This window comes from Anser cygnoides, chromosome 1 (genome assembly GCF_040182565.1).
Source record: "Anser cygnoides isolate HZ-2024a breed goose chromosome 1, Taihu_goose_T2T_genome, whole genome shotgun sequence".
Classification (NCBI taxonomy): domain Eukaryota; kingdom Metazoa; phylum Chordata; class Aves; order Anseriformes; family Anatidae; genus Anser; species Anser cygnoides.
Genome location: NC_089873.1, coordinates 209,732,321 through 209,875,595, shown reverse-complemented (window position 1 = coordinate 209,875,595; position 143,275 = coordinate 209,732,321). Strand labels below are relative to the sequence as shown.

The window sequence follows — 143,275 nt, the reverse complement described above, 5'->3', positions numbered from 1 at the left end:
TCTGTTCAAATTTCATGGAGCCTTTTGTGCAAACTAGCTGGCAGTGTGTGAATGGGATAGCTTGAGAGAGCCGGAGTCATCAAATATTTGGGCTGAGGGGTGTTTGATGGTCTGCGGTGCTCCTTGCAAACTAATCTGAGGGATGCCTTAGATCTTCAGACTATCCAGTGCGGGGAAAGCCGTGACCCACTGCCGCTTTCATTTCTGTCCTAATGCACTTTGCATATTTGTCTTTGTCTCACTTGGGTGTGATCCAGGCACACATCCTTCAAACGAAACAAACCCACTCTGTCTGAAGGTCCCTTCTCTCTTGGATGGGAGCTGGAAGCCCACTCTGCTCAGTGTGTCCTTCCAGAAAGAGCGCCCAAAGATTTTTAACTTCTTTACAGCTCAAAGCGGGTATTAAAAAGGAGGCTGGAGCGAGTGGAATCCGTTTGAAGGAGATGCCAGCGTTGTCCCCCTCGGCAAACAGGCTGCCCACGAAGACAGCCCATCCTACAGCTCCCGCTGAGCGGGGTGGGCCAGGCTCCGTCTGTGTGCTCAAGGGGATCTTTCATACAGGCTCTGGGAGAAAAGCAAAGTGTCACCTCCTCTGCGGGGAATTAGTATTCAAATTATACAGGGCTCCTTGCAGCAAAGGGGCTGCAACGCCGGCTGGCAGCCGTTCCTCCCTCCGTGGTGACCTCTCTGCTGCAAGTATGTGCCCGCCGTGCCAAGTGTTGTCACTTGTGGCTTCCCACTGCTGGAGTCATTCAGACTCCAGGCATCCATCCCTGTTGCACAAACACTGCAGCTGGCATGAGTGCTAATACATACATTCAGATATAACTGGTCATAGGTGCAGAGCACCCATCCTCAGCCCCTGGGTGGCTTGAGCAGGACTCCTTCTCATTTTTTGCTGTTTGTGCACAACAAAATCTCTCTTCTCTCCCTGCTGTCAACACACCTCAGTTCAGGTCCCATCCCTTCTGAATGCACATGGCAAAGCTTGACATTTTGTCTTCCTACTGCAACATCTAAGTATTTTCTGAGATTTCTTCCAGCAGAAGGCAACAAAAGCCCCTGCAAAGGAGCTAAACTCTTCTTTGTAGCTTGGACCTGCCAGCATCCCTGCCTGTCCTCCAGAGGTGGCTCTCAGGAGCTGGCAGCAGCTCTTCCACCTTAACCAGACCTGTGCCAATAGAACATGGGAAGCCCCAAATCCCCGAGTGGCTGGTGGTGTCAGGCAGCTGCGGGTCCCTGTGGTGCCAGCCCTGCTCCAGCAGGGCCACCCCGAGCAGGGGGCCCAGCCCCACGTCCAGGCGGCTGCTGGAGATCCCCAAGGAGGAGCCCCCAGCCCCTCTCTAGGCAGCTTGTTCCAGTGCAAGGACCCTTTTCACATCCTCATTAAATCCATAGTGATTACACTGCACATAGGGTGTTCCTCTGACCCCCTTCCCACTACTCTTTCTTTTTGGGACAGGTACAGGGGAGCAGGGGGTGAAGAGGAGTTTCTGTCTGGATGAGTAGATAGCCAAACAGAGTCCCCAAGGACTGATTTTCTTGGACCATGGACCACAGACGCAGCTTTTGGGCACATCTGGCGGAATATCCCGAAACGTTTTCTGCTAAAAAAAGGCATATATCTGCTGCTCTGAGGCCATGCTTTGTGCTGCTGGAGGAGCCTGCTGACTGCAGAGGGAGCTTGAGGAGACGACGTTAGGTCTTTGCATGCTGGATGAGACCACAGTGTGTCTTTGAAAGATGGATGCTGAGGGAGCTGTTTACAGTAGCCAAAATGGGCTAGTTCCCTCTCCTTTTTTCTCCCTCTTCTCCTCGGGGTTTTGATTAGGCAATTACCCACGAAGCCTGGAGGAGGCATTTCTCAGCCTTCCTGGCGAAAGCTGAGTTGCAAACAGTGGGGGAGAAGCAGAACAGAGTAACGCCTTCTTCAAAAAAGAAAAAAAAAAATAAATTAAAAAGGAAACCAAGCCAACACCACCCGTTACCCGAGGTGATCAAGAGAAATTGCGGACTAACTGCTTACCCTTGTATATTGCTGGTTTCTCCATCAGATCACAACACGGAGGGGAAGGCAGCAGGAGGGGAGAGAGATTACTCGTCTCGGCTTCTCTGGCAGCCACCGGCTGCCGTTTACGAAGCCCTGGAAATGTACAACGATCTTTACAAGGCACACATGCTGAAGGCTCTGGGTTTGGGGGGGTCTATAGATGTGGATCCTACCGCTCTTACACCGCTTTATCTGCGGGACACCTGGAAATAGGTCCCACTAGCTGCAGAGCGTGCGGGCTGCGGATCACAGACCCATCCCTGCAGCAGAGAGGGAAAGAGTAAAAATGTCAGGAGCTCATTAAAAATATAGAAGCCGAGGGAGTGTGAATGCAAAGAGCCTGTAGGAAGCACTTCAGTTCGAGTTACTGAATCCAAGAGCTGCTCTGTAAGCAAACAACTGCTTCATAACCCACGTTTCAGTGGAGAGAGGTGGAAACCTTCACATCGTCAGCTCTGAGACCTTGTATGAGGATGGACTGCTGACCCAGACTGAACATTTGAAGCAGGAGCAAGCTTGTAGGAGAAGGTTAAGCACCAAAAGCTCAGGCAAGTTCATAAGCAGGCTGATTTTCACCTTCAGCCTTCTGGCTGCAGGAAGCCTACAGGGTGTATGCAGCAACCCAGCTAGGACAAAACCTGGAGAGACACCAAGGCCACAAAAAACAAATATTCCCAGAGAAAACATTCCCAATCCCATTCTCATTCTTCCCAGAGAGGGGCTGGGGGGCTCCTCCTTGGGGATCTCCAGCAGCCGCCTGAACGTGGGGCTGGGCCCCCTGCTCGGGGTGGCTGGCACCAAGGGACCCGCAGCTGCTTTCTAATCTGAACCATCCTTCGATTCTGAGTATGCCTCAGGGCCAAGCATAAGACTCAAATCCTTCTTTTTTGAGGCCACTTGGGCGTGAAGCTTCCATTCAGGACCCTCGTCTCAGGGTAGGATTTGTCCTTTCCGCCCTCTGCAGAAAACATTTTGGGTTGTGGCTGGCACCGCATCAAACGTTTCCAGCACCTGATCTGAAGTAAAACATTAAGAATCGGATACAACCAGACTTGAAACAACACCAGCATTATTACAGGGAAAAAAAAAAATCTCACTGGTGGCATTAATGAGTTCTTTGAAGGGGGCTACCAGCAAGATAATCCCTCCGCGCCTTGCAGACGGCGAGCCGGCCGGAGAGGGAAGATGCAAAACGCTGCAGTTTCTCCAAAACTTGCAGCAATTTTCTGCTGAAGAAATGTGACCACAGGCAAGGATGGGGGCTGAACCCACCGCCGCATTTTCCACCCGTCCCTCCTCGTGTGATAATTCACATTTCCTCAGGCGACGATTTCGACACAGCACATTTTTGTTGTCGCTGGCGTTCAAGGGCCTCCAGAAGAGGGGATTACAGGATGGGATAAGGCCTGCCTGCCCGTCTGATAAAGCCTAGCTGGAGATAAGGGCTCCTTACAGGTCTAATTTTAAAACTGGCCCCAATGCCCTTTGCTTCTCTTAATTCAGAGCCGATCGGTGCAGCCTGCAAAAAAGCAAAGAAATGGGTGAAGGGGCTGGGGAAGGCTGGGAGTCTGCATCCTCCTGTCCTCTCCCTTCCACCCCAGGCACAAAATGAGTCCCTGTGGCTTGAAGCATTTGGGATGCCATCCTCTTCCACTGGAAGAACCACACGAGTCAAAAAACTCTCCTCCTAACACAATGCCCACCCACAGAACCAGTTTCTGGCAAGCTGAAGGAGCTGTGGACGCACACACAAAGCACGTGGATGGATGGAGCCAGATTCACCTCCTCTCCTGCCCCAGCATCAGGCTACCAATCCTCCAGGCTTCCCCGTGACTTAATTTAGCTCGTGGTGGAGCTCCAGGCTCTGCACTCCTATGCTAGCACAAGCAAGCGGTGCTTGGCCGTGACCTGGGGTGGGCTGGGGCTGCCTCCACCCAAGCTTCTTTGTGCAGGCCTCTAGGTTTGCCATTTATTTATCCACTCCTCCTTTTAAGTGTCCTTAACAGAGGGCCGGTTTTTCATCCTCAGGCAAAGACACGTCCCTAGTGACCAGCTTCAGAGCCAGAAAGGTTCATCCCACTGTCTCTATCCTCACATTTGCAATACTCAGATGCATTGCATCACTCCTGAGAGTTACTGCACTGAAACGAGAGAGATCGTCACCTGGTGCAAGCCCCACTGATGGCAATGAAGTCCTGATTTACCCACAGGTGACAAGAGTCATCTGCTTTAAGGCACATTTTTGAGAACAACCCATTGCCTGCTCCGTGGTTCTCTTTTTCTTTGCATTTTTGTGAAGGAAGGGAGGGGAAGGGGAAGGGAAGGGAAGGGGGAAGGGAAGGGAAGGGAAGGGAAGGGAAGGGGGAAGGGAAGGGAAGGGAAGGGAAGGGAAGGGAAGGGAAGGGAAGGGAAGGGAAGGGAAGGGAAGGGAAGGGGGAAGGGAAGGGAAGGGAAGGGAAGGGAAGGGAAGGGAAGGGAAGGGAAGGGAAGGGAAGGGAAGGGAAGGGAAGGGAAGGGAAGGGAAGGGAAGGGAAGGGAAGGGAAGGGAAGGGAAGGGAGAACAAAAAAGAACAAAAAAGGAAGAAAAAAAAGAAAAAGAAAATTAAAAAGAAAAGTATGTGCAAGCTTAGTTGAGGCATAATAAAGCCTGGAGTGTGTATATGGTACAGTCTGGAGAACCCAGCAATGAACCCACTGTATATAAATCCCAGCGTGCCTGGCTCCTTGTGCTTTGATCATTGAATAAGATTGCTAAAACATGCAAGCCTCAAACGCTGACCCCCGGCTATTTCACACCCCACATTAAAACTGTGTCCTGAAACCGAGTTAATCTCTTGATTGAAAACAAAGGGAACTGAGGAAACCATTTACCTCCAGAACGTGCCAGGGCTGCCCCAGGGACACGTCATGGGCTCTCCTGGGTCGTGATGCCTCCTTGGGCTCACGAAGATCGGTGATTGATCTGGAGAGGAGATGGAGCATGGCGGGGATCAGGGCAATGGAGAGGAGCTGAGCTGGAGACCATGAAGGGGCATGGGATAAATCCCATTTCCAAAATTTTGCACAAATCAGGAGCAGGGCAGGAGATTTAACAGGCTGCTGTGCCGTTATAATCACACGCAGCCTTTGTGCCCAGCGGTGGGACACCGAGCCCGCACCCAACAGCCTGCCACACATGCACTCGATCACCAGCACAGCCACTTGCTCTTCCTGCCAGGAGGACTTTTATACCAAGATATTCTGGCCCCAAAAAGATCTTTTCAGTCATATTCACACAATTTCAGCACAAACTGGTTCCACAGAAACATAGAAAAGCAGTATATATCCACATTAGCAGAGGACACGCAAAGTAATGTATTCACATCAGCAGCAGAAACTCATTGATCTGAAATTATGCCTTCCACTATAACTTTCCCATGCAAGCTTTTGAAAGGCAGCTGGGCTGCAGAGAACCATAACAAACTTTTCAAGAGCTGACAAGTATCCAAAAATGTGTCTGCCTCTCCAAATGATTCAACCAACTTGGTTTGGAACAAAAAAAAAAAAAAGGGGGGTATTTCAGCAACAGTTGTGCCACAATTTCCCATCTTTGTGCACAAATGCAAGATTTACCCTTCAACAGTTTCAGATCCTTCTCTTGTTCCGTTTGAAAAGCAGCCCCAAAAAACACTGTCATCTCACGTGGCCCTTTAGAAAGTCGGTCTCAGACTTGTCCTTCAGACCATTTCCAGAGGGAACAGAGTTTTGCCTCCTCCGGTTCCTGCTGTCAAGTTTTCTTTGTTTCATATTTCAATCAGCCCTCCAGATTCGCTGCGCGGCATTCAACGGGGTCAATAGAAAGTTGCCTTTGACTGGTGAACAAAGTGGCGTTTGTGCACGAGAAAGAAACTCTGTGGGTTGCCGCAGGGTCAAGGAGATTAGAGGAGGCCAAAATTAATAATCAATTAATATGATGGAGCCAAGCCCAGGGTCCTTCCATATCCCTCTGGTTTTCCCCTGGCATACCTTTAGGATGGCCATTTTGTTCTCCATCATACTTTTGCTTGCAGAACCTCCTAAGACAACTTCATTTGGCTTTCTTTTTTGGTTGGCCTCCCCACACCTCTTCTGCCCCAGTGCTCTTTCTATCAATGTGCACCACCACAAATTCCCCCTCCTCTGCCTGAATAAGAGCTGGATCCAATTGTCTGGGGGCTAACAGCACTAACAGCAAGGAGTGAGGGCTGAAACCCCCATAACCTCAAAGCAAACAGAGCTTGGCACAGCTTTTTATGAGAATGCCATAGATCTCGGATTTTTCTACGGAGAAAGAAGGCTTCTTTCCCCAAGCAAAGGCTTTTCATGGTCACCACTGTATCCAGGGTTAGCAGTGGTGGGTGGAACCATATTGATGGGCACATTTGTCTTGTTAACGCTAAAAAACAATAAAGCCTGTCTTTGCTTCAGCAGCCTTGACCCTGGGGCATTCAACACCAAGCCATAACAGAAGGAAACAGGCAGGGGACCTGGGACAGCTGGACCATGCCCAAAAAGCTAGGGAAAATCACCCGTTTCAAACCCAGGAGTGGGCAGAGAATGGAATTTTCCCAACACCTATCCTAACCTACCCAAAAGAAGCAGGCTTGGTATTTCAGATGGGGCATCCGACTTTGTGTTTCTTTCCACACCTAAGGAGCTCGATTGGTTTCCCAGCCATTGACACTGCCTGTGTTCGCCTGTTTCAAAAGCCATGCATGACAAGGTAAGCTGAAAAGAATTCCCTCAAAAGCACCTCGGGGAACGTCCCTTTGTTTTTAAAAGAAGTCATGGCAGAGGAAGAGAAAATATACCGTAAGGAGCAATCCTGCCTCTGCAAGATAAATGAAACAAAATTCTCATAAGTTCTTTTCAGCTCTCACTGCGGAGAAACTCGAGCCTAGACCCCAGATGCTTTATAGCTCTCGATGTATTCCATGCCATGGAGACACATAGGTCTATTCTGGTTGAAGATTTTGAGCCTCATGTTGGAGCCAGAGAGGAGCAAGTGCAGCTCCTTGCAGACGGCTGATTGCGTTTATTTACACAGAGCCTGGGGTGAGCTCATTGATCCTGAGTTTCACTGTTGTGAGCCAGGAGGAGGGGAGTGACTATCACAGGAGATACAGAGCCAAACGCCAGCAAAACTGTACCTTGACCCTTATGGGTCATGTCCTGCGTGATTTCCACTGCTCTTGTCTCCAATTCAAGGAACATGTTAAGGATTTTAAAGATATAAGGAAGAAATTCTGTACTATGAGGGTGGTGAGGCACTAGAATAGGTTGCACAGGGAAGCTGTGGATGCCCCTCCTCTGGAAGTGTTCAAGGCCAGGTTGGATGGGGATTTGAGCAACCTGACTTCGTGGGGGATTTGGAATTAGGTGATCTTTAAGGTGCCTTCCAACCCAAACCGTCCTGTGATTCTGTGATTTTGATGCAAACACGGAACTTCAGACTTGTGTCTCCCTTCATCTGGTTGCCTTCTGTACCAATGTGAGGCTGTGAGGCTGAACCAATCCTGATGTGCCCCACCAGAGGGAAGATTTGCTTCAGGCCCATTGAGTTTCTGTGTCCCTTTCTAAAGCAACTCACAACTCGCTTGTGTCATGGGTTTGTCTTTGGGATGGTGAGCTCCATCTCCACCTGACATTTACTGTCCTCAGTAAAATCTTTCTGAGTCTCATTTCCTTCCTGCAATGTGTTGATTATGCATATACCAGCCCCACCACACTGGAAGGAGGAAGGATACTGCACCTTGTGCAGTCACCTGCAGTGGGGATTTCATTGGCAATCTCCAAAGTTGAAGAGATGGGCAAGCTAAATGTGAAAAGCAATGAGTAAGCAGCAGTCATGACACCTTGGCCATCCCATAATCTGTGATTTGATTTGTGAAAATTTATTGCATAAATGTGGGCTACAACCCTCCTTTTTATGAGGAAATGGAACAAAGTAGAGTTTTTGAGATCCTCGCCAACCACAAAAGGTGCATGTGGTACAGGTACTATGCAACCAATTGTGGTGCATGTGATCCTTGCTCTTCCTACCTTTGTTCTTGATTCTTTCTGGAGCCAGACATTGCCCCCCTAAGCATTTTGCCAGTCCTGTGAGTGTGAGCCTATCTTCTCTAGGATGAGGTATGCCCTGCCATCCCATCCCATCCCATCCCATCCCAACCCATCCCATCCCATCCCATCCCATCCCATCCCATCCCATCCCATCCCATCCCATCCCATCCCATCCCATCCCATCCCATCCCATCCCATCATTCACCCCATGGGCAAACCCTAAATGTCACCTCCAAATGCAGTCATTGAAGCAAGACTCAAGACGTGCTTCAAGACAGTGATAATGATGAAGGAGGTTCTCAAGCTTGCCAAACCAGATGTATTCCAGAGGTGCATCCTCAGACAAGGTGCTCCAGCTGGCCTCCTTTAGAGCCTTAACTCTCAAATACCTTTCTTCACTCATGTCTTTGCTCAGATTCCCCCTGATTTCTGTCTCAGCAGGGCTCATTAGCTCTTCACCTTTCTTGGATATTTCAAAGGAGACAAGTCTTGCTTTATATGGGGTTGCTGAGGGACACAGAGATGAAGGTTATTACCAGGATCTTCTGAGACACCACCCAAGCTTGAGAACCTAAATCAATCAAACACAGGGCTTGTACCAAAGAGGGCGCTTGGTCTGATTCAAATAGCACAGAGCTATCCTGAATGCAGCCAAAGGAGGAAGGGCTCGTGTGCTTACACTTTTATTTGAGATACCACAATGCAGTCTGAGGCCCCATCTCAAGGAGCTCTGTGACCTGTCCTTACCCATGCCAGATTGAGCAGTCATTTCTTATCAAGGTCCTCAAATCCGAAGTCTTCTCTGGGTCACCAGGTCAAACTGCGTATTTCATTATCAGTGAGCACAGGGACGCTAAAAGTTACAGGTGTTCAACTGTAGGACCCTAATTAATACCCCACATCTCAACGTGGTGGACACATTGCCTTGTACATATGGCCTCAAACCTTGGCCTACATTCATCTCTCCATACCAAGGCTGTATTCAACCTCTCACAGCTGCTATTTACCAATTATCTTTCTTTGTGGTCTGAGGAGCAGGAGCTTGCTTTTATGTCCAGTCCAGGGACACAAAGAGCTCCGTGGATATGTTTCAGTAAGGCTCCGTCTGCATGCAAACACAGGAATGAGCTGCAGCCCACAGCTAAGCTCCAACCAGCACTCAAACGATAGGAAACAAATCACTCATATGTGTGGGACATGCTATTTCCTCACAGAGAAATTAGCGTTGACCTTCTGCAAAACTGTCAGAGGGTCTTTTGTTTAGCTTTCTCCAGATGAAGAGCATTAAGTAAGGGGCATAGGCAGCGGATATTTTTCTCAGAAGAATTTCAAGGTGGGTGTCTCAAGCTCATCCTCTGCAGTGAGCTCTCAGGGTGTCCAGTCCACTTCTTTTTCCAACTTAACTTTGCGATTGCACATGTGTTTCTGCTCTGGAGAACCAACAGGATGGAAGAGGATGGTGCTGAAAGATGTGGCAGGTAAAAGAAATAGCCCATGAACCTGGGTGTTAGAAATGTTGAATTCCTTTCTGGCAACTGTTTATAAATGATCGCCTCGAGGTTCTGCTCTGTAGACTTGAGAGCATGCAGATGGGATAAGGTGGTGCCCAGTCCAGCCACTGGGACCAGCCAGGTGGTCTGGCACGAAGCAAATGGGGACAAGACCTCGCAATCCACCCACAAGCTCTGTGGACTGAGCATAGCCAGAGCTCTCCCTCACATTTCTACCCACCTCAGCCTAGCAGGACCCTGTTTTGGCCTCCTCTCCGTGCCGTGCAAAGTCTGTTTAAGCAGCGGGGGCTGCCAGCTTGGACCAGACCCCTGAGCAATCCCGTGTCCTGTCTCAGACTCTGGCAAGGAATAAATGTGTCAGAAGAACTGCAAGAAAAATCCAGAATAAGCAAACGTGGATCAATAGCAGGAATCTCTTTCTAACTTCCAGCAAATATTGATTTAAACCCCCAGAGCAGACATGGACAAATATTGTCTCATCAAACCTTTTCGGGAGATTAAAAGTGTCTTTTCAATGGGAAAAGAAAATCTGCACTGTTTTTGTTTGGTTTTATTTGAATGTTCTCCTTTTTTTATTTTTTTCTTCTGAAAAGAAAGCTCAAGTATTTTAATTTTTTGGACTCTGTGTTCAGAAATACTCCCACCATTCTCTAAGAAAAAACACCCTGAAACATTAAAAGGAAATCAACATTCCCTGCAGAAAGAAATTGGAGAATTACATCAGAGTTGTACTGGCGAAAGAAGATTTACCTCCCTTAAGAAATTCTAATTTTATTTGTAACACAAAAACTTATTATTTTATTTATTGATGCTTTAGCCACTATCATGGGAAGAATGTGCCAGAGTCATGGACATTATTACAGTGTTTTTAATTTCTTCCCGAGGCTGATAATCTCCCAAATAGCCAGTCTTGACATTTAAGCAGGGAGTTATTCGTGGCAAGAAACTGAAACACATCCAACACCAAAGCTAGCTGAATAAACAGAGCAAAGCAAAAACTTCTTTAAGTGCAACAAGGAAAAGGCTGAAACAGAGAGAGGGGCTGGGACGAGGTTTCAACCGATAACTTTTACATCTGTGACAACTACCTGTAACACCAGATTGTCCAACTGCAAAAGTGCTATAACAATGCAAAGCTGAGGCTGGCAAAGCCATCATCTCACGGCTATTCAGTTCTCCTATCCCTGGGCTACTGCTAGGAAATGAGTATAGCCTGATCTTTAACTTGCCTGCATCTATTGTGGGTATGCTCAGCTCCACGTGGGTATGCCGTTTTCTTCCCCATTCCCTGCTCCATAATGTGCCTTCTCTCTCCTTTAAGCAAATTTCCCTCTGCAGGATGTTGTGATGTGAGCGTTAGTCTGGTGGCATAAACTGAAGATTACTGACCTGCGTATGTCTTGTTGAATTTGATAGCCAAACTCTTGAAGACTTCCATGAGAGAAGTCAGGCCCTGTATGCAGGAATGCAAGTGCATATGTGTTTGTAGAACCATAGGATCATTCAGGTTGTAAAAGGCCTCTAAGATCATCTAGTCCAACCCTTAACTCCCTTCCCCTGCAGCGAGTCCCTGCAGCTCCATCAGGCAGGAGGTCTCTGGGTCACAGGGTAGATGAAGTTAATGGCTTACTGGGTTCTGCTGGTCCTGGGTGGAGAAAAGCTCCAGGGCTACTGGAGGGAACTGGTACTATGGTTGTCTGTCTCCACCCCTACCTTTTTACAGAGCAGCAGGGACAGATCCCAGATAATCCCTGTGGAAAAGCAGCTCCTGAACCCAGACTCTATGGAGTTCACTTTCTCCTATTAAATAGCCACTGCTCACAACTAACAACATGGCCCTGGGGTTTCTCAGGTGCCTCCCTGTCAGGACTTGGGACCATTTAACTGATTTGCACTTTGTGAAACCCCACCATGTCAGCCTGTTCCAGTTCAGAACATCTACTCCTTCTCCTTTCCTACTCTCCTCTTTCCAATCCTCCTCAAACCCTTTCTCATGCTCTGCTGCCTCATTCCCTTCTTCACTAGCACAGGCCACTTCTGTGGGACCCTCTTCCCAATCCTCTAAACACTAAAAGCCTCAAGAGGATTTAACCTATGGAATCGAACTTCAGTCACAATATCCTAAATAATCCAAGTAAGAATCTAATCGACAAGTAGCCACAGAGACGTGTCTCTGAGCACCAGCCTGGGGGAAGGAATTTCCACAGATATTTCAAACATTTAAATTCCGCCTCTTTTTTTCCCTTCCCCTCTAATTCCAAGATCTCAGCAAAGTTCAGAGGTGAGTGGTTGCCTCCTCAAAGAGGTCATCAAGGTTTTGAAACAGATAGAGCTCTTCATGCCTGGGAGCTACAAACCATCTCAGACTTGCTGGGTCTTCATGGAGTGGGTGAGTCCCATAGCTGTAGGGTTTTTTACATGTTCCTTGGGATTATTCAGTGGTGACCACTGTCAAAGACAATATGTTGAGTGTGGGTCAGCGTAGCACAGCAATGTCTCCAGTCCTAGATAAGTTTGGCACTGGTTTTGGTCATCTTTTCTAGATCCTCACCTTCTCAAAGATGTAAGTTTTCCTCTCCACTCTGTGAAGATCAAAGATCCCAGTCCCAGAAAAGCCCAGTTCAAGATCTTTTTGGATGATATCACCCATGCCTCAACTCCCTTCATGTAACAGACCCCATACAGGTTAGCTGCCAGTTCCCAAATAAATCCTGCTTCCAAATGTGCTCATGGGCTACTGGATTGCACCTGCAGAGCTGGCGGGGTGACAGGACAGACAGGGTGACGTGCCAGAGACCGCAAGTGTGACACCCACACATGGGCAGTCATACAACCCTGCAGATGACATTTTTGTACAAAGATATCATCTTTATAGATCTTTATAGATATTTTTATACACATAGATATTTATACATATATATAGATATATAGAGAGAGATATAGATAAATAGATATATAGATATCTATTTATACATATAGATATTTTTATACATATAAAGAGGTCATCTTTATACATATTTTATACATATAAATATGTCATCTTTATACATATTTTTATACATATTTTGTATGCTTTTTTGTACATATACATATTTTTTATACATATTTTGTACAGAGTACAAAGCAGGATAAAAGCCTTCACACCCAGCTTTGCTGTAAGGTTGTCTCCTGCTGGAGGGGCTGAGGTTTGCTCTAGGGAGCTTATCTGCTATCACACCAATCTGGTACTCTTTAGTAGACAAGGTTTCCATCACACCAGGCCTTCTGCAGGTCTGAAATAGGAGCAACAAAATGAAGTGGTGGTTACACTCTGCTAGCAAGTGTTTGGTGTTGAATTAGGTGTGTTGATAATCCAAAAGGGTGGGGGAGGTGGGGAGGGAGTGTTAGCTGTTTAGTAGGGAAAGGAAGTAAGATGTTCAAAGATGAGCAACAAAGCTGGTGAAAGCTCTAGAGAGCAAGTCTTGAGAGGAGCAACTGAGGAAGGAGGTTGTAGTGAGGTGGGGATTGGGCTCTTCTCCCAAGCACCAAGTGATGAGACAAAGGGAAGTGGCCTCAAGTTGCACCAGGGGAGGTTTAGGTTGGGTTTTAGGAGAAATTTCTTTACTGAAAGGGTTGTGTGGCATTGGAATGGGCTGCCCAGGGAAGTGGTTGAGTCACTATCTCTGGAGGTCTTCAAGAAATGTGTAGATGTAGAACTTAGTGACATGGTTTAGTGGTGGACTTTAGGACTAGATAAAGGTTGGACCAGATGATCTTAGAGGTCTTTTCCAACCTGAACCTCCCATCCAATCTCAGACTGGTGCACAACAGAACAGCAGCCAAAACACAGGAACTTGAATGCATTTTATTTGGGTTTTAAATTAACTTTAGGCATTGCTATCTCAATTGTGTGCTTTCTGATACTCTCCCAGCTAGTTTCTCTATTAAAATTAACATAGTCAGAAGGGATTTCTTTTAACAGCATTTGAAGGACTTATCACATGAATCCCAGGTAGCTGCCAAAGGTCTGGGAGAGAAATACCATCCACCTGCTGCTTCCCCACACCACTCCATCTTTATTTATGGTAAACTTCCAGGAGCTGGGCTGAAACTGAGCACCGGGCAGATACCTGACACCAGGACTGAGACAGACTGTGGCCTGATTTACGTGGGGGAACAAGGCCAAAGTGAAATACAACTGCACGAAGGGAAGGAGTTGGCACTGCAGAGTATGGATGTGTGCGCTCAGCCAACACGCGAGGTAGGCCATTTCAGAGCAATAATTTTGCTCCTCCTGTACTTTTTTTTTCCTTATTTTCACATAAAAACCTCCAATGGCCACACTTAGCTGTTACTTCACATTTCTTAAGGTCATTTACACCCAAAATGTGAAAGATTAGATCACTGCCTCCAGGCTTGGATCTTGGTTATGCAACCGTAGACCTCGAGCCACGCCAGCCATCTCTGCGGGGTAGTCCCCACAGCAGACTGGTCCATGAAGGCATTAAATAGGCCTGTGTGTGGCCAAACGGTGTAGAGCCCAAATATGTGTAATAGTTTTCAGATTTCATCACATTCCCACGGAACTCTGTGCCCTGTATCTGTGCCATTAACCTCTGAACTCTCCATGAACGTAACACCCACGGTTGGTACAAATATAGCCACGGCCAACGTGGACACCTTGGCATCACCACCACAGTACTGAGGTCTAGGAAAATCTTAAACTATGATTTAAATGGCATAAACTATGATTTAAATGGCATTATTTGTATAGTTAGCTGCCCGATATTTGGCTTTCACAATAGCTGTAGGCTGTGAAAGGTTTTGACTTTTGCATATGGGGAAGTGTTTAAAAAGCTTGCAGCTCCCATCACTGCTTTTAAAGGATGATAACACAGCTCTTTATAGTTCTGAGAGGTATTTTAATACTTTTTTTTTTTTTTATCAGGAACTTCCATTGTTTTTCATTGCTGGTCGTTGGAGGTGGGAGGTTGGTTGAGGGGAGCTGACACTGCTGGCACAGAAGGCTGCAGCTGTTTGGTCTGGGATTGGAAAGGCTGAATCACTCTTTGGGGTGAAGTCCAAAACTTCCCACAAATTGGTCCCACCCCAGCAGGGGACGGAGCTTCATGTATGAAAAATCCAAAAGATGAGCGGGAGGAGAAACAAATTTGGTTTATTGAAGCTTTTTTCCTTCCACAAACTGGGGGCTAAGAAGAAATAATAAGACAGTGATTATTATGGTCACCAGATGGGTCAGCCACATCGGTTCAGCCACTCCTCGGAGGGACCAAGCAAAAAGAAAGGAAGGATTTGATCTGTTGGTATTAACCTGAGGTAACACGGATGCACAGTGGGAATGGGAAATACCTTCCACAATACAGGGACAGGCTGCTGGATGCTCTGCCCAAGCTGCAGGTAAGGCCAACCAGGCAGCAGCAGATTGGCAGGAAATGCAGATCTCAGCTATGAAGATATTTTGGGGTTCCTTGGAGCCATGTCAGTCATGACAGACTTCACCACCGTCTATTTTATCTACGTTGCATTAAATGGATTGCATTAAATGTCAGATTGCATTGGACATGCTCATCAATTGGGAAATCAGTGTGGCTCTGTGCTTTGCTTGTGGTGTTCTACTTCTAAAATACTCCTCCCATGACCTAGTGTTTTATATGAAGAAGTCACTTGAGGTATCAAACCACTGCACTTGTGAAGCACAAACACTTACTGGAAAGCCTGAAATGATGCAGGGAGCTAAAGCATCATGCAGTTTATTCTGGCAAGTTAATGTTCAGATGGCCAGAGCATGATACCGCAGCACTGTCAGGATGGCAAGGTGTATTGATTGGATCTCCAGATTAATTAATGTGCTGTGAAATGCATGGTGGCAATGCTGTACACTGACCCTCAGCAGACACAACATCATATTCAGTTGGTGAAACCACTCTAATTTCAGCCTGGCTGAGATGTACGGTCCCTAGTGTCTGCTTCATAGACTAAAAGCAAATAGCCATGGGAAAAGACAAAAAAAAAAAAAAAAAGGAAGAAAAAATCATCAGACCGCTTGCCCACCACTCCTGCAGCCCACCCCACAATCATCTTTGCTATCTCCAAGGGTGACTTTCAAATTCTGCTGAACCTCTTCCTTTTGTTTTAAAAATTATTAATCTCTATTCTTTCCCAACAAAAGGACCTACAGCCAGCCTCACATTCAGCAAGGAGAACCAAGGAAAAGAGTGAGCAACCTTTCATTTTAGACACCATCAGTCATGGGCTACTGGGTTTCGGTAGAGGAGCTGACAGGCAATTGTGCCAGGCTCAGAAGGGAGCTAGATGTAGGCACAGCTTGTTAGAAATGACCCGGGAGCTGTGAAAACTTGCCTCCTTTGAAACACGCCACGGGTACGAAACAGTTTGATTTTGTGCTCCATTTAATGCGGGCTCAGCATGAGCTGGAGATGGGTGCCAAAGCGAAGCCAAGCAAAAATCACTCAGCCGAGCCTTCCCAATGCCTTTGCTGCCTGCCAGGGCATTTGGTTACAGAAGCGTGAGTTTCTCGTGCTCGTGCCAAATATATTGCTACTGGATGAGTAATTTTACCTTTATAAATTGAGCCGTCACTGGGGGCAGACAGATGGTAACGCAGAACTGAGCACACTTCTCACAGTCCTTCCCACCCCGGTATCTCTGGAGCGATCTGAGCTTAGTAGTATTGCTCCAAGCGCTTTCATTTTAAAGATGGATCTGGATTCAACAATAGTCCCTAAATTGTGTTTTTCAAGAGTTGGAAATTATTTTGTTTTTCAGCCCAGCTCTTTGCTCTGAGGTGGAGAAATGTGATTTTATGGATTCCAAAATTGGTACTTGACAAAGTCAATTGAGTTGCTCAAGTTTCCCACGGAGATGAATTGGTTGAATAATGGCACTTATGGTTAACTTTTTCTATTAACATTTTAGAACGTGAAAAATGAGTATAAAAAGTGGGAGTCTTTTTTTTTTTTTTTCATAGCGTTAAAGATGTTTGCAAAGTAACCAGCATGACTGAGGATTGGTTCCAAAAGCATTTCTATTGTATCGTATCAGATCTTTTTTACATCTACTTTGTCAGTTCCATCTTTCATCAGATCTGAGGCAGAAGAAAACAGACAGCTCCTAATTTCTGCTCTGTTCTGCTTAAAACTCAAGTTAGGCGTTTATTACAACTCAGTAATACGCCTCGATTTTCTTAATGGGAAAACCTAAATCTCTCCCTGCTTGCAGTTCTAAAAACAGTGCAAAATCACTGAGAAAAATAAATTTTCCTGAGCAAAATCAATTCAGGCATACACAGCTGGGATGGAGACGATCTTATATTTTCCTCTTAATCTTAAATGGTAAAAGAAATATTAATATGTTAAATGGTTTAAGTGATTAAAGCAGGAAGAAAAGGAGAACGACCACTGAAGATTTGGGTCATAACTTCAGGGGAATATCAACTGCTGATCTTTCTCTATGCTGGGATTTTAGTTGGATTATTATCTGTAACTGGACTTTTTCCCCCATCTGCCATTATGCTGTTATGATTATCATTTCAGAGGCCAACAATATTTTAGCAAACATCAGTTTGGCAGTGGGGAGAGTATAAAGACTAGCTGTTGTCTTTTTAATGAAGAGTGAATTCATATGCAATAGGATGCCAAGACTTAGTAATGGAAGGGACCATCCTTTTACTGCACTTCATGTAAGTGCGATACACAATTTCTTCCTCAGAAATGTATTCAGACAAAGCAGTTGAACTCTTCCATGAAAAAATGTGCCTTTTTCATTGCTAATACTAGATATGTAAGAAGGATGACTGTGTGCCGTTGGGAGGGAAAACCTTTGAGGCTCAGATGGCTCTTCAGGCTGTTCCTGAAGACAAACTGTGCCTCACACAGCTAATGTTCCCACTGAAATCCAATAAGATGAGTAAAATGGGATTCAAAAATCCACAGCTTGAATAATACTCCCCTCCTATCAAGCTCTCTGTTTTTACAGCGCTGTTACTGTTATATTTGGACGCAGCAACCCACATTTCCTGCTAAAACTCATTGCCATGATAATTTATAGCCCTGTTTCTACAATGGGTTGAAGGTTCCTTGGACTGCAATAGCAAAAATGCTTATCTTGCTGGTGGAGGTCCAGTGGTCACCTGCCTGAGGTGCAGGAGGCTCATCTATCGGGGAGAGCGCGTTGTTCAGCAGAGAAACTGCGATGCTCTTTGCTGATGAATGACTATTTTCATGCAGGAGGCATCCCAGCCTTCGCCCCTCTGGAGGCTGCTCCACAACGAGTCAAGGAAGAGGTGCTAAAAGCAGCTTTCACGGGGATGAGCTGGGAGATGTCTGCAGTCTTCGCGTGCCCTGTTCTGTCTGTTACAAGGTTTGATTTATTTTCTAGCCCAGACCTGTGAAAACTCCAGGAAACAACTGAGTTAGTTATGAGGCTGACTATGATACACGTTTGAACTTGCATGGAAAAGTCTAAACTGTAATTTGATTTATGCCTGTAACAACACTCGTGTTTATAGTAATAAAGGGAAAACATATATGATAACTGCCCATAAAGAGCAGTTATCTGGCTCTGCTCTGAAAATGGACCAGAGAACCCCAGATAAGACCACGTTCAAAGTGACAGCACCATCTCCCCTTATTTGTCTGTGTCTAAAACACTAACAAATGTGTCCAAGGAATGGAAAATGGACCTCTCATAGAAGTCCTTTCAGAGTGCCTTGGATAGAGCAACAAATGGAGTTCAGGGCTGGGATCCCCTTCCAATGAACCCAGAGATCTGCATGTGCACCAGTGCTCACACATCTCAGCTACCTTGGATTAACAAAACTCCTGTCTTACTCTTATAACAAATGTGCTATGGTTATGTTTTGTTTTCTGTGCAATTTATCTTATTAGCCCCAAAAGTAATCTTCTATTAACGTAATCTTGTTAACAGATGAAAAATAGACATGAACACCAACAGAACCCACCTCTAATCAGAGTGCCCTGTCCCCAGTGCTGGTCTCACTGGTGCTCCAGCACCTCCAGGACACTGGGACTGGGGCAAACCTGGGTGGAAGTGGGCTGCAGGAAAGTATATGGAAGCAAAGAGCAGCTCCAGAAATTGAGATCTATTCTGTTGGTCCCTCTTCCATTTTATCGACGGCTCACAGCTGCAGGCAGGAAACTTTTTTCCATTCCCAAGTCTATCAAAAGCTCCCAGTACAGCTGTGAGCAAACCTCTGTGACCAGCAATGCCTGGCCATTAGGTGTCTACTGGGCTGGACACGGGTCTGGATGCTGCATGAATGACCTGGTTCTTCTAGGCAGAGTCTGCAAATACTTTTTTATTTCAATGTGGCTCATATTTTGCAAAACGTTTTGGCACATCGAGCCCACAGGATGGGTTTACCATGTTATGCAGGTTCCTCAAAGCGCAGAGAGGCCTCGCAGGATTTTCAGAAGTGTCTAGGCTTTGGATTAACAGGTTGAAACCTTCTCTGGGAGCTTTAGAAAATCCCAGCAGCATCACTCTGAATCTTTCAGCTTGCTTTACTTTCTCCAGGACAAAGCCTGGTTTCTGCTACAATTTCTGATGGCTAAAACCTATTTGTCATTACCAGAAGGTTACCCTGGTAGTTAGAATTTCTTTTTCTAGGCTACGGAGGAGGTTGCTTTACATGATGCCTTTCATCTTTCCTAATATGCTCCATACTATCCCCTTGATTTCTTCCATCTGGGCAAATCTTTTGTTGACCTCACCTGAAATCTAAAACCTTTCAAAATAAGCCCTTGCACTTCTCTCCTCTGATCCAGTAATGGTGGATGTGACTGGGAGGTCAGGAGGCTGAGATTAGTCGTGACCTCACTCTTGGGCTCCGCACTGGCAGCAGGTTAGAGGCTTTGAACTTGGCATCCTGACAAATTGTTATTACTCCATAGCAAAAATCAGCTATCCCTCATGCCTGTGGGAGGGTGGGGGGTGAGAAGACAAGGAGATGGATTCCTTCAGAGAGCAAAGCTATTCCACCCAGCATGACACCGAGACAGGAAGGTTTAACCCAAGAACCCCAAGGTAAAATCTTGACAGACACTAACTCCTAAAATACAGCCTAGAAATGCTCTTAATTGAATCCTAACCAGTTCAGATGATGTGGGCAGTGAACACGTCTTGAGCTTTTATTTTTAGAAGGTGAGCTGCCAATCCCTCATGAAAACTGAGCAGGGACCAGATTTCTGCACTGAATGACTCTCACATTTTAGAAATCCAAGAATAAATAGAGTCAGACTGACACGAATATTTAGTCTGTAACTCCGAAAGACATGACAAGATCTTTGGAGCCATCTAACTCAATGCCCCACTATCAGAGGCTTTGACTAAGGATGTTATTCAGCATATCCACCTCCATCTTAAGAAATACATTTTCATTTCATTTAATGCTAACCTTTACTATCCTCTATTTTTAGCCTGAAGAAAACGAAGCTATTGCAATGTCCTCTCCGTCAGAATGTGGGTGTGGTGTGCTCATCTGTCCATTCCCTCCACTGGAGCATCTGACTGCGTTGGCCAAACTCAACCACGCTTGTTGGAAAGTAGAGGCCGAAGAGACTTTGCTTGGCATCCCCATGAGAGCAAGACTTCCTAGCCAGTCAAGAAAAGAGAGGCAGACCCATAACCACACCAAAGCCAGACAAATTCGGCTTGGAAATAAAGTCTGTGTTTTTAACAGCACGCCTGTTAAATGAGAAAAACTTCCATCATATTTCATGTCTTCTTAGGCAGCAAAGTCAGTTAGCCTCAAGACACAAATCCAGAGGAAACCTGGCTCCTTTCGATCCAGAACTACCTGTTACATAGATTTTAAAGTCACAGTGGGCCATAAGATCATCTATTCTGAGCTCCATATAATATGGACCATAAAATTGCATACTCCAATCAGGAACCCAATAACTTGTGCTTGGCTAAAACCTCTGTTCCAGCAGGCATCTGCTCACAATTTGAAAATATCTGAAGAGGAAGAATCTACTACTTTCATTGGTATTTTGTCTCAACACTTAATCATTCCCACTGTTAAAGCACTGGGCCTCATTTTGAAATGAAATATGTCTGCTTTTAGGTTCCAGCCTTGGACCTCTGGTAGACTACAAGGCTCTGTTGCCTCTGGATGTTTTCTCCTGAGAAAGAACTTCTGACCCTCTTGAGCTTTCTTTTGACCTTCTCCTGGTAAAGGAAGCAGGTGGAGATCTATCATGAGCCATGTTTTTCCTTGACTTTTGAACTTTTTTAACTTTTCACATTTCTTGGGGGGAGCTTTTCAAAATATGATGACATAACAATAGTTTGGACAACACACAAACCATTTTTTTATTGGTACGGTCAATGCACATGAGGGGACCTAAGCAGGGAGAAGGGTGAAGAGGCAAGAATTCAAACAACCCAAGAGTCTTGTTTCTGAGTCTGATGTGGGCCCTTGACAGTGTTAAAATGTTCGTGATTTTTGATAACATCATCTCATCTCCTAAAACTGTTAAGGTAGAAACTAGCTTTCCAGAGGAAGTCAGAGGAATAAGCAGGGACACATTCAGGACTCATAAGAGGCTTCCACTGAGGATGGGGAAGTGCTGGTGAAGACACAGAACTGAGAATGTGATATCCTCATGGCTTGCTGCACGTGTCTCAGAGACACCTCATGGGTGATGCCACACAGACCAAGCAGGCAACAAGACTTCAGGGCAAGGCATGATCAGGCATGAACCTGCTTTGAAGTTTCAGGTGATTGTTTGGGGAGTGTGAACGTTTCTCTTACAAGGTCCCAGATGGAGTCAGGTAGAGGGGGATCAGCATGAGGAGCAAGAGAGCATATCTGTTTCCCTTTTCTTCAGGTGGGCAAGAGCACACAATTCTTCACTCTTCTCCAAGCTGCAGGAGCAACTTGTCCATCGCCATTGCTGCATTATCCAATACCTAGAAGGAAAGGATGTGTGGATGTGTGTTTCCACATGTGCACGGACACCCATGTAAATGGTGGCTCATGCAGTTTCCCTTCTGGGGTTCTTCCAGAACAGCCTGGCCAGGTCTCATCTCTTGTTCTAGAGAATGTCCAAATATAACTGCAGTAGACAGGTGAGTATGGATGATGTTCAGTCAACCTGTGAGTTCACAAAGGGTGAAAAGCAGAACTTGCATATCTGTGCAGACTTATTTCAGCTCTGAAGGCTCTCAGTGCTGAGCTCAATGGTAACTCAGCCCATAAATCTCTGCTTGCATAGTTTTCATTCTTAAGTTTTCCTTTAAAACAGAAAACTTGCATCTGGTGGAAGAATAAGCCAAGTACAACAATGGCTCTTGGGGCGTGGTGGTAAAGCAAAGTGTCTCACTGTGGATGAAGAACCGCACCTTCCTCTGGGTTCAGGACATTGACCACCCGCAGCTGCCTCCTCGTCATGGGCCATCAGTGGATGGGTCCTGGACTGCACAAGCCAGTACTGGTGCCTTCAGCTCAGGACCAGCATGTGATATCCGGCGATCTTCAGCTCAGCCCTGTGGGAATGCAGCAGCTAATGCGCATGTAGTTATCCATTGCAGTCATCAACAGAAAGCAAGCTGAACCTTAAAATGGAAAAATGTGAGTCAGAAAAGGGAAATTAGCTAAAATTACTTTTAGTTGCAATCTACAAGTATGTAGAATGCCCTTCACTTAACACAATGGTTTTATTTCCCTGTTTTGATTTTTTTATTTTCCAGGAGAGTTGAAGGGAGGCAAACAATGTTGCTGACCTGCCAAGTGCATGTCTATCTTCACGAGCATGTTGTTGAGTGGGCAACGTACCTTTTCATGTGCAGAGAAAAGAGGGATCTGGCCAGCACTTTGTGGCAGCCAGATATTATTGCCTCACTAGCATATGCCAGAGGAGGTAGGAGTACTTGTGCTGTAGACATTTTTTTTTTTTGGATCCTTCTCCACTTCATCGAACCAGAGATTTTGTGGTCATGGGTCTGCTGAGATGAGATACCCACACATCTCCCAGACTTAAAGCATGGGAGATCCAAAACGAAGAGAAAATTGGATTTTATGGGACTTTGGCCAAGGAACACTTCTGTGTGCAATGGCCCTGAGCTGTGTGAAGTGTGTGAAACAGCACTAACAAGGAGAGGAAGAGGGTTTAACCTTTGTTCCAGAAGCCATAAATCACCATCCAGAGGGTGAAAAATGAGTAGCAACTCTATGGCCGTAAAATCCACGTGCTATGCTAGGCTGAGGAAATAGCAACATTGGAAGTAGCAAATTTCCAGAGCCCGAAAGGAGCTCAACTGCTTTCCAAAGGCATTAAAGTGTCCCCAAAGCCTCTTTGGCAACTTTGGTGAGCTGCCTGAATTTTGTCCCATAGGTTTTCCCCATCGTGTCCCTATTGCTGCGAGCACAGGGGAAGGCGGAGGCTTTAGCCCAGATCCTCTCCATGTAGACAAACTGAGGGGCCACGAGGGTCGTGTATTTACACCCACCCTGAAGACATCCAGCCCACTGTGACCGGCACAATGGCCCCTTATTCAGAGCTCAGCTAGAGGTTTCTCTCTTGATCCTTAGTTGCAAGACCATGCTGTCATCTTGGGTGTCTCTAGCTCTGCTACCTTTATCAAAGAATCACAGAATGGTTTGGGTTGGAAGGGACCTCAAAAGTCATCTCACTCTAACCCCTGCCATGATCAGGGACATGTCCTCCCGTGCAGGCTGCCCCCAGCCCCACCCAGCCTGGCCTTGGGCACTGCCAGGGCTGGGGCACCCCCAGCTCCTCTGGGCAGCCTGGGCCAGGGCCTCAGCGCCCTCAGAGGGAAGAATTTCTTCCCAACGCCTCCCCTGAGCCTCCCCCCTGCCAGGCTCCAGCCGGTGCCCCTCGTCCTGTCCCCCCAGCCCTGACAAAGAGTCCCTCCCCAGCTTCCCTGCCCCCCCTGCAGGCCCTGGCAGGCCGCTGGCAGCTCTCCCCGGGGCCTTCTCTTCCCCAGGCCCAGCACCCCCAGCTCTCTCAGCCTGGCCCCACAGCAGAGCTGCTCCAGCCCCTGAGCATCCTCGCGGCCTCCTCCGGGCCCGCTCCAGCAGCTCCGTGTCCTTGTGCTGGGCCCAGAGCTGAACGCGGCGCTGCAGGGGGGGCCTCCCGAGAGCGGGGCCCAGGGGGACAATCCCCTCCCTCGCCCTGCTGCCACGCTGCTGCTGCTGCAGCCCAGGGCACGCTTGGCTTGGCGGTCATCCAGCCAATTCTTTACACACTGAGTGAGTGATCCATCTGTCAAATCCACGTCTCTCCAATTTAGAGACAAGGATATCATGCAGGACAGTGTCAAATGCTTTGCACAAGTCCAGGTAGATGACATCAGTTGCTCTTCCTCTATCCACCAGTACTGTAACCCCACTGTAGAATTTGTCCCCATCGAATTTGTCAGGCATTATCTGCCCTCAGTGAAGCCATGCTGGCTGTCACCAATCACATCCTTAATTTAATAAGGGTCCATGTTTTAATACCATCAGTAGAAACCACAATACTTTACCAACCTTGATTCAGTTTTTTAACAAGGGACAACGTGGTTCACATTGCAATTCCCTGTCTGTTGCATGAAGCTTGTGGGAGAACAGAAGACCAGCCTCTCTAATAGAGGACCAGCAGCAGAGTGCTCTGATAGATCCCCAGATTTTGCTTTACTAGGATGCTCTTGCTAGAGCTGCACTTTCCTGGGGCTGGAGCTCAAGAGAGAATAGACAAGAAAGGTTAGAACGTGCCTAAACACTTCAGGAGTGGTTTCACTGGAGTGACAAGAACTTCTTCACTTTGTGAACACTTGGATGCTGGCCAGAGGTATGAAGGAGAGGAAGAAACCCTGCTTTACTGGGGTTGATCCCTGAGATATGGATGAGATATTGCAAAGGTTTGTAAATTGTTCACTTCTGGGTCATCCTAGATGGAGTTCACTAAAGAAACGAAGGCCTTAAACTATTCTCGAAGAATGTGCTGTAGAGACATCCAAACTGGGTACAAAGGGAGCAGACATTTCTTCAGCAACTTTTTCATACGCTACTGTGACACAAAGGCATTTAACCTCTTCAGGCTTCTGCCAAAAGTCCCTGAGACCATCCCATACAGTGTCCCTGGGACCATCCCAGTTTAACCATTTGCAGTTAGCAAGTCAGTTCCCTGACAGTGGGACACAGATCCCTCCCATGCCAGCTGTTTAGTGAGCCTCACTGCTGTGAAATGGAAGTTTTATCCATTCCAAGCGCTGCCACAGCCATCTCACCAAACAACCACCACCCAACCCAGCTTTCCCTCCACTAGTGGAGGCTAAAAGTGCCCACCCCTGAAAGCAGGAGCATCTCAGCACACCCCTTCCTACTGCACCGCCTGGGGACAGCATTTTCTCCAGTCCTGGAGACTTTCCTAGGATAAGGAAAGACTCCAGGATGTGATAGCACGAGAACGAAGATCTCCAGCAGCTGCCTGGACATGGGGCTGGGCCCTCTGCTTGGGGTGGCCCTGCTGGGGCAGGGCTGACACCACAGGGACCTTCAGCTGCCCACCACCACCAGCCACTCCGTGACCCTGGGATCCTGTGAACCAGTCCCCAGGTGCATGTCGAGGACTCAGGAAAAGGATCTCAGCATAACCCAGGCTCCTCATCTCTCATCTGCACCGATTTAATGATGATTTTGTTCTCCTAGGAAGACACTTGTGCCAGCACCTCCCCGCACATTTCATGGTATGTTTTTATTAGTCCAGGCACGTGCATACATTCTTCTTTTTTTTTAAAAAAAAAAAAAAAAAAAGATCCCTGTCCTACATGTTTTTGAACCTGAAAGGGAAAGACTTCTTGGATTTACAGGTTTGGATTTGTTCCTCTGGATTTAGGACCGTATCTCGTAACAAAAACAAAATGCTGGAGTCCAATCTGTCAAATTAAAGCAAAGATTTACCAAAGGAAAATATGCTTACAAAGTAAATATAAATTAATTTAATTGGTTCCTATTATCACTTCTATTGGAGCCTGCAAGTATAATCTGGTGCTGAAGTAATTAATTGGGTGTGAAGTAGCTACTGTGCCAAAACTCACTTGTAGGGAATGAAACTCACAGACTTCTTGGCCTGGCTGTTACCTGCAGCGTCTTGGCTTTGTTATTTTGCAGAGCGGAGCAAATTGCAGTGCAGAGCTTTGCAATCAAACACTCAGATAAATGCCTGTCTTTGTGTTTTCGGAGGGGGATGGTCACGACCACAGGCGTTTTCCCACCTGGGTCAGGTTGAGATCGGTTTCGGGGAGGAAGTCAGCGGACAGGTTGAGCGCGGCTGGGATTGCAGGCACTTATTTTTGTGGTTTTCCATGGCTTAATATAGTCTCGTCTTTAATGGTCCTGTGTTTCCCCTCCCTGCTCTGGCCTTGCAATAAAGGAGCTTTGTCTGATGCCTTGCGGAGGGGCTGGGACAAGGCTGCGATGGCACAAACCTGCTCCCAGCAGCAGCAGCAGCGATCAGTCACTGCCCCGGGCCTTTCATCCTCCCCTCTCCATTTTCCCAGAACAGTTGCTTGTGAAACCTAGGGATTAGCTCAGACAGCCCAACTGGATCAAAAATAACCCAGGCTCGGGTAACACAGAGATTTCAAGATCCCGAGATGCCCTGAGATGATGCTCTGCTTCCCGCACACTTACATTTCAACAGGAGTTTGTCTGATGGGAGCAAGCAGGAGAGATGCTTCATCCCACCTCCTGCTTTTCTTTCCTGCCCTTGCTTCTCTGCAGCATCTTGTGGCATTTTCTGGCCCCTGCTGCTTTGGGGCAGTCCCTTTTCCTCGTGGCAGCATCAGCATGTAGGGCTGGGCACCGCTCTCCCCTTTATCACTCACCCCAGCTTGCAGCATCTCTAAGCAAGAGGAGGAAGCCGCATTGCACAATTATTCTTCATTCCCAAAGCCAGCTCCTCCCTGCACTGGGGGCTGCTTGCACACACACAAAGGCTTCAGAGGGATGAGACCAAAACACCAAAATTACAAGAACTTTGGGGTCCTCCGTGGGACTGGAAATTGGCTTTGGTGAGCACAAGCCTTTCCATGCTGGGACACCAGTTCTGCTTCCCAGAGTCTGCAGTGAAAACAGCCAAGACAAAAGAAGTGCTGCTATTATTAGGGTGAATAAAAATGCTGATAAAATGCTTCAGACACACATACACACACACAAAAAAGGGCTTTCTGAGCAAGAGCCCAACCTTAGTAGGAACAGCCTGATCACTATTTTCCAACCTTTCCCCTCCCGGAAAAGCACAGAGCAGCCCTTATCTTATGTCTTTTTAAAGTAGCATCAGTGTTCTGGTTTTTATTAAAAGATTTGATTTGTTTAAAATTGTGCAGTTTTTGCTTTGTGAAGCTTCTTGCTTTCCACCTCTTTCGCTCTCTCTCGCTGTATAAATATTTATATGTGCATTTAACCAAAAACTTATTCTCAAATACGGATTTCAAAAAGAGCCAACATTTTCTTAAGGTGTCTGAAGATTTTTGCTCAAATTCCCAGCCCTGCCAAGTCCTCATTTGTGCATCCTTGCATTTCTCATTCTCAGTTTTACAGATTTGGCTGTCGCAACCCCGCTCCGTTGGCAGGACAGAGTTGCAGCAATTGCTGCCCACCAGCCACGGCGACTCTATGGATGTCGGCGGCTCAGGACGAGACAGTTCTGTAGGAACCATGATCCTGGTCCCGTCTTATTTTGGGGAAATCCCTTGGGCACGGAGGAGGAACCAAGCCCACCCAGGATGGAGCAGATGGAGGTCGTTTGGCTCTGCACGGTGAGGGTTGCATTAATACTTTTGCAGACTCCATCCCGTGTCTCCCCACAGGTTTGGGGTGCAGCCCGGGTGGCAGAAGGACATCACAGTGATGGGGTGGGGGGCACTAAGCTGCCCTGGAGAAATGGTTCTGGCCCTGCTAAGCCCTGATGGACCATGGGGTTGGAAAACCCTGGGCAGCCTCACCGTGAACCGCCAGGGCTAGGAACGATCACAGCCCGGGAACCTAATAAATCATGTGGAAATGAGGAGTAAGGAGTTTCCTGGGACAAACAGGGCTAATTGCAGAGCTCTGATTGCTGCTGAGAGGCCACGTAACGTGTTTAGATGCTGTCAAGCCCAGAGCATGGCGAGGGGACACTGTTCATGGGGGCAGACAGACTAACCTCCGGCCAGGAGCTGGACAGCTCGGATGAACCTAACTCCCTACCAGCTCTGCCCCGGGCTCCTACCTTGTTGTGCAAACCCAGAGCCCTGCAAATTGTCTGGATGTGCCCGGTTTTGCTCCTTTCCACGTCAGGATTTAGAGAAAAGCAGCTCAAAGTGGGAGGGAAGGTGGGCTCGGGGCAGGCATCAGCGGGAGCTCGGTGCTGCGAATGCTCCGGGCTTTGTGGTAGAGCAATCCTTGGGATCACTCCCCACCCAAGCCGAGTGACTCAGAGTAAAAATAATTAAATATGTTAATAATTATCAGGGGCCCCTTTGATTAAAACAAATAAAGCTTGTGGTGTGTAAGCAAGGAGGAATGTGGAGGTTTGCAGGGCTCGGCTCGCAACCAGGAGTCGGCAGCAGGCGTGGCTGCGTCGCCTCCATCGGGCAACGGGGAATGAGCATGGGGAGAACTCAAGAGCAACCCAATTGGAGATCCCAAAGGTGCCCAGGGCCCTGCTGTAGCACTTGGCCCACCCTTGATCCCAATGGGCAATCCCATTGTGTCTCCAGGTCTCAGCACAGAGCAGGTTCAGGGGAGCTGGTCCAGGAATCAGCATCACACAAACCGCTGGGGGAAGCTGGCAGGCAACACTGGGAGGCAAAGGTATTAAATATTGTTAATTGCAATCTGAAGGGTGTTCAGGCAGGAGTCCTGGGCACCCAGAGGATGGGGAAGGGCACCCCTGAAGGGAGATTTGGGTCTCATGGAGCTTTAGGTAGGTTCCTATTTAGCACAGCACTTGTAGGGTGAAGCTATGCTGCTGAAGGGCTTTTCTGTGCTTTCCCTTGCCCAAACGCTGGTCCTGCTTGAGGTGGGATGTGGTAGGAGCTGTGCTGAGCTTGGAAAGCGATTGCAAAAGCAGTTTGGAAGAGGTAGGCATGCTGTATATAGGGTATTTGTCCCTTCTCTCCAAAGGCAGTGTCTGCACCCGCTGGGCTTTCGGGGCAGTGGTGGTCTGCACTTCTTGCCAAGGGAGTAGTGGGTGCCAGCACGGAGCAGCACGGGGCACCTCTCCTGCACTGGAAGAAACCTTTCCCATGGCTCTTTTGATCCCTCAAGCTTACAGGTGATAAGAATCAGGGCCTGACCCATGGGGAGGGCATTTACAGACAGAGCGAAACACCCCTGTGAAGCAGGAGGGTGAGTTCGCACCGTATCGCGCCGGGGATCGGCGATGCTCTAGGGAACGAATACCAAAAACCTCCTGGCGGGGAGTGTGCCCACAGGGGTGCTTACACACCATGGCCGTGCTCCCCAGCGAGCTGCTGGCCAGCAGGACCTACCTGCCTTAGCTTCACCAGAGCATCGAAGGCAAGCTCCAGGCTGGGTGAAGCTGCTGCAGCCATTGCACGAGCAAAAAGTCTCCAGGGGATGAAATGCTTTTCGTATTCCAAAGCTTTATCCTCAGGATGGAGCCCGTGTGAAGCTCAGGACTCCAGCTGGCCTCTCTGCACAGGGATAAGTGTCTCAGTTCAGGAGCAGATGCAGTTTCTGCCCCAAGTTTTTTTTTTTTGGGGGGGGGGGGGCAGTCTGTGAGCACACAGCTAGATGACCCAGCTGCTCGGCAGGGGAAGCAGGAAAAAATCCGGGATCCTGTGCAAACCGAGGGAGAACCTGAGGGAGGTTCAACACAATCCCTCTGCCTCAAAAACAGCCATGAAACTGGCGCTGGCACCCCTTCACATGCCCCCAAAGGACCCTAAAACAGCTGGCACTGAGCACTGTCTGCAAACAGGGCACAGCTCTCAGACCTTTTTTTCCCTCTCCTGGGGATGGGGAACGTGATGCTACCACCACCACCCTCTGCCATGCGGTCTGGGTCTGGTATTTTGGATCCTGCCACCCCTCCAGTAAAACAACTGATGTCCTTGTAGTGCTTTCCAGGGGGAAACAGAAAATGCATTTGATGTGGGTTTATTTTTTTTTTTAAGCCCTGTACGAAAAAAAAGGAGAGGAAAGGGATGTCTGCAAGCAACACACTTGGTGATAGCAGAGCACACTGTGCTTGATTGCTCATTTTCGTCCCGCAGAACCTCAGTTATTCCCTGGGAAGGGGAAAAAGAAGGGGGTTAGGTGATGCAGCTACAGCGTATAAAGCAACAGCTCCTTAACACACGGTAGTAGGCATGCAGCTGGGGAGAGGACATGTATTTGGGGAGGATACCTGGCCGGGGTACAGCCAGCTGTGGGCTGATATTCGGGGTAACTGCGCCACCTCATGGTCCCCAGAGCCAAACAGTGCAGAAATGGGACTGGGACTTGCAGAAGTGGTGTGGGCTTCACCAGAAAGCATCCTTCAAGAGCTGCAGCACCTTTATTCACCTCCTTTAGTAAAGCCAGGTGGGGATTTGCTCTTTGGATTACTGCCTTATTTTGACAGTAGCCCCTGTAGTCTCCAAATTAACCACTGTTCCTTCTAAAACGATGACAAAAAATAAGAGCTAGGGATGTCTTTCGATACAAACGCTGGGATTGTTCCCTGGAGGGTACGCACTGCTTCTTCCTCTGGTCCTGCTTTCAGAGTCCTGCTCCCTGGGATTCCTGCTGCTCCCCCGCAGACGTGAGCTTACATCCCATTACATCCCATCCTGGAGAAGGGCTGTCCCACGTTATCACGTCCTGCTTCCCTTCCCTTTGATCCACTCCACGTAATCTCTCTCTCGCTTGGCACCCCAGGCAGCCCTTCTTTCAGCCTCCTGTTCTCGCCCTGCTCACACTCGCAGCTGATTGTGTCCCTTATGAGCTGTCACTCGGGCAGTCACGCCTGGATTTTCCTCTGTTTTTTCCTCCATTGGAGGGTTGGGTGGGTTTTTTTTGTTTTTTTTTTCACTGACTTGAGACAAGCACAAGATAGTCACCTACTGCTCTCCCACAGCGAAAAGGGAGAGAGGGGCATCACAGGGGCTAAGCAAGCCCCTGGATGGATAACTGCCCTCTGGAAATACCTTGCTTGCCATTTAGGACAGAGAGGGGCCTGTCCCTATGCCTATTTGAAGCCCTTAGATAGCTAAAGCAGACCTGAATCCCAGATTAAATGCATCCTATCTGCCTCCTGGTATCCTCAGTAATGAGCACCTGCACCTTTTCCACTCGTCTGCATCTTTCTGGTGCTTTATTCATGCTGCGGAGACAGTTTCCACTTGCCAAGCTGATGCAGGAGCAGTCCTTGTCTGCAGGGAGATAACCATAAAGGTCACTGGTTATTTATGACAAAGTTACACACGCTGTGTGCCCATGGCTGGCTCTTGCTGGCATGGGTAGAGCCTGGCACTGTAAAACCCATTTAATTTAAAGTGCAGGCAGAATAACAAACGTTTTGGAGATTTACTGCGTCCTAAATCTAGATACGGCTATTATTTTTTTTAAACCTTCCCCTCCAGCCTCTGTTCTTAAAAGAAGGGCTTTGGGGAGAAGCTGGGATTTGCACCAGAAGCAATTTTGCAATGGACTCGGAGCCCTTTATTATCTTTCTGCCTCGTTTTCCCCATCCCCTTTCCCCATCTCCCCTTTTTCTGCTGGTGCCTGCCTGCTTTCAGGGAGCACCGTGGCTCCGTGGGAGCTGGATGCTGGGCTCAGATGTGATGCTGCAGCTGCCCAGGGGTGGAGGCAGCTCTTCCACACAGGGGATTCGGCTCAGGGAAAGGGATTTTTTCCTGTTTTGTCTGGAAATGCTGTCCCAGTAATCAGCAGGTAAGAAGCTCTTCCTAACAGGGCAAAATATTAAAAGATGTGATTTATTTGTGGTCCGGAAATTTGATCTCTGGCTTGCCCCAGAATGTGGTACAGAACCAGGACAAAATCCTAGCTAACAAAGTAGCTTTCCTTCTGTACAAACGGTGTACAAGGAAATGGATGGATGAGTCGGGGAAACAACTGCAATGCAGCCAAGGGAACTTATTTCGTGCCATTTAGGAAAAATCTCTTTTGCATCCTCGCCTTCAGCATGCACCCTGGGTAGGATCTTCTGCTTTGAGTTCAGTGGATCTGCCCGGAACAAAGAATTTGGGAAAAATTGGAGGCAGACAGGAGTGGCTGATTGCTTGGCTGCTGCCAAGCTGCTTGACTTCATGCTTCGGCGAAGCCATGAGATGCAGAGCGTCCTTGGAAAGCTGCAGACATCCGCCTGGGTGAAAGTGATCCAGCAAAAGCTGCTCCGCACCCTCCCCATCTCTCCCCCTGCCAGCCTGAGGATCAAGCTCCCGAATGCGCTTCATAAGTGACGAGGGACAGAGCTGAACGAACCCATAGAAAGCTGAAATGTTGTGATCTGTGTGGCTCATTGTACCAGAACACCTAGAGCAGACACTGAAGTATCTCAGTTGTTCCTGTGCCAGCAGAATGAGCACCACCAATGCCTCTTCCCTGGCGCCATGGCCAGGTGAGAAGGAAGGGTCTGTGCCAAACAACAACAGCACACAAAACAAGCAAACAAAAAACAACCAAACCCACAAAACCAGCTTGGTCGCTCCCCTTTTTCCCTTTACACTATTATTATTGGCCTTTTTTTGAGCAACTACTGCTGTCAATAACCAGGCATCAGACCATCCTGCACGGAGTCTGCTGTCGGTGGGAGAGGTGGCAGCTGCTGGGTGGATGACCAACAGGGGCAAGTAAAAGGCTGTGACACATCCCCATTTGGGTCCCAGCGTTCCCCCCTGCCTTAATTTAATGAAGTAATGAGCTAATTTGGCTTCTTCATACCTGTGGCTTTAACACCCTGGCTCCATCCGTGATCCAAGTGGTCCAGGCACTGCGGGATTTGGAGCGTGTTGTAAGAACCACGGAATGAAAGCCAGCGATCTGCATGATGAATTAATCAGGCTACCTAATGAAGCCAGACACATCTAGCCTTCAAAAGGAAAAAGTCCCTACATAACACCTTTTAAATTCTAGGGTAATTATCAGCTCACTATGGCAAATCCCAGATAATGCCACTAATGCTAGTAGTTACAAACACAAGTTGTCTTTTTTCTTTTTTCTTTTTTTCTTTTTTTTCTCTTTTTTCTTGTTTGTTTCTTTTTTCTTTTTTTCTCTTTTTTCTTGTTTCTTTTTTCTTTTTTCTTTTTTCTTTTTTTCTTTTTTCCCTTTCTTCTTTTTTTTCTTTTTCCTTTTTCTTTTTTCTTTTTTCTTTCTTTTTTCTTTTTTTCTTTTCTTTTTTCTTTTTTCCTTTTTTCTTTTTTCTTTCTCTTCTTTTTTTTATTTTTTCTTTTTTTTCTTTTCTTCTTTTTCCTTTTTTCTTTTTTTCATTTTTCTTTTTTCTTTTTCTTTTTTCCTTTTTTCTTTCTTCTTTCTTCTTTCTTCTTTCTTCTTTCTTCTTTCTTCTTTCTTCTTTCTTCTTTCTTCTTTCTTCTTTTTTTTTTTTCTTTTTTTTTCCATTTTTTCTTTCATTTTTATTTTTTTCTTTTTTCTTTTTTCCTTTTTTCCTTTTTCTTTTCTTTTTTCTTTTTTCTTTTTTCTTTTTTTCTTTTTTCTTTTTTTTCTTTTTTCTTTTTTCTTTTTTCTTTTTTCTTTTTTCTTTTTTCTTTTTTCTTTTTTCTTTTTTCTTTTTTCTTCTTTCTTTTTCCTTTTTTCTTTTTTCCTTTTCTTCTTTGTTTCCTTTTTTCTTTTTTTTTTCCTTTTTCCTTTTTTCTTTTTTTTCCTTTTTCCTTTTTTCTTTTTTTTTTCTTTTTCCTTTTTTCTTTTTTTTTTCCTTTTTTCTTTGTTATGAGATTGATTATGTAATTCCTGGAAATAGTCTCCTTGCTGGAGCATGATCTGCACCCATAACCTTACTAATTTTCTTCTTCAGTGTGCCACGGGAGCTCATGCAGCTCAGCATCCCGTCCCCCAGGACTTACCACATGTTTAAATATCCCAATCCCTTTCAGTCAATATTGCTCCTCTCTGTTTTAAGATGGACAAATGGAGGAACAGGGATGCTAAGTGGGTTCCCTGCATCACACAGCAGCTTGACGGCAGAGCAGGAGTGAACCCTTTTGCAAGCCAGAACTGCACTCAGTATTATACCAATTTTTTTGCTGACCCTAATCATAAATGGCGAAAGGAGAAAGGGAACTTGGTCTCAAAACCACACCAGTTTTAGGTGCAGCTTGTCTGTTAGTGGGAGTAGATGAAGAGAAGGAAGAGGCGCGCTGGCTCCCTTTCTCAGGTCTGTTATTCGGAGCTGCGATATCAGACTCGGGGACCAGCCCAAGCTCTGGATCCCACCTTCTCTTCCTGCAGTCACGGGTTTTAAACTCAGATTGAATGTGTTGTGTGAGCTCAGGAGATACACCGACCACATCTGCCAGCCCCAGAGCTGATATCCCACAGTTGTTTGGCAAAGCCCCACCTATCCCGTGCTGCACTTCCCTTCTGATAACAGCTGCAGATACACGGAGCGAAATAATGGAAAGGGGGCAAAGCTCCCTAATTCTCACCGTTATCTCGAGGGCAGCCTGTCAAAACAGGAGCTCGCTGATATTTTCTTCCAAGCTCCTCCCCTGAGATACGCCTCGGAGCATCCTTGGAATTTCCCTGCACTTGGCCACTGCCCTGAGCTGTCGTGGGAACAGGGTGAAATTGGGAAGGTGTCGTTTGGGTGGAAAGCTTCCCAGCTTGGTCGGGAAGGAATGGAAATGCAGAGCAGTGAGCTGAAAAAAAAGGAAAAGTGGTGAGGATTTGTTGAAGCCCTTTGCTGAGCTTATTGTAATGGTGAAGAGATTGTAACCCTGAGAATTCAAGTTCCCCCACAAAGCCTATGTGGGGCATGCTCCTGCCTGTCCTAGAGGGGAGAAGGACTCTTAGGGTAGGGACTAGTCCCTACAGTGATATCAATGGGGGGAAAAAAAAGCCATTTTGGACCAGGTTTCAAATCCTGAGTACGGGAGCTTTGAGCCAACACCTTCCTCAATCATACGAGCTGTTTCTACGATATTCCTCATTCCCAAGTCTGTTAGCACCTATCAAAACGGTGCCTTGCTCGGACACCCTGAGCTCTATACGACATCCCACAGCCCTTTGTGCTGGCCGCAAGGTGCTTTGAAAGAATTGCTGCTCTTAATCCGCAGCACACGTTGAGTGTGCATGAGATCCGAGGAGAACAACCCCCTGGAAAAAAAAAAAAACAAGAGACCATCAGGGAGATGGGAAGGGGATGAGAGTCAAAACATCAGAATAGTCAACTAATGCTCCAAAACTGGAGCAAGGTTGGGTGACAGCAAGCATTTTATTCCCACTCAGCTGAAAAAAAGGGAGATAGCTGAGAAAGTTCACCTGGACTTACAAGGCAAGGGCTATCTCTGTCTTCAACAGGAGATATTATTAATGAGAACCAAAACCCTACAAACTGTAGTGACAAGCAGGTTTGGTCACGGCTTGATTTCCACCTTGGTCTCTCTCTGACTCATGCAGTGCACTGTGAAGCCAGCAGGGACATCTAGTGGCAAAAATAACATGAAGATGTGCAGGGGAAAATACGGGAGTGCTTGCTTCATCTCACCGACAGCTCGATTATCACCAGCTTCCCAGGACACATAAAAAAGACCGGCTGAGGGCTCGAGGCTGTATTTTTAACTGATCTGTTGAAAAATGTATTGGAACGATGCTTTCCTAATTCTCCCAAACCCCAACTTTATGGAGATAAAACACCTCTACAACTACTGTGCTTCCTGTCTATCCTCAGTCTCCCAGAACGTTGCTCGCCCCAATCCTCTCTTGCTTTTGGAGGAGCTTGGAGCTATTGTGTCTGGTTCTGGTTATGTTCTTTGCTCATGTGTGAAGGTTTCTGTATGCCATTGCTGCTGGGCTGATTGATGTGATCTTGTTATCCCTCGCAGAACAATTTTTTTTCCATCTGTTCTTCACAAATATGTTTTTTGTTAAGAGCTTTTCAGATTTTGGCTTTGATGGCACTGGGTTTTGTTTAAAGACTCACATTACCTATTATGTTGAACATCTTTGTGCAGCTGTTCCATTTAGTCCCAGTCTGTTCTGCACTGGACACAAACCAGCCACTATTCAGCTATGGCAACTTTTTTTTTTTTTTTTTTTAAAAAAAAGGAAAAAAAAGAACAAAAAGGAACATTATGAGTGTAATAAGCAATGGCAAAATTCAGCTTCTTAGTGGAACAGGTATTACAGCCAATTTACCTGCACTGAAAATGTGGCCAATCTTCATTAAAGCCTGTGATCCTTAGTCTAAATTTATTTTACAGTCACAGAAAACGGATTAAAACATAAGGCTGCAAACGATGAAACACGTGAACGTAACCTGCCAGTCTAGGTATAAATTTTATGATGAATTTGCATATTTCAGGTACAGCTCATGAAAGACATTTGGCCAATGATGGGAGATCATTGCTGTGACAGTAAGACAAGGCAAGAGAAAATCAAGACCCTGTTGTTTATGGATACGTAGCCACATTTCTGCAGTGCCTGGAGGATTTGGGAACATCAGGGAGTGAAGATATGATCGTAAGCAACCACGAGCTAAAGGAATTGACCGAGCAGCCTGCTTAGCAAACCTCTGTTCATCACCTGGGCTCCAGCACCCAACTGCGCGTGTGGTCCTTCCCCAACCCACGTACAGAGTTTCAGGTCTTAGCTCATCGAATGCCAATCACCTGCAGGCTCTCCCATGAGTAAATCAGTTTTGAAAACCAAATTCAGGCTCTGAAGTCAATTAGGCATTGTGAAGTCAGACTTTGTAACACCTAATCTCCTGCTGGTTGGGCCAAAGAGAGAGTTAGGGATCTCCAAAGCAGTTGAGACCAGATATTTGATTTGATTCCATACCAGCTGTGAAACATTAAAAGGTTTGGAGGATTCAGTGGAAAATGAAGGCAAAATGCGATTTTTTTTTTTTTTTTGAGTTACCCCTTCAACTTTGGTAGCAATTTCTTTGGAGGCTCGGTGGGTATATTTGGTAGTGATTGCTGACATGTTAATTTTCAAAGAAAAGCATCACTTTTATGAGTAGGATCCACATCAAATCCACTAAGCAAATGATGAAGACCATTTTAAAATCACTTGAAAGCTTTCAGCCATGCTCACAGGTATTCTATCGAATATTCTGATCTAGTAAACCACTGCATGGACGCTGCTGCCTTCCCCACCGAGTCCTTGTCCCCAAGCCTGCTAATTCCAGCAGGATTTCTCTGTAGGTAGTAATCCAAGAATAGGGTCTCTGAAGCTCAGAGCCACATACTATTGGTGCCTACACCTCTTCTAGTAGCTGAGATGGTTCAGCAACTGTTTTCTGGCTTGGAAGAGCATTTGCACAGCACAGCCCACATCCAAGCACCCGAATACTCACCAAAACACGGTGGTTTCAACCACGCCAGCCTGGAAAGTGTCAGAAAGCAAGGACAAAACCATGCTGCCCTCCATCCCAGGAGCAGGGACCCTGCTTGTACAAGTTTTTTCCCATTCTGAGACTGCTTGCATCTCGCTATGCCAGCCTGTCTCCAGCTGCTTGCTGTATTACTTTACGTTTAGAGACTGTTTGCACAGCACAGCCAAGGGTTGGTTTGTTATTGTGGGTCTTTTGTTTGTTTGGTTTGGTTTGTTAAGCTACCTTTCATTTAGGCACGTGCCAAAAATATAAACAAAAAAACAGTGTCACAACATTTCCTAATGCTAAGCTGTAAAATTGCCATTCAGAGACAAATTTAGAGAAATTTGATGTTATTTCTAATGCATTAATCTCGAACCAGTTTTGGCAATCAGTCCCTAAAGACAGGCAAAGAGAGAGCTGGCAGACAATCTCTGAACCCTCAAAATCAGGCCATTTCTCTAAGGATTTAGATTTGGGTACCAAAGCATACAATCACCCATTGAACAGTGAGTAAGCAAGAATTTTATTCTCATTTCTGAGCCAGTAAACCCCACTACTACTATCTGTAAGTCCCTTTGGTGGTGTCCCAGTGCTGTGACTTCTCAGAATGGCTGGAATCCTCAGAAATCTGAAAACACATGAAAAAAAAAAACGTATTTTGATGGCACCCAATGTCAAAGGCAGTAGCCACGAACATACAGAGAGAAAACCTTTCAGCAAGGGCTGCAAAACAAGCAGCTTAAATCCGAGGTATCCACGGTCACCAGTCTCATTAGGAAGTCTGGATGCGTTTGCCCGTGGCAGATGCTATTCTTCCTGGCTTGCCTAGAGCATCCCCGCTGCTGTTGAGCACATTTCGATTAATGCAAAGAAGGTGAATGTGTTTAACTGCAGGTGGCTCTCTGTGGTAGGCAGACAGCTCCGTGGAGCCACGCTGAAGGCTGCCAAGGAGGAATTCGGAGTTGTCTCTGTTTGCACAGAAGGCCCTCAGTGACTTGGAAAGCGTAGCAGAAGGAAATGTTTTCCCCGTGACATACTAGGGGGCTGCCTACGATCAGCATCCTTCCAGCAGCTGGGCTTGATACACGTTGTCAGCAGCCTGGGAGTCCTGTTGGGCTCCCAACATCGAGAATGAATTTGGAACAAGCAGGCAGGGACAAAGAGCCCTGTACCTCTGGTCATGCTACAGCGAGTCCTCGTGTAACTGGGTTGGAAGACTGAGTATGTTAGAATATATTTAACTTGAGCTGCTTGTTCCAAATAATGGCTACTTTCAGACAAAAATAGTGAGAGAAGACAGGTCCTGCAGAGCCACAAGGGAGAGCACAGGGATCCTAAATTTCCCTTCACTATAGGAAACAGCTGGATGTGGGCTCACCCTTTATAAGACAGCAGAGAATCCACAAAGCCATGCTCCACTCAGAAACACAAGTCAAGGCGAAATGAGGCTGCTTTGGCTCTGCTAATCCCAGAACTTCAGTTCTTTTCTGCAGAGTGAGGTGATGCCGTGGCTTGTGCTTGCGTTTCTCTGAGAGACAGAAAAAAACTCCCATCACGCATTTTCTCTTCACTCTCTCCCCTGGTAAATGACATTTTTTTAATCTCTACTTCACCGCTGGATTTCCAGGTCGACGTTTCCACCGTGTTGGCACACTGGGAATGAATTTGCCTTTCAATATTGCTGCATTCAGGCAACATGAAGGGGTGGCTTGGAGGTGCCACAGGACACATGAGGCTCTTTCCGGTGTTCCCATCGTTCACAAAACCCACCTAAGGGGGGACCTGAGCCTCCCTTTTGAACCAAAGCTTTAAAAGCAGTTTGTTTTGGCCTCCTCAAGAGCCGCAGGCCAAGCGAGCTACAGGCGTTTGTTCTGAATCCATAAATCTAACAAGCCATAAAGTGGTTTCCTAATCCTTTTATTTTACAGGGCACACATTTTCCCCGCGAGCTGTGCCCCTTCTTAGCTGCGATTTGGGGGAAATCTGCAGAAGGAAACCGTTCCAGCTGTTGGAGCTGGCTGTCTCCAGCTGCTGCATTTTCCTCGTTTTCTGGGCAGCCTGCTTGCACAAATGAGGTGCTCCAACCTGTCACAACTACCCTGCAGGAGGAAAAAAATAGCATCGGCAGCACCACAATTGAGTCAATATTGGAGCCAAATAAAACCCGCTGTGGAAATTCATTTGACGAATCTTTCTCCTTAAGAAGAAGTCTGAGAAAAGAAGCGTTTTGTGGAAAAAATAAAAGGGGACACACCTGAGCAAACAGCTTTTAAGATCCGTGGGTCATCTTCCCAGTAGGCAGGATCAAAGTGACTCTGTTGGAGTGCCTGATGGAAAAGCCACACATAAAATGGGATCCTGGAGGTTTAGGAGACAAAAAAAAAAAAAAAAAAAAGGGCAGGGAAAACAGGGAAGGGCTCTGCTCAAGTTCCCTGTGACCATCACTACTACAGCAAAATCTTGCTCTTACCCAACTAACTAAGGCCCTATCTCCCTTCCCGTTTCTTCCCCCGGCCCCTTGTGATGACACTTTGCAAAGAACAAAGGGACTCGCCAGTAATTCTTATCCACAGGGGGATACGGGCACACTTACTCCATGAAGTAAAAGCAAACAGATCCAAGAAAGAGCTGGAAAGGATCCTGTTGAACACAGCGCTGCTTGCTTTGCCTTCGATTGCCACAGTTGTGTAGTGCCTGGGGTACTTTAAAGCACTGCAAAACTTTAAAAGTTGCTGCAAAATACATGTCCTTTTGAAACGTTTGTAGAAGCAACTGGTCTTGATCACTAAAATGTCTTTTGTAACGCAGCGAGGGCTTTATTTTAATAATTCCCTACACTGCAATGTGAGTTTGCACGTTCAGGAACAGCCAAATCTTTGAGCTGAATCGTGTATTAGGAAGTGGCAATGAAATAACGCCACACAGTGAAGATACGCACATCGTTTTTATGCAGTAGACACGAGCGTAGCAAAGTGCTGAGAGCACAGGAAAAAGCTGCCGTTTCCCACTCGGTTCTGCTGATTTGCACCCCCTTGTACAGAACCAGAAACGTGGTATAACTTTACAGAACGACTTTCAGGATTTAATTGCAGCTGGAAAGTCTGCGCTGAAACGCGCTCGTTTCAAGGACTCCAGGAAATCTGCACACACAACCACTTCGTATTTACCTTGGATCTCACCTGCGTGGGAAGCAAAGCTAATTTGCCCATTGCATTCCTACTGAGAAATTGTTGTTGCCGTCTTTTTTCCTAATATACAATTTTCCTTCTTTGCTTTTTTAATATAGGAATGAAGCATAAGAATGTCAGGTCTAAGGTGGCTGTTCTGTAATAAAACACGTGTTTTCATTCCACGTGGAAAAGGAAGGCCAAGCTGTACAAATACCAACAAATGGTCTTTCCCCCCACCCTGATGCAGTAACACTCAGAATCGTAGTATCACAAAAAGGTTTGGGTTAGAAGGGACCTTAAAGAAGGGATCTTCAACCTGATTCTAACCCCCTGCCATGGGCAGGGCCCCCTGCCCCCAGCCCCGGCTGCCCCCAGCCCCATCCTGCCTGGCCCTGGGCACTGCCAGGGCTGGGGCACCCCCAGCTCCTCTGGGCAGCCTGGGCCAGGGCCTCAGCGCCCTCAGAGGGAAGAATTTCTTCCCAACGCCTCCCCTGAGCCTCCCCCCTGCCAGGCTCCAGCCAGTGCCCCTCGTCCTGCCCCCCCCAGCCCTGACAGAGTCCCTCAATCCCACCGCCCATCTCTCTGACAAAGATATTTAACAGCACCAGTCCCAACACCAACCCCTGAGGATCAGCACTTGTCAATGGTCTCCACCTCGACATCAAGCCATTGACTCTTTGAGTGCACCCATCCAGCCAATCCCTTATCCAACGAGTGCCCCATCCATCACTTGTAACATATTTATGAATAAACTATGTCAAAAGAAAAGAAAAACCCAACCTCAGACAAAAGATTTGCTCACTGCTCTGCCATGCGCTCCCTCTAACGAGATGAGCAGTCTAATAAATTGAAACGAAAAACAACACAAAAGGAAGATTACATTTGTCTTTACAAATATCTTTAATCTTTTTTGGGCCCCTCACTACCAGAAGGACATCGAGGCCCTGGAGCGTGTCCAGAGAAGGGCTCCGAAGCTGGGGAAGGGCCTGGGACACAAGTCCTGTGAGGAGCGGCTGAGGGACCTGGGGGGGTTTGGGCTGGAGAAGAGGAGGCTCAGGGCAGGCCTTATTGCTCTCTGCAACTGCCTGAAAGGAAGGGGTGGGGAGCTGGGGGTCGGCCTCTGCTCACAGGTAACCAGTGATAGGACCAGAGGGAACGGCCTCAAGTTGTGCCAGGGGAGGGTCAGGTTGGAAATGAGGAGACATTTCTTCTCAGCAAGAGCGGTCAGGTGTTGGGACGGGTTGCCCAGGGAGGTGGTGGAGTCCCCGTCCCTGGGGGTGTTCAAGGAGAGGTTGGACGTGGTGCTTGGGGACATGGTTTGGTGGGTGACAGTGGTGGTAGGGGGACGGTTAGATCAGATGGTCATAGAGGTCTTTTCCAACCTGAATGATTCTGTGATTCTTCACTCATTATGAAAATGAGGTGGATTTGGGCAGCACAGACGTGATTTTACACAGCAATTATCCAAGGTTTTCAGCTGAAACTTTCAGTGAACTTGGAAAATGATCCGTGAATTGCTCTGTTTTCCTGAACAGTTCACGTATAAATGAAACTCAATGCTTTTGAGCTGAATTATTTTATTTTGATTATATCCAACCACACAAGTTTGTTCTAATATGCCTTCAATTTAATCTTGATAGAACTAAAAATTATAAAATGATGTTTCACACCAGATTATGACTGTTTATTTAAAAGACACCATTTTTAATTATTCATGGTTATTGTTGAATCAAAAATATGGACTATTTTATAACTCGGTTCCTAAACTTTCTCCCAGGCCAAAAGTCATCACTCTGTGATGGCTATGATAAAGTCAGATACCCCTAAATAAAAAAAGAAAGAGAGAAAAACTTCAGACTTGTAACTCTTTGTGTCTTTAGCACATTCAAACATTGACCATGCAGCAGCTCTGGGACAAGCAAGGAATGCAAGACACATTTTTATCTGACCTAGCACAACTCTTACATGTAATAAGATATTACCAGCATGTCTGTAAATGAAAATCCCAGCGGAGTTACGCTGAGCTCAGGGAAAGTATCACAATACTTCAGGAAATGCTGATTTGCTGAAAATGAAGAAATGACCATATTAATTTTTTTGTAATTAGATAAACACAGGAGGTAGGTTTCCGAAGCAGCTGTGGGTATTTAATGTTTTGAATGGATGTTACCAACCCGTGCTCCTTTCCTACACTCACGTTCCTGTCGCTAACCTGTTCCCACCTTCACTTTGGCAGAGATGCTCAGTCTTAGGACGAGAGCGTCAGTGCAGTGAGGAAGATGTGAAGTGGAACCATTCATAAACCGCTGTCACTGTAAGAGGAGACGGTGCTGCCATGGGAGGCAAAGATGCCTACATAACCAAAACCACATGGAGAAAGATTCAAATATTCACCCTCTGCTGGTGATCCTTCCTTGTCCAGCACTGAGCTTGAATCCAAAATGATACCAGTGTTAGGAGGGATTGTCATCTCCTATGAATAACATGGATTGTACGTTCATTTACCCCAAACTAATTTCCCTGCTGCGCCTTCTGCTTTATACTTCGTCTTGTTTTCACTGTCTCTCATCGTGTCATATCTGTAAGCCTCCTGGACTAGAGACATTGTATTATAGCACTAGTCAAGATTTAGGGAAACCTTAATTTAGTGTCCTGATTCACTGACATTTTTTCATGTGACAACGATGTAGACAATAATAACTTCAGATATCTGATAACTGGGCCTTATATCCCAGGAATTTTATGCAAATAAATAGTTCAATGACATGGAAAACATCCCAGGAATGGAAGTCGTATGAATGTCCATGATTATATATGGTATATGGTATGTATATGGTTTTTTGTATACGAAAGAAAATGAGTTCAACTGTGTCTCCAGCCAACCAGCAGTCCTGGAGCTTCCTGATTTCTAGTTTGCTTGGAGCATGGGCAGAGCACGGGGTGAATGAAACCTGCCCACAAAGACCAGAGACCTGCACAAGAGTGCAGGCCAAGCACAGCGAGATTCACGATTTATGCAGAGGAGTAGGATGTGGAACATGATGACACAAATCAACATTTTAGAAGTTGAGAGTCAGCATGGAGATGATAAAGCGCAAACAGCAAAGTGTATGGATCCATAGGATGTGATATCTAACCCCAAACCTCATTGCTATAATACCTTCCCCTCCGCATGTTGACTGTGTGACCAGAGTGGTCAATACTCTGCAACACCTCATAACATTCTTGATCTTTGAGCAAAGAAGCAGAGAAATGGAGCAACTAAAAAGTTGCTAAATTGCTAAAAGGCCATTTGTGAGGGCTTGCTATGTCTTTAATTTAAACAACAGGTAATTACAAACAACATGGTGGTAAACCCAAGAAGACGCAAACAAAATAACTAAGTGCTCCAAGTAAATCCAGGCTGAACAGGTTGCCACAGTCAGTGGGCAAAGCATCCCTTGGGGTTTATGCTATTTAGGATTGTAGTTTACTGATTAATATATAATACTTTGCTGTACTCACAGTGGAGGATTCACATAGGAGACATTCCAGTGTAAAGCCTAGAAGCTTTATTCACCAGTCCTAGTTGTCTGAAGGGCACCTTTTCCCAGAGAAGTGTAAGAGTCAGTCTCTTGGCTGGCCTCGCTACACAGCCAAGGTACAGAAGGAAAGCACAAATCTTTATGGCTGGTACTGGAAGAAAAATGAAGGGGAACTTGCTGCTTTTCTAAAAGTGTGATCTGTAAAAGCAGTGGTTTAGGATGTGGGAAAAACAGGAGGCTAGGTGAGAAAATGGGTGATTTTGTTTGTTTAAAAGGTGACTCTAACCAGAATTTTCAGAGCTGGGAAGAAATGAGAGCACATTCAAGTGCTAAAGATGAGGAGTACTTAATGTCTGCCTCTTCTGGGAAGTCTATAACATCTCATAAAACCAAGCTGAAAGGAGTGAATAGGACTTAGTAAAAGCCAGCACTAGAAATATGTAGTGTTTTCAACAGGCAGTGCAAATTCCCAGCTACACAACTTAAGAGTTGAGCACAAGACTTGCTCTGACAGGGCTGAACGTGGTTGCTGTGGAGAGAGACACAACAGGACCTGGAGCAAGGGAGTTTTCTTGTAGATTTTGGTCATATCACTTCCTCTTGAAGTTGCATATACATTTTTAAGGATACAATTTGTTGGAGATTCAGCTACTTTTTCATCTCCCTTCCTAGTTACTAGCCATATCCAAGAGATCCAAGAAATGTGTTTATATCTCTTTAGTTGTTAGCAGCTCATCTAGCAACCATAATAAAGTAAATACACCCTCTAAAAGGAAATTACCTTTGTACAAAAAACTTATGTATTGCTCATCAACTCGCAATTTTATCATGGTTAGAATAAAAGGTTCAGTAAAGATCAGAAGCAACAACTAACTTGAATTAGAACTGAGAAGAGAATGCAACTTCGTGAACAAAAAGCGTGAAGGAAAGGAGAAAATTTGGGAAGGAGAAAGTAAATGAAGTAAGAATAAAAGGAGTAAGTGAAGAAAAGTAAAGTAAAATGTAGTAAATGAAGCAAAGAATAGCACATGCAATATTTAACAGCAAAAATGGAATTCAGTGAAGTTCTTCTATTCTCCAAACCATAATTAAAATGAGAAGATGTATTAAAAAAATGCAAATTTTGAATTTTGGGGGAAAGATTTTGTTGTCACAGCATCTACTGAAAACCACCTGGGGAATGCAACATAATACCAAGGTAGCAAAACAAATACAGACCCAGCGCTCCACTCAGATGCTGAATTTTCTTCCTATACCAAGATTCTCAAAATCTGTGCATTTCAGTGCCGTGAACTGTGTGTGGCCAGCCTGACACTGTTTTAAAGCTTCTTTCCGCAGAGCAGAGTAATGCTAACCACTTTCTAAAAATCACAGCCTCCAGTTGAGAAATCTAAAGTTCAGGCATGCGGGAACACACTTTTGAAAAGCATGACTTTAAAGGATAGCAGTTTAGGCCTAAAACCACAGGCCACATGGGCAGAAAAATTGCACCTGGCTCTGGAGAGACCTGTCCTCCTTGCAGCTCTTTGCATGTCAGCGTTGGGAGGAAAGAAGAGTGGTACCTTAAGCATTCCTTGCAGAAGCAAATAGTGCAGGAAATGGCTGGGTCAGCGTTCTTCTTGCCCTTGAAGAGCTTCGCAGGAGCAGTGGTGTGCTCCCAGCTGGGCCATTACGTCCAGGCTCTCTCTTTTTTGTCCTGCCTGAAAGGTGCAAAGACTCGGGATCAGAGCTGCAAACCTGCTCCGTTATTCCCTTTGTTACAATGAGAATGTGAAACAGTCTGGAAAGCGTGGGAATACCTGAAGTCAAATTGTACATACTACAAGTACTTTCCAAATCCAACTTGTGTAGTAATTCAGAAGGGCACTTTTACATACACTAAAAACCATACTGAAACCACGGGTCTCTCAATAATCACATCTTCTACAATGATGATACACTTACAGGATTAAAGTTTATACCAACAGCTAAATGGGGAAAGCTCTGCTCACCTGCCAAGGAGTAATTCCTTCAAGCTTACTGCTTGACACTGACAGCTTCTCTGCTGACATTGAACAGGGCACCCTGCCTTATGCGTGACATTTGGAAGGTGTAGTTCTGCATGGCGTACCTGAAAACGTACTCATTGCTCACTTCGTCTCTTCCATCAGAGCGGAAACTATGTGATAATTAATGTTTAGGCTCATGTGTTTCACTAATTGTTGTCTGCTTGGATCTTAGGGTGCAGGGTTCAGGAGGAGCTGTGCATAGCATGGACAAAGCCTTGCAGGAATGAGCTGTGAGCACTTCACTGCGGGCTTGCTTCTTCTTAATCATAGCAGCTCAACAACGTTGACATCTGCAAGATAAATGAGTAACTTCTTTACATCTGGCTTTGTATATTTTAGATATATATATATATATATGTATACAGACAAAAATGAACTAAGAAGTGACTTAGAAGTGCTTATTCATTAGGCAAAGTTCTCCAGGGTGCAAAGACTCTTTTCTCAGCGAGGTTCCTGGCACTCGTAGCTTTCTGTTACTTTTTTATTATTAAAAAAAAAAAGGAATTAAACCCATATTTTTCTCATTTCAATAAGTACCTTTATGATGTCCAAGCAACTCCAACAATGATATCATCTGTCTCTTTCCTCAAGAGAGGAATTCAGGCCAGACCGTGATATTCCTGCTTATTTCTGGAGCACAGAGCCTTACACCAAAGTGAAGGCAGCAAGCCTCAATCCTTGGAGGGGAAACGCATGTCACAGCGCCGTCCACTTAATACCGTGCCTCCTAGAGATCCCTCCCTCTTCTTGAGAGCTGTTCAACGCTATAAATTAAGAGTTAAGGCCTGAATCCTGTTAAGCTGATCTGTGCGGGCAGATACCCAAGGCTGTTCTTCAGCGGGACGTGCTTACCAGTAAGGATCAGCCCATATGGATCCCATTTCTCCACGAATATTCTTTTCAGGATATGTACAACATGTGGCATAATTGGGCTGCGGTCCTTGAAGTGGCCTCCGATTTAATAAAACAGATGATTCACCTTCAGCTTGTTAAGTCCCCCAGCTTAGGTCAAGTGTGCCTTCGGTTGGCTGCCTGCTCGACGGTGGATCCATGGGGAAGGAATAAGGGTTTAACTACTCCGGGTTTAACTGCTCCAGCACCGTCAGCCTCGTCGCAGCCGTTTGCCTCTAAGATGCTTTGTGTGAGGGAGCTTTCCAAAGCTCTCCAGCCCAGTTCTGAGCTGCCTGACACCACTGCCAGGCTGGTGGATGGGGTGGAGAAGTCCAGGACCCCATCCGGACTTGTGTGGTGCTCCAAGCCTGCATGCCATACACCAACTAACCAATGCCCTCAATCAGTTCTCTCATGTACCAACCCTTCTCCTGCTTTCTCCATGACCCAAACCCATGCTCCCTCCTCCCCAGCAGCTCATAAACATCTTTCCTCACCACCACCAGTCCACCTCCCTTTACACTAGAAGTTAAGGGACTGCAAAGCCAGTTTCCCAAGCAGCTTCTCTTTCCTGAAGGCACTGCCTGTTTAGCTGTGGTCCCTTCCTCCTGCCCTCTCCCCTCCAGACGTGCTCTCCTGAGGATGCCCATGCATGCTGGATCCTGGCTGAATTTTGCCCATGCATGTTGTTGTTCCAGGTGTACGGCTGTTGGTTAGGGGAGAGAAAGCAGAAAAAGCCACAACAAGCCTCGAAGATACAAATCAGAGCTTCCAGCATGAACAGGGCAAGGAGTTTTGCCACCCCCGTCTCCCAAACTTGGTAAATGTAAAGAAGGCATAAAGAGAAGTTAATAAGGATGCCTGCAAGAACATTTGCCTGGTGGGATGCAAGAAAGAGGATCCTGCAGATGCGTTTTCCCTGTTTCCCTCCTCATTATGTATTCCCACCCATCGTTACACTACTCACGGCCTTGGTTGCTGTCTGAGAGGCTCCAGATTGGGAATTTGACCAAATAACCAAAAAATGAGGGCTTAAGCCAACTCATCCCTGATCCCTCCCACCCCTGGATCTCCCTAAGGATGTCTCTCAGGCCTGCCCACTTTGGCCAAGAGCTCTTCCTTAATCCCCCTTGGGTGTCGTTACAGACCTTAGCCAGGCAGCCTGCTGCTTCGGGGTCTGGTGAGCGCTGCAGTCAGCCTCCGAGCAGCCAGAGCTGGGCTCTTCCCACCGGGTTTAACTGTGGAAGAAAAGATAAGGGTCAGTTCTGCCTGGAGCCTCGAGACATACTGCATACTGCCCCGTTCCCCAAACCTGGCTTCCTCCTCACTCCTCAAACCAGCCCTTCCCAAAGAGACACAATAAACAACAGAAGTCCAGCAGAAGAAACGTACCTTCAGACCACTGACCTAAAGAGGTTTTTGATAGGAACCAGCTCCTGGACACATCCTACAAGCATCTGACGCAGGAGCTGAAGGATGGAGGGTAAAATTGAGGTGAGTCATGTAATACAAGGAGCATTTCCTATCAGGTGTGCATCCACACAGAGATGAAGGCACGTGCTGGGAAGAGGCCACTGGGGGGTGACCTTGTACTGGTGCCTCGCATCTTTATTTCTCAGAAATAAACACCTCCTTGGAGATATTGGAGAGCCACCTGGACGTGGTCCTGGACAACCTGCTCTGGGCAGGGGTTGGACCAGAGGGACCCAGAGGCGCCTTCCAATCCCAACCATTCTGTGACTGTGAAGGGATCATCTAGGAAATCTTTTCTACACACAAATAAAGATGTTTCTTTGTTCCTCCAGCCCCCTTCAAACATCCTTATCAGTTCAAGCACAATACTAAGGGAGATGGGCCAGCAGGATAGACTAGTCTTGGATGCATTAAGCCATTATGGGCTACCTTCACTGGTCCAGAGCTGTGCTGGACCTTCTGCGAAAGATATTTCACTCTGTACTCTGTGCTCTGTAGGCTTTCTATCAAGTAGCTGGTGAACAACAACTCCAGGGATTCTTGAGAGACCTCCATGGGACTGTCCTCCATCTGCAGCACTGGCACGTTGTCCTTGTTGCAGCCAACTTTATGCCGAGAAGTAGGCACTCTCCATCTCACAGATTTTGGGAAAGAACTCAGGAAAAGGTATAGAAGGCTCTGAGATATGTTCTTAATGGCTACATGCGCCTGATGAGGATGAAATTCAGCTGGAGGTGAACTGCAGTCCACAGTCATGACACAAAGCACCACAAGTAGCTGTTAGTGAGAAAGACAACGATGTAAATTCTCACCATACGGAAGCGTCCTGTTGCTCCACTAGGAACCAGCCATGAAGCTTGAAATTCCTTGGTTCTGGAAATCAGAGGGGACAAAAAAGCAAGCTGCTGATGTTAAGTTCTTCCCCCTCAAACACGACATCCCATTGATGGTAGATGCTGAGGCCTCCTACCAGCCAGAATCTACCTACCAGAAAATCTCACTGAGGTTCTGGGGCCGTGCCAGAGGTCTCATCTCACCCAGCCGACCTTCCTGGTGTTCTTCCAGGAGTAAGGAAATGAAGTCCTTTCCCAGATCCAGAGATGTTTGCTGGCTGAAGCAGCAGTGACAGAAGCTGGATTTTCGGGCACGCCTTGGGGCTCACGGCATGGCTTTTTAGTAAAAAGGATCGATCCTTTGCCATCCCTGCAAATTTTTGTTATAGGGTGGCTCATGGAGCATATGGCCGTGAAGGCAGCTTTGAGACCATCCTGTAGTCTGTACCCCAAGCACCATGAAGTGGTTGGGAACCTTCTGTAGAACAGTTGCCTCTGCAGCACAAGAGCATCGACATTTACTGTAAGACCACTTGGGCATTCACACGGCCGGCTTACTCGATGACACTTTTAACTTTGGGACACTGCAAAAGAGAGGAATAGTGCACTATCACCCAATAAATCCTAGCACCTTCCTACAAAGGTGCTTCCAGAGGTAACCGTGTTATCAGCTAAAACAGAAGACACACAAGCTTGCTACATGAAAATAAATAATAGAAGAAACAGACAACTAGGGCAATAAAGCAGCAAACAATTACTGTGCTACGGAACAAGCCCATAGACTTCCATTTGATTAACACAACGTGATTGTGCACAACAAGGGCAGCTTACAAGGAACACGCACATATTTTGTAACTGCTGTAGGTGTCTACAGTAATTTCCAGCTCTGTTATTTGTGCTGATGCCTCACTACATATATACATGCACAACAGTGGGGAGAATACTATTCTGTAAGGTTTTTTTCTTAGGGAAACTAGGGAGCATTAGAGGTCTGGATATTATTGAATGCTAAGCCTACTTTGGGATAACACCTATTGTTATGCTAAGGTTAGGAACTGTTTCCTGAAACCGATCCAGCAAAGAGATTTATTTTCATCTTTTCAGGGTAATTTGGATGTTTCTGGCAACGCTGAGATTTGCAGTGTTTCACAGAAACAGGGTGCAGGGGGAACAGGATAGCTGCATCCAGAATCATTAAGCGGTTCTGGTCCTCTGCTTCCTCACAGCAAAACCTTGGCAGCCAGACAAGAAGTTATAGGATTTCTACAGCCAGTGATAGAAAAAGCACTGCAGGAGACAAAGCTACAGGCTACTTTTCAAAGCAGTAGTACAGGAATTTTGTGCATGGGAAAAGGAAAGAATTTGTGTAGTTTTAAGACAAGCATTGTTTTCACAAAACACCATCAGCTGAGGAAAATCCACTTTCACTAAAATCTATCAGTCGCTCGGCAAGGATACTTAAAATAATTTAAAGGAGACATATTGCTTCATCACATGGAATATTCCAAAAAGCAAGGTCAAAGCAAAGTAAATACCTCATATGCATCTTGGAAATAGACACTGCCCTGTATTGGTTGGATATTTAAGAGGACAATTCCATCTGTCTCAAGAATCTGTTATAAAATGGAACCAAAAATTATTTTCAGTGATTATTTGTCCCATTTGCAGATACTTCTCTATCAATCTCTGGCCTCTTCTGGCATTAATGTTCTCTTTCAAATCGTATTATTGGATTCTCCTTGAGTCACAACCTTTATTTGCACCCTCAGCAATAAGGTGGGAGCCACTATATTTTTGGTAAATGGTTTTCTTCCACACAGTTCTCCTAAGTTAGAGGGGTACCTACCATTGCAATCTGCTAGTCCTTTGCATCATGCAAAGCCACCACTATTCAGACTTCCTGCTACAGGTTAAGTGATGCACAGAAATGCATGAAAAAAAAAAAAAAGGCATTCAACAGCAAAAGGACAATTCAAGAGGCCTAAGTAAGGAGCTTTTGATTGATTACAGCAGCCTAAACATCTCTGTGAAAGGCAGCGCAATGATCAAGCGCAGCAAGCAATCGGGGCACTTGGAGCCAGCTAATTAGCAAAGCTAGCCACAATTTGGCTCCAGAAGATTTTGGTAGATAAAAGGGGCGTTGTACAGCATTTCTCTTCTTTAATTTGTCTCAATGCATCAGTCAAAAAGGTCTCATTTACACAGAGTCTTCAGCTCCTTTGGCCAAGTAGATTGCACTGGGTATCAATTTGCCTTCTCTGACTACACCCCCTAAGTCCGGACTCATCCAGCCTGACCTTACCAGCTGCACTGCAATATTTGTTGTCTCTGCATCATCAGTGATGAAAAGTAGACAAACTGGAACAAACACAATCAGAACAAACCAGAGATCACCCTTGGAGAGGACCGGTGAGGCTCACCATCTCGTATCTCAGAGGCCACGACCATCTCACACTGCGGTGTTCATTCAGCAGAGGAACTCAAACACTCCCAGGATGGAAAAGCTTTTTTTTTTTGTTATTATTATTTTAATTAAAATTGTAATTGAGATGTTCTTTTTTAAAAAACAACACAATCTTCTGTCTGAATTCTAATTTAAAATTCTCTTTTTAATAGAAGTAACAGATTTTGTCTATTTTCATATAGTCAAAGGAAAAGAACGAGCTATTAGTTAGGACACTTTTTACTGGTTGAGGCAACAGTTGCATTAACAGGAAAGCATGGTAGTTAGAAAGCAAATACAAATAGCAGGGGGAGAAAAGATAACGCTTTTAAAGAGTAATTTTTAACTACTGCCATGTAAATAAAAGCTCCTGAAAGCATTTCTTAAGATGTACGCAGCCACTTTAATATCTAAGTTTACTGTAACTAAAGTGTTTTGTTTTCTTTTCTTTAAATTTATTCTTATTGTTTGACTGCGCTAATAGCCTAAGAGTTGCATTTTATCCAAGTCTCTACAATCAGTTTCCTGTTGCTGGGGTTTTTCTCCACTGTAACGGGAAAGAAAGTACATAAAAGGACAACTAAGTTATAAAATTGGCACGCATCAGGATAGCTGCAAAACTGCTAACTGCTCAGCCATTTCCAATGTAAGCCATTTCCACCTGTCAGTGTTTCAGTTGGACAAAATTTCCACAATTAAAAGCTCTGTATTTAGAACCATCTCAAAATAGTTTAAAAAAACCTTCAGCAGAACAAACAGATCATAAGCACTATTGCACATTTTTTCCTGTGTCTTAAGATAATGTCACTCACTAGGATTGCAAAAACAGTCAAAACTAAAAGGTACCTTACAAAAGCATAGGCATTCTTAAAAAGGCACTACTTCACTAATAAATTCAATACTACGTAAAAAGCAATTCACATTTTATTTAAATTGCATTAAACTGTACAAAAATGTTTTATTCTTGCCAAAAATAACAGCAATATTTTCAATCTTACTTCTAGACAAACAGCAAACTCTTATTTTATTCTTTCCTGGGTGAGTTTACAATTAAACAAACAATAAGATGCACATTTTTTGCATTGAACAAACAGACTTCAATGATTTTTTTTTTGGAATAATCTTGATTTTTAGTGTCTTTAAGGAATTTCATTACTCTTGCCATGCCTGTTAAAAGCCTAAAGAAAAAGGTTGTGTGTCTCACACAAAGGAATGTAAACAGTCAAGAGATTAAAGAGGTTGACTCTTCCAGTGAAACCTTAAACGTACCTCTGTACCACCAACATTCACTTTACGCAAAGAACAGTCCACAGCACAAGGCTTGTGCGGTTGCTGAATTCACTCTCCAAAATGCCAACTGAATACACATCAGTTAAAGACGAGTTTACCAAAAAAAAAAAAATAATAATAATTCTAAGTAACAGAAGTGAAATGGATTATACTTTTAACATTTTCAGTTTTTTCTTACCCTAATTCATGAGCAAATACGTAACAGCCCCATCGGACCTACAATCACCACAACGTACTTCTGCCAAGATGCAACGAAGTAAGTACCTAGTTAAGTCAATCAAATGCAGAAAGCACTTCTGCTAAGAGCATGGGCTTATTCTCAGGCTTGTTTGTTCACATCACATATTTAATGCAGACTAACAAAACATAATTTGGGTCACAGACCACACCTTCTTAAATCTGAGACCTAAAATGGAAATACATTTGCAGTAATTTATTTATTTGTGTGTTTATTTATTGGGATTTCAAAGTCTTTTTTTCTTCAGCCTTGAAACTCAATGAGCAAAAAGCTGTTTCACCAGACTGGTTAGAGCTTAAAAAATTAAGCATCTTTTGTTACTTCGGAGTTGTTTGAGGGAATAAAGTCTTCTTGAAATTCAACTTTATCTGGATAGAGTTTAATGTAGGTGTCCACCATTAAATCTAGGTCATGTTTTATATCAAAGTTTATGTTTAACAAAGCTAGGTTGCTTGACCTTTGCTCTGTCAAGGTGTTTTTCAGGTATGCCTTTAAGCGCTTCCGTCCTACTTCGTATTTCTCATTCTCCACCTTCATCACTGGAAGTATGGACAAGACTTTAAGCAACGCGTATACGTTAGGGAAAAACTTTATGTCAGGCAGGTGAAGTGCTTCATAAATAGTAGATGGAAGTTCAATATCTTTCCCTCGGTGCTTCCACTTGATTCTCCAACAATGAAGTTCAGCAGAAAGAGTGTCCGGATTAGGTAAGTCATTTTTGTACATGTCAGCGTGATGCTCCTCAGACGTATTGAATTTGAGCTGACCCATGACTGAGGGCACTAACGATAAACATTTAAGAGCTTTTAAATGCTGTTCTGAGAATATATCTTTTAATTCTTGAATTATATGTTCCAATGTGGGGATACTAAGGATCTCCTTGTAGTAATTCTCTGATGTTATCTCAGAGTCCAAGTTACCTTGTTGTGCTCTGCGAAATTTTCCTGGGAGTTTAATTTGTACGTCCAGTTTTGCAGCCAAATTTGTTGCTTCCTCAAACCAAAATTCATGATAAACGTCAATATTCTCCACCACTTCATTCAGCGAATGCAACACGGCTGTCAAGCTGCTAGCTGCAAAGAACACATCTGACGTTTGCCCCTGGAGATTTCTTCCAAATGCTCTCGTAAAAGACAGAGCATTTTTCAGAATTACAATAGTCACAATGAAGTCAAAATCCGTTATTGCGCTTGAAAGTACAAATGCTCGACCAGCAATAAAGTTGTTCCACCTGACAGACGAGTCACTGTTTATCGCATCCAAACACAGCACCAACGCTTGTATGAGGTCCACTAAAACCTCAAAAGTATCGTGCCTGCCTGTCCACTGAGAACGGCAGATCTCCTTCAGCTCATTGCTCTTCTCCTTATTGTTCTGAAAAAGAACAGAAATTGTATTGTCCAGTTCTTCCAGCAATTGCGGGGACTGACGAAAAAGACAACAAACTTCCTCGATTGTTCCCAGTGCCGCGGAAACTCCAACAACAGGAACGGATTTTGCCAACCAGATGTTTAAGGCACAAGAAGAACACAGCGTATACACAGCTTGCGGATACTTCTCCAAGAGTCTTGTAGCCACAACTTTCATTTTAGAAGCAAACCCGCTGGAGACAATGTAGGCTTGACCTCGACAGTACTCCATGTTTAGTCCCCACTTTTCAGTAATAGTCGTATGGAACTTAACAGCTAAAATGTCAGGATCAGCCTCATAAGGTAAAAACCCAATGAATTCTTCTCGTAGATTATGAGAATCATCAACAAATCTCACCAAGACTGGCAAGTGTTCCTCTCCTGCTATGTCTACCACTTCGTCAGTAACAATAGAAAAGAAGTGCGAGTCTCTTACTTCCCTCAGTGTCTCTTCTCTAATACAGCTCTCACAGATCTCAAGCATTTGTTTCTGCTGAGTTTTTGAACAATACTCCAGATTGACCGCGGTCATCTCAAACCGTTTCCTCAGAACTTCATCTCCAGCATTTATTCTACATTCCAGCAGAGCCTGAAAGTTATCTGAGGCAAAAATACCTTCTGGAAGCTCATCAGCATTATGGCCATCCAGGGGAATATTTTGTTTACCCATTAGGATCAAAATTTCAAACAAAGACTTAAGGTAGTCTTTGTTTTCTCTTTCTTCCAGTGTTAAAGGAGTGGCTTCTTCTTCTTGCTCTTCCCCGCCTTCCTCTGAGACAGTGTTTTGTGCATTGCTTTCATTCAGTTCTTGGGTTGCCTGCTCCCGTTCAAAAGCTTCATCAACTACAAAACGTAAAATACCGTGTTAAGTGTTAAGTGTTAAGATAAGACGACTATAAGATCATATTTGCTTTTCCCTACTATCCCCATTACCATTAAGTTACTGGAGTTCAGAGTATGTTTCCAGTTTAAAAGTGAGTAACTTGGAATAAGTTTAGGCTGGCTACTTGAATCAAGCAGCAACTCAATTATCCTCCTGCTATACATAAACTTACGGTTACATATTCTACGTTACCTTATCAGCCTTAAGTTTTTCAACATAAAGTTTTTCAAACAGTTATTTTGCTCACTTACTCTTTTGCTGCTTCAGTGTTCTTATTTCATCTTCACTCTTAAAAAAAGATAAAATTGATGTCAATGTCTACCACATGACCTTAAGATACTAAAACACATCAAGGTCAGATACAAATATTGTAGATGAGACCATTTTCAGGTTTTTAATACTTATTTTGAAAGAGCTAGAAGGTCTAAGAGAAGGAGGTTCTTTAGCTAGTTTATTGCTGTCACAACATAACTACATGGGAATACTTTGTTGCTACTACTAAGCTTCCCATACTTGTATTAGGAGTTTGTTGAATCTGCATTATGGGCAAATCAATTTCATTAGAGAATTCTATTTCAGTAGGAACATGCACTATGCCAACAGAAAGAACTGTCTTAATTGTTTCCTAAGATTCAGTTAAACAACAGACATATTACACTCATGAAGTAATATTTAGAAATTGCATTTCTCTGACATACAAGCTGAGTTTAGGAATTGAATTCCTCTTAATTTTCAATATACTTAAATCCAGAGATCTATAGACGTTTTATGTAAATGACACAAAAATAGCCATTGACAAGTCACAATTCCACGAGAAACTGCTTGATCTTGGTTTTATACATGGATCATCTTTTGAGAACAATAAGCTAAAACACGTATGTCTGAATTACTGCAGACTTCAGAAGAGAACCAGGCAAACTGAAGATCAGAGTCAACATATAGCAAGAATTTCAGGGTAGCATGCCTAAGTTGTATTCAGTTAGCGCTGCATTAGCAAGTAAAAGGAAGTTATACACTTGCTTTCAAAGACAGGATTAGCTCTCATTTTCCAGATTATTTCATTAAACTTTTCTGAGTAGATAAGAGTTCTACCAGTGTAATATTTGGGTATTTAACTTACTATCAGCAAAATTATACTAGAACAGCAGCACAGAAACTGCAAACACCCAAGTGCTACGTATTATTAGACATTATGTAGGTTCATATGAACTTACTTGCCTTCACTGTTTTAACATAAAAATCGTACATTAAAAACTTACCAGCTCTTTTATCCTTTTTCTATGTCTGCTGTGGGGATTGTTCAGGTGACTTGTAAGATCAAATATAGTTGGCACGGCATTATCCCGTAAAACTGTTCTGTAAGGGCTCTGTGAAGAGACATCTAGATTAGCGATGCCTTTAGGAAATGAGCACGGCCTCTGAAATTCTGTGTTTTTCAGACAGCATGTGCAAAAAAAAAAAACTAGGCCGCTGTGTAATTTCATGTTTTTTGTGCAGTGCGTACAAAGAGCATGGCCTATGAAATTCTGTGGGTACACAGAATTTTTTTCCTGTTTATTATTTTTACTTGCTGATGCATCAGAACAAACAGGAAGTTGTGCTATGCAATTCACATTTCAGGGATTTAAAGAGAACACTGAAAATGAGAAGAGATTAAAAAAAAAAAAAAACCAAAGCACTACTACTTTTTCTTCCCCTTTGTATTCATATCACAGATCCTCAATGCCATAATTTCAATTTACTTGAATATTATGATTTTCTAAAAAATAAATATTCGGGATATACAGGCACCTATGCATCAGAAAGGAAACGTTTTATTACTAGTGCTTTGTTTATCATCACTTGATTCACAGTTCTAGAAACAATCACACAAGCATTTCACCAATGAAAACATTCAACTGCTTCTTTACGTCAAATTATGCATATCCACAAAAAACTACAGTGAATGACCATATTGAAGGAAAACACATCTGTCAAATGAGTAGCAGGAAGGCTTCCAGGTGGTCATGTAAACGTTTCTAACAGTTAAAAGTGTTTTAAATAAAATGTATTTGAATATGCTGTGAACTTGCGTCGTCTAAACTGGACCATTTCCATCAAGTACAGACCTTTGACTGATCGTGTTTCTACATGTCATTAGACTGAAGTAGATTTCAAACAGAGTTTCACAAAGCTTCATTTCAGATTCGGAATTTCTTCCAATATTCATCTGTTGGTTTGTTTCTGGGAAGCTGGCTAACCAGAGACCCTGTCATGTGTAATACCGACAGGAGCTCCAAGTTTGACCTACGTATTTTAATTACCCCACAGAACTGACTTTGTGTCTTTCAGCCTAGAAATCAAGACTTGGTACAAAGCCACAAATCCATCGTTTCCTACTGCTAAGCAAAATCAGCATCATTTTAACAAGAAGAATTGGAAGCTATTATTTCATTAACAGGAAACAGCAACATGACTTAACTGGATAAAATATAGCAGGAACCAGAAGCTTGACAAACGTACGGTGTGTTTAAACCTCTTGGCCACAACCGAGTGCAATTTAACTGAATTACACCACATACACACTTCAGTAACAGCACATTAGTGATTTTAAATAATTAGGGGTATGCAAACATACATTCTTGCACTGAATACATTATATAATGTTGTAACATCTAGTGACAGTAAACAAAATGAGCATGGTTTTGCAAGAGGAAAGAACTGCAATAAAGGCCACAAACACATTAAACCAGCACAAACAGTTTCTCTTCCCAAACTGCTCATTTCCACCTCATCCTTTGTGCCAGTACAAACATCTGTGAGTCTGTGCAGTGCCCTGGACCATGACAACGATGTCAATTAAGACTAGGAGATTCATTTTCCCAGGGACCACTTAACCAAGGGATCAAAGATAAAATGCAGCATTCTGATTAGAAACCTTAATTACGTTTTGCAAGGTGCAATAAACAAATGCTTGGTTTTACTTACACTTCTACATATCATAGAAGTCTCAAAATGTTTAGCGCACAGTCTGTAGTGCTTGTTGAGTTGATCTGGCGTTTTATCTTCCAAATCTGCCCTTCGACAGTTCTCCACCCATCTTTGACATCTGCAAGTAAGCAAAAAGAAAAAAGTTTTTAGTTTAAACAGAACGCCCTACAATTTCAAACCTTACTCACAACTGGAGTGCAGCGATCCCTGCCCTTCACGCAGGGCTGAGGAAAGCTCTGTGCACCTTCCCCTGGAAAGTACCAGGACATCTTTTTAAAAATCTGCTTTTCTCCTTTTGTTCACCATTTAACACCACCCAACAAAGTCATGAATCTTTTCCCTCTTGCCTTTGCCTCATACATACAACATTGCAATGCAATTGCTCACGAAAACCAGCCATCTAATTCTTGACAAGAATTATATTCAAAAAAAGCTTTTAGACTAGATAGATACAGCCATAGCTTTTTAATACCACTATGAAAAGTTACCTTCTCTACCTACCTTTCAAAAAAATGATTTTTTCCTTTTCTATCCTGATCACCTGGGAATTTAGAGGTGATTTTCAAAAGGTGAAATAATAAAAATTCAAAAGCAACCATTCTATAGACAGCAAAGTCTGAAGTAAGTTTTCATTAGATTTTTATGACGTTTATTTTTGCTTTGGATTAGTTCTCTGAAATACAACACAAAGCTAAAGGAACATTTTACCAAGTAATAGGGCTCCTTTTAGATATGCAAGATAATATTTCCTCTGGTGAGTAAACGACTTTCAGTAATTGATGCAAGTGTATTAGCCAGTTTATATTGCCCCCAAGGGGGTCTGCACAGTTACCTCTGAGCAACACCATGCACAAACTGACTCTGTACAGCTACTCCAGTACAACTCATCTATTTTATCTGTGCAGCATACATACACACATAAATTAACAAGATTCCAGCAGCCATTAATATCTTGGTATTTAAAAGATAAACCCACTCATTTCCATCCTGCAAAAATCATTCTCTGAAGGGGCGTTATTGTCACGTTACAGACCTTGTGGCATCACAGATCGACCGCAACAGCACATAAGGAAACAAAGCTGAAAACACAGATGATTAAAACCTTCACATGAATGTAACTGATGATTTGCCCATTGTTCTAACTGTGTAATGAGGTCGCACAAGCTCCTTTTCCTTCTAGGCTAAATCTCCCCTCAGTCAAACTCAGGAAGGCCAGGGACAGCTACATTGTAAAGAATCATGATGCTATCACAATAACGCTACAGTAAAAGCGAGGAATTTTCATTATATTCTTACTGTACTTTACAACACATCTCTTGGCTACATACTTTTCAGCTTTTCAACTCAAATTTCCCATATTTTATATATTTTTAATTGGTACACATTGGCAATGTCCACAAAGTTCCAGGAACCCGCTCAGAGAAGTCACACAAACAGTGCTATTTCAGCAGGGCAAAGTGGGGGAGATCTTCCTATAACCCAGTCATCGCTGAAATTCATGAAACTGCACAAGGTATTTAAGTTATTTAATCCACTTAAAAACAAAAAATTACTCTTAAAAAGAAGGGTTCTTAGCTAAGAAATTAATAGAAGCTATGAGAAAGTAAATCTGTTATCCTTTTCCGCTGCAAACTTGGAATTATTGCTCACAGGAGCAAGGAAGGGGAACAGTAATAAGTGATTTTTCAACAGTTTAGGGATGAAGGATGTTTCTCCAGGTGTTTTGCTGGGCGGCCCAAATGAAGAAACCCATAGCTCTGCGTGGATTCACGATCACATCTACTTTAACTGAGTAACTAAAGGACAACTGTGCAAGTGAAAAAGGAATCTTGGATCCTGATCCCTGCACTGTTTGTGCATTGTAACTTTAGTTCATGCAAAACATAAAAATAATACTGTACAAGTACCATAAAACAGGGATAACTTTTAATAGATTGTTATTAGATCTACACATAATATCCTGAACTATGGCTTAAAAGGAAAATATATTTTCTTGCTCAGCCTTTTGGCAGTGCAGACCTTGCACTCTTGCATTCTTCATTTCACCAAGCAGCATAACCACGGACCTCTCACATGGGACACCTTTAAAGTGCAGGTTATACCGAATCTGGCTCTAGTACTTTCTGAGCAGTTGCTCCAATTACGAGCCAGGTAATTAAAAGTAATCACACTGGGCTGCCACACAGGCTGATGAACCTTCCTATAGTCAGTGGTGAAGGCTTCAGTCCAGAGCGGTTGGTGTCCAGAACAAGAGCTTGACCTTGGCAGATCTTTTACCTGCCTCTCTCCACGGACTCACAGAAGCCGTGGAAGACCACCATGGAGCAAAGTCAAAGCTCCTCACGTTACAACTACTCCTCTGAATCACCTCCTGGCAAACCCACGGCAACAAACTGGTGGCAGCGACGGTGTGTCTACAGCACGCATACCAGAACTGACACTTAGTTGTTGTGGACAAAGTCAGCCCGAATCCCTTCACCTCCGATGTCACTGCTATTCAGAAAACAAGTAGCTGCTAGTAGCAGCTAGGCACCAGATCAGACTCGTGACCGATAGTAAAAGATACCAAAAACTCCTCAAAGGGGTCTCAGGAAATGAGTTTCGCAAAGATAAAATCAACCTCCAAATACACCTCTCCCTTCCTGACTTCTCCAGTGACATTAGAGCAGCTGTGGCTGCTGCCTTCTGGGCTGAAGTCAACTCCGAGCACAGAGTCCCAAAGAAGCCTCGGCACGTACAGCCTGAGCCTGCGGATCCTGGTCAGGCACAGGCACCAGGCTCCTCACCCCACTGGAGCAGAAGATCAGTAAATGGAGCTCCAGATGTCCAGGAAACTTTACTGGCAAAGGCTGGAGTGCTGATGTTTTCTCAGGTAGCCACAGGACGAAAAGGAGATGGTGGAGGATATATGACTGGACTCAAGAATTTGGCACCTCAGTCACATTACGTATTTGGCTCCTCAGCAAATTCTCTCCGAAGAATAAGGAGCAGAAGAACAAAGAAAAAGGAGGTCAGATGCCTGAAAACACGCAGCGTAGCTGTGCATGGTATTATCCAAACAGCACTTAGAAAGATTTGAGAATAAAATTAGGTACAAAACTTTCTTCACTGTTTAAGCGTTCAACTAACGCACGTTGTACACTGGGGTGTGAGTGCTTTAGTTGCAAAATATTTTGGCAAAAATTAAGATGCATTTCAATGCAATATTTTGCACCACTGCTTAGATACCATTCATCAGTTTTATGGAGGTTTCCTTCAATCACAAATTTAAATAAATTTAACACTATATTCAGAGATCTGCTGACACCTGGTAGAAGCTCAAATGGCATTTTATTTAGGTGCAGATAGAGTAAATCACTTATATTACCTTGGCATTGGTCAACAACAGCAGAACAGTATCTCTGCTGTGTTAGAAAGTATCTTACATTTTGTTCCAAATATACCTCACCTCAACCTGCCACCATGAAGACTCAGAATCACAGGTGGCGGTTAAACACAGATCCTACTGTCTGCCTGGGCTGCATGAAATGATAAAATACCCATCCTTATTGGCATAACAGAGGCTACTTACTTACTTACATTCATGTTTGATGTGAAAATGCTACACACAATCCATTAAATGCAGTTGGTTCCTTTCCAAAGCCTAGCCTGTGCACCTGCTCTTGCTTTTCCCAGACAGCCACAATCAGTGAAGCCAGTCTTAAATGACTGGCTAGCTCTCACAGACCTGCTAATGCTCCAGAGATCTGACCTGGTTAGAAATGAGGAGACATTTCTTCTCAGCAAGAGCGGTCAGGCATTGGGACGGATTGCCCAGGAAGGTGGTGGAGTCCCTGCCCCTGGGGGTGTTCAAGGCAAGGTTGGACGTGGTGCTTGGGGACATGGTTTGGTGGGTGACATTGGTGGTTGGGGGGTGGTTGGACCAGGTGATCCTGGAGGGCTTTTCCAACCCTAATGATTCTATGATTAGAGCTGCTTAGCACTGAATTGGAAAGAAGTAAAGGCAATTACTCAGTTACTGTAACAAAAAAAAATGAAAGCGGTAAGGTAGTACAGACGATTCACCTAGGATTATGTATTTCTTATCCATGATTTTTTTTAATTAAAAGTTTCAAAGACACACTTTAATTCTGTTATGCCCACCATTCTCGCTGTAAGCTGCCAAGAGCAAACAACACATTTTTGGCACGAACTACTTTGCTCCCCCTTCCAGTTTGACCTACAAGGATAAGAGGTCTCCACGACAGCAAGCAGCACTGGAAGGCCACAGCAGTAACATCGCCTGACATTTACAGTTAATTGCAGAGCAGTGCTGTAGTTCATGTAGGCAAATAAACCACTGCCTTCCTCTAGCCTACAAAGACAGAATGTTAACAGGGTTTATCAATCTTTCAATGGTAATAGTTAATAAATTCAATATATGATCATTTTGGACATTTTACTACAGGCTTGAATGAGAAAAGTATAAGATATTAGGGAAAAAAATGTAGATAGCATTGAAAGACCATCACCTGTGCCACTGCATGTTTTTAAGAGCACAGCAGACAAAAAATGCTGGAAAGAGCTTAGATATAGCTTCTCCTTCCTTTGGAAAGAAATGGTCTAGATCATCCTTCAGCGTCGATTTTATCTATTTTCTACTACTCCCTTACAGGAATGTTAATCTTTTTAGCCTGAACTACTTCATGGGGATTATAAAGCAGTCCTGAAAACAGAAAGCATGCCTACCCGTACCAATGCCATTGTAGAAACGTATGCCAGCACATCCTTCCTAAAACCATGTCTGTGATCCACTTCTATCCACTTCATTAATTTATGTTGTTCAACTCAATGTAGGTGATGCACACTTTTGGATATATTTCTGTCACACTACCACAGAAAACGTTCTAAGTGCCTTTCAGTACAAATATTATGAGCTGCAGGAGATATTTTCTTCATACAATAAACTTATTTATCAGCCAATTTTGCCCAACTTGACATTCCTCAGATTTTGCAGGAAGGACTCCTTGCAAATTAAGCCTGGAGTTCAGACAGCACCAAAACTCTTCAGTTCTGCACAGCCTGTAGTCATTCCTTTGACTGTGTAAGAACCTGTGGCTCTTAAAGGATGGAGAGTTGAAACAGAAAATGCTAGGAGTAAACCATACAAGTGAAAGGTTAAGAGTAGGCAATCAACCATGTTGATTTCAGTTTTCATTAAAAGCATAAACATGTGCAATGTGGATTGTACTATGAAGCCTTGCAGCGTACAGGCATCATAAGAGGTTTAGCACAAGGCACTGAATCCACTCAGGAGAGCTTGACAATGTCTTCGAACCCACAGGTTTCATAACCAGCTACTACCTGTATGACTTTTTGTGCCTTCTTGTGAAATCACTTAAATAGGGGACAGTTTCAGAGCAGTTATGTACCCACAGCTCACAACTTCTGAAGTGCTTCACACGTGTCAAGCATCTCGAGGAAACCAGCGAGTGTCACGTATCAGTCACTGGGAAGTTCAGCCTTAATTGCCTGCTGTTAGAGAGAACTGACGCTGTTTTAGGAGGACGCACCTTCCGAAAGCGTGAGAAGCAAGCGAAGTCAAGAGGTGTCAGCTAGACATGGTGAGCTTCTGCCTCGGAATTTCTACACCTAAATGCAGGATTTATTTCTTGCACGTGCCCCACTCCTCTCACACACCGTACCAGCCCACCTCACGTGGACCATCCTCACCACGTGCAGCCACCTCAGGGCACCGAGGGGCTTCCACCACCTGGCGCAGTGCTGGCCCTGTTCCTGCACCCCATCGCACCCACACGTCTGTCCCCTCAGACCCCATGTCCAGGCACCCCCTGACACCCAAACACCCCCTTCACAGACCCCCCCCCCACACACAGCCTCAGCCCCCCTCCCGTACCCTCAGCTCCCCCTACACCCCCCCCCACAGCCTCAGCTCCCCCCAGGCCCCCCCCTCACATTCTCAGTTTCCCCCCCAAACCTCAACTCCCCCTACAACGCCCCACAGAGCCTTAACTCCCCCCAGGACCCCCCCCCCAACACCCTCATCGCCCCTCAGACCCCCCTTCACACCCTCAGCTCCCCCCCCCAAGCCTCAGCTCCCCCCAGACCCCCCCCTCACACCTTCAGCTCCCCCCAGACCCCCCCATACACCCTCAGCCTCCCCCACACCCTCAGCGCCCCCCAAATCCCAGACCCCCCCCCCCCTCAGATCCCCTCACCCCCTCTCCCCTCACGTCGGGGGGGGGGGGGGGGGGGGGGTACAGCGGCCGCCCCGGCGCATGCGCAGCCGCCCTCCCCCTCCCTCCCCAGGCCAGGGGGGTCCCGCAGCGCCCCGCCCCGGGCACCACACCGCGGGCGGCCTCCGCCGGGAGCCCACGGCCCCTCACAGCCCCCTTTTTATTTCTTTAAACCCCCCCCCCCCCTTTTCCTCCCGCTGAGGTGAAGAGGAGGAGAAGGAGGAGGAGGCCGGGCCGTGAGGGGGGAAAAGGAGGCGAGGCCGCCCCCCGCTCCCCATCCCCTCACCTGACGGGGTCCCGGGGGAAGCGGAAGAAGGCGAGGTCGGACTGCGTGCTCTTGCGGGTGCAGTTGGGGGCCGCGCAGAAGTTCGGCATGGCAAAAAATAAATAAAATAAAACAAAAACAAACAAAAAAAAAACCAAACAACCCCACGGCGATAGAGGAGGGGCGGCGGCCCCTTTAAATCCGGGGGGGGGGGGGGCGGAGGAGGAGGAGGAGGAGGGGGGCGGGGGGGGAGGAGGAGGGGGGGGGGGGGTAGCGGCTCCACACTGCTGTGAGCGGCCGGGAGGATTCACCGCCGGGACGGGGCGCGACGGGGCCGCCTCCTTCCCACAAGGCCCCGCGCCGGCGGGGCGCTTCCCGCCGCGCCGCGCGCCTGCGCGGTGGGGACGTTGCGCGGAAGGGGCGCGGCGCATGCGCGGAGAGCGCGGGTGAAGGCAAGGGGAGGGCAGGGTGAGGGCAAGGCTAGTGTGGCGGTGCGCGGGGAGGGGTTAAAGCGCTAATTAACGCTTTATATGTCATTAATTAACGCCGTAGGCTGGCTTGCGTACCACATCTTGCTGCTCCGAGAGTGTGTAGGCTGAGGAGGACCTAAAACTAACCGGACTGCTGAGGAACAACGGGCTCTAGTGGGTTAATTTCTCATTAACAATAAAGTTGGGCTCCTGAGGTTTATCTCACTAACGGAATTCATCCATTAAAGTCATAAAAGTGACTTTTAACACTGAAAGAGTTGGTGGTGGTCAGTTAGCTAATCCTGGTTACTCTTGCTTCCAAGCCCCTTCCATTGGCTGGCACAGCCTGCTTTCCGTGGGAGGCAATTTAATTAATTAACTCCTGCACTCACTTAACTCCGGTGCCTTCAAGAATCACAATGCTTAAAATCAAGAAATCTGCACTTGATACTAGATAAACAAGCTAATTTATTATAGTTTTAGCTAGTTTATAGTTTACAAACACAAACTGTACAGACAATGTAAGTAACACTCAGACAACATAAATAATGTTTATGTGTAATATTGAGTAAGTTTACCCTAAAAAATGAACTTAAGTTGCAGAATGAGCTCATAACCTTTTTCTCTTGTGTATCCTGTTTTGTCTTTTAGGGAGGTGTTAATCCACAGCCTGGACGGATATTGAGAGGAGCCAAGAGCTGACAAAGAGTGTTATAAGTAATAAAGTATATAAAACAGGGAGTATACCTACTGTGAATGCTTCATCCGCTCTCTCACAGGCAAAAATGAAACAGAGCTGAGAGAAAATAAAAAAAAAAAAAACGGAAGTAGAAAACTAGATAGTTAGAAGAGACTCATTCACCAAGTATAGCCTGCTGGTAATTTGAGGAAGTAGACCCAGAAGCTCTGACATGTATAAATGGTGATGTCAAACAAGAGTTGTTTTCAGACACAGTAGTACTGTTCTGCAAGAGTTCAGTTCGATGTAGACGTCTCTTACATACCTTTAAAGTCACGTAAGAAGAATCCTGGCAAGGAGACTTAGTGGGATTATGGAAGCATAATCTAAATATATGAAATAGGCAAAGAATGTGTCTTTCAAAACAGCGAATGAAGTTAAAAAGACAAAAAAAAAAAAAGAAAAAACATTTGATTCCTTTTGGACAGCCACAAAACCTTTCAGCTTATTTTGTTACTGTGAGTAGGAGAAAAATTGTCTTTTAGGTAAGGAAACCTTCAAAATACTCTTCAAACTAGGAATATAAAAACATATCTTGTCCGACTAATTTCAGTAGCATGAATTTATTGGCGTGTTAATTCTTTGCCAGAATTCTAGCTTAGCTCTGATCGTTCGTTTTCAGTAGTTTTGAGTAGTCAATTTAAGCTGATGCTAAAGATACATTTAGCTGCACCTAATTGCTCTCGCTTCTCTAGACAATCACAACATGCATATACAGTGAACATTGTAAGAGAATTAATCAGGTGAGAAGTAACTTTTAAAAATACACTCATTTATCTTTGATAGGTCAGTTTTAATTCAGGTAAATTTGTTCTTTGATTTCCTGTGTAGGTTGCATGAATGTTCTTGCTCATGCAGGGAAATGCACAGGAGAGAGCAGGATCATTTTTGGTTGCAGTAATAGTTTAGGAACATGAATGTATAATGTTAAGGTGAAGCTCCCTAATTTAAAAACGCTTTTAATACTTGTTTCAGTATGAAAAAATAATTCTTCACCATTAATTAATAACAAAAGTGTTAGTTTATTTTACCCAAGAGCAAAGGGCTTTTTTTCCCTTCAAATTGATTCACCAAGCAAAGGAATTGTGTGCAGAACCTCCTGAGGATTCCGAAAAGCCAAACTAGAAGATTATAGTGACTGCATTAAAAAGAAATTAATCCTGGCATGTATTTCTAAATGGCTACTTCTCATCAAAACTTCAGTTGATATTCTATCATTTCAGTCACCATAGAAGCATCTTGTAGCTGTTACGTTCTGAATGTGTATGTATATGTATATAGGATTTCCTAATTAAATGGATGGAATGGCTTATGCTTAAAGTTAACGTATTGAAGTTTGCTGGATGGTACTTTTATAAGGAGAGTAATTTTTTAAGTGATTTCCATTGAATAGAAACAAAAATCAATTGTTTTCAAAAAAAATATATTACTCAAAGTACATTCTCTTAAAGTCAAATTAGTTTACATTACTACTTAGTTGGAAGTTCCAAAAATTAGTTTCTGTTATAGAGTACAGACATCACTGACCTTTTCTGAGTAGCCTTTGAGGACTACGTACATAATGTGTATGCTGATGATTTTTTTGAACCTCTAGATTATTCCAGTGTTGTTCGCAATTACATTTCCGACCTTGTCTCTATATTCTGTTCACACTGAATAGAAATTATGTACTGTATTAGTAGTGTTATGCAGATAATCTGTATCATCTGGATAAATTATTAAAGGAATTGTGTGCATACTGATTTTTAATTGCTTTATTTCTCCGTTTAAAAGTCAGCTGTGTCTTAAATCCAGCACTCCATGTAACGTTGCAGCAGTTGCAAAAGAATCTCTTTAATGTATTTCTGGAAATGAGCTGGATGTCTCTTTGACAAGGCGAAGCTTAGTATGCCTTTATTTTCTAATAATACCATTCAAGTGTGATTGTGGTGTTCTGCAGGCTTCCTGTTAATAAAAGTTTTAAAATTATTTGCAACAGAATATTTTGGTCTGATTTGCTTTAATGATTCTTTGTTACATAATCTGTCACAAGCCCTACAGCCGCATTGTTGGGATGACCTGTCTGTAAGAACTGAAGAGACATCGGGTTAATCCCATAGATGTATCTGTGCTCCCTTTGAGACACGCTGAAATTTGCAATGGCAGGATGAAAAACAAGATCCTCGTGTCTAGGGCTTGCTTATGATTTTGGAGAACTGGAAGGCAAAGGTGGGGAATAACCCAATTCTTACATACAAGAGGACCTCTGAGACCAACCTGGTGACGTACATGCAATATAACTGCAACTGTAAATTGGAGTAATGCAGTATCCTGGCCCCATTATCATGGTTAGCTTTTTACAAATGATAGTTACAATATCTATGATGACATTTTAGGTCATCAGACCCATCTCCCATTGCATTTTCCCTGTTTTACTGGAATCTATTTCATGGAAGTTGTGGCTGATACAAAGAACGCTGGGTTTTGTATCAAGTCTTTGATATGAGAAAATACAGAGGGTGATTGGCTTTGTGCCACTCAACTTTTAAGCGAGGGTGCCGTCTGTGTCAGTAAGGGTCTGCCAAAATAATGCGATTTTGTGTGCTGGCAAAGCTTTCCAGATGACCTGTACTAAGCTATTTACTCCAAGCTGCCTGTATTCTGCACTATGGCTATTCTTCCCCACGTAGGAAGCAGCCTTCTCGGTTATATGAGCTGCTCTGTGCTCAGTCTTCACTTCCACCTCAGCTACTGCAATTTCTGAAGCGCTCCTCCAGCCAAAGCAGATGATTGCAACGTTCTGTGCTGCTCTGTGGGCAGCGCACGCTGGCGGAGCCGTATCTAGCTTCCTGGCAGAGATGCACAAAGCAGCAACCAAGCAAATTCCTGCCCATCTGCCCCTGTGCGGAGGCATCCGTTTTTAATTGTTGATGCTAACCTTAATTTACAGCCCTTGTTTCCTCAATACATTGTCTTGATTGCACAATATATTGATATGAGTACACAGAGACAGAAAAACTTCCAAAACAAATATTAGCTAATCGGGCACTGTTGGAAGTGTGTTTAATATGTGTACCACAGCGTATGTTGCCATTTGGCCAAGTTCTTTTCTATATCAGCATGAAGGACTTAGATATATATTTCATTTCCGTTTATACCACCGTCATTTCTATCAGCATGCAGTGTGATAATGCAAGTCATCTTTTATTTTCCCTGTTTGCTTGCCCCAGCCCCGGAGTGGCAGGCAGTCTGTCTAGCTGCGTGCAGAAGGCTTGCTATCTGGTGGCGTTAAGACCATCCTCTTAAAAACTAAATGCTTCTCCCAAAATTTCGGTGCCGAGTACATAGTGACAGAGAAATTTTGCATCATCCTGGTTTGCAGACTCTGCACCAACGTGTTTTTCTTTTCCATGGCTGTTTTTATCTTGAAACAATACCGTGTGTTTAAGTAAACTTTCATTTGGAAGGTGTTCTGGCATGGGATCCTTCAAAATTGCTTATAAACAGTTTATAAGCGATCATATTGCTAGGAAAAATAAGGACAGTGGCTGTCCAGATAAAGAAATGCCTGGTGTCATTAGCCATTAGGTTTTGCACTCTTTAACTATTTCTCCTATTGTCAATGGACCTGCTTTTGTTGTCCAGTCTCTGTAACGTGATCGAATATATCCTTTACGGTGGATACAATCCCTTGCTTCTCCAGCATTCATTTTTAGCGCATCTAGCCTTGCAAAAATATTTATGTCTAAACTGGGAACAAGTCATTCAATCACGAGTTGACTTCAGCTTAGAAGCAATGCCAAGTGTGCTGGGTGAAAAGTGCAACTGGAGAGAAGGTGCAAGCTTACCTAAAATACAACGCAGATCAGTTGCTATAGTGGCTGAATTCTGCTGCATACTAATCTGGGTTAAATTCCCTAAATTGCAGCTGTGTTACCCGTAGATCGCAGCAGGTGTATGTGGCCATAGGTAAGGACACGAGTTACAGTGTACCAATAACTTTAATACTTCTATTTTTCCCATGCTTTCTCTCTTGAGAATTGCCTTTGCTCCTTTATACATTCTTAACAATGGAGATAAGCATCCATCTCTCTAGATTGCAGAGGGCACTGACTTTAATCTGCTCTTTGACATGCTGCAGAGTGACACAATGAAGTTATTTTTTTATGTTATTTTAGGTTATATAACCAAGTTTTTGGCTCAGTGTAGCGAAGTGTTTAAATGGGTGCTTAACTTAATGCAAGGTGGCATTTGGATGGATTTAAATCTTGCTGAATTTAGCTGCTTTCAGCACTGAAGTTCTTAAGACTTACGATTTGCAAAATAAATATATGTATTGAATACAACATGTCTTACTTAAAATAAGCAAAAATCTCTATTAACTGGCAATGCACAACTACCTTCAGTGAAAGAAGGTGAAATATTGTTACGGATTTAAGTACATCAAGTCCTGGGCCCACAGTGACAGTCCATGCATCTGACAAGGCTGTGTATAAAAGGACTCCTCTGGCAAGCTGCCAGTGCCTGAATGTTGCTGAGGCTTCTGTTCTTATCTTAGCCGGGAGAAAAATGTGACGGGAAAGGGTTTAAGGAAGAAGAAAGAGTTTAGGAGTCTAAGGGTGAGGGAATAAAACTAAAATGGAGATGCTTGTGTCAGGAAAATGTATCAAGTCACTAAATAATCTCTTAGGAGAAGCGCAAACTGTTGGCTAGGCCGTTTAATGTGGAAACAAAATTGACCAAGAAAGGATTTCACTTTTGTTAGAACCTGGGCTGACTGTTCCTCCCCTATACAAAATATAGAAGATATTTTAAAACATCTTTAAATTCCCTAAAATTTTAAATTCTCCATGATGTTGCATTTATCTTAATATAAGACTGTAGCGGGTTTTTGGTTGCTAACAGACTAATAAAACTATTTTCTTGGTTTTCCAATTTTACTTTTGAACTTACCAGCGTGAAACTTGAAAGTTGAAAATTTGCAATTTACAGCAGAAAAGCAGCAGCTGCAGTAGCTGTGTGTGTTTGTCATGTAGTAGCAAGCTGATTTGCTTCTGCTCTACCCTCGGAAGACTGCTCTGAAGAAAAAGGGTGTTTCAGAGTTTGTAGGACTCCGGTTCTAGCTTGGATCAATGCGAGTCTGTCAGCTGTGTGCCACAATGAGAATGGAGTTTGTAGCGGCGTGAGTCGAGGTGTAGTTAATAATCCAGCAAGAGCTGCAGTGAGGCTGCTGTGCTCGTTTCGTATGAGCCCCCAAAGAGCTGAGAGGAACAGCTTTGCTGCTGGTGGCCTGGGCTGCATACAAATTGCATTCTCCAAGTGAAAATCACCATTTCTCCCTTGAGCTGTGCCATCTCACTGCCGGCGCCCCGTAACTACAACGCGTTGTTTTCTCCCTTCCATTGCCTTACATGCTAGAGGGAAGTGCAGTGAAACACAGATTATTATGTAAGCTCCCAGAAAGTCTGTAATTAATTAGACCAGTGCCTGTAATTGATGAGAATCAAATTATTTAAACTAATAGGGGATCTGAGGTTGTTAGGTCCTGGAGAATATGAAACAAAGGAGTTCTTGATGGTCACTATATTTCTTACTGGAACTGTTTCTTAGGGGGAACAAATTATGCTTAAATACATATAATTGAGCAATTTCTTTAAAAGACTGGCAGTTTGCAGTTATCAATGATAATGCATGGCTCTTGTATATCAGTCTGCCATTAGGTTTTTAAATTCTTTATAAAAGTGGGAAACAGAAAGGTGAAACAACTTGTCGGTGGGTCCCCATCAGAGGAAGAATACTCCAGGTCCTAATGAGCTCCGGTTTTATCTGTGTCAGTTGGCTGTAATAGGAAAGCTAACAGCAAGCTGTTGTTGACACATTTATACCTAAGGAACCAATTTTGTATGACCAGCTCCTGAGTCACTTGTTGAATTTGGTTGGACAGTCAGTAGATTTACTGCTTATCCTGGGGCAGAACTGGCAGGCAGCACAGTTGCATGAGTCTTGCAAGATTAGGAAATAAGGTGAAATGGAGCTGCTGTCAACAAGTTTCTCTGTCGGTTTCCTTTTGGAAAAATCAGAAAGTGCTCTGTAATTTTGGGTCTCCTTAACTGGTGACTCAGTCAGTAACAGAGGATGTAGGTAATGAGAACTAAGAAAGTGATTCGTAGAACAGATCATCTTTGTGGAACAGGTCATCTTGAGTGCAATCACACGTGTGCAAGATAACCAGGGGATCCGGCCCAGCCAGTAGGGGTTCGTGAAAGGCAAGTCCTGCCTGACCAACCTCATCTCCTTCTATGAACGGGTGACTCTTCTATGAACGACGAGGGAAAGCCTGTTGACGTAGTCTACCTAGACTTCAGCAAGGCCTTTGACACGGTCTCCTATAGTAATCCCCTGGAGAAGCTGGAAGTCCATGGCTTGGACAGGTACACGCTTTGCTGGGTTAAAAACTGGCTGGATGGCTGGGCCCAGAGAGTGGTGGTGAACGGAGTGAAATCCAGCTGGTGACCGGTCACCAGTGGTGTTCCCCAGTCAGTGTTGGGGCCCGTCCTCTTTAATATCTTTATTGATGACTTGGATGAGGGAATTGACTGCACCCTCAGTAAGTTTGCAGATGACACCAAGTTGGGGGGAAGCGTCGATCTGTCAGAGGGTAGGGAGGCCCTGCAGAGGGACCTGGAGAGGTTGGATTGATGGGCAGAGGCAAGTGGGATGAGGTACAACATGGCCAAGTGCCGGGTCCTGCACTGCTGATTGATGCTCTCCTGAACATGAGCCAGCAGTGTGCCCAGGTGTCCAAGAAGGCCAACAGCATCCTGGCCTGTGTCAGGAGTAGTGCAGCCTGCAGGGCCAGGGAGGTGATCGTCCCCCTGGGCTCTGCTCTGGTGAGGCCGCACCTCGAGTGCCGGGTTCAGCTTTGGGCCCCTCACTACCAGAAGGACATCGAGGCCCTGGAGCGTGTCCAGAGAAGGGCTCCGAAGCTGGGGAAGGGCCTGGGACACAAGTCCTGTGAGGAGCGGCTGAGGGACCTGGGGGGGTTTGGGCTGGAGAAGAGGAGGCTCAGGGCAGACCTTATTGCTCTCTGCGACTGCCTGAAAGGAAGGGGTGGGGAGCTGGAGGTCGGCCTCTGCTCACAGGTAACCAGTGATAGGACCTGAGGGAATGGCCTCAAGTCGTGCCAGGGGAGGTTCGGGTTGGAAATGAGGAGACATTTCTTCTCAGAAAGAGCAGTCAGGCGTTGGGACGGGTTGCCCAGGGAGGTGGTGGGGTCACCGTCCTTGGGGGTGTTCAAGAAAAGTCTGGACATGGTGCTTGGGGACATGGTTTGATGGGTGACATTGGTGGTTGGGGGACATTTGGACCAGATTATTTTGGAGGTCTTTTCCAAAATTAATGGTTCTGTGATTAACATTTGGAAGGCAACTAAGAATATATATATATAAAAATGCTAGCATTTTCACATTCTGCATTTTCTTCTTTTACCCACAATGAATGAGTCTATTTCATATGAATTTACTGAGAAAATTTCACCCATGAGACATTTAGCCATGTTTCTGTGCTAATGAAGTCTAAACCACCCTGTCTTTATTTTCATTTTTTTAGTATATAATTGGAAGACTCTTGACATTTTGTTTATCAGACGTAAAGAAATGCCGTCAAGTATTGGTCTCATTTGGGCGGCCTCCCTGGATTGCTAAAATACCCTGTCTGCCTCCGTGCAGTTATTCTGAGTCAGGGTAGCCTCTTATGCTTTTCAGGATTCATTATTTATGTTTTCTTTTCTTCCTTGTCCACAGTATCTCAGCCCCCCATTGTTACAGGTAATGGACAATTGATTGTAGCTGAGTAGGTGGGTCTGAAGTAAATGGCAACTGTGCTGCTGTAACTACAGGCAGAATTTGGCTTTCAGACTTTCTGGACCTCTCCTGCATACTTCTGTGTCTGGGTCTTTATTCTTAATGAAAATAAGAAGTATTCTTGGAAATCGTGTTACGACATCTGTGAAAACACGGCAGTCACAGCTTCAAACAGTTCATACATAACTGGCTCAGGTTTTACATCTCTTTTGTTCTGTGCACAGAAGGAAATGAAGCGTGTATGATTTTCCTGAGCACATACATATGTATTCATGTGAGTGTTGCTGTGCATCTGTCTACCTCACCTGTAATAACCCGATACCATTGGCCAGTTTAATCCTCATCTGGAAGAAAATTAAAGATTAAAAAAAAATTACCTAAGCAATCTCATTAAGTTTAATGAAACTGCTGATCCAGGCTGAGAAAACTTATTATTATTGCTTTCTCTGAGAAAGGGTGAGCTGTGTTGTTAGCAGAAATTTCACTGTAGAGCGTGTATGAGGACAGAGTGCATTCATAAACACACAAACTTCAAGAAAACATCCATCTTACAACTTAGTAGAGATATTTTGTTAAAAAAAAAAAGTTTAAGTAGTTTCTTGCTCAGGGAACAATTTACTCTAAAAACTTAAGGGACAGCTGTTAAACACCTTATGCAATAAAAATGATTCTCTGCTAGAGCATCACAGTTATGACTGATGAGTAAACCTCAAAAGGGCTATATTATTCTGGGAAGCACTGTTCATACTGAACAGAATAATTGTACTAAAAGTCACGTTTCATGACAGGTTTGCAGTGGAGCCTCTGACCTGCAAAGGAAAGGTGCAAGTTCCAGCACCATCCTTCTCTGCGTCTTCCTCAGCTTTGTGCAAAGCTTATGGCATTTGGTTTTGTTAGGTAATATTCTGCAGGGATGATACTATTTACCTTCAGCCAGTTCTTGTTTAAGAAGGCATTAAAAAAAAAAAAAAAGAAAAAAAGGAGAAAGAAAATTGTTCTAGCTCTTCTGTACCATTCAGCATAATTATTTTCAGGTACTTGAGATTTATACCGCTGTGGAGAACAATAGGAAATTGCAAGTGAGAAAACGTTCATCAATGATCACAGGGAAGAAACATTTTTTTTTTTCTGTAGTTAGGTGGAAATAATAGCACTTGCAGATCTGAAAATAGGTGTTGCTGATCAAAGTGCACCATTCGCCTTGTCTTCACCTCGGAAAGCTTCCAGCTGTTTCTGGCCCTCTGAAAGCAAACTATAAAATAAGATTTTCTTATTTTCTCACTACAAAATGCAGGCGAAATCTAGATTTGGGCTGAGCCTCAGAGATTGCTCATTTCTAGGATTTTTTTTTTTTTTTCCTGGCGAACTACGGAAGACACCGTAGCCAGCATTTACCTTGTGGCCATTGACACCGAGAATCCTTCCTTGCAGCGCTGTGAAGCATACCAATGAGCCCTCCTCTCTCGAGCGAGCCACCAGCTTCCTGAGGACTGCATTATAGACTTCCCAGTCAAACGTCTAGACAGGAACAAAGGGAGTTTCTCCTGCTGGCATTTCCAGCAGAAGCCTCCGCACACTGGAGCTTTCAAATTATATAGGGAAAAAAAAAAAAAAAGGCTCGATTCCTTTCGTTTTACGTGATTTCCTGTTAAAAGACGCCGCGGGTGAGGCAGCTGGTAACGAATTTCCGTAAGGCAATCGGGGCACGGATGTGTTTAGTGCAGGTGTGGACCTGAAACCAGGAGATTTATGCAAGCAGGAACACCCACGGGATGGATGCCACGAGGCGGGACACCTTCCCTCCTCTTCATCCAGCCCCAGGGTGCACGTTTCCTTCGTAAAATCAGAAAGCGTGCGAGATGAAGGGCGGAAAAACAAGTGCACGTGGCAAAAACGAAGCCCTGGGGGCCCAAACTCATCCCAGTTGTGTGTTTTTTCAGCGATCACCTCACAGAAAGTTTTGTGAACAGGCTTTTTTTTGTTTGTTTGTTTGTTTTCTTGCTGTTTTCCAAAGAGGCTTTTTTTTTTTTTTTCCTTTCTTGCCGTGACACGGCAGCTGCAAACCGACACCACATCGCCTTCAAGCGTCAGCTGCACCCCGGAGATGGTTTCTTTCCTATTTCTAATCTGATCTAAGGACTGTTTAGAAGACATTATTTATTTATTTATTTACTTACTTATTTATTTATTTTTCTGTGAAAACCACGGAGGACATGACCAAGGGTGCTGCCAGGCCTCAGGCCTCCGGATCCATCCCTCACAGCTTTGGGCTGCAGGGCAGGTGAAATGAAGCCATGTTGTGGGTGGTTTTGGGACACACACCGTATTATTATTATTTTACTATCACTTTATTTTCACAGAATAGGGGTGACTGCTGTCGCCACACCAAACCGGTGGCGATTTTAAGCCAGAAAACGGCTGGATAACCCTCCACCTCGCCACGTTTCCTCGCACAAACAGCGGTCGGCGGTTAAAACCCGAACTTTGCGGGGTGTGACGAGCCCACAGCCCGCACCATCCCGCCTGCCGCCGCCTCAGGGCACGGCTGTGGGGCCGCCGCGGCTCCCGGTGCTCGGCGCTGAGCATCCCGCAGCGCCTCAGCCCAGCGAGCAACGCGCGCGGGCTTTTTGTCCCCTCTCGCCACCCGTACCCGGCCGCCGGGCAATGGCGGGACGGCCAGCACTGCGTCCACAACAGCGGGGGGGGAAGCCTACAACTCCCATGAATACCCTGCGGCGCCGCGCACGCGCGCGGGCACCCTGTCTCCATCTTGCCACCCGCTTCTCCCATCTCAACCGGTCAAGGGGCCGGGGGGGCGGGGACTACAACTCCCAGCGTGCCCCGCGGCGGCGGCGCATGGGCAGTGCGGTGCGCCGCCATCTTGGCCCGGTGGAAGCGCTGCCGCCGCCGCCGCCAAACAAACCGGAGCGCGGCACCGGGAGGGGGCGGAGGGAGGGGGGTGGGGAAGGGAGGAGGAGGCCGAGGCCGGGCCCTGCCGCCGAGGAGCCCCCTTCGATGTGCCGGGCACGGCCGGGCAGGTGGGTCCTGCTCGCCGGGGCTCCGGGGCAGCTCCCCGGTGCCCGGGGCTACCGGTTCCCTCCGCCGCCTCACCTCAGGGCCCGGCCCGGCGGCGGCGCCGCGTTCCCAGGCTGCTGGTTGCTCCCTGAGGGGGCCCTCAGGGCTCAGCCTGCACCCCCCCCAGCCCCTTTTCCATCCCCTCCGGTCCTCTTCCGTGAGCCCCGGTACCGGGGAAAGGCGGGCGGGGGGTCCCCGGTGGCGGCCGACCCCTGAGGGGAGCCAGCCAGGCGTTGGGAGCTGCGGTGGAGCCGGGGCTTTTGTTCCCGGTGCCCGCCTCCCGCCGTGCTGGCAGGCAGCGAGCGGCTCCCCCAGCTCCCCTCCGGTCCTTTTTTTCCCCGTTTCTTTTCACCGTTATAACGGGGAGATGTGCCCCCCTTTCTTTCCCTGTGCCCCCTAAAACCTCGCTGTCATGCCGTGGGGAAAGGGGGTGTTCCCGTTTTTGGGGGGGCTGGCGTCGGCGGGAGGAGAATTTCACGGTGTTTTTGCTTTTCTGGCATAGGAGAGGCTCGTGCTAAATGTGTTTCCCGAGGGGAAAAGGCGGGGGGGGGGGGGCGTGCGGTTAGCTGGAAGAGTTCCTATAATAGGTGCTCTGTGCATAAAGGGAGGGAGGAGACTGGAGCATCGATTCGGGGAGCGTTTCGGCGTGAAAAAGGGCTTGAGCAGGAGATGGGGAAACTCGGGAGAAAGGCTTGGCTGGTGGATCTGAGGAAGGCAGGATAAGAAGCCTGTGCCCTTGCGGAGCTGCTGGATTCCTGCACGGTAACACATGCCAGCACAAAAGCTGGAGCCGGAATGGCAGCGAATGTGTTGGTGGAGTTGTGAGCAGGCAGGAGAGTTCGCATTAATCAGCTTGGGAAATCGATAAATGGTGGACTCGCGTTTACTGCATTTGTATTCCTTTTCAGCGAGGCTGAGCTCTGGGGGAGCACAGAGGTGAGGGAAAGATGCCTGTGGTGTGGCCAACTCTTCTGGACCTCAGCAGAGATGAATGCAAGAGGATCCTTCGCAAACTGGGTACAGTAAGATACAGTCTGTGGGTCTGTATGTTTGCCCTTTCCAGGTTTGCCTGCCCGCTGCTTTCGCGAAATACTTTAATACGTCTACAGGCAACTTACAAGTCATTTCCTGCATTTTGCATGTGTCATTGGTTTGACAGCCCGGGCTTAAAATGATGGTTGGCAGATGCTCTGCCTGAGCAAAAGCAATAGAACGGATTTAGTTTGGTTTGGTTGAATCTCTAGTGGATGTCCTGGTCCATCTCTGCGTTGATGTTGCAGGGCTGTATTTTTCATAACTATTAACGTCTCAGAGTAGGTCTTCATTTGCTTTTCAATTCTTTATTTGTACCCCAAAATCATGGAATCCTGATTCGGTTGATATAGTGAGGTTCACTTCAAGTAGCAAAGGTTCTGGTGTAAAGACCTGAAACAAGAACCCAACAACCTGCGTGATAAGTTGTGATTTTTCAGCCTTCAGGTACATGGATTGTCAGGGAAACGTGAAAACAATGTTATCACTTCACTGTCATAAACAGCAGGAGCTTTTGGCATTGTTTCAAATCTAGCTCAACATCTGAGTACCTTGCCCAACAAGTAAATAAATATATTGTGAGGTTTTTCATGCTTCATCCTTGTAAATAAACGTGTACGAGGAGATATACCGCTGTATTTTGGAAGCTAATAAAAATATTTGCTGTTTCCAACACACACACACACCTTTGGGTGTCACAGGGGAGGAGATCTTTTGTTAGATCAATGATTTGACCCAGCAATGTGCTTTTTGCAGTCTTAAGGAACTGGATTTTTGTATTTAGTTAGTTTTTTTTCCCCAGTTAAATGATGCATGGGATTAGAAGGGAAGACTGTCTTCTGAGGAGCATAATATAGGAGGTGATGTCAGGAGGAAAGCTGAGACTGCCACAAACTTCCTGTGACAGTTGAGTCACTTAGCTTCTTGTTTGTATTTTACTTGGAAGTTAAAAGATTGTGTGCTGTACTCCTTCTGTGTGCAAAGGTTCTCAGACGTTATGAAGCCATCGAGTTTATTTTCTGAGAAATTAGAAGTTATTTTTTCTTGATTACCCTTTATTTCTTTTCTTGGGAATTTGGGATTCGCATTCTGTTGAAACAGACATTGGCACAGATGTTGTGCACGATACCAAAAACTAAGCTGTACGTCCGTTAAGGTGACAGCTCCGCGTCTTAAGCAAGGCTCAAGGAGTACGAGAACTAGGAGAAAGTGCAGGATGCCAAAAAATTCAGACCGGATCTGTGCTACTGAATTATGTTCACGTAGATCTGCTGGCTAGAAGCGTGGAAAAAAAAAAAAAACAACTTCCACCCCAGCTGATGGCGGTGTGCTGGCAGAACCCTGCTGGTGCAGCTGAGCCAAACAGAACTGCAGCTACACCTCCTTCAATGACATAACCTAGGCTGACAGAAAAAAAAAAATAAAAAAAAAAAGCTTTTTTTTTTTTCTTTGCTGGCATGAGCTGTGTCCCCACAAGGGGGCCCTGCCAGCATAACAGAGGATCGCAGCCTTGTAGCAGCCGTGGCTCTTCGAGGGTAGGGAAGCTCTCAGTTTATCCAGACACGCCAGGAGACAGGAGGGGGGAAGGAGCACGGGCAGTGGGAGTGAATAGCTGTCTGACAGCGGTGCAGCAGATCGATAGAGCTGGATGCAGAGCGCTGCCTCGCCAGCTCCACACAGCATCTTGTTTGGTTGGCCGTTCCTCAATGCCAGGGTGTAGGTGAGGCTGAAATGCATCCCCGAGGTGTGCAATACCTAGTGGTGTTCTTACTTCGTAATTTTGCACCTGAAATAATGGTATTTATTTGTAAAAGCAAATTTTTGAAGCTTTTTTCTGCCTGTTTGATGTGTCTCATCTTGAAAAGAGAGTGCACCGGTTCGTGACCCCTGTGTAAGACAGAAGGGTGAGGAAGCTGGTTATACCTGCTCTATAATTTACTTAGTTTACCAACTTCCCAAAAGCTGGAACGTGCGTTTGAAAGATTTTGTGCAGAGCCTCTCTATTGAAATTGCAAAAAGGAGGAAAAAAAAAATCTGTCCTTGCTAAGTAATTATATGGTTGGATGTGGGGATTACTTTACGTTGTTAACAGAGGAAAATAATTAGTATCTTAAATATTGTAACATGGTTGTCTAAATAAACGTTGATATTAGTAATAACCGTTGCATTAATTAGCGAATGTTTTATAACCGAAGCTGTAAATGCTTCTCTAGGTCACTCAGCATCCCTGTGCAGGCTGCGTAGTTAGCCAAAGCGACTGCTTTGGGTTCTGTCTGCTTAATCGGGACAGGAGAGCAGGGCTTCTTTTCAACACAGTTCCTCAATTTGATTTGTAAATGAGCTCTTTGGAATCCTAATCTGAAAGCTTTTCAGAGCAGCATCCTCTTCTTTATTCGGCAGGAAAGTTCCGATGTGTTTTCGGGCTCTTGTGGCCTGCACCCTTTGATTTGTGTTTTTGGTTAACTGGGTTCTGTTGTGGGGTTAGGTCGGTTGGCTGCAGAAAAGGGGTGCTGAATGAAAGTCATCTAGTAAAAGTCACGTAGTAAAAGAATTTGTCCTGCTGGTTCACAGCATGGTTCCCAGGAACATTTTCTTAAAACGTTAACGCTAAGCTTAGAACAGCAAGTCATTCTCTGGGAATCTGGCAGACTCCAGCATTACTTGCACTAGGTGTGTTTTCACCCTTCTTAACAGGACAAAATCCAGAAATTCCAGTAGGCTTTAGAACTATTAATTTTTGAAAACACTGATGGAATATTTCCGTGAATCACCTGGCATAATCGATTTGTTCCATCAGAATTATGTTTTTGCCTGCTGATCCTCACAATGTTTCTACGTTTAAGAGTAGCTGCTCGTTTCTTTCATGCACTGGACAGGTTTAATTCAGTCGCAGTGCGTTGTTTTCAGATTCAAGCTGTTGTACGTATCGGATAAATGGGCATAAAAGATAATGGTGAGCATATTTAACAAAGCAGAATGTATGTTCTTCGTGCTAATGAAGGAGCAGTGTTAGGAAAAATTCATGTGCTCTTTTGATAGTGTATTTCTTCTGCAAGCCAGGCACTTCCATCAAACTTATTATTAAAAGTTAATTCATTAAGTTTCTTCTTCTGTTGTTTCTAGAGAATTCTAAAGTACTGTCCGGGTTTGGGGACTGTTTCTTCAAGGTTTCTGACTTGAACTGCCAACTCAGAGCTCAAAATGTTCGGTTGGGTGTATAAACTAGATAATCCTCTGTGATGATACAATTGTTTCATAGAAAAGCTGTCCGCTGCGGAGTAATTGACTGAGAGAGTTCTAAACCATCAATCTCTTTTGAAAAGCCCTAAATAATTGAAATACATGTTCCTTTTAATGACTTTGAAAATTAATGGAATACTGTCAGTAATACTGAAAATAATGTTTTTCCTTTGCTGCGAGCATTAAATAGAAATACTATTTGCTCTAATTCCTCAGAACTGGAGGCATATGCGGGTGTCATCAGTGCCTTACGTGCACAAGGAGACCTTACGAAAGAGAAGAAGGATCTTCTTGGAGAGCTCTCAAAAGTGCTTAGGTAATCCTGACCTTTTTAAAATAAGAACAAGCGACCCGTTCTCTTTGAAGGTATTACGTGCTTTTTTTATCACTCGCATCCTAAAGCAAATCTTAATTTAGAGAAGTAATTCTCCATCTTGTGGAGCTTTGATTCCAGTTTGGCTGTGAGTAAGGAAAACAGCTGTTCCTCTCCAGTTGAAGATTTACTGTTTTGTCAATGTTTTTGGAGATATCTAGCATTAGAAGCATCACAGCTAGCTCGTGAGTGCTTGCTGGCTCGGATTTTATTCCAGGTAAGATTTGAAGATCTTCAGGCCCAGGTTGCAGCAAGGAATAACGCTGCATGTTTGCTGCAGTTTTTTCTACCGTGTGCTTTAAATTTATTGCACTGTTTTGCAGCAGTACCCAGTGAACAGTAATGTTCTCTTCATTCTTCAGTAATACTTTTTGGACAATAATGCATTCGTTCTTTCTCGCTGTGATAGCAAAAATTAAGTGACAATCTCTTAAATGTAACTGCCTGTTCCCTTTCGTCTCCCTGACTGGATTATTCATAAGTTTCATTTTAGCTGGAAGTTTTAGATAAATGTTCATGTCTCCCTCTGACTAAAATATATTGGCTTTTTTTTTTTTTAACAGTATCTCAACGGAGAGACATCGTGCCGAAGTTCGGAGAGCAGTAAATGATGAACGATTAACGACTATTGCACACAAGTAAGTTCTAGGTTATTTTATACACAATTTCCAAAGGTACCCATTATGCCATTAGCTGAATGATAGAACTTTCAAAATTGACGGTAGTTTAAAGAACAGTAGTTAGAACAGTATATGGCCAAAGGAATTACTGTATCTGATTGAGATCAGGGTGCTGGAAAGGATTATTTAGTACTCTTGCAGTTTGGATCTCAAGGCTTCTCATTTGCTGCACAAGCACAATTTAGGAGACAGTCCTTTGTCATGAGGAGCTTTCTGTAAAATAAACCAGAAGAATAGAGAATAGAGTGAAAACAAATAGCATGAACAGTTTCTTGTGTGCAAATTTCATCTTTGTTTTATACTTATTTTTTAGATTTGATTTTATTTATATCCATTTGAAAACGTTATGTTAAAGGAGACTTAACTGTAGAAAGACAAAGGGAGGGGAAGAGGTGGGAGAGAGCAGTGGAAAACAATCTATCAGCATAGAGGGGGAAAAATGGTCAGAGTGGAGAAAAAGAAAACACCCTGCAGCAAGCTGTCTGATGACATCAGTGTCCACTGCTCCTGGCTTGATGCAGCTGCTCTGCTAGCATCAGCTGGGCTGGTTCCTCCTTGCGTTTGCTTTCTCAAGCTTCATGTGATTTTGAGAGGTAGAGAGGAGCAAGGGGGGCAAGAGTTTGCATATCTCTATAGGTAGTTAATAGCCTTACCTTTAAGAAGCGTGCTTGAAAAGCAAGGGATTTTAAGAGTGTTTGTTTTTCCTTATTTTCTTCTGTGTTATAACCATCGATTTTGAATTTGACTCCTGTAGCTTAGGTGTTATGGGGAGGAAAACAAGGAAATTGGGCAAGTAGCAGGCTGCTTGGAGTTAGCAGTTGTCAGAACTGAGACTTGCCAGAATCAGCATGCCTCTGTAGTGCTGCAGAAGGACACTTAACATTTTAGTGTCTTAATGCTTATGGTTAAAGAGTTACAATTTGCTGTTTACCAAACAAAAATCCCACCTTCTTTAGCGAAAGAGAACAAATAATAAAAAAATAAGTACTTAATTGTCAAATCTGGATTATTTTCTTGAATCAAGTATCCTTTTTAAGTAGTAGTTCTGTTTTTAGCATTTTACAGAACAAGCGTACAGTTTGTCCTGATGTATCGAACTTCAAACGGATGAGATATTATAATCCAGACAAGGTGCAACTATAAAGTGCTGCATCTCTTTATTTTTCCTCTGGTAAATTCTTTGTAAGTGATGGTTGGTAATATAGTATTTGATTTAAATAATTCTCTAACTCACTAGGAAAGCAGTCTTTGCTAGCTTTGCTATGTGCAGCATTTGTAGTCTTATTTTTGATTTAAAAAAATGTATTTTTACCTCAGCTGATGCAGCTCTGCTTATTCGATGTGAATATGTATGAAGAATGCTGAAGCGTATCAGAATTTAACCACGGAGCAGATCCTCTGCATTTTACGAACTAATTTGTGGTAGATTTTGCTGCAACTTGCTTGCAATAGTTCATGTGGGAAGCTGGTTTTCAGAATATATTAATACATTAAACGGGTTGGTTTGTTTAAGAACGACATAACAGCATTGAAAAATAATCTGTAATTCGAGTTTTGCTGATTTAACAAATGACTGGTGTAAAACAGTCGTAAACAAACATCTCTCTATCTAGACAAGAACAGCACTTTGGGGAAGCATTCTAGTTTGTGTGTAAGTACTAGGTTAAGAGAAAATGAGAGCAGCAGGTTGGTTTTTGTTGAGGAAGATGCACAGGTACCTAAGTCATTTCATGTCCTTTTACTTTGGGACTACGTTAATAAGTCTGAGAAAATTCTGCTGAGGTAAAATAAGATTTGCATTAGAAGCTGCGGGTTTTCTCCTGTAATGTGATCAGTTTGCGTAAAATTTTATGAAATCTATTGGATGTCTAGGTATTGCTGTCGTCCAGAAATAGAGAGTATATTAATTCTACCTGAATAGTAGATAATCTGTTGGGGGGTTTTTGAACGTGACATCCACAGATCTCTGGCCCATTAAGGGCTTTGTAAAACATAACATTAAAAGAAGCAGCAACCCTTAGGTTTGCTATGGGAGGATTTTGACATAAATTGGGAAAAATGTGTACGGGCTTTCAAGAAATGAAGAAGGTTTTAGGTGATTTCTCTGGTATGTCTTTAGCAACAGCCTTTTAAATTTTCACTGTTGCAAAAGGAAGTTAAATAAGAGTACTGAGCGTTTTGGAAGGTCAGCAGAATACTTAAAGAATGTGCGTTTCTGTTCAGTATGTCTGGACCAAATAGCTCTTCGGAATGGTCTATAGAAGGTCGTCGACTGGTGCCGCTGATGCCACGACTCGTTCCGCAAACAGCTTTTACTGTTACAGCCAATGCTGTTGCCAATGCAGCTGTTCAGCACAACGCATCTCTTCCAGTTCCTGCAGAAACTGGAAACAAAGAAGGTGAGAGAATGCGGAGATTCTGCCACAAACTATGGGAATATAAAAACAATGTCACAGTATAAATTGTTTTTTTAGTGTTAGATGTTGAAGAAAAACATGTATCTTTTTTATTGCACAATATTTGTAGAAATATGATTTTTTCTTTTAAATATACCTTTGTAGCATCTGCAGTGTAAATCTGACAGCTTTGTTTTAGTTCCTGGAATGCACACTACCGGAATTTTAAAAAAATGCCACAAACTGGGGAGGAAATTCACTGGTTAACTTGTTAAGCTCTGTAAAGTATAAAGCCTTAGATTGATGGTTTAAGGTTTTGTAAAGTTCTGTAAGTGGTTAAAAACAGTTCAGAACATTTCATTTTAAGAAGGTAGGTATAGATATCTGTAGGTCTTGGTGAAAGTCAAGAAAATTTTGTTGGTCTTCTTTTTTTTTTTTTTAAATGGACCAAGTTAAAAGATTGATTTCCGCTTTTCCCTATGCCTTTTAAATAATGTTAGTACACATTCCATCTGACTTGGCTGGATGGGCTTGAAAGCAACTAGAGAATGTGTAACACTTCTTGAAATAGGCTGCTTTTTTTCTGTTTTTCTGAGAACTGTTGGACCACTGTACTATTACATGCAAGCAACTTTTTTTTAAGCCGATTACCAAAACCATTACTAGTTCATTATTGAAGGGATGTTTTGGTTCCTTAATGGTACATCAGTTGAAGAAGAGGCACAAACTATTTTCTATCAGTTAACAGTCTAGATTGTAGGTCATTTATAGAAAAGCAAAGATCAAATATTGAATTAATACTAAAATTTAAATAAATCAAGCTGGAATGTAAAACATCTGATTATGGTAAAGAAAAAGAAGGAAACGTACCATAGAATTGGCAGCACAAATTTCTGGGCATGGGAGGAGAGGAGGTTAGATTTCTACCTCCGAAGGCAGTTAATTGCATGGCCATGCTTAGGTCAAACCTGGGATTTTTCAACAGTAACAGGATTGCAGAGGCAAAAATGTGGATAATGACCCAATAAGTCTTTGGCTTCCGTTTCAGTTGCTAAGCTAGTGATAGAATTACAGGATCCTGCACTTCAGTTATATGGAAGGTGTCTTTTCTCCTCTTCAGTGGTGGTTTGCTATTCCTACACAAGTACCACTTCAACCCCAACATCTACCCCTGTTCCAAGTGGCAGTGTAGCAACAGTGAAGTCCCCCAGACCCGCCAGTCCAGCCTCCAATGTAGTCGCCTTGCCAAGTGGAAGTACTCTTTACGTCAAAAGTAAGTGATGCTAGTAACTGATTAACAAAAGGGAAAGAAAAGGACAACCTTGTGGCTGAAGCATGGAGCAAGTTAGACACTCTGGCCTTGGGCAAGTCATTTAATGCCTTTATGCCTTCGTTCAGTCTAAAGACTGAATAAATTGGTTCCCTTTCTCAGAGAAATTGTGTTCAGGATAAATCCACTGACTGTAAAATGTTGCAGGAAGCAGTAATGGCAAGGACAGCAAGACTGGAAAGTGTTTTGAAGGTGAAATACAGGCATTGCTATATTTCAGTGGATTTCTAATGCAGTTTGGTCAGAAGTTGTCTCCAAGGTGACACTGCATGTTCTTCAGAGGACTCCCTTCTTCCCTCTCCTGCTTAAGTAATGCATGGTGGTCACTTAGTTGAGTTAGTAAAGGTCCCTCCTTCCCCTTTTCACAGTTGACCTAGACTTTTTCAGAACGCAGTAGTTTGGAAAATATGCGTGCCCTTATTTTAATTAGAGATTCAGGTATTGGGCTGTTCCCCAGGTGACCAAATCTAGCCTTGTGCTGGTTAAGGATTTGGCTCTTTGCATACTGTATGCAGCTAGAAGCTTGAGAGAATACAGAGATTTCTGTGTTGTGTTTGAGCAAATTACAATATTTATAAGTCAAGTCACTTTGTGATTTATTTGGGATCGGATTTTAGTGAAGTTTGCATACCTAGGCAATTATGAAAATCCCATTAGATATGAAATCCCATCAGATACTCATCTTCGCATATCTTTTTATTTACTGGGTTTGGAAACCCAGGGTGTAACGTTTAGAATCAGTCTTTCTTCACATTGTGTTGTTTGATTTATTTTTTTTTAATTTCTTGTCTAATAAATCAGCTAGTTCCAAAAGCAGATTACGTCCTCATAAATATGTTCAGCTCATCCAAGATAGTTTTATCTAATAATTAAAAATGTATTATCCTGTCATTATTTGAATTTTGGTGCCTATTAAAATGGAAATGATAAAAGAAAAAGAGATTAATAGTGAAGTTGATCAGAAGTGCTATTTGCTATTTTTGTTGATGTTGAGGACAGTTAATATTTAAAATTATAAATATTAATCTTAGTGCTGTATGTGCATGTTTGTATAAACTTCTAGCTAGCCAGGAGTGTCAAATTGCACATAAACCCAATGTTAACTGCAAACCATCATCTGTGTCGGCTGTATCAACCCACAGAAGCCATTACAGTAAGATTTTTCATTTTTCTGATTTATTGCACTAATCATTTGGCTTTAGTTTGAAGATTCTGGGGAAAATGTTCTTAACCTCTTAAAAATTTAATTTAGACTTCTATTGAATGATTACATGGTAATGAGTATAAAACCAGTCTAGACGCACAATAGAGGGATGAAAGGTTCTCATTTTTATTCCATCCATTCCTAGATTTCCTCCCCACACACATGCACACACTTGAAGTGCTTTATTCTATTTTTTTAACATAATTGTGCATCTTTCAGAGCGTGTTGTTACCAGTCGCATTTTAACCAATTTGGTTAAGAGCAAACTCAGGAGGCCTGAGTTAGGGTTAGGGTTGTTGTCTGACCTCATTCATGTCACAGTCTGATTGAGCCATTAACCCCTCCGTGCCTCTGCTTCCTTGCCTGCCCAGTGTGAGCTACAGCCCAGCTCTGTTACCTTTTTAGCTAAGTGCCTGTGGAATATTTGGCTCAAGGACAATTTCTGCCATGAAATTACAGGAATAACATCCTTACAAAACCCCAGCAGTGAAAACAAGGAATGAAACGAGCTGTACCTAAGAACAAAAGATAAATATTCAGCTAGCTTAATTTGCTGCTTCTCCTGTTTTGTGGGAGAGGATGCGTACAAATACTTCTTACCTTCAGTATTTCTTTGTAACCCACCGAAGTAACAGCCAAGCTGCATGTGGATTCCTAATTCAGGTGGATACTCGGATGCTGAAGCTCCTGCACGTTTTCAATGCCATCAGTGGCCGTGTGGTTACAAGTTTACCAAGTGCACTCACAGTAGACTTGGAGCCTGTCCTTAATACACCTTAGTCCTGCAGCTGAGTCTCTGCTTTGTGGATGGGGATTGCCTCTAGGCTTGTTTAGCCCCATAAAGGAAACTGGTGATTAGAGCTTTAACTCGTCTGCACTTAATCCATACTGCTACAGTGCGCTAAAACTATTTTTTGAAGCTGAAAGCAAGCTCAAAGTAGAGCCTTGGCTTCTCTTCTGTAGTTCAGTTTCATGATACAACCTTCAGCCTCAGAAGCGTACCTGCAGATGAGCTGTTCATAGTCTAATACAGAATGCCATGTTTTGAAACTTTAATTTTTCACGTGCTGTGCCGCTAGGCATTTTCTTGTCCGCATTAATTCCTGCATTTTTACTTTCTGAATGCCAGCATATTTAGTTATTTTAATTAGAGATTGACCGTAATTAGATCCTGACCCTAATTAGAAGTTGACTGCCAACCAAATTTGCTTGGGTTACCAGCAAGACTGCTTTTTACCACGGCAGCATTTTCTGTCTGTAAGCCACAGGCATACAAAACAAAGTCTTCAGTCTTGTTCTGTATAGGGGGGACTGAGTCTTTCCTGCAGATCTATGTTTTTTTAATTGTTTATTCCTGGGTGATGGTAAACATAAATGCTACCTAATAACTGTAGGAGATTTTCAAGGTAGTTAAACTGTGTCTTTCTCTAATGTATACCAATTTATGAACCCCTTGCCTACTTAGAAAAGTTGAATATGAGTTTACGATCCCTAGATCATGCTGTCTAAAGAGGTGTCTGTTGCTCAGCGGAATGTTACAACAGATTTGTTTCTACATGTGCAGAAAGTGATTGTGGGGATGAATGAACTACTTTGAGGCCAGACTTGTCTTGTTTTCCATGATTGCATGTTAGGTGATGTTTTACTGCTCCACACAATGCACCAAACAAAGCAGAAGCTTATAAAGTGAGGTTTGACCTTCACAGTTGTATGTTATGAAAAAAAAAATTAGATGCTGTGTTGAGGTGAAAAGAAGGTTACTGTAATAATAAGCACGGCATGGAAGTAGGTGCAAAGGTTGAAATCAGAGAAAACTGCAGGAGGATAAACTTTAGTTGTCCAGTAAAACGTAATCAATAACTTCAAGGTAGGGTGAAGCTTTAAACTGAAACAGGCATGACGTTATGCCAAATGCTGTGTGTGTACAGTCTCATTAGACAAACTTCTGGAGACAGAATGAAACTCGTATACTGGCTCTTGTGTTCTTTTAATCTTAAAAAGAACACAGTAACCCAGTGGCTGACTAGCTCGCGTTCTGAGGGGTTGATTCTTTGCTTTCTGGCACTGTAAGTGTGGTCTATATTAAGGACTAAGACCATCTGCGGTGTGTTACGGGTTAGTTGTGACCATAAGATGTAATTTATATTTCTTTTTCTCTTACTTGAAAGTGTGTGCAAGACTCAGCAAGTCTGAAGTGTTTTAGAAAGCACTGGGAGCTACAGATGGGCAAAATATAATTTAGCAAAGCACTTCTCTTCCAGGTGTCAGCTGCTCAGATGATGATGAAAAGCCCCGCAAAAGACGGCGAACTAATTCTTCTAGTTCTTCCCCTGTTCTCCTGAAAGAAGTCCCGAAGGCAGTGACTCCTGTCACTAAAACTATCACAGTGCCTGTAAGTGGCAGCCCCAAGATGAGTAATATAATGCAGAGCATTGCCAACTCCTTACCACCGCACATGTCGCCTGTGAAAATAACCTTCACTAAGCCCTCAACACAGACAACAAACACGACAACACAGAAGGTATGTGGGGGAAGCTGCCAAATGTTCCTTTATTCTGGTTTTATCAATGAATAAGATGTGATGTTTGACTCTTCCTTTCTGTGAACTGTCTAGCTGTTTTTTTAAGGATTGCGCTGGGGATAAGGTAATCCCTCTTTAAAAAGAACAAAGAGAAAACCGAACTCTTGTATGAATTTAGTTCACCTGTGTGTGAAGGGACCTGGATTGACAGCCGTGGAGACTGAAGCCCTCTTTTTATCCACAGAACAGGTACAGCACAGGCAGCGGGAGTGCAAGCTTCCCCCAGACTGCCCCACCAATGTGCCTCAACCCTGACCTGAAGGGACCACTTCTAGGGATGAGAGGGGATTCAGTCTCCATGCTCATTCAATTCTTGGCCTCTCTGGTGAGACTGCCAACAAGGTTGCCAGTTAGTACCATTTGTGGTGTTGGGTTTTGTGATATGGACACTAGTCCACTGAGAACTGGATCACATAGGCCACTGAACAGCCTTCAGATGGTAACAACTATTGGTCAAAGGTAATCTTTCTTATTTCTATTTTCCTTATTTATAATTATTCTTTGCAGCAGTAGAATTCCAGGAGAGGTGGCATGGACTTTCCCTTGTCATTCCTTTTGTCTAGAGACTACTTTCTGGGGGTCTGTAAGGCTTATTCTTGGAGCTGATCAAAGACAGGGGGTGGGCTTTATTTTCCTTTCAGTTCTAGTGTGCCATTTCTCATTCTACATTAACAGTATTGTTGTGGTCAAAAGCAATTTCATGAGCTCAGTGTGCTCAGGCTTCATGAGAATGCAGAGTACAGTGTGTGGAAGAGGTTTTCCATAGCGAAATTTTGTACTGGACTCGGATTTTATGTGCCTGATCTATGGCATGGCTGTTTTCCCATGCTTTACAATGCACTTCAGATGTCTCTACTTTTTTGTCCTTGAGGTTTAAAAAAGATTAATGCTTCAGACCAAGTTAATTCTTGGGGCAGTTATTATTTAAGGCAGACTTGGGAGAGGAAAAAAAATGAATTTGGCGTTGATACCGACAGACTGATTGTAGGCTGGCTGCTAACAAGCATTTTTTTCCAACCGTGAGAGTTTGACTCTTGAGCTCAAACCTTCACACACTATTTGTTCTGTTAGTCTTGTTAATTGTTTTATGGCTCTGTTTGGATTAGCAGAGTTCCCATGTCCTGATTTTGGAAACTTTAAAAACAAGGAGAGGATTTACCTGAAGTACTGTGGAACAAAGAGCTTGCTTTCTGGCCTCTTCCCACTTCGGAGCTCTTTGTTTTCATTTGATTCACCGTGCTTTAACAGCGTCCTTAATCAAAAGTCATCTCAGAAGACATGCATAGAAATTTGTCAGGGAGTATACATCATCAGATAAAATGTCCTGTATTCACTGCAGCAAACACACAGCTAGGTTAGAGTTTAACATGTCTGTCCTGGTGCTCTTCTTAGGTTCATCTTCTGTGCAAGAAGATTTTTTTTTGCCTTAAATGTCTGTAGTATTGCATTAAATATGCATGTTGTATATTGTGGTAGTTAAAGGTGGAGGGTGCTAAAGCTGTAAAAGGAAGAGAACGGACTGTTGATAGGGTCTTCTGCAGTTGTGCCTCTGCTTGTTCTGACACGGAGATTTTAGGTTTTGGTGTGTGTAGTATTATTTGACTCTCTTGCTAATCTGCTGGTAGGAAAATCGTTTGTTTCATTAGGGAGCCATAGCAGCGCTTGTCTGAGCTTGTCACACTGCCCTCTTTCGTTGTGTTTGGGTATGGTAAAATACGTCACCGGATAATTTTGGTGAGAGAGATCCCTCTTAGGAGTTTCAAATTAAATGACAGACTTGTTAGACTCAAATTGGAAACGTACTATTTTAAAGAAGTGCAGTTGGGTATGAGTGAAGATCTTGGATGTGAATGAAATCCTTAGCTTCTGCATGCCAGCTTTCAGAATTGTTTTGACATCTCGGTAGGTTGGAGGAAGATTTGTCGTAACAACTAATAATGTCACAGCTCCAATTTCTGGATTCTCCTAAAATTAAAGTCCTCTGTCTAGGACTCAGAAGGAAACAAGTAATTGAAGCTTCTGGCCATGTAGTGTGTTTGTTTCTCCAGAAACTAGGTTTTGATATTTCTCAAAATAGAGCTGGTGGGACAAACCTCAGTGTATGTAAGGAATTGATTTTTTTTTTTTTATTTTTTAATTTTTAATTTAACAAAATCAACAACAGAACAGGCAACTTGCTGTTAAGACACTAGTCAGTCTTTTTAATGTGGAAAGATGTGATGCAATTTCGGTACCAGTGACTAGTTTACTTTTAATTTTTTGACTTGAAAATAGTATTTCAAAAATGTAATTGTTGTGACTTGAGCTTTACTGTTTGTAAATTTTTCATCAGAAAATTCTGCTTTCTGGATATGCTTCACATGTGAAGATCACTAATCTTTATTCTATTTCTTCTCTAAAAATGAAAGCAACAGAGCATACAGATCCCAACCTTCTTAGTCACAGGACAGCAATCAGTGTTGAATATATAACACTTTACAAGCTTTTCTCCTTACATGATTAAACAAAGTGTTATTAAGCGATAATTTCGGACTGGGTGGTTTATCTCTGGCTTTGAATGAAGAACAAAGCTGTTCAGGAGCTGTGATTATGCCCGGAGGCATCCTGCGTGTCTGTACTTCGGGGAGATGCTGAAATTGTCCTGTTGCACTCAGAGTTTTGTAGGAAGGTTAACTCTTGCCTTTGTTAACTGCAACTTGTCCTTTGTATTCCTCAATCGCTTATCCTAGGTGGAATGGAGCTGGCCCTAAAATTCAAGAACTTGGGAAGTATTTCTAGTGTTAAGGGACCATTTAAGAAACAGCATGAAACTCCAGAGGCACATCATAGGATCTTTTCACCTGCAGGATTAGTGCCAGATTGGAGCTGTGCAGTGCTCAGCTTGTGTGTTTGGCCATAGCCTAAGAGCAATTTCGGAAGTGTTTTGATTAAATCGAGGTTAGGCAGAAGGCAAAAAGAAGAGTGACACAGCAGAAACGTTCTTCCAGGAGTAAGCAATAAAGTGGTAGAGCAGCAGATATGGAAATCTTGTCCTTCAGGCAGTGGTGAGGTGTGGTCAGCCTGCTGTTACTCATGGAGGTAATAAAGTTTTGGTTTTCCTCAGACTGAGATGCGAAAGGCTTAGCTAAGTAGCAGGGGCCATAAAACTAGGCACAGCAGGGAGAAAGGGGAGCCAGAGGCAACCATGGGGGTGAAATTTGCTGCTTTTATTCCATCCATGTGGTTCTTTTTTTTTTTTAATTTAACTTTTTTAAACAAAATTTAAACTCTTAATCTCTTCCTCTTTGGTTTATCACTTAAGTCTATTTCTGGTCCCATTATCACATTATTTCTTTTTCTGTGTCAGGCAGTGTTTCAGTAGTCCTGGGGTAGTAGTGTAAGATTTTCAATTTGAGCTGACCAAGCTTTTCTTTCTTCCTTACGTAACCTTTTTTTTCAATTTGATTTTGTTATGTGGAATCATGAATAGGTTTTGAAGTTCTAGGATTTTACTAAATGACACTTTTATTGGGATAATTGCGTTATTGAAACCATTTCTTGAAGTTTTTGCGTGGTAAACTGAATGTGCTGCATTTCTGTCCAGTGTCTTTCTATCTTAACTGTGTCTGTAAGTACAAGGAGGTACGGGTAAACAGAATAAAGCAAACCTCCTTACATAAGCAGTCCCTGTATTAAAAATGTAGGAAATGGTTAGCTTTCTAGGTCAGTTGCGTAAGAGCAGACTTGTTCCAATGTTATAATGGATTCTATGTGTTTCAATGTCAGATCAGATTCATGGGGTTGGAATTGTAACTCGCACTAGGAGTAACTTTTATTGTCTTCAGACAAATGTTTCTCAGACAGATACGAAAGAATTTCTGTTACTTAGAGCACTAATTAAAGCAGAAATTGTTTCTGAAACTAAACCAGGCTTTTCACTGATGAAATATTGTTGTTTACAGCATTATGGATCCAAAATATTTCCCATTACTGACTCAGCAACTGTTTGTTAAAGAGAAAGACATCTCTTAATTCTCTTCATTGCCATTTCTTGATATAAGTGCAAAGTTTGGGAGAATGGTGTTTAAAACTTGCTTGAAATCCCTGCTGTGTTGCTGTTGGTTTTGTTTTCAAAATGGGCTTCAGACTACCTGGCCCAGTTAAATGAATCCAAGCAGTTCATTTCTGTCTGTTTGTCTTCGAATGTAAGATAATTCTACTTTAATAGCAATTGTGATTTTTTTTCAAAAAGACTTGTAATTTTATGGTAATATTTTATTAGCATTTTTTCAAACCAAGGGAATTTTTTTATTGCCAGCAAATGTTTGCCAGTCTCAAATGGTCTTGAAAAACATATATCCGTAAAACTAAACACTCATACACTAATATGTTGCTGCAGTTTTATGCTTTGAAACAAGTGCAAAGAACAAATGAATTTCTTGTTGTTGTTTTTTTCTCCTTTCAGGTGATAATAGTAACCACCTCTCCAAGCTCAACTTTTGTACCCAACATCCTGTCCAAGTCCCACAACTATGCAGCGGTTACGAAACTTGTCCCGACGTCAGTCATTGCCTCGACTACTCAGAAGCAACCGGTGGTTATAACTGCTTCTCAGTCCTCTTTGGTCAGTAGCAGCAGCAGCAGTAGCTGTTCCACTCCCTCCTGTACTGCAAATACTATTGCAGTGACTGCTGTAGTATCATCAACGCCGTCTGTCGTTATGTCAACAGTAGCACAAGGTATGGCAGTAACTCTGTGTGTGTAAAAACTCTTTCACTGCTGAGTAAGACTTTGAGAACAGCGTAGAGATGTGCTTTGTGTTCACACGTGCTGAGTAAAGAACAGGAGACGTGAAAGAAATCTGAGGAAACTAATCCAAAGTACTCCACAAAAGGTCTTGTTGGACATGGCTCTTTCCCTCTTCAACAACCGATGTGCAAATCCAGTTCTTAAAGAGAATCTGGTGAGATAGTGTGGCACAGCTTTTTATTTAGTTTGGGAAAAAAATTCTTGTGGCATTAAAACATAAGAAAACAAACAAAAAAGTGGCTTTTGAGAACTCTATCTGATGGACAAAGAATGGGTATTTCCAATATCATTTGTAGGTGATCGCTTCCTTTAATACCTAATTTCTGTACATATGCAAAATTAACACCAACTAACTGAAATTTGTGTTTGACATGCCCAGTCTTCAGAACGCTTCTTGTGGTAACCAATCCAGGTGACAATTCTGAAATGTAGAGAAGTTCTTACGCTTTTTTATCTGTGTATTTTCTCAGCATCTTAAATTTCAGGTCCTTAAAATTAATACCTGAGTGGGCCCGAATTTAAAATTCCTGGTTTTCTGATTTCTAGTTCCATCTATGTGCTAGCTTGACTGATTCAACTGTACAGGCACTAGCTAACTGTTTGGCTGGGAAGCTGTGGAAGAATGAAAGGACCTCAGTGACCAGCACTTACTGTGGCTGAAAATGACAAATGTTACACACCAATTTTTCTTGGTCCATATTTTCCATTCTTGTTCCATTCCACAAAAAGCTGGGCAATTAAATCCAGGCTCAGGAGGTATTCTGCATTCCCTATTTTATTTATTAGGTCCGAAAGGTAGATCATCAATTTACAGAGCACAAAAGCTTACAACAGAACTTTTAATAATATTTGAAGTGTGGATTTTTAGTTGGATTTGATCTTGGAAGAGACAGCTGCAGTTCTAAAGTAACCTATGCAGTTAAAGATTCAATGTCATTACAGAAAATACTGATGAACCATTGTGACAAATGAATAATCATTTCCCCTGTGAAGCAAGTGAAATTTGTGAATGAAAACAGTTGACCAAGAAAATTGAGAACATGTCTTGGGTGATGTAGTGAGAAGAAGGCTGCTTATTTAGATTGCCAAAATTGTAGCTTATTATGACTGTTAGCACTATCACTGCCATCTATAAATGTAGAGGAGAAGTAAAAGATTTTCTTTCAGTGTTCCACTTAGACAGTTTTTAACCAAGCCCTTGCCAGTATAAGACATGGACTTTGTCTTTTTTGGTGCTTATGGATATGCAGCTTAGATAAAGACAAAATTTATTGGAAATGTTGTGACAACAGTGCAAGACCTAAGTATTTATGTATTTGGGAGTCTTGTTTTTGTATCCTATTGCTTTTCTTTATTACTTGTAAGATTGTTTACCCTACCAGCAGAAAAAATATGTTCCACAATTTTCTAAATTACATGCCATTACTTGATTCATTCTTGTATGGTGACATTGTGTTCACTAATGGATACTCCCTTATATTGATAGATCTGACATTTGTCATCCCTAATTCCCTAGCTTGTTGCAGTCTTGATTTTTTTTTTCACTATAAATATTTTGCTATGTTGAAGATTAAAGTCTGGCTTTGCAAAGATTAGTGGAGTTATTTGTACTACAAAAAGCGTACTAATAAAAGTGCAGGAAGGGGAGGCTAAGACTGTTGAGTCTTTGCATTAGCTGCCATAACATGTTTTACTGTCACGCTGAAAATCTGCATAAAGCTCCCTTGAGTCTGTACAGAGCATTTCTGATACAAGTAGGAGCTTTTTTTAACCCATGTATATATTTATTTGCATCTTTCAGTAGTAAAGGCAGTTTAAATGCAAAAGTATACAAGAAATTGTAATTTTATATCACATTATTCAATCTTAAACCATTTGCTCTTTTACAGGTGTGTCTACATCGGCGATTAAAGTTGCCTCTACCAGACTACCTTCCCCAAAAGGTTTGGTTGGGAATCCAACACAGATCTTAGCACAGTTTCCCAAACAGCATCAGCAGTCCCCCAAACAGCAGCTGCACCAAATACAGCAGGCTCAGCAGCAGCAGCAACAGCAGCAGCAACAACAACAGCAGCAGCAGCAGCAACAGCAGCAGCAGCAGCTGGCACAGTCTTCTGTAGCTCAACAGCAGCCACAGCAATCTCAGTTGCCACCTGGCATCAAGCCCACCATTCAGATCAAGCAGGAATCAGGTAGTTGGAGTTAATCTTCGCTCATATTGCTGATTGATGAGGTCTAACCCCACACCTCAAGAAAGCAGGGCTGAATTCTGTCGCAAATGTACGTGGGGAGCTGTCATTAAGGCATAAGTGCTTGAGTACTGGATTGTGCATTAAACACAAAAACAGATAGATAGTAAAGGATGTCTTAATGTTTTCAGCTAAAAATACTTGAAGAATCTGGTTCCGTCATTATTCTTGTTTGACTCAGGTATTGCAGACTATGCTTTAGGAATAAATGTTTTATCTTTAGACACTTAAAGGTACGTAAATATCTTGAAAAGTAACTTGGTTGGCAACTTGAAGACGCCAGTTTCCTGAAGATCCAAGAGCTGTTCAACTGTATCGACTGGGAAAAAAAAGTTAATCTGCACTTTAATTATTTTCTTGGGTCCAGAAATTGAAATCTATTTCTGAGATATTTGTCAAAGCAAAAATACAATTAGATCTGAGACTGGGAGTTGGACTTGATTCTTTTTATAACATTGATTCATTCATTTGACTTTGGGCAAGTCGCATAATCTTTCTGCCTTGGCTTTACTCTGCTGTAAAGTACAGTTCTTAGTGAGATGTGGTAAGAACTGATGCTTGCAAAGTTACCAAATTCTAAAGCAAGAAGTGCTATAAAAGTGCAAAGTATTTTTATGTCCATATTTTTATATTAGTGATGTGGTCAGCATTTTATTATTTTGTATTATCAGGCCATAGAATGAAAAAAACAAACAAAAAAACCCAAGCAACCCTTCCCCTGTCCTTTAATAAACTTCCTCTTGGATTATAGCACCATTATCTGGGAAAAAATATTCACTAATAAAGAAATGTAGGAGGCCTCCATCCTCCTGTTACTGGACAACATTTGAGCAATAAGAGCTTTACTCTGTGCCTTCTACTATAGTTTTAGGCTCAGAGTGTTTTTTAGTTAAAGTATCTTTGGAAATACTGTCTGATACCTACTCCCTGAAAGATTTTCATGGAGACTTTGCTTTTTATCCAGTTTTATCTGGACGCTGCAAAGGCTTTGGTCTCCCCAACTTCATTATGGCACTTAAGTTTGGAGCTTACTTGCTTTGTACTGCTTTTATAGTCAACGTAGAAAGAAGCAAATATCTCTGGAAGATGTTTCATGTCCTGAATGGACAAAATTGTTCACCTAGAAATATTAGTGTACAAACATAAATGCCTACATTTAGATGGGCTTAATTCAGCCTGGGTGTTTCATGACATTTGACCAGCACAATTGACTTCATTTATCTCAACATGAAACACCACTTGAGATGCAAGTGGCCTGGAGGTACTTTTGAAAAGACAATGTGAATCTTGGTTTGCAACTGAGAAGTGAATCTCACACGTACACTACTCCTCTACGCAAACTGAGAGAAAGCGAGCAGAATCCTTGCCATACTGAGCTGTCCCCATCCTTTGTTCTTGCTGCTTCTACTCAGAGTTTATTTCACCCTAATTCCTTTGCAACTTCAAGATAACCAATAAATCAAGAGGAGAGATGATAGTTTACTGAAAGCAACCTTCTGTAACCAGTGTCACAGTTGCTTCCTTGTGCACGTCAGTACTCAATGTGCAGGACGCTTTTTGTTTCATAGAGATGAAATTCAACTATATTCTTTAAGGCATATTAAAATTTACAGGCCAAATACGTGAAGAACTATTTCATTTTTAGATCCTTCACTGTATACCAACCAATTTGGTATTGGTTGTAACCTGTTGGTTCCTGGGAAATGTGTTCTTCTTTCTGAGTCATGAAAAAAAGCCAATATCCAGAAAAGATCAATAAAACAAATCAGTAATGGAATGGAATCCCATGCCTCAGTGGGAGTAGCTAGGAATTGAAACAGGCACATGAAAGGCAAAGATGATGACTGTCTTGTTATTTGCAAAGCAATCTTAAAAAAAAAAAAAAAAAAACCCACACATTTTTTTCAGGATCAAGAATATTTGGTCTCAGAATAAAAGCCTCGTGAGGCTACTTGCCCACTAGGGCTTGGTCTGAGAAAGCATTTCAGAAAGTAACTTTTCGTGCCTGTATTTTAACAGTGACCTTTCTCCTTTCCTAGGTGTTAAAATAATCACTCAACAGGTGCAGCCCAGTAAAATCCTTCCCAAACCAGTTACAGCGACCTTGCCCAGCAGTAGCAATTCACCTATTATGGTGGTTAGCAGTAATGGGACTATCATGACAACTAAACTGGTCACTACTCCCACTGGTAAGTTATGGTTCTGAGAAGGGAAGGGAGGGTAAACCCAGACGTACAGATAATAAAACATGTTTTACTAGGGTAAAAAAAGAAAAAAAAGCACTTCTCTCTTATAAACAGTGAGCACAACAGTGCATTCACAAACCTTGATAATTATTCTAGATTAGGATTTTTAGCATTGAGTGCTCTTCTATTTGCTTATGATCCCTTTAAATTGATTCACAAAAGCATGAAAATTCCATCCCCATTGGGTTTGTTTTAAAGGAAGTTTTCTTGCAATTTACACCAATACTTTGCACTTCTGTAGCACCTTATATTACATAGTTACATTAATCTGTTTTTTTAGGTGCCTTAAGTAGATAGGTCATCATCATTCCTACATATGTGGAGTTTATAAGACAGGTGACTTGCTCATAGTCTTGCAGTGAACTTATAAAAAAGGCCTATAAATTGAATTTTAAACTCAGTATTTTTCTGGGGATCTAATTGTATTTGTGTTTTATTGATTGAGGATCAGAAATAATGCAGACTATGCAGATTATAAAACTTGTATGAGGAAAAATTGCAAGGCAGCTTTATCCTAGTTTTCTGAAAACTCAAATTAATTTGCATGCTGAATTTTTAGCATAAGTTGGGAATAGTAGCGTAAACAAACGGTTAACGTTCTTTTTTAAACTTTACTTCTTGAAATACTTCCCACAACCATATAAAAATTGTAGCAGTTTTGTAGTTCATTTAATTGGTAAAACCTGTATTCTGCTCTGTTGGATTTGAACACATAGCTTTCTTATTAAAGCAAGTTGTTTTACTGTGTGATCGGTAGCAATTAATGTCTGTAGAGCGTTATCTGCAGACGTACAAGCAGAGTGGAATTGCAGCGTTAGTGTAAGTATTTATTCCTGCTATTATTTTGAGCAAGTTTTTTTGTGGACTCAAATCTCTTTCCATTCTGAGGAGTAGGTAAGAAAAATAGTAGGTAGGATTTATCTATCTACTAAAACTATAAAATTACACTGTCGTTTTAAATTGCACTTTTCACTTAGAGATATATTTAGATCAGTCATTGTCAGCGTTCTTAAATGATTTATCTTATGGGTAAAGAGAGAGAGGAATCCATTCTGGTAGTTTCATCAGAAAATTCTTGAGCATCTGACAGAGCAAGAGGCAAACAACAGGTAGAATCTATGTAGCTATTGAACAGTTTAAAAAAAAAAAAAACAAACAAAACCTTAGGGACAAGGATATGAATTAAAATGTAGCAGTCGTAGAACACAGTATAATATTTTACGAAACTCTTAGACTATTTTAAAGCTGGCATATATTTGAATATTTCTCTGCAGGTTTAAAAACTGCCTGTGGGATCGTAAAGGGTAGTGATAAATTTCAGCATAGGAGCTCTCTGAATAAATTCTAGTGTTTTTCTTTTAGACTAACTTATTTTCCCCCATAAATACTAGTGGGGAATCATGTTCTAACAACAAACTTTATTGTTTTTTCTTCAAAACAGGAACTCAAGCAACATATACGCGGCCAACAGTTAGTCCCTCTATAGGGGCTCGGATGGCTGGAACTCCAGGGGCTGCAACGTATGTGAAAACCACAAGTGGCAGCATCATTACGGTAGTGCCAAAATCACTGGCTACGCTGGGAGGCAAGATTATCAGCAGTAATATTGTTTCTGGTAGGCATATGAGTTCTTTGATATTAAAACTTCTGTCACAAGCAAGTTTTTACTTGCTTTAATTGGGCTTTTCTGTGGGTTATGTGCTTAAATAAATTGTAGGGCTTTATTGGAGAAGTTAACTCAGAAGAAAAATAACTAAGGATAAAAATGAAAATAGCAGGTGGAAGGTATGGAAGAAAAGTACTCCTATGGATTGAAGTGATTCTCATATTTAACATGGAAGCATCTAATGTGAGGGAAGCCTGAAAGAAGAGAGAAATGTGGAGAAAAACTGCTATATTGTCTCTTGTTAGAGGGCTGGAAGATCAGAAAACTGCCTTAGTCCCAGTTTAAAACATTTTGTAATCTGGATACTGCTATTTTTCTTCCACTGCACAGCCAAAAAAAGAAAAAAAAGAATAAAATTAACTTCGTAGCTTGTAGAGTTAGCTACGCAGTCTCTTCCTTCCCCCCTCCCTTTTTTAATAGTGTCAGAAAGTCTTTCCCTTACCATCCTTACATCTTTCCTCCCAGCTTCGTGCAGATCCAGTTGCTTGTCTTTTTTAGTCTCCTGACCATCCTCAACGTTCACTGTCAGTGTAACCACAGTACGTATGGTCTTCTTAGGATCAGGACCAAGCGCACTTGCCCTAGTTGCATTTCTCAGTGTCTGCTTTGGACTTTGACAGTGCTTATGAAGAGAACATCTGCCTCATTTCCTAGCTGGGTGCAGGTGTGCAGCAGGGTTTGCTGGGTCTGTTCTTCCTGTCTAGTAATACCTCCGAATTACTCAGAGCTCCCACTGTTGGTGCTTAGCAGAGACCCAGCATGTCACCAGCCAGCTCCTGGCACAGGCTGTCTGGTAAACCCACCCTGGAGCGTAGTCTGGTAGAGAGACTTCAGTTTTTCAGATCCTAATTTCTACAGAATGTTATCTAGGGCTAATACAATTGCTTTGTTGGGAACAGGGGACTTCTTGAGCCAGTTGCAGGTATGGTGAGTGGTTGGGGCAGTTTCCAACACAAGTTTGGAAAGGATGTCTGCTTTTTTTTTAACTGCTGTTATTCATATTCTTTTTTTTTTCAGCTGTGCGTGCAGTTTCCTAGCCATCTAGATAATTCCTAAGACTTAAAAGATGATGGTCTTGTCCAAGCAAGTCTTCCCTTTCTCAGAATTAATACAACTATTAATCTGAAATATATAGTAAAGTATCTGCAGATACGTCTAGTGGGTAGAAGGTAGCGAGAGGAATCCTTAGGATTGCAGCTATGCTGACTGAGTGGTACTTTCTGCAGGGAGAAAGTGGAAGGGATGGTAAAAAGCTGTCTGAGTAGATCTTTGGAATGGCAGTCCGATAACATTAATGACTTAAATATGAGTGTGTGTACTCTTGTAGATTGTGGAAGGTTGTCTAAATTTACCTGTTGCTGTAGGTAGGTAACGTGATACGGGGAATGGAACTTAATAAATATTGTGAAAGGAGGAGAAATATTCAACACAGCACTTCAAAATAAATAAGAAAAAAATAAAAACACAAACTCAACTTTCAAGAATTGCTTTTTAAAACAATAGCATTTTTTTCCAGTACACTATTGGTCATTTATATTGCAACAGTTCAGTTCTGGAAAGCGATGTCTTTTCTCTTTCGTGGTACATAAGTTCTTCTGCAGAGGTTATCTGTGTGCTCTGAAGTCATCTAAGTCAACTTATCTGTGCAAATAGGACCTTGACTTGAGTATTAGTGTTGCCCTTACATGAGCCTTTGAAAAGTTAGACATGTTAGCCTGAGAAACTTGCATCAGTCTGCTCTGTAATTCATGAGAAGGGGCAGACTGTACTCACACAGCATGAATTACTCTTGTCCGGCACGTGCCTATCTTGACTCTAGAAGAAAGATTCATAGAGTGGTTAACTGATCTTTGTATGTTGAGTTGGGTGGCATAAATTCCTGTTCCAGGTGCTGTCTTTTGTTTTGTTGTGCTGTCACATTTAAATACCCCTATGCAGCTTATCAACTTCTAAAATGAAAGGAGATGTACATGTGAGAAACATCACGCTGCTTCTTTTCCCTTTAAAATTAAGGAACTACAACCAAAATCACTACGATTCCAATGACATCCAAACCCAATGTGATTGTCGTGCAAAAGACTACTGGAAAAGGAACTACAATTCAAGGGCTTCCAGGCAAAAATGTTGTCACGACATTGTTGAATGCTGGGGTAAGTAAGAATTTTGAGCCTAAAGTCTCTGGCCAAGTGACAGGATGTGGTAGCTGCTGTGTTCTTTATGCTAACATCCCAATTAAAAGCAAATTGTGCATGAGCTCAGTAACAGATACAGCATGCCTTAATGTTTGGGGTGTTTGGAGAGTGAGTATGTTTTATAGGATATGAAAGATCTTTAAAACAAGCTGGAATTGTTTCCAGAGTTAAATGAAAATAAAAACTTTTGTGCTTGCCCTTTTTCCACAGTTAATGGTTTTGTAATCTTGAAGGGGTTAAGCAGAAGAAGATAAGTAAAATTTTACCCTGTTAGTGGTCTAATGAGAACCCCAGTCCTGTTATAAGCATGCATGTCCACCTGTGTATCTTTTGGGCAGAAATAAGCTGTCCCTTCACTCCTTTGATTGCCTGTTCAAGAGTACTGTATAATGCTGAATTAGTTTTTGAATAACCTGATGTGTAGAAAGAACAAAATCAAGTTTCCAGCTTCAGCTGGGTTTTCCTTCAAATGCTAACAAAAATGATGAACCTGCTTTACATTCCTAGCTAAAACTGTGAGATGTAGTGCTTTAATCTTGGAATCTTTTAAAATCTACTTGGCTAGCAGAGTTCAGTAGGATTTTTTTTAAACCTGTTAGGAAACTTTTTTTTTTTTTAAGATTTCTACTTTTGTAGTTTAAATAAGAACAAAACCTAAAGCCATGTTTTCACACAAATGGGAATCCTGTGATGTTACACAGTAGGAAACACCAGAATGTGATGATATTTCTGAAACATCTATGGCTCTTGGGATTTCCAGCTACTTGACGGGAATTAGTAGGAGTGCTGTGAGAACTGCCAACTAACGTAGTTCCTCGTATGGTTTGTTACTGTGCAGAACTAAAAAAGCATGCTCAATTTCTTTGCTCTTCTTAAGCTATCAAGAGTCTAGTCGTGTGTCAGAACTATTCCAAAATCAAATGTTTCCCATGAAACAGCGGTGAATCTGCTTTTTCTTTTTAATAAGTGAAATTTTACTTAGGAAAAAAAAAGTCCAGACATAATTAATGTCTTGGTCATGAGAATAATACAAAGATCTCTATTTAATTAATTTTTAGAATCTCAATTCAGGTTTCATAGATGTTGTGCCAAAATCAGTGTTAATAGAAACAAGAAGTTTTAAAAAAACATTTATGAAGGATTTGAAGAAAGTTCCAACTTAGGTGAATTCTTTGAAGCAACTTCAAAAACTTGTCAGTGTCATTTAGTTACTCTTTTTACTCAGCCTTTCAGAGCAACTCAAAAGGTAAAGCAATGGAAAAGGGGATTTTGGTAGCTTCTCCATTCAAAGCCATAGGGTTTTTTGTTCTTGGTCTTTGAATGTTCTTTGTATTAAATACATCTAGTTCTAACAGCGGCAGGTTGATTTTGTGGTACACACACTCACCAATAACTGTGTATTTTTTTTAGAGAAGTGGGTCTCTCTGAACAATTTCACTCAGTTAACCTGTAAACTTTGGCTTCTCTACAGGGGGAGAAAACTATTCAGGCAGTGCCAGCAGGAGCAAAACCTGCTATCATCACTGCCACAAGACCCATCACAAAAATGATTGTTACACAGCCAAAAGGAATAGGGTCCACGGTCCAGCCAGCCACCAAAATCATCCCAACTAAAATTGTTTATGGTCAGCAAGGGAAAACGCAGGTACAGTGAGGACCCATTTCTGTTTTGAAATGTACCCCTAAATTTTACCGGGAAATAGATCATTTTTCACTGTGTTGCCACATCTGTTGCAAGATGAATATATGCAGAATGTGTCTCTGGGGAACGAGACTTAGGGAAGTATTGAGGTGGCCTTGATTCTGGCTTCTTGAGCGCAGTGTTGGCGTTCGTTAGCTGTTCTTGGAGGCCTAGACCAAGCCGAAAGGAATTGCTAAGTCTGTTACACAGCTGAAACTTAAGCTATCTGGTGATGGCTCTGGATGCCTCTTAAATGTTAAAGCTAATGGTCAGATTGGTAAAAGTAAAGATGTGGAGACTGGACGTAGGCCATGTGTCAAATGTGAGAGCTTTATTGAAGCTGTTCTATCACTGATGTATGTTTAGGTTGTCCCTGCAGCTTTGTATTGTTGGTGGGGCTGTAGAAAGAGAATCTGGCTTGTTTCTGGACGCAGTATCAACCTTTTTTTTTCTGGTTGCACTTTGTATATAAAAGAACTAAAGTTATGTCAGGTATAATATTTCGTGTCTTGATCATTCGAGACTGTTGTGGGCTAAGGAAGAGAGGTGCTTGTTTTTATCAATGCAGTGCATGTTCCAGCTCACTCGTGTAGCTTTCTCTTGTCCACACCATTGTGTCAAGCCATGAAGAATGACTGTTTAATGCTTCGTTGTGTTAAGTGCTCCAAATTACTGAGAAGTGCATTCTTGTGCACTGCCATTTACTGGTTTCATAATCAGAGCTGCTGAATTTACAGGTAGATTTCTCTTAGCGAGTTATCAATATTATACGAGTCTTGTACCTTGATCTGTTTTAGTGGCACGCTGTTCGCTGATTGCTCAGATCTGTTTTCTTGAGTGCTCTTACTGTACGCAATCTGTCTTTCTAACTAGGTCCTCATAAAACCAAAGCCAGTGACGTTTCAAGCAACAGTTGTGAGTGAACAAACTAGGCAGTTGGTAACTGAAACGTTGCAGCAGGCATCAAGGGTAGCAGACGCAGGAAATTCGTCTCTCCCAGAAGTGAAAGAAGAACCACAAAGCTACACTGATAGCAGTTCTTCTTCCACAGAGTCCTCCCAGAGCTCTCAAGGTATGTATTAGTGTTTCATAACATATGAATGGACTTTCTCCCAAAACATGCCAGCAAGTTTCATGTGTTTCAGTGCATCTCTTTAGCACAGTTCTTTACCCAGTCTCTTAGCAGTGAGTGTCAGCATTTGCTGCCCTTATGAACTTATTTATCTTCTCTGAGCTGTTTACTACACGCAGCATTTTCCTGTGCAAAAAGTGGGGATAATGTTTTCTTCCTGGCCTCCGACTTGCTCTTCTGTGCAACTTCTCATGTGATAGAGGAGAATAAATAATAAATAGATTTATTTATAAAGTAACTAACACCCAGCGTTTGGTCAGGAGTGGCCATAAGGTGTATCACTGCATTAAAAGCAAATGACTCTCAGTAAAATACATGCACTTATTTATGTGCCATCAGTCACTTTTTCTAATAATTCTGTAGCTGTTGGTCTGTACTGTAACTTTAAAAAATTTTTGAGGATTCAACAAACTTAACAAAACTTAGGATGTGTAAATTCAGAATGCTGAATACATGTTGATAATCTGAACCACTAAAACTTGTTGAAAAGCTTCAAGGTGAATTCAACATACGAAGAAACCTACTGAACTTTGATTGTTCAAACCAAAGCTTTTTTAAACAATTAAAAAACAGTATCTTTTTGTTGGAAACTGTTGATAACATTAGCTGTGTTTTACTTTGAGTCACTTGTAATTAAAAAAGCATATGTAAAAGCATTGAAGAATGAGACGATGCATCCTTGTCAAAGTTCAGAACCAATGCATAATGACTAACCTGATTTAATTTTTGAACCCTACCCCTGCTTTGAGCAAGAGATTGGATGACAGACCTCCAACCCAATTCTATGTCAACCTGATGTGCTTTTGTTCTCTTGTGAACAGATTCTCAGCCTGTAGTCCATGTGATTGCTTCAAGAAGTCAAGATTGGTCAGAACACGAAATAGCTGTGGACACAAGCCCTACAATAATTTACCAGGATGTATCCAATGAGTCTCAGTCAGCTACTTCCACAATAAAAGCTTTGCTAGAACTTCAGCAGACAACAGGTGTGAAAACGCATGTGGTTGTTTAAGATCACTTCAAAGCACTCAGCTGCCACCTGTTTAAGCAGCAGTTTGTGATAAGTTCTGTAATCACCTTAATTCCTTTCTTTTACCCTGTAAAAGTCCATTTGAAACAATTACATAATATTCACGGTATTTTTAATTAAACCATTGCATTTATGTCAGAGATGTATTTTAATGCATCCTGCTTTTCTTCTAAAGCAGTGAAGGAGAAGTTAGAATCGAAGCCAAGGCAGCCTACCATTGACTTGAGCCAAATGGCTGTCCCAATCCAGATGACCCAAGAAAAGAGGCATTCTCCAGAAAGCCCTTCAATTGCTGTAGTAGAGTCGGAATTAGTTGCCGAATATATCACAACTGGTAAGTGACTTAAGATAGCATGATTGTGAGTTTGCAGTTGAAGTCTGGGGACTTCATTTGAAGTTTTCTTATGCTGGAGTTGTCTTCTACTTGTTTCACTCTAATCCTCCATAGAGGAAATGAATGTTTTCTTCCATTCCTGAGAACCTGTGCAGAGAGGGGCGGAACCTGCATCTGCTTATTAGGACATGCTGGAGAATGTTTCTAACTGAAACAACTGGTTGTTGCTTCAGGACATCCTAGTGGAACAGATATTCTGTCCTATGATCTGATGGTGAGGAAAAGCAGTTCCGCTTGTCATTGGGGAAACTGTCTAGTAAGGAAAAAGTAGGAATGAAGTTCATAGAATCATAGAATATCCCAAGTTGGAAGGGACCCATAAGGATCATCGAGTCCAAGTTACAGGAACTGCACTGATTGTTTTGAGAGAAGGCAGATTTTGAGTTAGTTTCATCCATATTTGCAAAATGTTACTTGATCACAAGCATTAACTAGGTTTTTCAGCCAGGTAGGCATTTAGCACGGTAGTGTAGATTCCAGCTTCATTGTTTGCTGGAAGGATCTGTTCTGCTAAATTTGCACTTTTTAAACAAATGACTAATTTAAACTGGAATTATGGTTGGGAATCAACCCTTAACTTTTTTTAATTCTTGATTTCTCCTATCTGGTTGTCCTTTTTTGTCTCACCCAATAAATCCCTTCCACTGGACAGCTTTCTAATTGTATTACGCATCTCTGATGCTCTCTTCTACCCTCAGAACTCTAGTTAGGAGCCACCTTCCATATATGCATGAGAGGATCAAATTACGTGTTTCCTGTTTTAATTTCTTAATTCCACATTATTGGCCTCCCTACATAGTTTGTTAGGAAAATGGAGAAGAAAAAAATGTTGAAAACTAAGCATTGGAAAAGAGGAACAAGTGCCTGTACATAACTTCAGTGTTCTTAGTGTTAAATGTCCAATCTGATGTTTTCTTTTTTCATTTTCCTGTTCTCACCTCCTCCCCTTGCTTTCATCCCTTGTATGATCTAAATTTAAGTAGTGTGGAACTGGGGATGAGGGGCTAGTGTTATTCTTTTAAATAGCACTTACTGTATCTGGCTTCAGCTTTGAATGTTTGAGTCAAGCTCCCTTGGATCCCTGTTTAAAGAGACTCCAAAGTACCATAAATAATGTTAAACTGGTCTCCAATTAACAAGTCAGTCATGTTCACTGACATTCAAGGTTCCATCTTTTGCTGGATCTTGCTGTAAAAGCTGATGCAAACTAGGACCCTTTGGGTGCTGGGGGGAGAAGAGGAAGTTACAGGCAGTATCTCTGTAGGCTTGGGTCCTCTTTTGCAGTTTAGAAGCTGTATGGAGTACAAAAATTGAATGCTTCCCTAAACTGTGATTACTGCTTGAAATACTGGTTGTTGATTTTTTTTTTTTGGTGTTATTTTTTTAAACTTTGAGATGATTTACAGGAATCTACCAGGGAAGTGCAGGCTACTGTGGGTTGACTAACAGCAGTCTCTGTTAGAGCACAAAACTGGTTACTTTGCTCTCAGGTTTTTGCCCCTTCCCTTTCACTCGGGTTAAGTAAAACCTGCCAGGGCATGCAGTGTTTCCTTTTGTTTTAATTTGTGCTTCCCAGGATTCATCAGTAATCCATGGAGCTGTATTTTCTGCTAGAAAATTCAGCCGTAAGATAGCCTACAAGCTATAATCTGGTGTGAAATCTCCTGCATGTGCTTAGACCAAAGGATTTAGATACCTTTTATTCTGTTTGGGAGCTGGGATTCAACGTGTGCTTCCGAGTGAGATGAGGGGAGCAGTTCACACGTCTTAGTGTCACTATTTTTGTCTGTCTGCAGACTCAGGAAGACAACACTGTATTGGTTCACATTCGGAAGAATATCTACACAACCATATAGGTTAGAAACTTTACTTCTAAATGAAGCTTTAAATTGTGCAGGAACTGTTGCGGGATATCCACGACGGATCTGGCACAGCATGCAGGCTGGTACTGATATAATCCAACTCCTCTCCTGGAGTGGGAAAGTAAAATTGTCATATTAATTCAAAAATAGACCTTTCTTACAACTCTCAGCAAGGTCTTTAGTATCTTCTAACTTTCAGTTATCTTGTAACTGGGTATAAACTACTTCTTATCCTTTGTTTTTTTGGTATTGTATGACTAAAAAGTTAATTAAAGCAAATATTTACATATTGATATGGCCAGACGTGTAATTTGGATTCATGTCTTATCAGTGACTGCAATATAGAATGGTTTGGGTTTTTTCTCTCACCAGAACATCATTTCTCTGTCAATCCACTGTTTAATTACAGAGCCCTAACTGTAGCTGCAGAACTTAGTTGTAACTGCTCTAACAAGAATCACAGACCCAAGACAAGGTCTCTACTTTTTGCCTGTGATTTCTTATCAACCTTGCTTGTTTTCTTAATACCAGAACATTTTCTAATTGCTAATCTTGCAAATTTAGCCTATGCTCTAGAGTATTTCTTGTGATTTATCAGTGATAGAAATTCAGTGAGCAAGGCTTGCTGTTCTTAATTGCAGTCAATTGTGCAGGTGCTTTAAGCACCTGTAAAGATTACAGAATAGTTTGTAGTAATTGTACACTGTAATTTGCTGTATGCTGTTGTGCTGGTTACATAAAACGAACCCAGCTGAAAATATAGATCCTGTATGTGAGGTTGTTGTGTTGGGAGAGGGAAACCAGAGGAGATTTGGACCAAGCACAATTACTTAGGAATCAGAGACAAAAGCAAAACCCCTGAGATGCTATTTTAAGAGGCTTCTCAGAATAGCTGTGCACTTAAAGGTTGAAGCTAGCACGCAGTAAAAGATGCATTTCAAATGCAGATTTTTTATTTCACTCATGCTTTCAGCTGAAGGTTAGATACAAAGCAAATAATTAAGTTCCTGCAGTTAGTTCTGGAGAAGTGCCACTGACCTCTTTACTTTCAGTTAGCCATCGGTCCCAGCCCCACCAGCAGTCATCCCAGCCCCAGAGGACTCTGCTGCAGCACGTGGCGCAGTCACAGACAGCAACGCAGACTTCTGTTGTGGTGAAATCTATCCCCGCATCCTCCACAGGCGCAATTACCCATATCATGCAGCAGGTTGTACCCTTTCTTTTCCAAGCAGTCTATAAACAGTGAATTTTGTATGGGACCAGGGCTTGTTCAGAACGAGCATGTTGGTGCCACTGGAAATGCTAAGCGTGAGGGCAAATTTGTAACTTCAGTTTAATGTTGCCTGTTTTGATGGGGAAGGGTGGTGGTTATTTTCCCTATTAAAAGGGAAACAGTTAATGAGGTGACTTGAGAGTGTTAAGCAAGAGCTATCCACAGCCACTGTGGAAAAGAGTTTCCTAGATTAGTTCTTGCTCTCTGTATGTCATCTCTTTGACAGCAGTAAGCTATTTTTTTCTATATGTTGTCTTGTAGGGGTTTGTGTTCTTCAGATTACATTGGTGTTATTGTAGGGCAAGAGGAAGCAGAATCTGAGCAGTACACAGAGCACAAGTGGCTTTTGGATTCAAGGGCTTTAGTTTATGAATTATATGAAAACTTCTCTGCTTGCTGAATCAAAAAACTAGATTATATTTAGACATCTATGGTAAGGATCCCAAGCAATTGTGTAGCTTATCCCAAGCTGGGTAGCTTATGGAGAAATATTACTGAAGCCGTGCTGCTGCCTTCATTCAAGAGCTGATGTTTTTGTCAGTCAGGTACAATCGATTACCACCCAGTGAATGCATGCTGCTCAACTCTGCGATGCTTTAACCTCTAGCAGCCTCAGCTGTGGACCAGGGCAGTGCCATGTTAGGGTTATAAACCCACTGCAAAGAGGATGTTGTCACTGATGTTTGTGTAGGCTGCTTCATCCTGCTAGGGTCACTTGTTAGTATGTCTGTACCATGGTATACAAAGCACAGTAACATAGATCTCTTGCTCCATCAAAAAAATAAACAATGTTTGTGCAATGCCCAAGAAAAATTGTAATAAAATTTTGAGGAGGGAAAGAAAAGGCAGGATTTGTACTGAAATAGGATGGATAGATAGACAGGTATATGGGGAGCTGCAGCAGAAATCATAGAGTAGGTGGCAAGGCTTTCAAGAGGCAAAATAAGAATTTGTGAGGATGTTCTGGTTTTGAGTAGCTACCGATCCAACCACCTGCTAATCCCTGCTCCTTCCTACTCAACTGCCATGCAATTTTAGTGGTTTTGAACCTCTGTCTAATGCAAGCAAGGGCTACCCAATCTCCATTGAGGATTAGTTAGGTAGTTAATGTTGTCACCTGGGGACTTGCCACATTTTAAGATGTTAAAAATAGCTGTTGATTGCATAGAAATCATGAATTCTGCATAAGGGCATACGTGAGTTGTAAAATAAGTTGAAGTAGTACAGCTGAAGAATTAAAAATGTTTTTAGATTGTGCAGCCTTATAATTTGGATTTCTCTTTACTAACTCACTCTTCACTTCTTCTTCTTAAGGCCTTAAGCAGTCACACTGCGTTTACCAAACACAGTGAACAACTTGGAACTGAGGAGGGAGAAGTGGAAGAGATGGACACCTTAGATCCTCAGACTGGCCTGTTCTACAGATCTGCCCTGACACAATCGCAGGCACAAAAACAGCAAAAACTGAGTCAGCCGCAGCTGGAACAGACTCAACTGCAAGTGAAAACTCTGCAGTGTTTCCAGACTAAACAGAAGCAGACAATCCACCTGCAGGCCGATCAAATCCAGCACAAACTCCCACAAATGCCCCAGCTTTCCATAAGGCATCAAAAGCTAACCCCCCTGCCGCAAGAGCAAGCACAGACCAAACCAGATGCACAGCACCCCCCCCACCACATGATGGCCAAAGAAAGGCAACTCCCTACCTTAGTGGCACAGCCACAGCAAACTGTAGTACAGGTGCTTGCAGTAAAAACCACGCAGCAGCTGCCCAAACTGCAACAGGCACCAACGGCACAAAAAATCTACGTGCAACCCCAACCCCCCCAGAGTCAAATGCAGCTACCTGCCTCTTCAGAGAAACAGCCAGCGAGCCAGGTAACGGAATATTGATAGCATGCAAAATACACGTCGCTATTCAAGGAAAAATCAAAACACCAACCCTGTCGCTGTAGCAGTGTTTTGTCCTGGCAAGAGAGAACTCCTCATTCCGCTGGTATTAATTACCCGATCAGAAGGTTGACGCTAGGAAAGAGAAGCACATGTTATAGGGGAAAAATCCATAGAGCTCACAAACGTGTTTTGTTGGACAGTTTTTATGAATTTCTGCCACCTTCGGTGCATGGAATTTGTCCCTAATTATTTTCTTTTATTTTTTTAGATATGACACGTTATTAATTTCCGTTCCCGTAGCACTTTTTATTTCTGTGGAAATAAAGATGAATACACTGCAGTCTCCTAAGGCTCCATTGTACGTCTTCCTTTGTAGTTTACATCTTCCTGAAGTTAAAGTCTTTCATGTACAGGAGTAATTTGATTTTCCTTGGGAGGGGAAAACAAAAAGACTAAGAAACATGGAGAAAAAAATTAACTCCAGAAATTTTTTTGGCCCTTTCAGGAGTACATGTGAAAACAACAGGGTTAACAAACATCACATGGGGATGTAAATCCCAAAGGAAAACGAGGCTGCTGTGGTATTATACTGCTACAATCCTTACGTAGCAGCCCAAAGAGCTGCTTTCCCCCAAGCTTCAATTAACTGTTACCATATCTTTGCTAATTCCTTTGTTAAAACACTGAGTTTCAACTGTCTTCCTAATAGCAAGTATGTTGTTCGTGCCATACTGTCCTTGGAAATATTGATTAGATTTTCAATAAATAAAAAAAAAAGTCTAGCTGTAACATGCACAACAAAAATTTGATTTTCAGGTGCAGCATCCAATTATAACGCAAGGATCCACAGTTACAAAGATAACTTTTGAGGGGCATCAGCCTCCTTCTGTTTCAAAGGTAGCAGGTGGCAGTTCTGTGCCCCAGCTGGCACTGCCGGTCACGAGCCTATTTCCCACGCAGGCATCCACGAAGACAGCAGTAGCAGACATTTTGAGAATGTCTGTGGTGGAAGGTGATACAAACGTAGAAACTCTGATAGTGGATCCCCAAAACAAGGCCACATCCACTAGTACACCCGCTAGCGGAGCAGAGGCGACACCTTGTACCCAGGTGCCGAGGGTGACTGCAGTAGGGATGACGGCAACTTCCACCCCCCAGCAACAGACATGTAAAGAATCCAGTTCAAGTCCTCCTGCTGTTGGTCCTTCTGTAACAGAGAGGAAACTCGATGCACAAGGAATGCCTACAGCAAAGCAGTTTATACACATTCAGAATATATCACAAAAGAAAGCTGAAGAGAGTTCATCAGAAATTGTTATCCAGGTAAGAGAAGACCAGAGCAAATGAGACAAAGGTTGAGCAGAGCAAACTCGCTTTGTCTAATGTGATGATAGCAACTGAACGATGTTCAAGTATTTTTTTCTTCAGTTTTTGTGTTTTTCCACTCCTATGCTTGCAATGGATTGCTACTTCAAAGTGGGTAGCTCTCGTTAAAATGAGTTTCTCCAGCACTATGTCGTTCACGGTGTTCCTAGTGTCTTCCTTTGTTTTTCTGTTGAGAAAACAAAACAAGCTCATCAATTACAAACCACCCTTTGAAACGGTTAAAAGTGTGACCATCACCGCTTACTGTGGAACTGGATCTAGAATTTTTTGATACCTTTTAGAGTTACCTCTGAGTATAATAATTAGGGCAAAAAATGAAGTTGAGGGTTTCTGCTATGTGGGTGGGAGAGTTCAGCAAATAAGGTCTGGATTCACAAGAAAGTTTGTTAACTTTGCATTTGAAGTCTCGCCACTTTTGAGATAAAATGATTATAAATGCTTTGAATCGTTGCCTACCTGATGAATGATATTTTAATTGATTCTGTTGTCTTCAATATGATGTTTTATGATGTAATACGTGGTCAAAATGTCAACTGGGGAAGTATTTAAGTCATCCGAGGACTCCGTGTTATAGTATGAATCTTTGTAGACAAGTTGGCACTGTATGTGTTTACACAAATGGCGTGGATTGAAATGGTTTTATTGTGTATCGCGTTACAGTGAAATGCTTTTGATGGGGAAGAAATACTTGTGTACAGAACTTTCAAATTTTTCATGTTACTTTGTAAAAATCTTTATTGCAGCTAACTTTTTGCTTTTGTAGAAATCGTTTTTGTACTAATTCTTAGTCCTCATTTCCCTAAATAGACAAAGGTAGATTTCTATTTTACTTCGAAACTGTGTATTTTGAGAATCTGTATCGTTTATCATTGTGGCATGCTACAAGCTTTTCCAAATCAAAATACTGCCCAGAACCTTGAATTGTATAAAGATGTAGAGTTAAATCCTAGAACCAACAAAAGCATAAGCAGAAATAAATAGCTTAGATCCATTTTGTTTCCTCAGCCTCTGTGCTACTGCAGCTCTGAGACAGGGTCAGAGCTGGTGTCATATCATGTACAGGAAATATAACTAGTCCTTAAAACTGAATGCCTAGTCTGAAACAAAGCTAGGGAAAGATAAGGCTGATGAGAGTATTCTGCTTTGCATTTGGGGAGTGATGGGTGGTGGATATCGGTAGTTTAGCTGCTGGAAATCTGTCACAGACCTGTAGTGAAGATCTAAGCCCAAGAACAGTGCCTTACCAGCAAGAGCATTCAGGTTTTATCTTTCACAACCTAGTCCTGTGAAAGGGTCCTCTGAAGCTTTGGCTAACATAGTGTGAGATGCAGCGGGCTTTAGCTAGGGGAGAGTGCTCTTGGAAACCAAATTGCCCCTTTCCATGAGCACCTGCACTTGCGTAGACGCCTTTACCTGCAAAAGCTGTGCAAGTTAAAACTTAAATCTCTTTCTTTGTTTCAGACCATCCCACAATATTCCATCCCTTGTCACTCCAGCTCCAACGTGGTAGTGGAACCCAGCGGGCTCCTGGAGCTCAACAACTTCACCAGTCAGCGCCTCGACGATGAGGAGACGGCGATGGAGCAAGACGTGGACAGTAGCACCGAGGACGGCACCGAGCCCAGCCCCTCGCAAAGTTCTGCTGAACAATCCTAAGGAATTGGGACACGGGAGTGCACTTTAAAATATCTTGGGATTTGAGTATCCAAGATGCCCTCGTATTGTGATGTCTTAGAGCACTTTGCCTATTAGAGTCGTTCATTGGACCCTTGAAGCATCAGTGTGTTTTAACAAGACAGTATTGCAAAAGCTGCATCTTAAAAATCGTTTCCAAAAAAAAAAAGAAAAAAGATGTAGTTACTGAGATATAGGAAACCTGTGACAGTGGAATGTACTCCTGTTAAGCAAATCTGCAGCGAAATCTACAGCTCGTGCTATCGAAGCCCTTGCCCAGGTACTGAAAGAGCTTTCAGTGAAAAGGGATCTTTATTTTGCTGTGTCTTTTTGTTAGCTGTTGAGCAAAACACCATCAAAAAAAAAGATGTTTAATAAATATTTGTATTTTTAAATAGCATGTGAGAGAAAAAGTGTCTCTGACAGTGCTGGAAAAGCCCCAGGAATTTTGGAATTCGTTAGCTTTCTTGCACTTGTGCTCACTTAGAGTTAAGATTTTTTCATAAGCCGAAAAATATAGTTTATTTTTTTAAAATTCTTGTTGGTGAATGTTTGGAAATAAGCAAAATCACTAACTGATAGCAATGTGGCTTTGCTAGTGGATTTTTGTTTTCATGCTTTACAAGAATTAGGGTAACAGTGTATGAGGTGTTTCTCTGTGCCATAAGCACGTGAAATGCTCATCTACTCTAGTTAATCTGTGATTATTTATTTAAATGTGAAACATAAAGTGAGGCCAAGTTGTTTAAAAAGTTCCTGTTAAACAGGCAGGTGTGTAAATTCTAGTACAAAAGAGGTGCGGGGGATGTATTTTGCTATAAATCAGTTTTTCAAAATTGGGGGATAAGCGGTTCAGCATCTTTCAAAGTTGAACCTCCGAATTTAGAAGTGAGCTTAAGGCTTTTACAAATCTGTATTTTACTCTTACATGCTGTTTTTAAAGTGACCGTTTTTGGGAGTTTAAAAGCTTAAATCGGTAATACAGCGGTAGGTTTCGGAAATTAGCCTTATGACTTGGCTTGTCGAAGCAATACATTGGGTTTTTTGTGATAGTTACAAGCCGCAGAGAGGTTTGGGTTCGGATGGGATAACAGAACCGGTTTTAATACATTCTGCTAATGAAGACAATACTTTTTTTTTTCCTCAAATGTATATAAAACACGTTTTTAACTGTTTTGTATAGATTTCATTATAAATAACTAAGCATTTTAAGACTTTGACATATCATTTAATTGTATATACATCTATCAGCCTAACTGCCCACTTTTTGGTGCTGAAGTACTACTGTAAGTAGATTTCATCCAAAGTCTAATACAGTTTTTTGCGTCAGTCTTTTTTTAAGCTGTGATTTTACTGTTGATATTGTAGTTAAGACTAAATTCCAACTAGAGTAACTCTCCAACTAAAAAATACAAAGCCTAAAAAAAAAATATTCATCTTACTTGTCCTGAGTATCCAGGTGCATAAGAGCATGCAGTATCCCCTAGATGGTGCTGTTCCTTTATAAAACAACCGAAGTTAAATGAAAAAGCAAGCTCCTATGACTTTCATACAGATTTTTTCCTTCTGTTTTCTCTTCCATTAATATCACAGAATCATCTAGGTTGGAAGAGGCCTCCAAGATCACCTAGTCCAATCTCTGACATAACACTAAAAAGTCCTCTACTAAACCATATCACTAAGTTCTACATCTAAACGTCTTTTAAAGACCTTTTAAAGATTAGTTCTAAACTTAAGTTCTAAAAATTAGTTCTAAAATCATACAGCTTATTATGGTAGAGAGGTATCCTGATAAATACAACATGCTGAAATGGTGGAGTAGGAAACTATTTATTTTTTGCATTACCTTTATGTTGGAATAGGTACCGATTGGATTTCTGTGCTACTTAGGATGGAAGAGGATATATATGAAGTGAAACATAGCTTAGGTATTCATCTAGTTAAAAAAAAAAATAACCCTACCAGTATGCCGTTCTAGGTGGGTCAGGTTGTGGTAGCTGTTTGGGAGCTTTTACCCTTGTTTTAGGGAAATAACTGCGACCAACAAGAGGGACTAAGTTATGATCCAAGTCCTGAAAGTTCCCCGATACTACAGAATGACAAAAAGCTGTTAAATACAGATTTGGCTGCCAGTGAGACTGGGCAAGTAGCCTGTTAGGCTTTGCAGGTGCCAGCATAAGGCATCCTCTGCAGTTTTCCATACACAGTTCCTCTGGCTTGGATCAAGTTTTCATCGTCACCTGGGACCTTGTTGCATTTTGAGCGTGTTTTATGTAAGGATTTCGTTTGCACCTTTAACGATGACTTTACAGCAAAGGCATGAGCAGATCTGCACTGAAACATTTGACATTTCCTTGAAGACAGCAATATCCTGAAAAACAAGTAGGCTTTTAGCGTTGCCACCAGAGGTAATTGTTTTGTAGATTGGCAAATTGAAGCACGCTGGGGGGTATCTAAGGATTGTGTAAGACCTTCAGGAAAAGGACTGTTGAAATCAGTGTATTCAGGTTAACTTGAAATTCCTCTCTCCGCTCTTTCACAAAGGAGATGTTTCAGATTCCCTTACTTTGTTGTTCTAGCACTTAAACCACATAAATAACTTTAGTAATAAGGAATGTACAAGATGAGCTAAGCGTTAGGGTCAAGTTGTTAATTTTTTCCTAGTTACTTGATTTCTGAGAAAGTTGCAACAAGACATGATGTTGCTTTGGGCATTTGGTCTTCTCTTCATGGATTCCAGGCGTTTGTCCTGCCCTGCAGATGTGCAGAGTTTTCATACCTGTCCCTGAAATCCTTCCTTCATCCCCCCCCAGTCCTGCATCCGTTCTTCACAGCCTCATAAATATCACTGAGCTGCTAAAAATAAAAGATCAGCGCGTACAGTAACATTTGCATATCCCTTATCCCTAATAAGCTGCATCGTCCTTCCTGAAATAAATTTGATGACCGTCCTTGGAACAGAATAAAGGTGAGCTGTGGTGATGATCATAGTCTGCGCTCCTGGGAATTGGCAGGTAATAGGCTTGTAGCTTAGCGGGAAGCTGGGGCTGAGCTGGAGAGCAAGTGAAAAAGGATTGAAGAGTTGCTTTGAATTCGACATTTTAACAACTGTGCTCTGGCACTGCAATAGTACATATGTAAATCCTCAAAATCTGATGCAGTGAAACAAAGTTGGAGAAAGTAATGAAATAAGGGGGAAGTTTAAGGATGCTTGCAGTCACAGAGGGCTACGTTTCCTGGAAAGATTTGACCATCGGGATAAATGCATTTTCAGTCTTTCTACTGCTGACAAAATGGGATTTTTGAGAGCAAAATGGAAAACCAGAAGCTGCTTGAAGTTATGAATGTCATCTTATGTGTGGAGGACCCTTTGAACAGAGTGCTTGAGTAAATAGGATTTAAAAACAAAACCAAAGACCTTTAGAAAAATCAAAGTCGGGAAAATTTGAGACTGTACTTTTTTTCCCCTGGTGTGTGAACAGCTCCTTAAATCTAAGACGTGTTTCAGAGATGAAACATCCGAGTTTTGCATCCCCCATAGGGGCACAGCAAAGGCAGACAGTTTCAGCTTGGCAGTGTTCAATCCTGAAAAGGCCGTTCACAATTTTTAGGATACTGAGCTAGAAGAATCATACTACTCAGAGGTTTGCCTATGTTGGCCATATGTTTAGTGCCTGTCTGGCCATACTGGGCTCAGGACTCACTCCCTTCCCTAGGTTCAAGGTAAGCCATCAGGAGTGCTAACAAACAGCCTCTGCAGTTTCCTGCCAGGCCATGGGACTTTGTTTTCCCCTCCACCAAAATCTGTCCTAAAATACTTCAATTTGTGAGTCTCGTTTCTTCCCGTAGGAATGCAAGACTTAGCTTATGACAAGTTCAGAAGTCGATATGATGAAATTAACAAAGAGAAAGCTAGGAAAGAAGTGCTTTCAGATGTGTTTGGGGGTTACCGTGCAAGAAGAAACTGTCAGCAGTGGCTCTTTAGTCTGGTAGACATGTATGGAGATGGAAACCTGCAAAAATCAATGAATAGTAAGGTTGAGGATAATGAACCAGGGCTTCGAGGGGATGTCACGCACTTTCTCCCCAAAACTTTTTTGGGGTTTGTGCTCTCCAGCAAGCACAGGGGCTGCAGGCTGAAATCCAGTGACCCCTTCTGCTCAGCAGCACGAGCATCTTAAGGCTTTAAACGCTGGAAAAACCATCACTGGGTGGCACTGAGCTGCGGTGAAAAGTTGATGGGGTGTTGGAAATGAGTACCTGGGAACTTGGTGGTTCTCCAGCAGAGCATTTCTAGAGAAAATAGTCTGAATTATTTGGGGTTGGAATGATGTGAGCACTGGAGGCTATTTGAAGAACAGTAGTGTAGACTTGAATCATTTTTGGAGTATGAGACTCTTAGTTGTCAATAAATATTAGATCAGTTCCTACTTAAAATTACATACAACTTTGGCTTTGCCCAGTATTTGGCCACTTCTGATAAATCTGATTATTTCTTTATTTAATGACAAATATCTCAATATTTTTCTCAGCTTTCCATTTGTCGGTAAACTTCCCTTAGCAGTGCGGGAATTCCCTGGGATCCCATTTTCTGTAGCCACATTTAAGTGGGTTTTGTTGTTTAAGAAACAAAAGAAAACCTCATATTGCCTAGCTGGGGTGGGTAATTAGGACTTGGGTTACCAAGAAACCCTTCAGAGGGCAGCAGGGCACATCAGCCAGTCCCTCATGGACAATGTGTGGGACTTGGACTCCGAAGAGGTTTTGTCAGTCAACTGCCCAAATTACATACCCTCCTCTCTGATGGAGCCTTTGCTAAAACTTTGATAGTTCTTAGTGGGAGAACCTGCCTAATTTTCTGCTTGTTACAGCAAATGCTGTTCGGGAACTGCCGTGCCGCGTTGCAACAAGACCAGCTTTTTGCAGCTGTTGGCCAGAACCGTCCTGGATGCTCGCAGGACCCCAGGACTTTGGGACTTCACATCAATCTCTACCAGAGACCAACTGAAGGCTCTGAAAGTCTCTGTGCAAAGGCGTTTATTTGCTATTAAGGATTTATTATTTATTTTTAACATGTACGCAGTGCAGAACAGGCTGGTTTTCTCTACATATTAATGACAGTGAGTGTCATTGCCACCCTGTAGTTGTTACCATAGCCACTGTCTCCAGCAGTGTAAACCCTTTGAGATAGATGTTTCATCAGGCCAGGCTTTCCCAGCAGATTAATTAATCCTTAAATGTCAATAATTAATCCTTAAAATGCTATTTGGCACTGCAGCCTTTCTTCAAAGCAAAGCAAGCCAACACACAAGATGGCTTTTGGTTGCTTCAGGTCTCTGCTTTCCTAATTCTCTGAGTTTGTTCGTAGGTAGATGCTTTCCCTCTAAGTTTAGTTCACACCAGTGATCTGTCCTAGCTCCTCTTTTTTTTTTCAGAAGATAAACTTGCAAGTTTATCTCGTCCAACCCTGTGCTCAAAGCAGGGCCAGCTGGGGCAGGCTGCTCAGGACCACGGCCAGCTGGGTTTTGGAAATTTCCAAGGATCAAAACTTGATGACTTGCTCCAGTGATCAGCCACCCTTACGTGACATGATGGGAGGATTTCAACTGCACGGTACAAAATCCACTGCTCTCAGGGCCCTGGGAAATAAAGGCAGTTGTAACTTGGAGGGATAATAACCATGAGTTTTTGGAAGTGTGAAAACGATACCAGGAAATACTTTGAAATTGTACTGAGAGATGTTGGAATAATTTTTTCCTGCCATGTGTCATATGGAGAAGGTCTGCCTCGTCCAGAAGCAGGCTCAGGCAGTTTCTATGGGGTATGTACGTGTCCCAAGGGCTGGAAACCAGAACCTAGTTCAAGCTATGAATTTATCCAGAAATGAATTTCTCCCAGAGATACCAGAACCCGTTATCTTTTTTTTTTCTTTTGTATCTTTTTTTGTTTGTTTGTTTCCTGTCAAAGATTTCTTTCTTTGTTTGAACTAAATGTCACAGCGAGATGTCATAGCGAGCCGGGGCTATTTATAGTGGAAAGCAGCAGTACCTCGACTTTCAAAGTCTCTAGCGCAGAATTAAAAGCACAGCTTTTCTGGTCAGGAAATGGCAAAGGTTTGTTTTGAAATAAGCAGTAAAAGCAGAGCCCGTAGGATAAACAGCTACTTTGGGGTACCGTGAGGGAGGGAAGTGCCTTTTTGGACAGCAGGACTGTGTAAAGAAATAAGGATCCTGAGCCAAAAATGAGGAGCTGCTGTTGGGATTGCCCTTCTGCTTGTCCTATGACTGAAGAAGGTGCTCTTCCCATGGTAGTTGCACCTTTGGGACCTCTTCTCCTTTTCTCAATTTTAAACCCTTCTCATGGTCCTGCAGATGGAGGATCCCACTGTGGATGATGTGAGAATCCAACACAAAGGGTCAAGGAAAAGCCCCTCAGTAGCTCTTAAAATCTTTACTCTTCATACCTTGCTTCACAAGTTCTCAGAGCTTGTAGGATGCATCCCCCTTCTCATCCCATCTGGCCGTTTTTCTTAATATGAGGCTGTAGTAAAGAGGTAGGAAAAGTCACCTTTAAAACAGTGAGAAATTTAGCTGATTTTTTTTTTTCTTTTCCAAAACTGTCCATTTTGTTATTTAACAGGAAAATAGAGCCTACGCTTTTTTTAGAGGCACTACAGTGCTGCTTTTGTAATAAGCTAAAATAGGAACATGTGAACTCATTAGGGGGGAAAGAAAAAAAGAAAGACCTAAATTGTGGTCAAAATCCTTTTGGGAATGAAAAGGTTTCTGTTCAATTGTTTTCCGTATGTGCTGTGTTTTCTGTTTTTTCCTTAGTTTGTTTTGGACATGAAATAGAAATACTATATTGGGTTGAGAAGAGGTTAAAAACAGCCTGAGAACAAACCACAAGAAGTAGGAAGTAGCACAAGTTTAGTGAGAACAAAGTTTTGTAGTTCCAGCGTTCCCAGAAATAGGGATATTTGTTTTCCTCTCCGGACTCTTACTCGTGCATACACCCTGCAGCCACATTTGGACTACGGTGACGCAAGGAACTAACACAGCTTTGTAGTGATCTCCTACTTTCTAGTATTCCTTAATATTGAAAAAGTGTCTGGACAATGATTTTGGGCCTTCAGAAATGTTTTCTCAATTGCATCAATCTACAACTGGGTGCAATAGTTGTTAGTGAGCACCACGCATCTTCCTCTTTTTGTGTGGAAATACAAAATATAGATCCACGGGTGACCACAGCATGGTTTTATTCTGATTTATGGCTTTTGCTCTAACCTACCATGTAAACGCACATCACGCAAGCCCATATGTATGAATTAGAGAGTGCCTCCCCTGTAAAGCAGTGATTTTGGTCAAGGTGGAGCCTGGCTAGCTTTGCCTTGAGGCCATACAAACTCATTTGGTTGCTGATACAGCTTCAGTACCTCCTGTGAATTTGTCCTGAGGGCTGGACAAGTTCTCCTGCAATAGGTGGGGTTGTGGAGACCAAAATCACGATGAAGATCTGCAAAAGTGTCTTAAGACAAAGAACTACAAAACAGAGATGGCCGAGTACAGAGAGCACGTAATAGGGCTTAATTACAAATTATTGTTATTGAGTTAGACTGATTCTAGCTAGTGCATGGATTTGGAGATCAATTTCCTGATCTGATCAGCTGCTCTACACTGTATGTACCATGGGGCTCAGAGTTGCTTCTGTTACCATAAGTGTTGGTACAGATGCTCTATAGAACAATATTGTAGGCAAGTTTGGTAATAAAATAGGAACCTAAAGCTGAAATAAAGAAGGGCTGGGAGCGAGGCAGTTGCAGACATTGAACTTGAGGGTAAACATAACCTTGACCATTTGAATTTTCTCAAGCAAGGTACAAGAAGGCACATGGACAACTCTGACCCTGAAGCTTTATCTACCTTACAAGAGTTGAGCAGAAAAAGTGATCTGGACACTTGCTTGCCTTGTGGTGCCTGCCAAGTGGTGAGTGGGATGTGGGAAGCAATGGAGTGCAGATGCCAGCAGGACAACTGGAGGGGAATGGTTAAAATCCCACCGGGAGAGCTGCAGCTCCTGTTAGGGTGAGACATTGTTAGTCCTGGTTTGTACTCAGATGTGTGATTTTAGCGGTGGCACGCTTGTTTGCAAAGCTTCCAGTGGCTCTCAAAGTAAAACAAAGATATCAAATTCCTGAGTGAGGTGAACTAAGCACTCCATTACCTCATTCCTCCTCACCTTCCACCCCTAGAAAATAAATTTTCTGAAGTTTTTAAAGCCACTGAAAATCACTTTTCCTGTCTGACAACTTTCTTAAGAGAGTGAGCTTTATTTTCATCCTGAATCACACCCTGGTTCTTGGTTCCGGCAGAAAGGATGTCCTTTGTGTGCCTGCCAAGGGACTTCACAGTTACCTTTTCCCTTCTTCTCTTCGTTTTCTTCCTGGACGTCATGTTCATGCTGCAATGATGTCTACAGCACAGAGATTAGCAGGATGGCTGTAACGTAATGAATGGAGGTTTTCAGGTCGAATCTGGGTGAGATTCCCCTTGGAAATCACCAAGAAGTTTCGTGTACTATTAAAATAGCTGCAGAAATGCATGAGGCCACCTCCTCACCAGAGGCCAAGCAGACCTGGACTCCATGCCTCAGAGAAGAGGGGCTGCTGTGGGATGGGACTTCTGGCAGGAGTGTGCGTGGCACACTGCTTGCACGGCACAAAGCAAGACGTTGTGTTGCACATGTGCATTATCTTTGGAGGAGCGCATAAACTACCCCACAGGTAGATGAAGGCCCCAGATGGGGCTGGTGAGAGACAGAGGAGTCATCTAAGGACCCCTTTTGTAGCCCGGGACTGGTGAGCTCAGCAGGTCAATTATGAACCGAGACATGGGCTTGGGAACTGCAGGTTGTCAATCATGCCACCGAGAGGTGTCATGACACCAACTGTGCAATTACTACCGCTATCTCATGGGATGTGAGCAGACTCCTGGATGTAATGAGATTTCATGGTACAATAGCAAGGATAGAAATGATACAAATTCCTCCAAATCTTATGGAGTCACTTGCAAGGAGCAAAACATGCCTTCTTTCTTTGCTTCATGTTTTTGTGGCTCTTTGACGGTAGTATACTCTTCTTTGTAAATGAATGAGCCCATCATGCAAAAACATTCACCTTCCCTGGACAGCCTATTTGCTACAATGTCCTATGGCAATGTCCATTAAGTAATGACAGCTCCTTCGTTGGTTTTTGAGATCACTGGTGAGCTCTGGAAGATAAAAAGCAGTGAGGAAGTAGGGATGCACTTGAGTAACCCAGGTTCTGTTTCTGTGGAAAATGGTGATTGTTTATCCTGGAGATGTAGAATTTCTTTGTCCTGTTTTTTTTCTTTTGGTCGATTTATCAAAATTCAAATGCTTGTAACCTGAGTCCTCCATTTATTATGTTCCACTCACCATATCGTACTCATTGTTCTAGACAGTTCATCCCTAATTGTGAAGAAAATACTGAAAAAAAAAAAAAAAGTCAAGTGAAATGGGGCAGTCTTGTTCCTGCAATTCATGCTGTCTGGTGTGTCTTGTCAAGCAGACTTGTCTTCTGCTTCCCTTGGCCAGACACGTTGCGTATTGCAGTGCAGTAAGTAGTAACTTATGTTAACATAACACTATTGCTGCCATTGGAGTCCTGCCAAAAATATTGTTAGGTTTATTTGTCAGATTTTAATACCAAAACATAAATAATCCAACCCAAGAGGACTTAGTGTAGATACCTTCTGGTTGGCTTGGCAGGGACCCAGCGGAGCTGTGTTGTTGCAACAAGCTCCATGCTGAGTATGGTGTCTTGGCTACGGCCTTGTTCCTCCCGGTTTATGACTGTGGTGTCCTGACTGTGGTGTCACGGTGTGTTCAAATTCATCCTCTCTTTCCACACGCTATTTGTTTTTGAAAAGTTTGGGTTTTTTTGTTTTTTTTTTAATGCCTTGTGCTGATCCATCTTCATGGATGGATCAAACCTCATGAGGTTCACCAAGGCCGAGTGCAAGGTCCTGAAGTAGGGCCAGGGCAATGCCAAGCCCAAATCCAGGATGGGCAGGGAATGGCTGGAGAGCAGCCCTGAGGAGAGGGACCTGGGGGTGGTGCGGGGTGAGAAGCTGGCCCCGAGCCGGCCCCATGTGCTGGCAGCCCCGAAAGCCAAGCGTGCCCTGGGCTGCAGCAGCAGCAGCGTGGCAGCAGGGCGAGGGAGGGGATTGTCCCCCTGGGCCCCGCTCTCGGGAGGCCCCCCCTGCAGCGCTGCGTTCAGCTCTGGGCCCAGCACAAGGACACGGAGCTGCTGGAGCGGGCCCGGAGGAGGCCGCGAGGACGCTCAGGGGCTGGAGCAGCTCTGCTGTGGGGCCAGGCTGAGAGAGCTGGGGGTGCTGGGCCTGGGGAAGAGAAGGCCCCGGGGAGAGCTGCCAGCGGCCTGCCAGGGCCTGCAGGGGGGGCAGGGAAGCTGGGGAGGGACTCTTTGTCAGGGCTGGGGGGACAGGACGAGGGGCACCGGCTGGAGCCTGGCAGGGGGGAGGCTTCGGGGAGGCGTTGGGAAGAAATTCTTCCCTCTGAGGGCGCTGAGGCCCTGGCCCAGGCTGCCCAGAGGAGCTGGGGGTGCCCCAGCCCTGGCAGTGCCCAAGGCCAGGCTGGGTGGGGCTGGGGGCAGCCTGGGCTGGGGGAGGTGTCCCTGCCCATGGCAGGGGGGGTTGGAATTAGATGACCTTTAAGGTCCCTTCTAACCCAAAACTATTCTGTAGTTCTGTGGTTTTCCTGACCAAAGAGGACTCACTGTGGTGAGTTCTTCAGTGATGGGACAAGATTGCAAATTGTCCAGAGAACATATCTGGTAAGAATCAAAGAAGGTGCAAAATGACCCAAGGAATGATTAGAAGCCGTGTTGCAGGGAAAAAAGCAGCTCTAGGGGTAAGTTGGCTATGTCAGGCAGATCCCTGCAAGAGAACTGGGGTGAGCACCCGTATGCTGTATAAGCAGATTTCAGACAATGACCATGGGATATTTATGGTAGAAGGGCTTGGTTTTAGGAAGCTCGGTGTCTGGGATATCAGTGGCATCATTCCTGGGAGACTCACAAGATCTGAAGCATCAAGGCTTTTTGGATGTTTACCAAAGAACGTTCTACTTTCTTCTCACCCCGTGTTGTGGTGGAGCAGTGTAGAGGGCTGAAATAGGATGGGGTAAGGAAGAAGACTCTGGGACTTGTTCGCGTTTCTTCTCCTCTACAGCCTTGTAATAGCACACAATTTTATTTTCCAGTACTATTTAAGTGATACCACTCTCTTCTGAATTACGTAGGATACTGCTACCTTGTGTTAAGATGAAAGCAAGGAGTCCATGAGATTTCTGACGTCCATGACAGTGAGGAGCTCAGGGCCGTGCGTAGTATGAATGGGACAAACTGCAAAACTAAAAGCTAGTGTTATTTTGGATTGTCATGGGCTTCTGTGACATTGCTTCAAGCTCTGCTTTCTTTTAGATTCAGCTACTGAGCATTTATCGTTTCATTGAAAATAAAATTGTTTTGTCAAAATAATAGAACTTGATTATAATGGAGGAGGAGGAAGGTTGCTACTTGGGAAAGACTGACTCGTTTAATTGGATACTTCAATTCTGAAACATGAGCACATAATATTATGTGCTTTTTTTTTTTTATGACCTTGTGTTTGGATACTGAAGGGCTGAGTTGGCAGATGACTTACGTGAGTTTTGTCTTAAACGTATGATTTTGGGGGAAGGATGGCCCTAAGAACATATACTTATTGACGTAAAAGACAAATCAAAGGCATAGTTGTCTCTCTCAGATGCCACCTGCATGAAGCCCTGTAGGAATGAAGCCAGGTTTGTCCAGCCATGCTGTGAGCTCTCTCCTGTTTTGCAGGAGCATAAACAACCCTATGCAGATGTTTCACATTGAACTCAAACCAGAACAGCGCAAGCTGTTTACAGTGGGATGCAGAGTTTCCTGCAAAGAACAATAATATTTAATCACTCTTTTATTTTGTAGTTTGAGCTTGGTAGCAGGCTGGTCTCCTTCATGATCACTTGACAAAGGAAATGGCTCTAAAACGAAACAAAACAAATTACTACCAGAAAAACCCCAAATCCTCTAGTCTGGTTATGCCATGTACCATGGCATTATGGACATGAATTCTTCACTTCTTTCCCAGACTCAGCTGGAAGAGAAGTGATGCGTTTTACCAATCTGCATTTAGTTTCTTATTCTTCTGTTCATTCCTTGACATTTGAAGTGATGTCTAAGAGTGAACGAAAGGTGCAAGCCCAGTTTAGTTCTTTATATGTTTTCTGCAACTCTTAATGGGTGACATTATATAAGCAATTTACATAAGAATAGAAAAGCTATTATTTGAGAAGAAGCATCTTGAACAGAATGTTCTCAGAAGCCCAGAACTGAAGAAACTGTGATGGATTAAAATATTTGTGGGAAATCCTCCGTTATTTGTCCTTATGAGAAGGAGGAAGGATAGCTGTTTCCTGTAATGGAATAATGTGCTTATGTTAACCACTGAAGGCTGTGTGGAAAACACGTGTAAGAGAAACAAATGAGGGTTGGAGAGAATGAGAGCAGTAATTTATTCTCTGAAATCATAATTAAATTTTGTCTCTATGCAGCCATCATGCAAGTAAACTTTGCTTAGGATGGCAGCTCTCCTGGAGAACATCATGGGTTTTTTCTTTGAGAAATGGAACTGAGCAAAGATGATATTTCTGGATATGTCCAATGCATTTTCTGTTACGTTCTAATGGTCTCTAGGGACAGGTGGTGGAAACTGTAATGGAGACTCCTGGAAAGGGCAGAAATGGAGCATCCATCAGGGTCCCAAAGACAAACTTGCTGTGAGTCACGGAGCTGACACGGTTGGTGCCTTGGTGTTCATTACATCTCCAGGGCTGCAACCCAGCTTCCATTTCAGAGGGCAATGTAAAAACCTCACGGAAGAGAAAATTAACAGCTCCTAGTTCTGGAGCAGCAGAGATGAGCACAAACCTGGAGTGGAGGAAGATAAATTCTGATTTGTGCAGAGGTAACCTCTCTCCTGGACTCTGCTCATCCAGGTGGACTTTCATATTAGAGCCTCTGAGCAAGAAAGCTGTTTGCTGAAGCAAGGAAGACCATGTTGGATCCAAATGAGTAGGAAACCGTCCAGCACTGAGTGATTTTATGAGTACTGAGTACTAAACAACCAGTCTAAAAACCACAAGGGAGTGCTTCTGCACTGGGCAAGATGCACTGCCATCACCACGCTGTTCAGATGGTGGAAGGGACAGCTTGGAAATCTGCAGTCTCCATGTCAGAAAGGATGCAAAAGTCCCTTTTATGCAGACTTTGGAAAAAAAAAAAAAAAAAAAAGGTCCATGGCTGTCCATAATCCCTTACCAGGACCCATCTCTTTCATGAGCTGACCCAACAGTGCTGTGCAAAGTGAGTTTTGCTCCAGTGTGTGGGCATAGATGGGAATGACACACATAATTTTTACCAGTGGAAAACTTCTATAATAATAAGGTGATTTGCACGTGTGTGAGAGAGAAATCTCTGTCCCTTCTCTCTTAGTGTTTTTCTTGTCCTCAGGCCTCTCTTCTCAAATAAACCCCAGCAGGTTGCTGACCAGCTTCCCTCCTTAGGGGGGAGCACGCCTTTGTGGTGAAAATGCTGGACTGGGGTTCTCATCGTCTGGGTTAGAGAGTCTCTATGACCCCAGGCAAATAAATCACTTGTTCTGCTCTTTGCCTTGGCTCAAATAAAAAAAGAAATAGAAAAATGCATCTTCTGGAGTCTTCCCTCTGGTCCCCAGCCTTCTTCATGTAATTAACCAACCGCTGTGTCTTTCCTCGGGCTAGTTTGCCATCCTGAGCTGCCGATCTCGCTGCTCATCTGGTGTCCTCGTTCAGCAGCTTCCCTGCAGGGCCCTGCAACTTCTTTCCTTAATTGGCAACTTTTAATTGACAACTCATCACTTTCTTCCCGCCTGCTTCCTCTCTTCCCTGCAACATCCCCGGGTGGTGCCTGAACAATAAAACACAACCGTTGTCCTCATCCAGGGCTCTCCCCGTGTTATCTGCTCCCCAGAGGAAGCCTGTGCCATCAGTGACCAGCAGTGCTCACTTTCAGCCTTATTTTGCTATTATAGATACATGATCTTTATTACCTAAAATCGTTATAGATATATCATCTTTATTACCTAATATGGTTATAGATATATCATCTTTACTATCTAATTCCAGGCCAAGATGATGAGTCAGGCTGCAGAGAACTACGCACCCTTGGTCAACGATATCTTAGGGGCTGCCAAAATGAACTGCCTAAGCTAGGTGGGTAAATTCTGGACTGTAGCATCCAACTCACCTTCTCCACTGCTGGTTTCAGCTGTGAAGATAGCTCTGCGTGCCATAAATGTTACCGTTTGTGGACTGCATAGCCGACCCGGTGAAAGATATTGTTTCTTCCAGAAAGAACCTGTACCCTATGCATCCTTAGAGGTCATGGCTGTAACTATACAAGTATTAACGTGTGATGTCCGAGGCTGGTTAGGTTTTTGTGGTTCTGATAGGAGATAAAGTGGTTTTCAGGGCTGAATTAAGAGCATTTGGCTGGGTTCAAATGGTGTGTACATCGGTCAGCCCACGCTGATGGCAAGAGAGCTACACTACTAGTTCATACCTGCTTAGAAGCCTCAATTCCGATGAATTAGATGCTGATATTAATTTTTCAAATGTGAAGAAAATTACTTGTTGCCTTAAATTTTATTGTGCATGTATATACTCTGTAGGATAATCTGGACTTTTCAAGAAGCCAGAAGCTAGGTATGCAGTGCTTAGAATCACAGAATCATTCAGGTTCTAAAAGACCTTTAAGATCATCTGGTCCAACCTTTAACCTAGTCATAAAGTCCACCACTAACCCATGCTAGTCAGTTCTACATGTTTCTTGAAGGCCTCCAGGGCTGGTGACTCAACCACTTCCTTGGGCAGCCTGTCCCAGTGCTGCACAACCCTTACGGTAAAGAAATTTCTCCTAATATCCAACCTAAACTTCGAGTAACATACTTGTGGTGTACACATCAGCTGGTGGTTGGTTAAGTGTGCTGCTTTCTGAAAGCAAATGACAGCACGTCCTTTCCTCTCCTCTGGAACCACCGTGGTTTGTGCAGGTCAGCAACGGATGACGCTGAGGTGCTCTGGGAGCTTTTGCAGCAGTTGTGCTTTGTTAGCTGCCAGTAGCATTCATTTTCCTTCCTCCTGGCCTCAGCATCAAGGCCGTGCTTACAAATGCAGCAGGTCAGCCAGAGTCATTCTGCTGAGCCACTTCACTTTGGGTGGAATATGAGAATGTTAACAACAGCCGCACGTTGTAACTTAAGTTTACAAGGGAACGGCAATCTAGGTGTTGACTTTGTACACAAGACACAGCAGCTGGTGCTGTGTGTCCTGCCAAACCTTCTACTGCTAGTGACTGGGAAACTGCTGACTGTGTTTGCAGTGAGGTAGTTTTTAGAGCTCAAGGGTGATTTAATAGGGGGGCGACATTAAAAGTTGTCTTTCCCCCTATTCCCAAATGATCTTCTCAGCATGTAGGAGGTCTGGAGGTACCACTTTGGGGACTATAACAGTACTGAAGGTCACCCTGCGTTCTTCTTAGATTTCAAAAACCACTTCTAACTTTTCTGCCTTATTCCCTACCGTCCTGGCTTTTGGCAGTACGCATGTTCCCGACAGCCTCACTTCACTATCTACAACTCTCCCAATAAGCCAGACAGGGTCAGAGTCCTGAGCACGGTCCAGTGATTGCCCAGACCTGATGTGTTAGCACAGCAGTTGCCATCAGAACAAAGCAACGTGAGGTATCTATTCACAAACTTCAGGTTCAGAGGAAATTCCTCCTGGGTGGAAGCAATGAAGAAAAAAAAAAAACAACAAACAAAAACCACCACCCAAACTAAACAAAAAACACCCAAACATACCAAAAAAAAAAAAAAAAGGAAAAAAAAGCAAACCCTTGCTCAAATGTAATTGTGAATAATAATTTCTTTACAATAGAAATCAAAATCTCTTGTGAAATCAATCTCTTCGTGTTGTTGGGTTCTTTGTTTTAGGCTCTAAATGGTTAACTTCACATCTTGGTTGGTCCTCCTCATCCTTTCGTGGCTGATCACAGCACACTGCAGTGAAATCCATGTGTTAGATAAGGTTTGTAAGGTAGCATAGACGTGAACAGTGTTTTATAGATTACAGATAAGACATACTCCCTGTCTAGGAGACTTTGAAATTTGAAGTAGCTAAACACATGACAGAGCGTGGGGAAATATTTCATGGTAAGGATTATCTGGGGTTACCAGTGATTAGAAAAGAGGAGTGCTGCTTGGAGGGCTGAGTCTTAAGCAGTGCTTTGAAGAAAAGAAAATGTTTGACAGATGAACACAGGGAAAGGGCAAAGGCACAAGGCCAAGAATGTGAAGAGACAGAAAAGAGAAATTAGATGAGAAGACAGAGATAAGCCAGTGCATTTTGAAATGAGGGTCTATCTAGATCTTGGCCCTTACAGGAAAAACAAAGGTTTTAAAGGCAGGGAGCAGTGAAGGTAGGAAAGAAGAGGTCTTTGCACAGCTCTGTGTTGAACTTCAAGTGCATGGCTGCATACTGCGTGGGGTCTTGGTCTCAAGGAGGAAAGTGTGGACTTGGGAATCAAAGAAAAGACCAAGTGACATGTTGCAGCAAAGAGAGCAGAGGAGAAAAAAGAGTCAAAGGTGTGGGAGTCAATGGGAGGAGGAGAGGTGGTTCTGGAAGGAAAATGAGTTATTTCCTGGAAAAAAAACAATGGTGTTTGAGTTACAGGTCCTGGGTGTGCGGTGGGGTGGAGAGAGTGCCAGGAGCAGTGCCAGGGTGGAGCGGAGATTCCAAAGCCTGGTAGAAATACATCAGGAGAGAAGGTGGATGGAAACAAATACAGAGGACCAAAACTGGGACTTGGCTGAACACCAACGTGCAGGAGAAGATGAGATGGAGGAGCCCTTGCAATGAGTGCTGAAGGAGGAAGGCGCTCCTCTGTGCATACCCTGTAACGAACACGGTGATTCTCCCAAACCTTCTCTCCAAACCCATACAACCACAGGCTGGTTTGCCATGCAGGTGTCCTCCAGGTTTTCTTTTGTAGGGAAAGCAGCACACGTGGAAAAGCCAGCACACAGCCCAGCTTCGCGATGGCATGGATTCTGGAAGGGGTTTAGGGCAGCCACCCAGGTGTGGGACCTGGAAAACACCCCGCGAGCAGCAGCTGCAGACACATTGAGCCATCCCCAGCAGCACAAAAGCAACAGAGGACAGCTATCAGCAATAGTTGGGGGAGTAGGTGGGTGGGTTAAACACAAAAATGAAGAAACCCAGGAAAAAAAATGTTAAGATAACAGCTTTTTTTCTGTTTGTCTGTGCTTGGTGCAACAATTCCCAGAAAAAAAAAAAAAAAGAATAAGAGTAGCAGAATAACACCCTTCCACAAGCCAAAATTTGATTACGAGTGGAAAAATAAACTTGTCTAACAGCAGCTGCTGGTTTATATGTTGGCCATAAAACACTGAGTATTATGAAACATCTAATAATATTTAGCAACTGCAGCAATCTAGTTAATTTTTTAATAGATATTTCACTTACATCCTGTTTATAAGATGTTCCTGAGCATCTGCAATATTACAAAGACGTATTGTCATGACAATGTGATTAGAAGAGAGATCTGCTTGGGGTGAGGGTGATTAGAGTTTTTTTGGTTTAAAGAGTAGTAAATAAGTGGAAACAAGATAAAGCTATGGGTGATATTAAGATAGTTCTTCAGCTAGTCCAAGTTTGTCTGGGTCATTTAAAGTCTAAACTCTGGTTTGCCTTTCCAGGCTCAGTTTTAATCACAATCATGTAATTTTACTACACCTTGCAATTTATTTGCCCATCTGCTTTAAGTTTTTTTGGGGTTGTTTATAGTAAGTTTTATTTTTATGATATTACCCAAAAAACGTAGATTGGGTTTGGGACTGAACTGGAGTGTTTCTGAAAAAACAGGCCTCAGAGGTTTTGACCCAAAAAGTCTGGATGAAATTGGGTATCCAAATGAAATTAGCCCGAAGCTCCCATGTTCAGTGTTAATTTTCCATTTTATAAAGTTTTCATTAGGAAAAGTTCCCATGCAAGGATGCCCTAGGACATATTTGTGCACAACAGAGAAATCTCATGCTGCTTGTGGGACTTGGGGTGACTGGAACACGGCCAAGCGCTTACACAACCACTTGAAGGATTGCAGATTTACCATGTGAGCAGGAGAAAGACTCAATTTCTTACTGACCTGATCCCTGATCAGCTTCATTGACTTATCAGATGTGGTAAGGTGTAAGCCATCAACAAATTTGGCAGGGTGGGCAAAGCTCGTTGCTATTTTTGGTGCTGGCACAGCTGATCTCATGGCTTCTTGCAGCAAAAGAAGAAAATACAGAGCAAGAAGAGCGTCTCGGTCCCGCGTCACCTGTACCTCTTGGTGGCTGTGTTTTGCAGGTGTAACATGCGGATGTGCCTTTCCAGAGCCTCTCCTCTGCAGATAAACAGGAGGCTTCTTTCCCAAGACCTTTCTGGCAGCTTCCAACAGCTCCGACTTTTCCAGCAAAGACCCAGGGGAAAAAAAATCCCGCACCCTGATCAGTTTGTACAGCAGTAGCAGTGTTTGTGATAGCAGCCAAACAACCTCTCCTCTTCTGGTGCGTAGGGGTGTGCAGGAGTGAGTCCAAAATCAATAACGCTCAGAAACATAACAACAATTAGCACACATACATAATTAAACCTCCCTGCCTAAAATATCAGCTCAGAGCGCATATTTACCTACTCGGGCTTCCCACTAAAAATAAACAGATTCAAGTCACAAACCTACTGCGTGAGTAGGTGGGGGAAAAAACACCACAAGCGACGCATAGCACATGCAGGCTCCCTTCTCATCTCACCCTGCCTTCAGCAGTCTGGGTCGAGTTGCTGGACAATTCCTGCCAACAAATACCGGCACAGTGCATCTGCTTTGTTTCTATATTGTTATCAAATATCCATAGCTGCTGCAGCCACATTTCCATGCAAAGTTATCAGGAGTTATTCTTTTTTGGTTGTTTAGTGTTTTTTTTTTTTTTCCCCCTTTCCCTTTCCCTTTCCCTTTCCCTTTCCCTTTCCCTTTCCTTTTCCTTTTCCTTTTTCCTTTTCCTTTTCCTTTTCCTTTTCCTTTTCCTTTTCCTTTTCCTTTTCCTTTTCCTTTTCCTTTTCCTTTTCCTTTTCCTTTTCCTTTTCCTTTTCCTTTTCCTTTTCCTTTTCCTTTTCCTTTTCCTTTTCCTTTTCCTTTTCCTTTTCCTTTTTTTTCCTTTTCCTTTTCCTTTTCCTTTTCCTTTTCCTTTTCCTTTTCCTTTTCCTTTTCCTTTTCCTTTTCCTTTTCCTTTTCCTTTTCCTTTTCCTTTTCCTTTTCCATTTTCCTTTTCCTTTTCCTTTTCCTTTTCCTTTTCCCTTTTCCTTTTCCTTTTCTTTTTTTCTTTTTATTTTTTTTCCCTTGATTTTTTCATTTCCTTTTAGTATTCAATTAGAGACAACAGGGCACCAGGTTAGGACTCAAATCCTAAGTTTATTTTCTGGCTTTGCCACCGACTCGCTGGCTTTGCTGGAAACAGTTTCCACTCATGATATGTGGGGTAGCATCTCTGCCCATGCAAGTTTTTTTTTCATCCCAAGCAAAATTCCTTGAAACATGTCAGCACTACTCCTTTGCCTCCTTGGCTGTTGGCTTTATGCAGCCAAACTGAAACTCTAATTCGGCAAAAAGGGGTGTTTGCAGAGCAAAGCAGGGAAAAAGTGGAGTGCTGATGGACCTCATGTTATTCATTCTGTTTGATGTAAGAAGCAGCAAGCTACTCAACATCTTCTGATGTCACCTCCATATTCAACCCAACTAGTTAAAAATGTTGCATTTTCTGTGAATCCTTTACCCAAAGACACAAGAAATAGATTTGGACTCTCTCTTTCTTTTGGGGTCGAGGTTGCACAAGAACTGTCCCCACCAAACACGGTGTCAGAAGATTCTGTGCATTTTCCCAGACTGTGCTTTGTGGCACTTCAGGAGAGGGAGAGATTGTCCAGGACAGAGGTGTAGCAGAAATATCTCTGCAGCACTGACACTGGCAGACTGTGAGCCTGTTTGTGATTATTTTACTATGCTGGATTATGCCTGAAAGACTAGGCAGGGTTGGATATTACTTTTCTACTTTTTTTTTTTTTTTTTTTTTTTTTATTCCACAAAGTCCTTGCACGTTTATTTTGGTCTAGAGAATAGACCATCAGTTATTTTGGACCACATACCTTCAAAGTCCTTGACATTTCATATGGACCAGGATGCACCTTTCTATTAAACTTTAAACTGAAAATATTATGAAGATGGTATAATTCCTGATCTTTTATGCATCACTGAATGTGGCTTTTTATGTCTTGAGAAACTCTGATGCAGGGCATATTCTCGTGTAGGAACTTGGTTTTTATATTTATTTTTTTCTTGCAAACCCTGCTTTTTGTAAGGGTAAGGCAAAGAACGCGTCCCTCAGTGATTTTTTGTGCAGGTATCCTTGTGTCCTTTCAATGCCAATGATGGTAATAAAAGGCTGACAAGTGAAGTTTTGTGGTGCTCCGGGAGCCACAAGCTTCCAGTGGTAGCATTTCTGCCAATGGAAATTGGACCCATAACCAACCATTTCCTAGGCTCCCAACCTCTTTTACAAGGTCAGGTGGATCACAGGGCCATTTGTCTTTCCAGAATTAACTATCATCCCTTCCCACTATATTTTAACTAATTTCTCAGTATCTTTTTCCCTCAGTGTACAATTACCTTTGTAACAGCTCCCTTACTAATAAAAACAACCTAGAAGAGTTGTGCTCTTTCCAAAATGTAATTTTTCAGTTCTAGAAGACAGGGAAGGAAGAAATGACCTATGCAATATTTTCTTTGGTGAACTCCATAATTAGCTAATAAAATTAAATGAGCTCACATGCTTTCTTTCTTCTTTTCTTTCCAAATTTGCCCACATAATGCTCTGCATCAGTCAGATGAGGACTACTGCCTTTCTTCTCCCATGGACCCAAGTTAGAAACCCAGCCTCACCACACCACACTGTACTTCCTACCAAAAACTGGAAGATAACTTTGTAAGCAGAATCTTTGGCACTTGTCTGTGAAGTCAGATCTCTGTTAGGTTCTCTGACAGGTGTACATTTCTGCTGACAATCAGCAATTGTGAACAGCAATTCTCTTACCTACCGTCCCAGAATGGCCAAGCCCCCTCGACTTGCACAACACTCAGTAAGACAGAAGTTCCTCTCAGTTAATATTTTTTTTCCCCAAAGTATTTTGGCTTTCTGGAATGCATTTGATCAATTTTACCTTGTTTGAGTGACAATCAATCCCAGAGAAATTATTTTTTCTGCAGATGCTCAGAATACTCTGAGACCACAAAAGCTTTATTTTTACAGCTTTCAAATATAAAAATTATCATTAAAAACATAGAAAAACAAAAAACTATGTACAGAGAATGATAGTAATTTGGTCTAGTTTTTTCCTGTGTAGACAAGGTAAACACATATTCATTTCAGATGTTTTCTTGAGTAAATAGGCATCCGTCCTAGCTGAGAAAGACCTAAGATTTCTTTAAAGGATTCACAGCATGTTATATGTTTTCCTCTGCCTGATCTCCTTGTGCTTATCTTCTAGTTTCTCTTTCATTTGGGAAAAGGTGAGTTTAAGCTAGCTCCAGAGCCTCAGAGAGGAGGTTCATCATAAAATGCACGAAGAGCTTGGATATGGTTTTTGTGTAAGGAGGGTGAGCAATGGGGAAATGGAACTGCCTTGTGTCAGTGGACTGATGAAGGGGATCCGGACAAAGCACCATTTCAGGAGCAATGCATGGCTAAGTTGGGTGCCCAGCTGGGCAATACAAAACCTTCCCAGGCTGGCTTCCTGGCTTTTAGGCCATGCAATGGGACGTATCACAACACATTTTGTACCACCCAAGTGCCCCTCTGGTGGAACGGGAATCTAATTCCTGTTGGTCTTATTGGAAACAGGAGACAAACTCCTAATGACACTCAGGAGTGTTGGGTGCAGCCCAGGTGGAATCTCAGGGTGTACCCAAGCTTGGGACAGAAACCAAAAACCTCTTGCAAATTCTTCTGAGATATTTGAAAAGCTGAAGACTTGAGTTTACTTCAGAAACAACAGGAAAGTAAAGTCACATTAAGTGCAGATGATCCGTTACTTTACCTGGGTTGATTCTCTCCATGTGAACTCGGGGCCGATCACCCCAACCACAAGACCTGCTGTAGTGTACTCGGGGTCCCTCCCAGGACACGCACCCAAGTTTTCTGCCTGTTTTTTTTCCAGGTTTTTCCTGCCAAGTTTTCCGAGAAGAAATGTCTCCTCATTTCCAACCTGAACCTCCCCTGGAATTAGAGATCAAGCTTTGGCATCCAGTGATGAAGTCAATGTAGTCTTCTGTTGGATCCCCCATTTCATTCAGGATGTAAATTATTCTCTTTATCCCCCAAAAGATTATCAGAAACAACACCTTGGTGCATCTCTACTACCTCACAGAGCATCAGCTGGGTGCTCCAAATTGTGGCACGCAAAGTGCTGCAGTCTGTGTCTCCTGAGCAAAGGGTGTGGAGCTCTCCTCTTGCCTTGAACCTTTTGTAGTTGTTATGTCCTCTTTTCCTGGGAGATCCACAGAAGACCACTGTTACAGTCTCTCTCTTTCTCTCTCTCTCTCTCTCTTTTTTTTTTTTTTTTTTTTTTTTTTAGTGAGAAGAGAGATTCTTTGTGGTTTATTTCACTTACAGCTAGAAAATAGGAAATAGACCTCTTAGTTAAAAATTAAAATGAAAATGAAAAATGCAGCGTGCAGGAAAATGAGCGTTGAATGAAATGTTCCAGACTAACTCTGAGGAAAGCAAACTCCTATTTCTTAATGATCTTTATTTCTTAATGATCCATGGCCCTGAGCATCTGCCCCAAAATATTCAGGCTCCGGGCTGCCAGCAAAAGAAGGACTGGAGGTTAAGGGCTTGAACTGAAGAAACTGTACTTGGCCAATAAAGGCTTTGGCTAAAGGGCTTAATGGGAGATGGATGAAGATTCATCTCAGAGAAGAAAGTGATGCCAGTAGTTTGCTCAGGTGTAACATTTTCACTGGAAATTTATGGAGTTTGTTTTTTTTTTTTTTTGGAGGTGGGGGGGGGAGGCATTACTGCTTTTTACAAGTTGAAAGTTGTCCAGCAACAATCTGCTTCTGCCTTTTAGATCGATTATCAGAACTTAAGTAAAACAAAGAACCCCATAATGCAATTTGCAAGTCACATCTGCATTTTTTTAAATGAAAATAATAATAATTAAAAAAAAAAAAAGGTTGAGAGTCAGCTAGTCTGTAACGAAAGGAGGTGGGCTGGGACAGCTCTTAGCAAACTTTCAGCTGAGGTCTTGGCAGAATGGGAAATAAGGTAATTAATTAATTGGGTAATACAATTTCAAGCACAATGCGCGATGCATAGCTCCTTTGACAAGGCTGTGTTTGTGCGAAGTGTTGTACCTCATGGTCTTTAACTAAACACAGGTGAAACGCTGAGTTTATTCATAAAGGCTGGGATTACTTCAGCTGTCATCACGGAACAGAAAGATAAACAGAAGAAATAAAGGCAACAAAGCTTTAAAAATACTCCCGGGCCTTTAGCCCATCTGCAAGTTGCTCGGCAGTTTACCAGGAACTGCAGACGTGGAGGAAGAGGACCAGGAGACTGCAGCCAGCTTGAATCCACCCTGATGGAGGACATGGGTTTCCTTTCCCAAACCCCCTGACGTCCCTAGGAGGGTCTCCTCTGTGATGTTACTGCCTCATGGTTATCCCAGCTTTATGCTCACCCCTATTTGCCAACAGCAGAGGGAACTTGCCCAGGGACTTCGGTGTACAAAACATCCCAATGAAACACCCCAATGGCACCTCTTGTCCCCATAAAGGTTTGGAGTCAAGGCAGAGAGGCTGAGAAATATCAAGAGGATGATTCTCTTGGCATGGTGGCTTTCATTCCCTCTCACAAAGGTGCTAAGAAGGATGAAAGCTGTTTTTTTTTTTTTTCTTTTTCTTTTTTTTTTTTCTTCCCAGGGAAATTGCCAGCCAGCGGTTTACAGCTAGAGGAGATTGACTCACCAGTATAAATTGAAGGGTGTTTAGAGTCTGAAACAAAATAATAATGCAAATAGTTGGCTTGTCAGTAAGAGGGAAGTGAATTTTTGGCTCAGGCTGACTGGTAATAAGTGGGTTGGAGTAATCATAAAATCTGACTGTTAATTATATTAATCAGTGTATTGGGGCAGTCAGGAAAGACCGGGCTGTGCTTCAGTGACATACACGGGGAAAAATTGCTTCAGGGCTCTTGTTAATTAGCAGAGGGATACAGTCAGTGATGTATCATAGCTCCGATCCTGCATGCCAGTGAAATTCATTAAAACCATTATCAAGTCACGTCAAATCTCAGTGCTTTGCGCTTTTGTTCCCGGAGCGGTTGTCATTCTTTCCCTCCTTCCCCCAAATTCACACCAGTACAATTACACAGGGATGAAAACTTCCATCATAGTAAGTGTGGTGGAAAATCAGGGACAATCGGTGCCCTGACCACTCCTCCCAGTTACCCCATGAAAAAAATGCAATCGATACAGCGTCATTCAACATATGAACGGGGGTGGCTCTGTGGATAGCAATGACTGCCTCGCTAATGACTAAGCAAATTGATTTCTTCCTCCACTTCACCGGGAACTCAGTGCCACACAAGGTTCATCGACATTTACCGAAATCTCGGTGCCCCTGGAGTTTTCTTTCCCAGAGCAATTTCAGTGTATCTGAGAACTGCTTGTAGCATCGCTGTGACTATTAACAGCCACGCTTTGGGGTTTTGTTCAATGCCATACCTAATTATCTCTTATTGCACAGTGCAGAACAAAGCTAAGTGTTACCTTTGCAGGAAGGGCTAATCCTGACCTTTGCTACCTGTCTCTTTTTTTTAGCACTGTTTCATTGGCTTTCTACCTAAAGTGCTGCACACATCTCAAGGTAAATGGAAGTCTTTGTGCCCAATTATATATGTGCATTGATTGCCTTCTTCTTGCCAGCCCTTTAGTCCTATCTCACTGTAGTAAAGTCCCACGAGTCTTTTTCTCTGTCTCTGAGTGTTTACTTTTGACCAGGAACAGCAGGTGAATTGGGATTGAATAATTATTTATCCGGAAGCCTACATGCACGGTGGTTTGTAAATGTCACAGTCTTTTAATCTGAAAGACAAATCTTATCTGGTGTGTGGGAATAAGGCATAAAAGTTGCTGGTCAACGTGATCTTTTTGTCCTTTAGCAAGTAGCCTCAGGCTCCAAAGCTGTATGTAAATCACTGGTTTTCACCACATTTACCACTTCATGTACCATTAAGTACAGGAACAAGCAGGAGGCCTCTGAGGGGGGGGCACAAAGACCGGATTTTGATATTTTCTACCCCAAAGGTACCAGAAAGACCTTGCTCCTCTTCTGCCTGGGGACTGTAGAGCAGAAGGACTCAGCACCATGCCCAGCCACTGTCAGCCTTTTGAGGTGCCCTTGTGCTGCACCGTACTTGAGTTGCTGCCTTGGCAGGCTGCTGAGATCCTCCTCAGTGGTTTCACCTCCCGTGGTGGTTTCCAGGCTGTTCATCAGAAACAGCCACCTAGCCAGCCCCTGGGGACATCCCCACCTTGCACATGTTGAAGTCATGAGGTGTGTGTCTGGAGGGGTATCTGCAATGGTCCTTGCAACAACATCAGGGGCTGAAACCCTCTTGTGCAGGTCAACGGAGCCATGAATGATGGAGAAGCACGAACATACCTGAGCCAAGCACCGTCCCTGAGCTGTGATGCTTAGGCTTCACTTCACTCATCACTGCAGTGTTGTTGACTGTTTTGCTGTTTGTTGGTGTGCGGGCTTGGTGGAAAAGGGTTGGAGTGGCACAGTAGGGACTTGGCAAAACCTGGGCTTATAAAGAGCTCCAACAATGCTGGAGGGACATCCATCAGTGCTGAGGATGGGGCTTCCTATAGCCCAGAGGTCTGTGGGGTTGTCTCAGCTGTAGTTAACTACAAGGACTTGCAGCTGGTGAAAGCTCAGCAGGATTTCAGCATGTCTTCACTCAATTTGTGAGATTCATTTCCGAGAAGGGCAGGATGTATTTGCCAACGCGCTGCCGCCTGCGCACACAGTGAGAGTTCATCGCGAGCCTCACAAACCCCGTCTCGGTTGGCATGGCCTCTGCCAGCAGATGTGGAGGGGGAAAAAAATATCCCCCAAACCTTCTGGTGCTGGTGCTGCTGCTGCTGTGCTCTGAGATGAATGACGCTAGCACTGAAATTACAGGCGAGCAGTCAGAGAGGTATGATAAGATGTTTCCTCCAGTGGTAAGGTCCCCATTGCATCGGCTGCTTCCATTTCTTCATTTCCTCTGCTCTGGTCTGATGGTGTATTCTGCTTTCGGTCTTATCTGGCAACCTTCAGGTCTGCAGAGCAGCTTTCGTTTTAATTACATTTATCTGCGCCTAGTTTCAAACCATGGCTGAGGACGCCTCACGTCTGTGCCTGGTGGAGCCTAGGTCCTCGTTCACAGAAAAGGGCCTGAAGTGTAATACTGCAGCTTCTCACCCCGTTAACTGCTTCTGAAGCTCATGGGGTCACAGGTGGGGCCTGGAGGTGACAAGCACTTGAGTTCTTCACTCCTAAGATCTCTAAGGGATGTTTTCAGCCTCCAGCATGGGATGGACCCACATCGGGCTTTGCTGAGAGCTCAGTTTTCTTAGGCCACTGTTCCAAATTCAGCTGAAACTGGACATAAAGACACACAGCTGCTGTGTAGGAGTCATCTGATGGGAGAGCCTAACAGATAGGGGAATACAGAGCATTAAAAAATCAAATCATCTTGTGCAAGTGTTTGCTTTCTCCGAGTTGTTCCTCCTCAGCACACTTCCCTAGGCTGCGCTCCCGCTGCTAGGCCAGAAGAGAGCAGGCCACCTAAGCCCACACTGACTCACACTTTCACCTCACATTGGCAAAGACCATGGAAAGCCAAGCCAGACACACTTCTTGCACAAAGTCCAACCACTTCCAGCTAGATTTTTTTCCTGCTTTTCCAGTCTTTCATGAATTCTTTCCATTCTTCAGATTCAGTTGCTTAGGACTCATCTCATTGCTTGCGGTTCTGATGTCACTGTAACTCCCTGGAGGTGCAAGTCGTTTGCATTGCTGGTGGTGTAAAGGTGTTTGGATCTTCAGGACTTGGTGCAGTGCTTAGTTTGATCCCTCCTCTGCCTTCCTACAAGAGCCACACCATCTCTTGGTGGTGGATGAGGAATCTCAGAAGTGTTTTGGGCCAACACTGGGTGCATGGCTTTCCAGAGAGGAAGGGGTGGAAGGCAGCCTTGGGTTTTGTTCTCTGGCTTGTAATATGCAATCACAGCACGGCTGCAGCCAAAACACAACCATAGAGCTCTGCTTGGGTTTCCTCTGTGGAGCAGAGGTCTCTCAGATACACTGGGAAAGGCCACCAGATGCTTTGGAGATGATGACCAACACATCTTTCACTGACCAACTGAACTTTCACTCAACGTGCTGTTAGGGAGAGGAGCAGAGATGGGGGCTGTGGTCTCCTTAGGAGCCCTGGGGAGTTCAGAGGTGCTCTGCAAAGTGCTTCTCAGGATGACTTCGAGGTTGGGGTTGGTGTCTCCATGCACACACAGCCTGTCCATCAGCTCCAGCCCGCACTGGATCGGGCCCAGGATGCATCATCGCAGGTGCGATGTGCAGTGTGAGTCTTTG

General features: G+C 43.3%; 2 protein-coding genes and 2 long non-coding RNA genes across 23 annotated transcripts; 2 read left to right on the top strand and 2 right to left on the bottom strand.

Annotated features, from left to right (window-relative positions):
* Nucleotides 1–52,487: 52,487 nt before the first annotated feature.
* On the bottom strand, nt 52,488–65,081 carry THAP12 (THAP domain containing 12). 8 transcript variants are annotated; one of them, XM_066990013.1, is made up of 7 exons: nt 64,894–64,995; nt 63,924–64,002; nt 62,595–62,725; nt 58,369–58,489; nt 56,661–56,768; nt 55,653–55,689; nt 52,488–55,361 (listed from the first exon to the last, which is right to left on the bottom strand). In XM_066990013.1, exons 3-7 carry the CDS (start codon nt 62,648–62,650, stop codon nt 53,413–53,415), a joined length of 2,271 nt encoding a protein of 756 aa, XP_066846114.1. In that variant the 5' UTR covers nt 62,651–62,725; nt 63,924–64,002; nt 64,894–64,995; the 3' UTR covers nt 52,488–53,412. The 8 variants fall into 8 exon arrangements, with proteins under 8 accessions (XP_066846114.1, XP_047907040.1, XP_066846115.1 ...); XM_048051083.2 differs by lacking the exon at nt 64,894–64,995 and adding an exon at nt 64,084–64,251; XM_066990014.1 differs by lacking the exon at nt 62,595–62,725 and having other exon boundaries at nt 64,894–64,994.
* Nucleotides 65,082–65,169: 88 nt separating this feature from the next.
* On the top strand, nt 65,170–67,823 carry LOC125180520 (uncharacterized). The gene is made up of 2 exons (XR_007159119.2): nt 65,170–65,516; nt 65,994–67,823. It is a non-coding gene; the product is annotated as an uncharacterized lncRNA (long non-coding RNA).
* Nucleotides 67,824–74,497: 6,674 nt separating this feature from the next.
* On the bottom strand, nt 74,498–75,511 carry LOC136789657 (uncharacterized). Its single transcript, XR_010828465.1, has 2 exons — nt 75,318–75,511; nt 74,498–75,174 (listed from the first exon to the last, which is right to left on the bottom strand). It is a non-coding gene; the product is annotated as an uncharacterized lncRNA (long non-coding RNA).
* Nucleotides 75,512–76,800: 1,289 nt separating this feature from the next.
* EMSY (EMSY transcriptional repressor, BRCA2 interacting) lies at nt 76,801–116,631 on the top strand. Of its 13 annotated transcripts, none has more exons than XM_048051063.2 (22): nt 76,801–76,960; nt 77,906–78,014; nt 81,486–81,585; nt 82,206–82,280; nt 84,546–84,721; nt 85,839–85,991; nt 87,112–87,201; nt 89,514–89,773; nt 94,278–94,551; nt 96,511–96,813; nt 98,910–99,059; nt 100,558–100,731; nt 102,796–102,932; nt 104,446–104,619; nt 105,529–105,727; nt 106,609–106,773; nt 106,996–107,151; nt 109,008–109,067; nt 110,126–110,280; nt 111,661–112,224; nt 113,056–113,562; nt 115,087–116,631. In XM_048051063.2, exons 2-22 carry the CDS (start codon nt 77,945–77,947, stop codon nt 115,279–115,281), a joined length of 4,137 nt encoding a protein of 1,378 aa, XP_047907020.1. In that variant the 5' UTR covers nt 76,801–76,960; nt 77,906–77,944; the 3' UTR covers nt 115,282–116,631. The 13 variants fall into 13 exon arrangements, with proteins under 13 accessions (XP_047907020.1, XP_047907018.1, XP_047907021.1 ...); XM_048051061.2 differs by having other exon boundaries at nt 106,993–107,151; XM_048051064.2 differs by having other exon boundaries at nt 77,906–78,019; nt 106,993–107,151.
* Nucleotides 116,632–143,275: the final 26,644 nt, after the last annotated feature.

Excerpts from the sequence above, each read along its gene's own strand:
- EMSY (XM_048051061.2), top strand. The coding sequence starts at position 77,945 with ATGCCTGTGGTGTGGCCAACTCTTCTGGACCTCAGCAGAGATGAATGC. Across the intron at positions 84,722-85,838 it reads AGAAACTGGAAACAAAGAAG|TGGTGGTTTGCTATTCCTAC; the intron begins GTGAGAGAATGC and ends TCTCCTCTTCAG. Across the intron at positions 105,728-106,608 it reads GTCCTCCCAGAGCTCTCAAG|ATTCTCAGCCTGTAGTCCAT; the intron begins GTATGTATTAGT and ends TCTTGTGAACAG.
- THAP12 (XM_048051081.2), bottom strand. The coding sequence starts at position 63,180 with ATGAAGTGGATAGAAGTGGATCACAGACATGGTTTTAGGAAGGATGTG. Across the intron at positions 58,490-62,594 it reads CGTGGAGACCTCTTATCCTT|ATGTCAAAGATGGGTGGAGA; the intron begins GTAGGTCAAACT and ends GCTTACTTGCAG. Across the intron at positions 55,690-56,660 it reads GAAAAAGGATAAAAGAGCTG|AGTGAAGATGAAATAAGAAC; the intron begins GTAAGTTTTTAA and ends TCTTTTTTTAAG.